The sequence below is a fragment of the Oryx dammah genome, unplaced genomic scaffold, assembly GCF_014754425.2.
Source record: "Oryx dammah isolate SB20612 unplaced genomic scaffold, SCBI_Odam_1.1 HiC_scaffold_5, whole genome shotgun sequence".
NCBI classification, from domain to species: domain Eukaryota; kingdom Metazoa; phylum Chordata; class Mammalia; order Artiodactyla; family Bovidae; genus Oryx; species Oryx dammah.
In genome coordinates, this window is record NW_024070189.1 from 79,544,542 (window position 1) to 79,666,443 (window position 121,902).

The 121,902-nt window shown below is 36.3% G+C and overlaps 1 protein-coding gene across 10 annotated transcripts; it reads left to right on the forward strand.

The window, feature by feature from the left end:
* The first annotated feature begins 21,309 nt into the window (after positions 1 to 21,309).
* On the forward strand, positions 21,310 to 117,518 carry CSNK1G3 (casein kinase 1 gamma 3). 10 transcript variants are annotated; one of them, XM_040241723.1, is made up of 16 exons: positions 21,310 to 22,364; positions 32,235 to 32,275; positions 37,669 to 37,738; positions 50,164 to 50,312; positions 52,409 to 52,643; positions 65,109 to 65,194; positions 65,311 to 65,395; positions 72,272 to 72,420; positions 77,536 to 77,628; positions 81,200 to 81,295; positions 91,364 to 91,470; positions 91,982 to 92,005; positions 107,730 to 110,686; positions 111,706 to 111,772; positions 116,955 to 117,260; positions 117,368 to 117,518. In XM_040241723.1, the coding sequence occupies exons 1-13, from the start codon at positions 22,187 to 22,189 to the stop codon at positions 107,782 to 107,784; spliced, it is 1,368 nt and encodes a 455-aa protein (XP_040097657.1). In that variant the 5' UTR covers positions 21,310 to 22,186; the 3' UTR covers positions 107,785 to 110,686; positions 111,706 to 111,772; positions 116,955 to 117,260; positions 117,368 to 117,518. The 10 variants fall into 10 exon arrangements, with proteins under 10 accessions (XP_040097657.1, XP_040097659.1, XP_040097658.1 ...); XM_040241725.1 differs by having other exon boundaries at positions 81,200 to 81,289; XM_040241724.1 differs by having other exon boundaries at positions 72,275 to 72,420.
* Positions 117,519 to 121,902: the final 4,384 nt, after the last annotated feature.

A 121,902-nucleotide genomic window follows, 5' to 3' on the forward strand; every position in this document is an offset into this window, starting at 1 on the left:
GAATGTTACTCATCAAAATTTGATTAGTTTTGGGTTATTTTTATCATATTTGCAATATTGTTGAGTTGTATTTTTCATGGAACATAAGGATGGAAGGAGCCTTAATGCTTTTTTAGTGTAATTGTGCTTCCGCTTTACTCTTTTTACCATTGTTGATGAGGTATTGTTTCTGTTTTTCCCCTTGGTGGAGATAGTTTAGTACTTCAGTTATAGTATATTCTTCATGTAGTATATTAGTTATATCAGATGTCGTCAGTAAATGTATACCTGTAAGTATACTATGATACTAGGGTTTTATGGTTATTGTATCTTGTCATTTATGGCAAATCAGGTTCGAAGGTGACTCATTTACTGGAACACTGTTCCTGGTTATAGCATTTTTCTTATGACAAAATGAGAGCAAGCCATTTTATGAGTTCAAGACATTAAATTCCATTCAATGAACATATTTTTCATAGTGGCAAATTTGGATGTGGCATTTCTTCTATCAGTGTCAAGGGTTAGATATTTGTAAACTGCTCTGATAGGAGAATTTGTGGTAGAGAAATTTAAGAGTGGGTACAGTGTAGGGGGCTTCCTTGGGAGCTCAGCTGGTAAAGAATCTGCCTGCAATGCAGGAGACCCGAGTTGGATCCCCGGGTCGGGAAGATCCCCTGGAGGACAGCATGGTAACCCACTCCAGAATTCCTGCCTGGAGAATCCCATGACAGAAGAGCCTGGTGGGCTATGGTTCGTGGGGTTGCAAAGACTCGAACACAACTGAGTGTCTAAGCACAGCACAGCAGAGTGTAGGGGAGATATGTGTGAACCATTGGGAGACTTTTAGAATTATTTTGAGTTCATCAATATACTACAATAAAAGCCATGATAAAGAGGTTACTAGTTACATCTTGCACATATAATTAGTAATGGATTAATGGGTACTCTTCTACAGGGCCACAATTTCTTATCAATAGTTTTGACATCCCAAATGCCCTGAAAACAAAAACAAAATTTTTCTTGGTATATATGACACAAATTGGTTTTCTTCCCAAATCTTGTTAACTGTCTTTATTTCACATGAATGTGGGTTTCACTGCAGAAATAGTAAATGTTTAATCACAGTGCTGTCTGAGACTTCTCTGTGCCATTCTGCTTTCTCTATGGGTATTTCAAAGTACATAGTGTTTACATGCTGTATCACCTGTCAAAAATGCCCTGAAATTCTGAGTTCCAGAATGATTAGCTGCAAGAACTTTGGGAAAGGAACGGTGAAACGACATTGATTTGCTTCTGTCATTTGTTTAGGATAGAAACTACTCAGTATCTTACTCCTCTGAGATGGAGTTTGAGTAAGATCCTGGTAAACTTCTCTTGTTTTTTACAGTTGTAAGTATGTGGATACCAAGAGGCACTTTATTTTAATCTAGGTTTATTTCTTTAGCAGTTGTTGAAAGCTTTTCTGGTTTTTTGACAACCGAGTCTTTTGGGGCCCATTGTGGTCCCAGAAGCATCGTGTAATTAGGATGCTTGAGGTGGACAATGTTTCGGGTAACTTCAGCATAGCTGAGCATTCATCACACTCTCTTTGGTCCTTGGCATTATGTCAGTTTACCTCTGTAACTCATGGTAATTTCATGCCACAACACCTGCAAGCACCCGTCTTTTTTTCATATCTTGGCTTCCTTTTTCATAACAGAAAGTAGAAGGGGTGTGGTTGCAGTGCCTCTGGTTTAGTTTCCTTAAACTTCCTTAATTTGTTTTTAAGAGTTCACTGCAAAAATCTTTATACCTACTCTGGCTTCTTCCCGCCACCCCCCCCCCATCCTGTTTCTTTTTTTCTTGATTACTTCCCTGCCCCCTTCCCTTTAAAACAATATTCCTCAGGCAGAGAAGTTCATACGTACAGTATTCTGTATCAGAAAAATACAGAAATTTGTGGGCTGAAGAGGGGACAGAAGTAAATGTGCACATTCTGTTTCCCTAAAGAGGACCTTTCTGTAGGGGAGTGAGTATTGTACTGCTTGTGCGTGGATAGTGTTCTGTGTATGTAATCTTTGCTTTCTTTCCACCCTTAGATACTGAAGGGTAATGGTGTGGCAAGCACTGCGGTACATGTATTTCTGTGTTTACCATGATGCTAGACACCTTAGGAGAAGGCAATGGCAACCCACTCCAGTACTCACTCTTGCCTGGAAAATCCCATGGATGGAGGAACCTGGGTGGCTGCAGTCCATGGGGTCGCACAGAGTCGGACACGACTGAAGTGACTTAGCAGCGGATACCTTAAGGTGTAGATCCTCTTCCAGGTAGCTCAGGGGTGAAGAATCTGCCTGCAGTGCGGGAGATGCAGGTTCAAGCCCTGGGTTGGGAACCTCCCCCGGAGAAGGAAATGGCAACCCACTCTAGTATTCTTGCCTAGGCGGTCCCGTCCCATGGATGGAGGAGCCTGGCGGCTACAGTCCACGGGGTTGCAAAGAGTCAGACCCGACCAAGGGACTAAGCACACGTAGCCTGCTTGGTCCCGGGCACTTGCTGTGTCCTCTGAAAGCACTGTGATTCTCCTGGAGGACAGATTTAACCTTGTGTTATGGTTTGTTTAAGCTGTGTGATGTCAGGGATTGTGATGGTTTTATCTGCCATTTGTATTTCCTGTGTTTGGTATGTAATAGGCCTCTAATGATTACTTCTTTGTTGAATAAATTAATCATTTCATCTTTTATTAGGGAGAATTTTTTTTTTTTCTGTAGGGAGAATTTTAACATGGAAGAACCTTCATTAATTAAATCCCTCCTGAGGCACCATACTCATCCCAGACCAGTTTAGTTTGAATCATCACAGTTGTATAAGACAAACTTCAAACAAGTAAATTGGGCCTAGTTTAAATAAAGTAATAAACACAACCCTCTGACTGACTGACTCAGGCTTAAAAGTAGAGAGATATATTATAGAAAGATTTTGAAATGAAAAGCATTCATGGGCTAGCTAGAAAATTTAAAGGAAATATTCTATTTCTTTTAGCATTTCAGTTAATTATGATTTTGTTTTAAGATATTTTTTATATTGAAGTTTTTCTCTCTCTTTTAAGTTCACACAGCAAACTTCACTCCCCGTCACAATCAAATTAGAAAACAGTTTCATCACGCTAGAATATTCTCTCGTGCTGCCCCCTTTGTACTTAAAAGCCCTTCTCCCACTCTAACCCCAGCAACCACTGCTCTCTTCCTATGCTTTTGCCAAATACCATGTAAATGGAATCATGTGGTGTGCAGCCTTTTAAATCTTTGTTCTTCCACAGTGCAGGCTGCATTTGCGTTTCATCCATGTTGTAGTGTGTATCAGTGGTTTCTCTTTGCTGCTAAGCAATAATCCATCATGGATATAGTGCAGCATAGTTATCTGTTCACCAGTTGAGGTACCTGTTACTAGTTTCTGTGATCATGGGTACAGCTGCTACAGCACTTTGTATGTGGTTTGTTTTTGTGTGTGACTCTAAGTTTTCATTTCTCTTGGGGAGGTTTCTAGGGGAATTGTTAGGTCACATGGCAAGCGTGGCTTTCCTGGTGGCTCAGCTGATAAAGCATCTGCCTGCAGTGCGGGAGACCTGGGGTCAGTCCCTTGGTCAGGAAGACCCCCTGGGGAAGGAAGTGGCAATCTACTCCAGTATTCTTGCCTGGAAAATCCCATGGACCGAGGAGCCTGGCAAGCTGCAGTCCATGGGGTCTCAAAGAGTCGGACACGACTGAGCAACTAACACACACAGATGGCAAGGGTATGTTTAACTTTATGGCAAACTGTCAGACTCTTTTCTAAAGCATTTTGTATTCCTACCAGTAATGTAGGAGAGTTCTACTAATAATCAGTTCCCAAAATTTAAATTGGCTATATTGAGTTACTCTAGTAATGTGTTGGTTTGATTGTATACCAGAATATCTTGACAGTAACATTAATTCTGAACATGATATTTTTATAGTTGTAGATCTGTTAGAGATAGTGATTTTGGAGAGTCTCACTTTTCAGTGAATGCAGTCTTCTGTATGGTTTGGGACTATTTTTTCTTGCTAAGATCATGCAGCCCTGATCTTTGTAAAAAAAAAAAAAAAGGCAAAATAAAAAGCAGAAATCTAGGCCTTAGCCCTGGTGTTCATATTGGGGATTAAGGTGCCTTTGGATCAATTCTGTCTCTGGCTTCAGGTTTACAACACTTACTTTGGGGACGGATTCTTTTGGTTTGAACTAGGCAGAAGAAAATCCTTCTCATGGAAAAGTGGTTGTACTGTCAGCTAGTTTCTGTCACCTGTTACATGTTTCATTCCACAGTTTTGTAGAAGCCAACTTATTTATGATTTACTGTCAATTATACTAGGTGGGGGCTTCCCTTGTAGCTCAGACAGTAAAGACTCTGCCTACAGTGCAGGAGACCTGGGTTTGATTACTAGATTGGGAACGTCCCCTGGAGAAGGAAATGGTTACCCATTTCAGTGTTCTTCCTTGGAGAATTCCATGGACAGAGGAGCCTGGCAGCCTACAGTCCATGGGCTTGCAAGCAGTCGGACACGAGTAAGCAGCCGACACTAGCTATACTGATAAGTCCTTTCTGCAGTGAGGGTTGACAATATTAACTTCATAATTGGAATTTTCAAATGCTAATACCCTTGAATGACTCTTTTAAATCTGAGGCCTTTACCTACATTAAACTGTTGTTTTTAATAACATATTTTTATAAATTAGGAAACAAGCACTGTAGTTAAAAGAGAATATAACTTTGTTATGGGAACCATGCATGAAATAGCTGCTGACTTTCCTGAAGTGTTTTCTCATTTATCTGGTATTATTAGGGAAAAACCTGTTAGATGAATTAGAAGTTTGTATTTATAGTTACATATTTTATTAAAATTGTTTTAAATGGTAAACTTTACACAGTACTGTTTTCTGTAGTACTGTTTTCTCAGTGTTTTCTAAGCATATTCAGATCTTGCTGATGCCCGGTTCTCATTCTAAACATCAATTACAAACTGTGCTGTTATGCGTAGATGCCAGAATTTATTGAAGTTGTATAAGGTTGCCTTCTTCCTGTTCTCTGTCATGTTTTTATAAGTCACCTCAAATTTTCCAGTTTGATTTCTAGTGTAAACTTGTTAGAATTATGGTAAAATGGAGTTTAGGGGCTCTTATTAAGTGAACAGAATATGCATTTTGTGACCTCCTTTAGTGAATTTTTTTTTCTTCTGACTCATAGCTATGTCTTAGAGAGCTGGAATTACGGTATCAATGATGTTTGACTTTTGAGGTGTTATTCCACTTGCTTGTAGTATCTCTCAGAGCCATAAATGGCCTGCCTGCCCTCTGATACCTTTTTCTTTCCTTTATTTGGAAAAGAGATGCTCATATAAATTATGAGTAGCCTGGTGGGCTGCAGTCCATGGGATCTCAAAGAGTTGGACACAACTTAGCGACTAAGCAACAGCAACAACAGGGTAAATACTCAATAAGCATTTGTTGGATGAAAGTAAGTGCCCCCAAATGGAACATGATGTTTTCATTGATGGCTTAGAGTTTAATAGCATTCCTGTGATTGAGATTTGTAGTCAAGTTTATGCTTAGAGACAGTGAGATGACCTGCTCTTAGTATAAATTTTCTATGATGTCTACTTGATTTTTGATTTCCATCGTGCAGGAGATGAGAGTGATTGGATGTATTTATAAGTGCTTAAGGGGCTGGACGTTTTCAAATTAAACATTCCCTCCTCTTTCAAATATGGAGACTCACTAGCAATGATAAGGGATGTTACCAATGGGAATGTAAGTTCACCTGTGAAATTCAAGAGGAGGCACATGTCCTCAAAAGACATTTTGAGGGCCTATGGAACAGTCATATCCTAGTTAGCTAGAGAACAATCAGATGTGGATAATTAGAAAATTTACTTAATTAGACTTTCAGTAATATTTATATATTTTATGAAAGTTGAGATTTTAATACAATTTCCCATAAAATTGACTTAGTTATAACTGAATATAGTATGTTTTGCTACTCCTTTGCTATTATGTATTATGCAGTAGCTTTCAAATTTAGAAATATTTTTGACTACAGTGCATAGAAAAATATTTACCTCAACTTAGAGAAATATATTTTGCATTGTATCCTAGTGATATGTATATATTCATATAAGGAGCCAAAACAAAATCTCATTAAACAAAACTATTCTTACTACATTTGTGCACTCTGTTTTCTTTCCTTTTTTGAAACTATTTTATTTAAAAAACTGTTGCTTAAGACCCATTTGTTTAAACACCCAGTAATGGGTCATTATCCACAGTTTGGAGAACACTGTTGTCAAATAGAACTGATGATAAATTTTAAAGGCTAGAATTTTCTGGGTCTTAACAGAAATATACAAGGGACATCGCTGAAATCAAGTTTTGAAAATCTAAGTGTTGTAGATGCTAGTTACTAAACATTTCTGAGATAAAATAAGTTTCTGTGGTATGTAATTAGAGAAATTGATTTCCATTTTTGTCATTACAGTTAATGATTTAGCTTTCAAAAATAAGTGTTTAGTCTTTTCTTAGACAACCACAGTTGAGCTCATGCCAGAAACCAGTAACTGGGACACTTGCTGCTAACAGAAGCATGTGATGTAACGGCTAGCCATCACATCACAAATATCCTTACTCATTTAGATTTTGGAGAAGCTTGGAGACTTGTAGTACTGTCATTTTTATAGAGACTGCATTAGGGATTTAAAACACTGAATGGCTCATTTTGTGTAGGGATTTTAAAATTTAAGATAAAGCAGGGAGAAATCAATGCTATGACAACTAACTTGTGAAAAAATTAATTAAAAATTTCTATTCCATGTGATTTTTTTATTTGCAAAGAATATTGAATAACACTCTGAATGTGAAAAGATACTTGTAGATACTTTTAATATTTAATATTACAGGTACATGAAAATTCTATATTGATTACAACGTATTTTGGAAGATAGTTTCAGTTCATTTGCTCAGTCGTGTCTGACTCTTCGCAACCCCACGAACTGCAGCATGTCAGGCCTCCCTGTCCATCACCAGCTCCTGGAGTTCACCCAAACACAGTGAGTCGGTGATGCCATCCAACCATCTCATCCTCTGTCGTCCCCTTCTCCTCCTGCCCTCCATCTTTCCCAGCATCAGGGTCTTTTCAGACGAATCAGTTCTTCGCATGAGGTGGCCAAAGTATTGGAGTCTCAGCTTCAGCGTCAGTCCTTCCAGTGAACACCCAGGACAGATCTCCTTTAGGATGGACTGGCTGGACCTCCCTGCAGCCCAAGGGAAGATAGGTAGAGAACTAATAATTATTTTAAATGGTTTAGAACTGATCATTAATGTTTGCTGGAAAGCTTTAGCCAGCTGTATGGCTTTTTATGAAGTAGAGCATACTGTACTAATCTGTTCTCAGATTACTTTGATTTATCTATTTGCAACTTAAAAGAGGTCAGTTGGCTCTGTAATGTCCTAAATTATTGGGCCATGCAGGTTAGAGAATCTGATTTTCTGTTTTTTGTTTTGAAGATTCATCAGTGATCATCAAATTAGAAGTATGCCTGTGACCTACATTTTCATTCATATAATCAGATTATATCTAATGTTTTCTGTATTTAGCAGCTCATTTTTTATCTTTATTAATGAATGATACTCCATCAAAATTATAATTGTTTATGAAAGAAAAAGCAATTGATTATTCATCTGTTCTCAAGGATAATTTCAAAATGCATCCCTTAGATAAATTCTCTTTTTAATATAGATATTTAAGTAAGTTAGTATGCTGAAAATTATGATAGAATCAGCCATTATTTAAAATATTCTGTTACCATTTGTGTGCATTCATGTTAACTTATGCACATAAAATGCATAGTTTTTCTTTTTGGTTGTATAATGTTCAAGGTTTCAGTTAAAAGAAGTAGTATGTCTTATAGAAATTAAAATATCCTTAAGCCATGTGAATCACTACCTTGTGTTATGAGAACTTGTAAACCAGGGATATTTCTATGAAACTGTCTTCTCTCAATAGTTTTTATTTCTATGGTTTCCCAATTTTAAAGTCTTGAAGCTGTATTTTCCTATTCCTTTCCTTGTAATTTTTGAATTTAAAGCATCTCAGAGAAGCATCTTTGTGGGCTTTTCATAAACTAGTGTAATTTTAATGGACCCTCTGAATCTTATCTACTCATATTTCTGGTTTTGCTTGTCTTCCTAAAAGCAGAAAAATTCAGTATGGGTATTGAACTGCATGTTATCCATTTCATGTGTTAGTATTACATCCCAGTTCAGTTGCCAAGTCATGTCCAATTCTTTGCGACCCCATGAACTGCAGCATGCCAGGCCCACCTGTCCATCACCAACTCCCTGAGTCTACCCAAACTCATGTCCATTGAATCGGTGATGCCATCCAGCCATCTCATCCTCTGTCGTTCCCTTCTCCTCCTGCCCCCAATCCCTCCCAGCATCAGGGTCTTTTCCAGTGAGTCAACTCTTCACATGAGGTGGACAAAGTATTGGAGTTTCAGCTTTAGCATCATTCCTTCCAAAGAAATCCCAGGGCTGATCTCCTTTAGGATGGACTGGTTGGATCTCCTTGCAGTCCAAGGAACTCTCAAGAGTCTTCTCCAACACCACAGTTCAAAAGCATCAATTCTTCAGCACTCAGCTTTCTTCACAGTCCAACTCTCGCATCCATACATGACCACTGGAAAAACCATAGCCTTGACTAGACGGACCTTAGTTGGCAAAGTAATGTCTCTGCTTTTGAATATGCTATCTAGGTTGGTCATAACTTTTCTTCCAAGGAGTAAGCGTCTTTTAATTTTATGGCTGCAATCACCAGATTTTGGAGCCCCCAAAAATAAAGTCTGCCACTGTTTCCCCATCTACTTCCTATGAAGTGATGGGACCAGATGCCATGATCTTTGTTTTCTGAATGTTGAGCTTTAAGCCAACTTATTCACTTTCCTCTTTCACTTGCATCAAGAGGCTTTTTAGTTCCTCTTCACTTTCTGCCATAAGGGTGGTGTCATCGACATATCTGAGGTTATGCTTTACTGGTAAATTCCACCAAATGTTTAAAGAAATGACATCAGTTTTACTGTAACTCTTCCAAAAAATTGAAGAGGAGGGAACACTTTCAGACTTGCTTCTTGAGTCCAGCATTATTATCCTGATACCATAGCCAGGTAAGGACATTACAAGAAGAGGTCACAGGCCAATATCTCTGGTGAATATAGATGCAAAAGTTCTCAATAAAGTATAAACTCAGTGAATTGAACAGAACACCTGTAAGATTATATTAATATACCATGATCAAGTGAGATCTATCCCTGGGTGCAAGGATGATTCAGCATACACAAATCAGTACATGTGATACGTGACATTAACATAATGAAGGATAAAAATGGTCTGATCATCCTAATAGGTGTATAAACAGCATCTGACAAAACTCAAGTTCCTGTATGATAAAACTCAACAAATTAGATAGAGAGGGAATGTATCTCAATAAAGGTCACATGTGACAAGCCTACAGCTAACATCTTACTTAATGGTGCAAGAATGAAAGCTTTTCCTCTGTGATCAGGATGCCCACTCTCTTGCTTCTGTTCATCATAATTCAGGGGGTCCTAGCCAGTGCAGTTTGGCAAGAAAAAGAAATGTACCCAAGTTGGAAAAGAAAAAGTAAAATTGTATTGTTTGCAAATGCATACATTTGTAAAATGTTGCACTCAGTTATTTACTGAGTGATGAAATTTTACCTCACAGACTCCCTCATCCCCTTTTGTCTTTAAATGTTTGGGTAGTTATTATATTTACTTCGTCTTTTGCTCCCCCTTGACACTTCTGTTCTTCCATTTCTGTCTTTTTGTTCTAGCAAGTTTTGCATTATCTCTTTAATCTCTGCTTAACTAAGATGCAGGTGTTCATATCCTCGCCTTTCCCACTACCTCTTCTACTCCGCCTTAACAGCTGAGCGTCTGTCAGATGCAGTGTTATTTTACCACTGGAAAAATTTACATTTTCATCAATAACATTTTACTTGGGGGGGATAAAATTGATTCTAAAAGCTGAAACTCAGTTAACCTTGCTTACACTCTTAGAGGGGCTTCCCTGGTGGTGCAGAGGTTAAAGCATCTGCCTGCAATGTGGGAGACCTGGGTTCAATCCCTGGGTCAGGAAGATCCCCTGGAGAAGGAAATGGCACCCCACTCCAGTATTCTTGCCTGGAGAACCCCATGGACGGAGGAGCTTGGTGGGCTACAGTCCACTGGTCGCAAAGAGTGGGACACGACTGAGCGTCACTTTCACACTCTTAGAACATACAGTGGAATGCCCGCGTTAGCTTTTCTTTGTTTTTCTTTGCTGCATCCGCAGCATGTGGGATGTCTTCCCCAAACAGCCACTGAACCTGTGCCTGCTGCAGTGGGGGCATGGATTCCTAACCACTGGACCACCAGGGGATTCCCTAGGTTTCTTCCTTGATGAGCCCCCAGGGCCCTTTTTGCTGTAGCTCAGGAAAAATTTCTTAATTTCCTCTGTCCTTAATGCTAACTTATCTTATTAGTTGGAAGTCAGAGGTATTGAATTGCTTCTTTCTGTCTCTGTTCCTTTATTTTTTGTTTCTTTATATTTTTCTTTCATATAAGAGGGTTGTTTTCCTGCTTCGGTTATTCCATATAATGTGGCATTATTTTCTTACTCAGTGTTTATTATTGTCCTTCTCAAAAGTCACTGAGGTTTTTTTTTTTTAAGTTTTCTTCCTTTTTCTGAATGGTGTACCTCCCTGTATTTTTAAAAATTTGCTTTTCGGGGGGGCATTTTTCTCTACTATTGTTACTTTTCTTCATGAATCTAGTGATTGTCAGTTCATATTTGTGAAGGAGTGGTCAGGTTACTATTTCTGGGCAGATGGCTTGGGTTTTCTTTGCCATTCTGTTTGCTCTGCTGCCTTTTTCTGTATCAGCCTCTTGAATCTGTCTACACAGATGGGGCTTATTGACCAGCATATTTCACATAGGGTAGACACTCAGGGAACTACAGCCAATATCATACTTAAATGGTAAAACAATGAAGTCTTAATCAAGACTAGGAAAAAACACAAGGAAGTTTGTTCTCAGATCTTCCATTCTACATTGTATTGAAGAACTAGTCTTTTGGCAGGGGGTTCTTTAAAATGCCACCTTGGCTCAAATTAGGATCTGACAACATTGAGGTACTGTAGAGACAGTACAGGCTGGCAGGAAGGGACAGACTGTACCTGCCGATCCAGACAGAAAGGCAGACAAAGTTTAGACTTGGGGAGGTCGGAGAATTAGTGGAAACACCATCAGAGTTTAAGTGGGTAAGAATGTGAACTCAGGAATCTGACTCCTTGTGATCATGTTCTCTCACTATACCATTTATTAACTTGATGATGCTGGTCAAGTTGTGTAATTGTTCTACATTTTAGTTTCCTTATTGGTAAAAATAGGGATTGAAATAGTATCTTATAATTGTGGGAACTGATGAGCTGATCTATTTAAAATAGGTAGCAAATTAAGTGCTTAGCAAATGGCACCTGGAGAGATTTTATGTAAAATCCAGGTTTCTGGATTCTTCTTGAAAAATTTGGACGTCTAATGGTCCTGAATGGTAGCAGTTGTTTACAGCTGAGTGATAGCCGCCTCTTTTAATTGGCGTATTTGCTTTCCAGATTGCTGTAGCCCCCAGTACTAACTGTCTTACACACTGTTTCACTCTCTTTATGGTACCTCTTTGGGTATTTGGATTTGTGACTTCTGATGTACCAGTTATTAACTGTAGCTAAAAGGATATCTGCAATTTTCAAAACTGATTTTTCTTTGGTGTAGAACGAATCATCACCAAAGGCACAAACATAGACCGTATTAGAAGAGTGATTCAGGCAATGGAACGCCGTCACATACAGGACATTCCTGGCAGTGCCTGTAGCATCCCGGTTGGTGAGGTTCCGTGAGTGCATCAGGTGAATGAGGAGGCCGATGCTGGGGGGTGTGGTGATAGGTAACTGGAGATGCTCTAGGTAGGAATCATACCAGCAAAGCCTGAAAATGTTTAGAGATAGAAGAAAACTCATTTCTTAATCTATAGTAGCTGTTAACTGTCCCAGGTGCCTGACTGTATGCTAGGTTCAGAGATCACCAGGTTACATATAATGAATCCTTGTCCTGAAATACAGCAGACAATTATAATAAGGTGTATAATGTAAGAATAGCCTCAGAAGTCTCTTAGTGTAATCCTCCTATTTCATAATTATTAAAATAAGCTTAGACAGATTAGGCCTTGCCTAAGGCTTTACGACTAGTTGAGATTCTAAGACGACTTCTTCTTTTTTTTTTTTTTAATACAATGCTCTTTCTAGTACATAGCCAGGCAGGTAACATCAAAGAGGTTTGGAAGCAGCTAGCAAGGATTCCAAGACCTGGGAGAACTGATGTATTGGAGCACGGTACAAAGATTGGGACTTGGGTGTGAAAGAAGGTTACGTTGCCTTATTTAAGACTTATTCTTCAAAGATTGGAGCTGTAGATTCTTCTTAGGGATGTGAAGAAGTGGCCATTTTGGAGAAGTCTGTGTGGGAAGGAACTGTTGGTAGCTGCTGGGAACTGTCAACACCATGTAGGACCCGAGGGTGGCCTCTGCCTGAGAGCCAGCAAGAAGCTGACACCATCAGTTATACACTGCAAGGGTGTGAGTTCTGTCTACAATCTGAAGGAACTTGGAAGAAGATTCTTTCCCATTTTCACCTCCAGATAAGAATGTTGTCTAGCTGATCTTTTGATGAAGTCTGTGAAATCCTGAGCAAATGCCTCAGCTGAGTCATGATCCACAGAGTTCTGATCCACAGAAACTCTGGACTAATAAATGTGTTGCTATAAGCTGCTAAGTTTTTGGTAGTTTGTTCCACAGTAACAGAAAACTAGTACTTTTGGTCATGTCCAAGTATATTATTTTCTTTAGTGTCATTACATAATAAACACAGCACTCTGCCATCTGATTTGAAATACATAATCTACACTCCACTGTGCCTTAGAAGCATGAAAATCACTGCAGTTTGTGGTTTTCTGGCAGCACTGTGAAATAAGAGTGCCCCACACGGTCTGACAATGGTTGTCTTGTAGCATGAAACAGCTTTAACAATGCATAAATGACTTAGCATGGATTTATTCTTAATGAAAGTTTGTTTATGAACACCAGCATTTGAATTTCATATAATTTTCATGTGTCACAAAATACTGTTTTTCCTCCAAACATGTAAATATGTAAAGACCATTCTTAGTTTGTAGACTGTGTATAGTGGACAAGAGTGGATTTAGCCTGCAGGCTGGAGTTTGCTGACCATGACTATAGACAGACTTGTCTATACTAATACTGTTTGATAGGTGCAACAATAGGGAAAATACTAGCACTCTTTGGGATCCTTAATAAAAAAATATTTAATCAAAAATTCTATTTGTTAACTATATTAAAAGACTAAAAAAATCTAGTAAGACAGGTTTGTGAGCAGTTTCTTGAATGTGGTGAAAAGGATGGAGTAAAATAGGAAACAGCCTCATTTCTCACTAACCACTAAATTGTATACTTTGATTATTTTTTCCCCACTCATAAATGATATAAGTGGCCGGTTTCCATTGATTCTTACTAATAGGATTCTTATTAATAGGAATAAATTCAGTTTTGGGAAGAGTTATTTTGTTCCATTTTCAAGTACAGTCTTAAGCTATTTGATCACTTCTTCCTGTCTCTTGAAATTTCTTCTGGGGAAGGAATTTGGGGCTGTCTCTTGACTTTTCCTCCTGCCTCCTCAGCCATTCATTAAGCTGGCCCTTGATCCTCCAGGGTCCAGGTGAGTGGAGAGTTATGAAAGGGAAGAGGCAAAAGTTTTTCAGTGGATGATATGCTTTCAAATGCTGTTTCTTTTGTGAGGAAGTTGTAGTTCGTCAGAGGCTGTACACTGACCTGTTCTGTAAAACAGACAGACCTGCAAGTATTGCTGTAGATAAATATATTCATGCACAGGCATTACAAAAAAGAGTTGGATCATATAGAACAAACTGAAAGTAAAGTTTACATCTGAGGAGGACAAATGGGATGAAGGATAAGACGTATGGGCATCCCAAGGGTATTTTTACTTTGTATTTGAATTCTTACAACATATAGAATATATTTTGTATATTTGGTAAATGAAAAGGTACATATTGAAAATAGCATGAAAAATTGCAAATGGGAAGGAAATTACTTTCTTCTAAATAGAAAAAGTTGTAGAAGGGCTTTTTTCGTTGTTGTTGGTTGGTTGTACCTTGTGGCAAGTGGGATCTTAGTTCCCCAACTAAGTATTGAACCCACACCCCCCTGTGTTGGAATGGTGGAGTCTTTTAACCACTGGACTGCTAGGGAAGTCCCCTGAAAGGGCTCTTTTAAAGAAAACCTTCTAAAATACTTACATGTTCATTAACCTTAAAAAGCTGTAGTGTTTTCACTTTGAGATGTAGCATTATTTTTGGAGTGGGTTATTTCTAAAAAATCATGTTTTGAAGTCTTATCTACATATAATATAACACATAGATTTTGATGAATTTATATAAAGGTATGCACTTGTATAATCCCCTCCCAAGCACAATAGAGAATATTCCTTTCTCTGGTAAAGTTCCCTTATACCACTTTCCAAGCTTTCAACCACTCTTGGCAACAACTGATTTGATTTCTATTGCCACAACTTACTTTTGCTGATTCTAGAACTTCATTTGACGAGAATTGTATGATATGTACTCATTTGTGCCTGATTTACCTCAGTTTCATATCTGAGAGATCATCCATATGGTTACATATATCAACAGTTCTTTCCTTTTTATTTACCGAGTAATATTCCACTGAATGAATATATCAGTTTGTATATCTGTTCTCCTGTTAGTAGATACTAGGATTGTTTTCAGTTTTGGCTGTTACTGATTTAGGCTGCTATAAATACATGTGTACAAGTCTTTCTCTAAATATATGTTTTAATTTCTCTTGAGTAACTACCTAAGAGTGGTATTGTTAGGTCATCAGATAGGTGTATATTTTACTTAGAATAGACTATCAAACTTTCTTAGAATCAAATTTGTACTATTTTATATTCCCATTAGGAATTGAGAGTTCTAATTGTTCCTCATTCTTGCTTGGAGTTTTCTTTCTTGGGAGGTTTTTGATGACTGATTGCATATCTTTACTATTGTTCTATTGAGGTTTTTCTTTTTTTCCCTAATGATTCCCACAGTGATCATGGTGAGGCAAGACCAGAGTGGGCCTCCCAGGAAGCATCAGGCCAGACTGGGGCAGCTGGAGGTCCACCTCGGACTTCCGTGAAGCATCCTGCCAGACTGGAGAAGCTGGAGGTTCTCCTCGGACTCTCATTTTCCCGCTGGGGAAACCATAGGCTTGAGGGCCCTGTGGGTGCGATGCTGTGCCAGCTTTGGGGGGGTGCCCAGTGTGGTCAGAGTGTAGCCACTCTTGCCCTTCTCTGTCTCTCTGGTTCGGGAGGGTGCTTTGGCCTCAGACCTGGGTTCTGGGGATTTCTTTCAGTGGTGTCTTGCCTGTGGATAGTTGCTAGTTGGTCTTGTGAGGGGGACTGAAGTTGGGAATGACCTGTGTTGCCCTCTTGATGTCATCTCCCTGTAAGGATTTCTGCACACAATTATAATGCCTCTGAATGACAGTAGTGTAGCCTTTTCCTCTTCACTTTTCATGCCTTTTGCATCTCTTCTTAACTTACTGTACAGGCTAGTTCTTCTGTACAGTGTGTTGAATGGAAGATCTGAGAGCAAACATTCTTTTGTTTTCTCCTAGTCTTGATTAAGAGTTCAGTGTTTTACCATATACGAATGATGTTGGCTGTCTTTTTTTTTTTTTTTAAGGAAAAACCCCTTTATTAGATTGACGTTTGATTCTCTTTCTGGATTACTGAGAGGTTTTAAACATTAATGGGTTGAATTTCGTCAAATGCATTTTATTGTCTGTTGAGATACTTTCTTCTTTTTCCTGTTAATTTGTTGAATTTCTTTCAAATGTTAAATCTTAACATTTCTAATACTAGAAATACGAGATCAGAGAGTATACTTTAATGTTTTAGTTACTTGAGACTTAAATAATGATAGCATATGATCTTGATGAACATTTTTAAAAGGAAATACTATTCTTCAGTTTTGGGATATTGTATTTTATAAATGTCATTTCAGGGTAGTTGATGATATTTAGATCTACTGTTTCAATATACATACTGTTATTTTTGTCTTCTACTTTATCAAACAACAGTGAAACAACAGCGTTAACATTTCAACTATGATTGTCTTTTTCAAACAGTTATTTCAAACTAATCCTTAAAGTCTTTCCTTTATTTTGCTCATTTCTATGTCATTTTAATGATTTTTCACGTTTTTCTGTTGAGTTGATATTTCTGTTATGAACTAGATCTCTGTATCTTTGGAGACTCTCCCTTGTCTCGATGTTTGCTTTGTGTGATAATGTTATAGCCTCTAAGGCTTTTTATACTTGATGTTTGCATTGTTGTTGCTCAGTCGCTCAGTCACGTGCAACTGTTTGCGACCCCATGGACTGCAGCACACCAGGCTTCCCTATCCTTCACTGTCTCCCAGAGCTAGCTCAAACTAGTCCACTGAGTTGGTGATGCCATCCAACCATCTCGTCCTCTGTTATCCCCTTCTCCTCCTGCCTTCAATCTTTCCCAGCATCAGGGTCTTTTCTAATGAGTCGGCTCTTCGCATCAGGTAGCCAAAAGTATTGGCACTTCAGTTTCAGCACCAGTCCTTCCAGTGAATATTCAGGATTGATTTCCTTTAGGATTGATTGGTTTGATCTCTTTGCAGACCAAGGGACTCTCTAGAGTCTTCTCCAACACCACAGTTCAAAAGCATGAATTCTTCAGCACTCAGCCTTCTTTATGGTCCAATTTGCACATTCATATATGACTACTGGAAAAACTACAGCTTTGACTATATGGACCTTAGTTGCCAAAGTAACATCTCTGCTTTTTAATATTGCTGTCTATGTTGGTCATAGCTTTTCTTCCAAGGAGCAAGGTCTTTTAATTTCATGGTTGCAGTCACCGTCTGCAGTGATTTGGAGTCCAAGAAAGTAAAGTCTGTCTCTGTGTCCATTGTTTTCCCATCTATTTGCCATGAAGTGATGGGACAGAATGCCATGATCTTAGTTTTTTGAATGTTGAATTTTAAGCTAGCTTTTTCACTCTTCTCTTTCACCTTCATCAAGAGGCTCTTTAGTTCTTGTTCGCTTTCTGCTGTAAGGGTGGTGTCATCTGCAGATCTGAGGATGTTTGCATAGTAAGTCTTTCTATTATTTCACTTTTAGTTTGTCTCTGTCTTTGTATGTAAAGTTGTTTCTTGGAGACAGTGTATAGTTGCATCTTGTTTTTTTCTTTTTTAAAGTCTTTTTGCTTTTTATGGGGAGCTTTATGCTTTTTATGGTCCATTTTCCTTATATGTGTGTTTTTAAGTCTATTCTGTTGGTGTTCTCCTTTTTGTCTCATATCTCTTTTATTTCTTTTGTTTTAATCAAATGTTTATCATCATACTTTATTTCTTGTATTAACTTGTTAGCTGTTTCTACTGCAGTTAATTTTTAGTGTTTGGTCTGGGTATTACAGTATGCATTTTTAATTTGTCATGGGCTGCTTAAAATTAATATTGAACCACTCATTCTTAACAAATATAAGAATCTTAAAAAATAATGTAGTTCTGTTTACTGTCTGCCCTGCCATTTAAAATTAATATTTAACTACTTCATTCTTAACAGATATAAGACTCTTAATATAATTCCATTTGCTTGCTGCCCCTGCCATTTCTATTATCACATATTTATTCTACTTATATTTATTCCATATCTTATAAATGGCACTAAGAAATTATTTGTGCTTTAACAAGTAATTTATCTTTTGAGGAAATGAATACCCATTCATTTCCCATTTCTAGTGTTCCTCATTTCTTAAAGTTTCACATTTCTTCTGGTATCATGTGATTTAATTAAGCTTAATGGATTATTTAAAAAGTATTTCTTGTGGAAGCATGGTGGTGACTATTTTTAGCTTCCTTCATCCGAAAATGACTTTCTTTCATTTTCAAAGACTAACTTTACTGGGTGTCATGTTCTTGGTTGAGTTCTTTTTCTCCTTCCATTGCTTTGAACATGTTCTCCCGTTTCTTTTCGGTCTCCATTATTTCTGATACGTTTTGAAGTTCACCTGTGTGTTGTGGAGTTTTCCTCTGTCTGCTTTTAGGACTTTCCCTTAATTTTTGGGTTTTTGCACTTTGATGTACCTAGGTTTAATTTTCTTTGTATTGATTGTTTGTGGAGTTGCTGAGCTTCCCCATTTTATAGGTTAATGTTTTTCAGTGAATTTGGGAAATTTTCCACCATTATTTCTTCAAATATTTTTTCTGCTCCATTCTCTTTCTTTAATGTAGTAGAACTTTAATAGCTACTTAGTAGTTTTGAAGTCCTGTCTTCTAATTTCAGCATCATGGTCATCTTGGAGTCTGTTTCCTTTGATAGCTTTATTTCTGACTGCATGTCACATTTACTGATTATTTTCATGTCTGGTAATTTATAACTTTATGCTAGACATTATGAATTCAGCATTGTTGAAAGTCTGTTTTTGTTTTGTTTTTCCCTTTGTCTTTTTAATTATGTCAAGTTTCATTCTGGAATGCAGTTAGTGTAGTTGGAGATATTCTTAATCCTCTCTAGGCTTGGTTTTAGGCTTTAGGCAGGCTATTCTTAGTCCTTACTCTACAGTATGATCCTTACTGTTAAGACTTGGTCTTTTTGGTATCTCAACTGAATTCTGGGATATTAATGAGGTTCCTCCACCATGACTAGGTAGGAACTTCAGGATATCCTGGCACTCTATAGCCGTTGGTATCTCCATTCTTTATTTAACCTGAGAGTAGTTTGTCTGCTAGCCTTGTTTCAGCCCTGTCACCTCCTACCCCTAAAACTGTACAGCTCCCTCACCTTCAGTACTGTCCTGAAAATTCCACTAGCTTCAACACCCCAAACTCTGATCTGTGATCACTGGGCGCTGCCTCAGTCTCCACTCCCTTTGCTGTAGTCAGAAAACTCTCCCTAGCTGGAGATCTTGAGTGAAGGTGGAATTCACCTTCTGTGTTTCTATTTTCTCAGAGATCGCAGTTTGCTCTACCTATTATTCAATGCCTCAAAATATTTGTCTATTTTCATAATTATTTACAGCAAGGGGGAGGTTCAGCATTAGTTACTCTATTGTAGAAAGTAAACAGTATATGTAAAACTCATTAAATTTTACTTATACGAAATGGATGCTTATATTTCATTTGCAATATTAAGATCATGGCAGATATAATATTTATATTATAAATAGATTAGGTGTTAAGAATAATTGCATATTTGGTGGGTTGCTAAAATTAATCAGAAATGTACTATTTATTTCAAACCTTGTTATGATTGCTCCATTCCCATATGTAGTTATAAGTAATCAATATTTGAATAAATGAAGATCAAATAAGAATGTATATTTGCTTATAGTTTCCTTTGTTGTGCAGAAGCTTTTAATTTTAATTAGATCCCATTTGTTTATTTTTGCTTTTATTTCCAGTATTCTGGGAGGTGGATCATAGAGGATCCAGCTGTGATTTATGTCGGAGAGTGTTTTGCCTATGTTCTCCTCTAGGAGTTTTATAGTTTCTGGTCTCACTTTTAGATCTTTAATCCATTTTGAGTTTATTTTTGTGTGGGGTGTTAGAAAGTGATCTAGTTTCATTCTTTTACAAGTGGTTGACCAGTTTTCCCAGCACCACTTGTTAAAGAGATTGTCTTTACTCCATTGTATATTCTTGCCTCCTTTGTCAAAGATAAGGTGTCCATAGGTGTGTGGATTTATCTCTGGGCTTTCTATTTTGTTCCATTGATCTATATTTCTGTCTTTGTGCCAGTACCATACTGTCTTGACTGTGGCTTTGTAATAGAGCCTGAAGTCAGGCAAGTTGATTCCTCCAGTTCCATTCTTCTTCCTCAAGATTGCTTTGGCTATTCGAGGTTTTTTGTATTTCCATACAAATCTTGAAATTATTTGTTCTAGTTCTGTGAAAAATACTGCTGGTATCTTGATAGGGATTGCATTGAATCTGTAGATTGCTTTAGGTAGTATACTCATTTTCACTATATTGATTCTTCCGATCCATGAACATGGTATATTTCTCTATCTATTAGTGTCCTCTTTGATTTCTTTCATCAGTGTTTTATAGTTTTCTATATATAGGTCTTTAGTTTCTTTAGGTAGATATTCTGAATGGGAGAAAATAATAGCAAATGAAGCAACTGACAAACAACCAATCTCAAAAATATACAAGCAACTCCTGCAGCTCAATTCCAGAAAAATAAACGACCCAATCAAAAAATGGGCCAAAGAACTAAATAGACATTTCTCCAAAGAAGACATATGGATGGCTAACAAACACATGGAAAGATGCTCAACATCCCTCATTATCAGAGAAATGCAAATCAAGACCACAATGAGGTACCATTTCACACCAGTCAGAATGGCTGCGATCCAAAAGTCTGCAAGCAATAAATGCTGGAGAGGGTGTGGAGAAAAGGGAACCCTCTTACACTCTTGGTGGGAATGCAAACTAGTACAGCCACTATGGAGAACAGTGTGGAGATTCCTTAAAAAATTGCAAATAGAACTGCCATATGACCCAGCAATCCCACTGCTGGGCATACACACCAAGGAAACCAGAATTGAAAGAGACACATGTACCCCAATGTTCATTGCAGCACTGTTTATAATAGCCAGGACATGGAAACAACCTAGATGTCTATCAGCAGATGAATGGATAAGAAAGCTGTGGTACATGTACACAATGGAGTATTACTCAGCCATTAAAAAGAGTACATTTGAATCAGTTCTAATGAGATGGGTGAAACTGGAGCCGATTATATAGAGTGAAGTAAGCTAGAAAGAAAAACACCAATACAGTATACTAATACAGATATATGGAATTTAGAAAGATGGTAATGATAACCCTGTATGCGAGACAGCAAAAGAGACACAGATGTATAGAACGGATTTTTGGACTCTGAGGGAGAGGGAGAGGGTGGGATGATTTGGGAGAATGGCACTGAAACATGTATACTATCATGTAAGAAACGAATCACCAGTCTATGTTCTATACAGGATGCAGGATGCTTGGGGCTGGTGCACGGGGATGATCCAGAGAGATGATATGGGGTGGGAGGTGGGAGGGGGGTTCAGGATTGGGAACTCATGTACACCCGTGGTGGATTCATGTCAATGTATGGCAAAACCAATACAGTATTATAAAGTAAAATAAAGTAAAAATAAAAATTAAAACAAAACAAAACAACTTTATTGTCACAGAAAAAAAAAAAGAACGTATATTTGAAAAGCCCTTGAAAATTATTAAATGTATGAACATGTGAAAGATACTAACTCTTAATAGTTTGCAAAATGTATTCTCTTTTCTTGCTTTTAAATTGATATTCCTGTATTGACTTACTGGAATTCTTTGAATTTTTTTTTCTTTTTTAAATTGGACTGATTCTAAGCGGGAAGGTCTAGGCTGGTGAATGTATATTGGCTTGTGAAATACTCAGAACATTTTTATTATTTTTATTTATTTTTTTAAAAGTAAGCAAATCACTGATTTCGTTTGGTTTTGTTTTTGTGATCCCTTTGGTATTAAAGTATAGGAATAAAGGGTAATGATTAAGCGTCTGCTGAGGTTTGATTTCAGTGGGCATTACCTAGTAAGTCCATTGCCTGAACTTTTGTTACATTATTAATTTCCAAAACATGGTTTTTAATTCTCTGTAAGTTGACTAAGTTTTTTTTCTTAATATTCTAGCTCTCTATCAATATCAGCTCACATCATTGAAAAAATAATTCTGAAGACATGTTTTGCTGAAAAGACAGCTGAGAAAAATTTTACGAATGGGATGAACACGCACCAGTTCATTGACTACCTACTGCAATTTGAATGTTAACATCACCCACCTGGTACAGTTACCTAGTGATGTACCAGTTCTCACGATACCCTATTTCAGTGTGCTTGTCTTGATTAAAGAATTCAAAGTGGAGTACCGCAAACTTGATATGGAAAATAAAAAGAAAGACAAGGACAAATCAGATGATAGAATGGCACGACCTAGTGGTCGGTTGGGACATAACACTCGAGGAGCTGGCTCTTCATCCTCTGGAGTTTTAATGGTTGGACCTAACTTTAGAGTTGGAAAAAAAATTGGATGTGGGAATTTTGGAGAACTACGATTAGGTAAGACTGTTTTGTTTATTCCATAATAATGGGAGCATTTTTTAAAAAATGAAGGGTACTTTTTAATGAAATGATTTAGTTAGTTACTTGTTTAATTGTTTCATTGTTGTGGTAATTTAAGAATTTCTGTGCACTTGTATTTTCATTTGTGGGTCATTTCTTAGTAAGAAAACAGTGTCTGTTTTCTTGAGATTAGCTGTCCAGATTAAAAGAAAAAAGAAAGTAAATGAAAAAGCCCTAGCAGGATCAAAGAGATACCAGGGGAATCTTTGCAGTGTACTCTTTAGGAATGATATTTAGGCTACTTTTTCTGATTGGAAAACATCTAGTAACTGTATGGCATAAAGTTAAGGTAATATCCTTAAACTACATCAGAAATCAGTGCAGTTTGCACTGTTATAATTTATTCCCCTCTTCCCGCATGTATGTCCAGAGTGGTTTAGAAATCTGTATTCTTACCAAGGGACACAAAGTACTGATTCAGTTTATTCTTATAACCAGGTAAGTTTGGGAAACATTGGTCTACTTTAACCTCCCAACTCTACGTTTAAGACATTTGAAACTCAGGGAAGGTTTCTTGACAAATGTCACACATCAATTTAATGATGGCCTCACGATCCAAATCTATCTTTGTAACTCCTAGTGCAATGAAGATGTGGCTATCTTCATTGAAGAGAAACAAGAAGGAGGACAGCACGGTTTTATGGGAGTCAGTATTGAGGTTCCTTGAGGGTTGTCTGGTTAATACACCAGCATGAGTGTAAACTTCCTTAAATAAAAAGAAAAAACTTAGCTTTGCAATTTTCATTAGATTCAACCTTGGTGTTATAAAAATATATGCAATTGTATCTTCATCTACTCAGCTACTTCTCTTTATCATCTTGTAAAACACTTTGAAAGAAAGTGAAGTTTTAGTATCAGACTCTTTGAGACCCCCATGGACTGTAGCCCACCAGGCTCCTCTGCCCATGGAGTTGTCCAGGCAAGAATTTGGAGTGGGTGGCCATTCACTTCTCCATGGAATCTTTCTAATCCAGGGATCAAATCCAGGTCTCTTGCATTGCAGGCAGATTCTTTACCATCTGGGCCAAAAACATTCTAATTTTTAGTTACTCCTTCATTTCATTACTGTTTTATGTAGTTAATGTACATTAAATCTTTGAATGAAGCAATCTAATGAAAGGTAATGACATTTTGTACATATGATGTGTCTAATAGACTCTTCTGCATTTTACTAAAGACTCGAATATTTGAAAGGGTGAATGTTTTATATATTTTTTTAAAAGGTATTGTAATGATACTTTGAAATTCTTAAACTGTTTCTGATTTTGGCACTTAAAAAAAAGCAGATTATTTACTTGTCTGACCTTGAATTACACCCATCCATCCATTAAAAATTTATCACATGTCTACATTATTATGTATGAAGCATGATTAGACACTGATGATACATTGGAAAAATGTAAAAATTGTCTCTGCCATTATGGAATGCATAAGTCATTTAACCACATGGGGCTTCAAATTTGTCAACTTTAGAATGGAATTATTTCTGCTTCCTGAATTACTGTGAAGATTAAATTTAGATAACAATATAAAAAACCCAACATTATCCTTGCCTGTTTCAGGAAAGCAGTGATTGTTCTACTCCTTTAAAGGATATCAAGATATTTGTTCTTAATTAAGATTATAGCATGTTGTATGTATATTTAAATTTAATATAAATTAGTTTTCTAGCTGTATATTATGACATATATATTTGTACTTTGTCACTCTCTGTGTATATCACTATAGTACTATAGTATTTTGGCATTTATTATTCAGAATCAATTTCATATAATTTATTTCAAAATAACTATATATATATACACACACATCTGTGTGTGTGTATGGATGTATATGTGTGTATACACACAAAAGAATCTAGTGGAACATTTTAGCCAGGGCATATGAGAAAACTGTATTACTCCTATATACTGAAACTAACATGCTGTATACTGAAAAAAAAAACAGCAAAATACCCCTATTCTTTTGCAGTCTGTGAATAAGCAGGAATAGGGATAAGATGACTTACTAGTCTATCCATCCATCCATCTATCCATTATCATCTTTCTATTTATCTATCTATATCTAATCTACCTGTGGGTTTTTATTGTATATTTGTGTAGATTTTATTTAAATGTTTTATCTATACATGTTACTGTTTCAGTACTTATGATACATGTAACATGTCCATTTGCATAATTACTTTAATCATTTTATTTTCTTAGTAGACTACTAAATAAAGGGAGGTTTTATTCCCTTTTAAAAAGGTTCCAGGTGATTTCTCTGTACAGAAAGAGTTGTTATAGTTGTCATTTTTTTCTATGATAAATGTGGATGAACATGTATATTTAATCTGGATAAACATGCTAATATTAAAAGCTGGTTTGAATTCTTAAACTGCTTTCTTTAAAGCCATGTTAATAGACATTGATTTCTGGCACTAAATTTTTTGTGATTAGTATTGAGTAAGAAAGAGTATAGAGTATATATGTTATAGGTAAGTGATTGTCAAAAAAGATGCTCTTAGGATCTTGGGCTGGACAGTGTTTTGTTTTTGCTTGCTTGTTTGTTAGAAGACTGTCCCATACACCGTGTGGCATTTAGGACTTCAGACCTCTTGGACACTAAACAGGAGTTGCATCTCCACATGCAGCCCCAGATTCCTTCCCCCCAGCCCCCACTCCCATTTCCAAAAGCCCCAAGGAGAGACACTGTTACCCTCTGTTGAAAGTACTTTTATAGAGGATTACTAAAGAAAGAAGGAAATGGCAACCCACTCCAGTATTCTTGCCTGGAGAATTCCATGGACAGAGAGGAGCCTGGCAGACTATAGTCCATGGGGTCGCAAAGAGTCGGACCCGACTGAGTGGCTAACAGACACACACACACTAAAGAAAGAAAGCCGAACATAAAAAATTTGACTTGAGATTAAAAAGAAAATAGTTAATCTTTTAAAAAATCTAAAATTAAGTTTAAGTAAATGTGTTTACTATCATTTTTATCTGTTTTTAATTGTAAAACGATGAATTGATATTTTTGGTTTTATTTTATCCTTGTATTGGTGGTAAGGCTTGCATCCAGCATGTTGGATATGTTCCTAGCTTAGACAATTAACCAAAACCCCCAGAAATGTTTTTAACAGGTACACAATGAGACAGAACAAAGCTAGCTAAAATGTGGGGTTATATTGTATACATTTTTTATTTTCCTGTGTATCATGAGCCTTTAACATCTGAAGAAAAACCTTCCTGGTCAGCCATATAGACCTCTTACTGTGGAGGTATTCTAGAATGTGTGGAATACAAACCAGCTAATATAACATTGCTTTAATAATGAAAAGAAACCAAAAAACCTCAAATCCTTTCACTCTGTGGAAAGACTGCTCCTCTACAGGATAGCCAGTTCTTCAAGATAAAAAAAATTGGGAGCATGCCTTTGATCTGCAGACTAACCAATTTAGGGCCATACCTCCCTCCTCTCTCTGGCCCATGCATTCCAGGAAGCAGTCTTCCTGAAGGCATCCCGTGGCAAAGTACAAGACAGTTCAAGAAACTGCCCACCGAAGGTTAACAGAGTTATTCAAACTAGTCACTCCTAAGATGTTCACCCTCCCCTATCTTGCTTTTCCTGCAGAAATACTAAAGATCTTGGCCAAAGCTCTACCCTTGCTCCTGTCTTCTACCACCTGACCAAAACATGATATTTCTTCTGTGTCTCCTCTTGTAGCTATGCCTGACTGACCACCCCGTGAAAGAACAGAACAAGGGTGTTATCTGTTGTTTTATGAATTACCATATCTGAAGTAAGATATTGTAAATTTTGATAGAATTAAGTAGACACAGAAGTTTTTATAACTTTTTATTTTTGTTTAAGAATTGTTTTGTTGAAAATTCTGCAGGTCTTACCATATGTATCAAGTAAATATACAGATTTGGGTGGATTCATCTTTTTTATGTTTATTGACTTTCCTACATTTATTAGCTGAAGCTTAAAATTTTTCTGAAAAATGTAACAAGGAGTAGGCTATAATGCTATAAGAAAGAGATCCTAGCATACAGTGGTGTTAGGCGAAGTAGTTTCTTCCTTTTTCACATAACACAGGCCAGAAGAACAGCACCAAGGGCTGTCAGGGTATCTCTGCACCCTCAGTATGTGGCTTCAGTCTTGATCTATGAGTTGTTTATTCCTGTTGTTGCTGTCTCCAGACACCCAGCCAGGAAAAGGGTCAGAAGATAATACGTATGTTCATTCTTGCAAGTGGGCAGTGACATGCCTTATGTTGACTCATATCTATAACTTAAAATCACATGTCTGCACCAACTTGAAAGAGAGGCTAGAAATGTAGTCTAGCTGGGCACCCATTTTAGGCCATTCCTTTACTAAGGAAGGTGAACAGGGATATTTCAGTTGATTAGTAGTCCCTGATATAACCATATATGGAGTTTCTGTAGAACATAGTTTTATAATAATGACCATTCAAATATCCCAATATTGTAAACCCATCTTTTCAAGTTCAGTATGGCACAAAGTACTGTTTATTGGAAACATCTTTTGAAATTGGATTAAAACTTCAGTGAACTGGAACCAGTTTACTTGGTGCCTTCTCTTAATTGGATTTCCTCCATACACACACTCCTCTCTCTTGCTTGTATTGTACCCACAAACATATACTTTGTGCATTGAACATACATTGTTAGTTTGTTCATATACATACCAAATGTGGATTGAAAAGCTGATTATTTAAGGGGATGCCTATACAGAGTCGATCATTGAAAAAGCAAGAGAGTTCCAGAAAAATGTCTACTTATGCTTTATTGACTACGCCAAAGCCTTTGACTGTGTGGATCACAACAAACTGGAAAATTCTGAAAGAGATGGGAATACTAGACCACCGGACTTGCCTCCTGAGAAACCTGTATGCAGGTCAAAAGCAACAGTTAGAACTGGACATGGAACAAGAGACTGGTTCCAAATAGGAAAGGAGTACTGATATATCAAGGCTGTATATTGTCACCCTGCTTGTTCATCTATGCAGAGTACATCATGAGAAGTGCTGGACTGGATGAAGCCCAAGCTGGAATCAAGATTGCTGGGAGAAATATCAGTAACCTCAGATATGCAGATGACACCACCCTTATGGCAGAAAGCAAAGAAGAACTAAAGAGCTTCTTGGTGAAAGTGAAAGAGGAGAGTGAAAAAGTTGGCTTAATACTCAACATTCAGAAAACAGGTCACGGCATCTAGTCCCAACACTTCATGGCAAATAGATGGGGAAACAGTGGAAACAGTGACAGACTTCAGTTTTGGGGGCTCCAAAATCACTGCAGATGGTGATTGCAGCCATGAAATTAAAAGATGCTTGCTCCTTGGAAGAAAAGTTATGACCAACCTAGACAGCATATTAAAAAGCAGAGGCATTACTTTGCCAACAAAGATCCGTCTAGTCAAACCTATGGTTTTTCCAGAAATGTATGGATGTGAGAGTTGGACTATAAAGAAAGCTGAGTGCTGAAGAATTGATGCTTTTGAACTATGGTGTTGGAGAAGACTCTTGAGAGTCCCTTGGACTGAAAGGAGATCCAGCCAGTCCATTCTGAAGGAGATCAGTCCTGAATGCATTGGAAGGACTGATGCTGAAGCTGAAACTGCAATACTTTGGCCACCTGATGCGAAGAACTGACACATTTGAAAAGACCCTGATGCTGCAAAAGATTAAAGGCAGGAGGAGAAGGGGACAACAGAGGATGAGATGGTTGGATAGCATCACTGACTCAATGGACATGAGTTTGAGTAAACTCCGGGAATTGGTGAGGGACAGGGAAGCCTGGCGTACTGCAGTCCATGGGGTAGCAAAGGGTTGGACCCGACTGAACTGAACTGAGCTATGCAAAGTGACAAAAATGCATTAGTAATATTCAATCATGGCTCATTTTTATAACCTTCAAAGTTCAGTGAAATCGCTAATATTCAAAAAAAGAAAATGCTTTTAGGATTTAGTTCTTTCTTCTGTGGCTTAAAAGTAAACATTTGACCATGTAAATGAAAACAAGAACAATGTTTTTAGAAGTATTTTGTTTATTTTCATTGTATGGAATCTGTGTTTAGACTAACTTTTTGTCCTATAAATATTTTTTCCCTATGTGGTTATGAATAAATATATACAATACAAAATAATTCTGAGAAGATAATGTCTTGATGAAATATAAATTCTATTTTTGAATTAAAAATTTTTCCTTTGTTAGACACTCAGGATTTAAGTGTTCCTCAAGATTTAAATTTTTCATTGTATCATTAAATTATTCACTAAGCCAATTTTATACATCATGTATTCTTAAAATATATATGGTCACATCTAAATGCTGAACTAATTGGCTAAAAAATGGTATGTTTTCCAAAATGTTTTTTAATTTATGGGCTCAGTGAGTACTTTGACTGCAGCTTAGCTTACACCACTTAGGTACTCCGATTAATCTCTGTCTTTGTGATCAGTGTAATAGGTTTATGAGATTTATGCTATTTAGCATTAGAATGAACATTATTTTCCCCCCACTCATTTTTATAAAACAAGAACAAAACTCAGAAGAGCATTATAATATTTATATGAACAAACACTACTGTACAGTGTTGGCAGTGGTTCTAACTATTTTTGCCATAACATTCTTTGTCACAAGTAGTCTTGCTGTTTGGCCATACAACTCATTGACTGTAAGGCAATTTTGCCCTAAAGGGTAAGATAACTGGTTGACAATTTGGTTTCAGTACTCTAAAAGATAAAAAAAAATCTGGTTGACAGTTTGATTTTGAATGGTTGACAGTTTGGTTTCATTTCTCCACGGATGCAGTGCTTTCATGGGTTTTTTTTTCATTTTATATTGGATTATAGTTTATTTACAATGTTGTGTTAGTTTCAGGTGTACAGCAAAGTGATTTAGTTATTTTTACAGTCCTATCACTTCATGGTAAATAGAAGGGAAAAAGTGGAAGCAGTGACAGGTTTTCTTTTCTTGAGGTCCAAGATCACTGTGGACAGTGCTGCAGCCATGAAATTGAAAGATTCTTGCTCCTTGGAAGGAAAGCTGTGAGAAACCTAGACTGTGTATTTAAAAGCAGAGGTATCACTTTGCCAACAAAAGTCCATATGATCAAAGCATGGAAATGAGAGTTGGACCATAAAGAAGGCTGAGTGCTGAAGAATTTATGCTTTCAAATTGTGGTGCTGGAGAAGACTCTTGAGGGTCCCTTGGACTGCAAGGAGATCAAACTAGTCAATCCTAAAGGAAATCAACCCTGAATATTCATTGGAACGACTGATGTTGAAACCAAAACTCCAATACTTTGGCTACCCGATGTGAAGAGCTGACTCATTGGAAAAGACCCTGATGCTGGGAAAAACTGAGGGCAAGAGGAGAAGAGGGCAGCTGAAGATGAGATGGTTGGATACCGTCACTGACTCAATGGACATGAATTTCAGCAAACTCTGGGAGATAGTGAAGGACATGGAAACCTGATGTGCTGCAGTCCATGGGGTTGCAAAAAGTCAGATACGACTTAGTGACTGAACAACAACTTTGGCTAATTTAGATACAATTGCTTGTTCTCTAATGCCATCTTTACCAGGTTTATCATGCAGTTAGAAATTGGAGGCTAAAGAAGAATCAAGCTCTTCGTGTCCCCTACAAAAGAAATGGTTACACGATTCCTGATGAGTGTAAGTTTCTTGAAAATGGTCGAAATCTTTGCTGTTTGATAGTGGAGAACATGATGGAGACAGAGTTGTTGTATTTGGTACAGCATCTGCTGCGGGCTACTGCTAAGTCGCTTCAGTCATGTCCGACTCTTTGCGACCCCATGGACTGCAGCCTACAAGGCTCCTCCATCCATGGGGTTTTCCAGGCAAGAGTACTGGAGTAGGGTGCCATCACCTACTCCGTGGTACAGCATCTAGCTTAGTTGATTTGGTGAAATATAAGGAGTGGGCATGTGTTGGAACATTTAAATGCAGTGCAGTGATTTATTACCAGTTATATAGGTTACACCTGGAGGAGGCAATGGCACCCCACTCCAGTGCTCTTGCCTGGAAAATCTCATGGATGGAGGAGCCTGGGAGGCTACGGTCCATGGGGTTGCAAAGAGTCGGAGACAACTGAGCAACTTCACTTTCTTTTTTTATATAGGTAACATGTATTGATAATCAATAGGAGCGTCCCTTGATTATTCATTTTATTTCCAGGGAAATCTGGAGAGACTTAGTGCAAGATTTTTTTAAATCATAGAGAATTTAGGTCCAGTATGAGATCCTGAATCCTTAATGTTTGACAATAGAAGTATCACCTTTTCTCAGATAGACCATAATAAACTATTATCATGAGTCTTCACAAATTTTAAATGTTTTTTATATTTTCATTTTTCACAATAAAGTCTTTAAAAGATTTTTTTTACTAGTTTTTCATGTGTCATCGTGTCCTTTTTAATGTTTATTTAAAATTTTATTTTCCTTGTTTTTTTATGGCAAAATGCCTTAAGGGCAGTTAGCTGGGCTGTGAAATTGCTTGTGGCAAAGAGTCTTATGGTGAAAATACTGCTCACTGTGGCAACATATCCAAGACTGAAATTTTGTTTAGAAGTTTTACTGCCATTCATCAGCTACTGAATAAAATGAAGTTAGGAGTATTATGTTCGAAAAATTTGCATGTGTGAGAGTTGATGATTACCTATTTTATTCAGTAGTCAGTGTAACCAGGGCCATTTACAATCACAGTTAAACAAAACAACTATCATTGTTCTCTTTTTCTTCAGAAATTCAGAAATTAGATATTGTTCTATTTTTTATCCTTTTAGCTATACTTGTAAAGAAGCACATGAATTTATGTATCACATTATCTTTGTATACTTAATTCTTCATAGTGTTTTACTTGAACTACAGATACTGACCCTGTGGAATTTTCTAGATTATTTTCAACTTGCTGCTGCCAATGATTAGTGTAATTTACTTGGATTCTTTACATATTAATTATGTTAAATCTTTATTCTGATTTGTCTTCTAGCTGTTCTTTGTGTAGATTTTTTTACTTAAAAAAGTTTAAAGTGTTTTAAGCTATCAAATCTGTATAAAATCTTCTGATCTCTTAATCTTTTTCCATTTTTTTTAATGCTCAAATGACTTCTATATACTGGCCTGATAAATATTTTTTCTTGTTTTATGGCTTATATCTAACTCTTAAAATAACTGGAATTTAATTTGGTTTTAAGGTAAGTTGCTAATAACACTTCTTCCCCTCAAAGTAACTAGTTTGTCAAAGCCAGTTATTGAATAGTATTTCTAAAATTTTGTTTTATTTTAAATGTATTCCAGATTTTTCTGTATATTTACTAGATTATGTAAGAGCCCTATTAATATCACATCCGATAATAACAAAGGATTTAAAATGAGGTGGTGATTGAAAAAGGAATTGTGTAGTCTTGTTTCTATATACCGTTCTGGTTTTGAAACTTAGTAGTGTGTTTGCCTATTGATTACTTCCTAAGTGGTACACAGTATTCTAACAAAATAAGAGTTTTTCTATTTTTTTAAAAAATAAATAGGCTAAAGTATTTCTTAGTCTTACTTTTTTCTCTGAATCCAGGTGAAATACTAAATGTTACTGAGTTGATCATAAATTTAAATATATCCCTGTTATTGAGGTTTCTGCTAAATAGTTGGAAGCAAAATCTATATTTTATTTAAATGTATTCTGTGCTTCTCCTCCTATCCCCCCAGAGTAGTTTTACATAATATATCTTTAAAAATTCACTTCTGGTAGAATCTGACATTTTTCTTTCTTTTTCAAGGGAAAAATTTGTATACAAATGAATATGTGGCCATTAAATTGGTAAGTTCATGTTTCTTATTTTTCTTCAATCATTTTCTTGTTATTTCTTTAATGATTAAGTTGCATTTTCACTAGTTTTTCCATATCATTTGTAACTTGAGTGTTTATTTGGAAAGTATGAGGCATAACTGATTTTTTGTTATTAAGCTTCTAGCATCATCGTGCCCCTCAAGTGTATGGTAACGTATATGTAAGATATCTGTGTCTTTCTGTGTTACGATAACTTAATCATTTTACTGTGGGAGCATTATAGAATTGAATTCTTAAAATTTGGCACTGCTTCAGATTTGCAGAAGCTGATGTACTGGCATTTTTAATATGCTAGAAGTTCCTGATTCAAGCATTTGGACAAAAGTGTCTTTAGTGTTTAGGATTACATTATTTGGAAATGTATTTCCAGGTAGCTTCCAAAATCTTTTCTGTTTGTGTTTTATGTTTGGTAAAACTGGGTCTTGCTTGACCTTCAGGGATTCAGAAATTCTTGATGTGGGTGGAGGTTAGCAGGAAAGCAAACTCCCAAGGGACTGATTTGAAGTCCTAAAGAAGCTTGGTATGATAGCTGTAAGGCAGCTTTTTTTTTTTTTTTTGATGTAGTTGGGATCTGGGAATTTTTATGACATATAACTTTGTTCTGGTGCAAATTTACTATTTGGTTTGCCTGCCAGGTTTCCCTGAGGTTGAGCATGGCTTGTTTGGCTTCCCCAGCCTGCCTGCCAGTCTTGATCTTGTTTCTGCCAATATAACCTCTGTTATTAGGGTAATGTGACTACAGAAGAGCCTGTTCAAGTTGGAGAAATTGAAAAACAAAACTTTGGGGATAAGATAGAAAACTGATTTAAGTTAAAAAGCACAGTTTAAGTATATTTGTGAGTGTAAACCAAGTTTCACTGGAACACATGCTGTCTATTTTTACTGGAAAATAAAAATGCACAGAAGGGGTTGTGGTGCTACTGAAATGGGCTCACTGACATGTGAGTTGGGACTGGCATTTACCTGGCATGAGTTCACCTAGGTTTAAGTTCTGGTCCTTGGTTTTTATGACAGAAAATCTGGTTAGGTTGTCTCCTTAAAACTGTCACTGTTGATCAGAGCTAGAGTCACAGCATCCATCAATTCACTCAGTCAGTCAAGCTCTCAGGTGTAAGTATTTCAGAAGAGTTAATTTCTAACTTACAGTGAAGGTATTTTACTATTATGGGTCCAGAATGCCCACAACAGTATAAATCATGTTTTCTTTCTGTAGGCTGATCTACATAGAATATTAGGTTAAAACTACAAAAAGAAATTTACAAGGTTCCCTCATGAGTGTGTAGTTAGGACAAGGGGAGTTAGTTTGTGTGAATCACAATAGGGAGGCCAGGATGCAAGGAATGGGCACTGCTGACTTTTCTTTTCCCGTGGTCTAGGCCAGTGTTGGGAGTAGACGTGGCACACTAGGATGGCAACACCTATAATCTTTGTTATTGATGGCTTGTAGTGAGTAGCTCCATTCACGGGAGCACGTGAATAATACTTAACTGATAGGTTAGGGCAAATAAATCTTTATGTTAAAATAGGAGCCATGCTAGGCTCACCTTTACTTGTTAATTTCAGTCATTAACTGGTGACCCTTAGCTCCAGTTATTTTCAGATTTGAAACTTGTTTACCCTGTTGACATCTTTGATACCTTACTAAACATATACTATGTCATCTGTTAGCCTTCCTATGTATACACATACAAGTCAACTTGTTTTAGTTTACCTTCATGCTGTATCACTGTTCCCGTATTTTTTTTTTAAATGTCAAGTTTTTTTGTTGTTGTTGATTCTGGAACCTATTTATTAATTTATTTTTGGCTAAACTGAGTCTTTGTTGCTATGGGAAGGCATTCTCTAGTTGCTGTGGGCAGGGGCTGCTCTTGGTTGTGGTGCATGGGCTTCTCATTGTGGTAGCTTCTCTTGTTGCAGAGCATGAGCTCTAGACGAGCAGGCTTAAGTAGCTGTGGTGTGTGGGCTCAGGAGTTGTGGTTCCCAGGCTCTAGAGCACAGCCTCAGTAGTTGTGGTGTGTGGGCTTAGTTGCTCCACAGTATGTGGGATCTTCCCAGACAAGGGATCGAACCCACATCCCCTGCATTGGCAGGTGGATTCTTTACCACTGAGTCAATGGGGAAGTCCCCTTATTGTTTTTTTCTTCTTTTGTTTTTTGACATTATTTTTCTGCCTTGATTTGCCCCTTATTAAAGCACAGTGATCAGAACTACATATAATAATGTTGTTATTCAGTATTCTTTGGGAGAACTGGAAGTATTTTTTATATCTATGTGTGGCATTTTGAGGTTGAAATATGGTATAGAGTTATGCTTGCCTCAGATTCATCCAAAAATGTATTGGCAAGATAGAAAATTTTTCATATAAACTGTTAAGCCATGGTTGGTACTTAGTTTCCTAAATATTTGCATATGTGTGTATGTATGTTTTTATATGTGTAATATATGTATATACATATATTAAATGTTCTTATATATTTTTTCTTTTTATCTTATATGTTTGTCTGTTTGTATCTATTGTCTGTTTATAGAAAACCACATAATTTTGTTCAGAACCTGCCTTAAAAGTAACTACTTGAAAATGTTGTATCTGTATACCTTCAGTACTATCTTATTTTTCTACCTTGGTACAAAGGAGTTATTTGATGACAGTGGTGTTCATTCAGAGAGCAAACTTTAGTGACTAATTTCAGTTTTGTTATATATCCCATATAAAGGTTTACACACTTATTTAATGATACCCTAGTTCATATTGATAGTTTGCTTCAGGTTAATTTGTTAACTTGATCTCAGCCACCACTCTATATCTTGTTTGTTCAGTTCAGTTCAGTCACTCAATCATGACTCTTTGCGACTCCATGGACTATAGCACGCCAGGCTTCCCTGTCTATCACCAACTCCCGAAGCTTGCTCACACTCGTGTCCACTGAGATGGTGATGCCATCCAACCATCTCATCCTCTATCACCCCCTTCTCCTCCTGCCTTCTGCCATACAACAAATAACAGGTTATTATGTATCTTGTTTATAGTTACATAATAACCTGTCATTCATGAATAATGAAAAATTCATCCTATGGTGAGGTGACTTTTCTTGTATGGTGGCACAATAAAATTTTAGTGCTAGTAAAGTATTGGAATCAAGCTGAACTGACTCTACTAAATTAGAAAGTAGATAGATCTGGGTTTCTGTTTTTACCTAGGGAATATTGGTGATTGAATGAATTATGTATTTTACTTGTGATTGTCTACTTGGGTATCTTTTTATTATATGTTATGGTTATATACTTTAATATAGTTAACTAAAGAATTCCACTGTATGGAAGGGGCTGTTTTAAGTCATATATATGTGTATAGAAATAAAATGAGAAAATATTTTATCTGTCTTTTGTAAACAAGGGAACTGGAAAGTACCGAAGATTAAGTAAACCTAGCAAGTAGTGAAATTATGACTCACATCCAGCACAATTTAATTTCAGTGCCTCTGCCTTTACCCTGCCATCCTGCCTCTCAAGAACTAAGTTGATTGTTTTCTCTTATAATAATCTTATGTTTATAATTGTTCCACTGGGATTTTACAGCTTCCTTATTTGAAGTCTTTGTCGTTGGTTGTTTAATTATGGTATGTCCAAGTATAAATTTCTTTTTAGTTAACTCTGTTTGGGATTCACATTCCTCTTGACTCTCTGGTTTGTTATCTTTCATCAGTTTGCACATTTATTTCTTCAGTTATTGCCTCTGCTCACTTTTCTTTCTTTTTTCCTTATCAAATGCATATTAGTCCTCATTATATTGTCCAGCTCTTTAATCTTTTTTGTGTGTTTTCTTTTTTTCTTCCTGCATAATGCATTTTGTATAATTTATGTAGATGCATTCTACAAAATTTTCTCATTCTTCAGATATTTTTCTGTCTCCCAGTTTCCAAATTCTTTTTGCTGTTGTGTTAGTGTGTTGACAGATTGGTTTTAAATTTTGGTTATTTTTGTTTTTTTGTACTTCTTGAAGTTTTGTTGGTTTTGTTTAGATTTTGTTGGCTTGTTATAGACTTTCCTTTTCCTGTGTTATTACTCTGTTATAGTTTTGTTCACTTTTCCTGTGTTATTACTCTGTTATAGTTTTGTTTCCTACAACTATTTTCACACATTTATATCTTAAATCTACTTTGCTTCTGTTTATGTTCTATGAGTGTGTGTGTGTTTGTCTGTGTAGGTATAAATCTCAAAAACATGATGTTGAATGAAAAGTCAGACATACATATAAAACATATATGTACAATGTCATTTACATGAAATCCAACAACAGACAAAACAAATCAAAAGATGATAGAAGTCTGAGAGAAGGGTGATAGAAAAGTGCTAAAGGCTTTTTGAGCTAGTGGTTGCAGTTTACAAAGCTCATGAGCCTAATATTTAGAAATCGTGTGTTTTACTGTAAGCTGTTCAGTCCAGTTCAGTTCAGTCGCTCAGTTGTGTCTGACTCTTTGCGACCCCATGAATTGCAGCACGCCAGGCCTCCCTGTCCATCACCAACTCCCGGAGTTCGTTCAGACTCACGTCCATCGAGTCCGTGATGCCATCCAGCCATCTCATCCTCTGTCGTCCCCTTTTCCTCCTGCCCCTAATCCCTCCCAGCATCAGAGTCTTTTCCAATGAGTCAACTCTTCGCATGAGGTGGCCAAAGTACTGGAGTTTCAGCTTTAGCGTCATTCCTTCCAAAGAAATCCCAGGGTTGATCTCCTTCAGAATGGACTGGTTGGATCTCGTTGCAGTCCAAGGGACTCTCAAGAGTCTTCTCCAACACCACAGTTCAAAAGCATCAATTCTTTGGCACTCAGCTTTCTTCACAGTCCAACTCTCGCATCCATACATGACCACTGGAAAAACCATAGCCTTGACTAGACTGCTGTACTCCACCAAATTTTTAAAAAATGTATTGTTGCTACTGTCAAAATTTTCCCATCTCCATCATTTTCTTTTTTAGTTTTCTGTAATGTCACTTTAACCCAGAACCTTTCCATCAGAGGGCACAGTAATTCCTGGGAACAGGAGAAATAGAATCAGGGCCATTATTGCCTTAGTCAAGAATGTTAACAGTATACTTTTCTTCAGGGTTACAGAGTCAAACATAGATTTCCCTAATGCTTGTCTAATAGCCACTTAACCTTGTATACATTTATGGCATTAATTTATTTTACATTGTACTTAAAGTTGATTATTATCTGGATTTAACCTTAGGGAGACAAGGATACCTAATAGAGTGTTACACTATATAAGAGTTGACATCAAGATTTGTAACATTCGTAATAATTGGAGCCTAGTGATACTTTAATAACATATATTTTTTATTGTTGCTTTTTTTTTTTAAATAGGAGCCCATGAAATCCAGAGCACCACAGCTACATTTGGAATACAGATTCTATAAGCAGTTAGGATCTGGAGGTAAAGTCTTATTTTAATTTTTAAATTTGTAGTAAAATGAATTATCACGATAGTAGCTCTAGTTTCAAGGAATACTATGTTAAATTTAGTTAAAAGTAATACTTCTTAAGGCTATGGTTAGTAGGTTATTTTCTTACTAGAGTCTTCCCTTTTTATTTTAAACATGCTTTTTGGAGCTTTTTGTATTGGTACCAATAGAAATAGAGAACATTGTGAAAAAATTTAATTGGGGAATATAAAGTTCATATAGTTTCCAGACTCTTAGCCTTTTTGGTGGTATTATAGTTACTGAAATGACATACGACATAGCAGTAGGCTGAAAAATGGCCCCTTAAAAGATAGCCATATGACAGTTCCTAAAATCTATAAATGTGACCTTATAGCAAAGACTTTGCAGGTATGAATAAGCTAAGGATCTTGAGATTAAAGATTATTTTGGGTTATCTCTCTTCAGTTCAGTTGTTTAATCGTGTCTGACTCTTTGCAACCCCATAGACGACAGCACATGGGTTATCTGGGTGGCCCCAAACGCACAGTAAAAGAGAGTCAGAGGAACGATTTACGTAACAGAAGAGAAGGCCAAGTGGCTACAGAGGCCAAGGTTGGAGTGATATGGCCAATAAGCCAAGGAATCCCGAAATCCTGGTGTAGGATTGTCCTGTAGAACCTCTTTGATTCAGCCTGTTGAAACTGATTTCAAATTTTTGGCCTCCAGAACTATGAGAAAGTAAATTTCTGTTATTTTAAGCCACAAATGTGTAGTAATTACAGTGGCTGTAGGAAATTAATGCCAGTATAGTTTTAAATAAACTCTAAATCTAAGTGAGAATGGATATTTTGTTCCATTGGAAAAAAACTAACAAGAAAATTTCCTATTTTACATTGTATTTACTTCTTGTTAATGTTTATCTCAGCTCCACTTTTCATTTCTGTCTACTAACTGTAATGATTTTTATATGTACAGTGTCTTACCAAGTAAGGATATTTTGTTTTCCCAGATTCAGTAGAATGAAATTTTTTCAGGTGTCTTTTTGTAAGCTCATGTTTACCTTCTGCTTGGTAGAGCTGTACATTTCTTAATACATTATCAATTTTGCATTCTTTTCTTTTTCCTTAGAGCATGCTTTCCAAATGAGTCATCATTGTGGGGACACTAAGTTGACATTTTGTAATAATGGTTTTATCATTATAAACTTTCTATAGTGCATGTTTGAGTCTGATACAGATAGTCCTCCAGGACATCAAAATTATCACTGACAATTGAGATTTAAATGATAAGGGGATACAACTAATTATATGTGAAACTATACATATTAGTTAGGACTAGTAAGTGACAGAAAGCCCTAAGAAGCTAAGTGGGGGGGAAAAAAGGAGTTTATTGACCACGTACTGTAAATTCAGGGAAAAGACTTGTTCATAAGACATTGCAATACTGTCACCAGAGACATTCTTTAATTTGTCTCTGTGCTCTGTGTGTGTAAGCAAATGTGTAAGCTTTGTTCTCTGATTGGCCCTTCTTATGAAATGATAGACAAGCTTACCAACAGCCTAGCTTAGCACTTATAAAAATATTTCTTAACTAAAAATTTCAGCAAAAGTTCTAGAACCGAATTATAATGGTTGCCTGAAGTGAGGAGGGAGGGATAGTTAGGGATTTTAGGAAGGTCATGTGCATACTGCTGTATTTAAAATGGATAACCAACAAAAAACTACTATATAGCACATGGAACTCTGCTCGGTGTTATGCCAGCCTGGATGGAGGGGGCTTTGGGAGAGAATGGATGCATATATACATATGGCTGAGTCCCTTCACTGTTCACCTGAAATTACCACAGCATTGTTAATTGGGTAAAAGTTTGAACTTTGGGGAAAAAAGTTATAGCACCAAAAAAATAAAAGTTCTAGGATTGAATCGTACTTATTTTGTATCTAGTGATTTAATCACTGTGAATTTGATTGCCCAGACTTGCATCTTGTGCTCATCTCAGGCACTACCTGAAATCCAGGTGCCAAGAATAGGGAGAGGTGGTTGTCTCATGGGAAACTGTAGTGTCACCAGAAGAAGGAAGATTGGATGCTGGAGACCTTGTGTTGAGAACTGCTGAGCTAGGAGTATAAGCATTGGTGGTAAAAGTTAAGAATGCCTGAAAGCAAAAAATGTCCTTGGAAAAGAACATAACCTATGTGCTAATTCTATAGTTAGTTATTCTAATCAGATTTCAGGTTTTCTTGATCAGATCTGTAGAGTTTAAATTTCCTGATAAGAATGTTAATATTGATGTGCATGCATTCTAAGTTGTTTTAGTCATGTCGGACTCTGTGCAACCCTGTGAACTGTAGCCCTCCAGGCTCCTCTGTCCATGGGGATTCTCCAAGCAAGAACACTGGAGTGGGTTGCCATGCCCTCCTCCAGGGGATCTTCCCGACCCAGGGATCGAACCCATGTCTCTTATGTCTCTTGCATTGGCAGATGGGTTCTTTACCACTATTTCTGTTCTCATCCTTCCTACATGAACAATAGTGGACCTGAAAATGGAAAGAAACATCATGACAATGATTCTTTTAATAACATGCTTAACCGTTGCCCACCTATAAGGAACTGAAGTACCAAGCAGTATTAAAAGTGTAGGATTTCCATATGTTATTTTGTGACTTAATTGATGGTGTTTTGTCACATAAGTGAAATGCTGAAATATAAAATGAAGTGTGAAATTTATTTGGGGAGAGAGATGATGCAGTTGTACTTTCAAGTAGTGTGTGAGTTTTGTATTCTTACCCGTTCTTGAGTGTTTCTTGGGAAAAAATATACTTGTCTCCAGTGCTGGGGATGCTAATAAGCATCACTGAAAATTAGTGATGTTAGAAGTTATCAGAGTAACTTTTGTCAGCCTGCAATCAATAACTTTTTATAGTAGTCTCAAAAATGCTTTTAGAACAATTGAAATTAGGTGGACTCTAACTTTATAGTTGAAAGTTCACTGGATATAAAAATACAAAAGCTTGCTTTTGCCCATTGAGTTGGGTCGTGTTCATGCTTTTTAGTAGCCAAAAAACTCTGATCAAGAGACACAGCTAGTAACTTAAAACCTCATGACTCTTTGTCCTCAGGCTTCTCTCCAGAGCCTCTCTTCCTTCTTGCCCTCCTGTCCCTCACCTCTCCCTTCTGGTCTTACGTATCATATTTATATTACTGTGGCTGTGTTGTTTTGTTTGGTGCTTGTTTATTAGTTGCAGCTTTTCCTAATTCATAGCAATTTGATTTGTTTGCTCATTGTTAGAAAACTGCCCAGCCATGACCTGGGAAATGGAATTTTAGTTTGGCTTTTACAGTGCATGCTTTTTGCTTTGTACTCTTGATTTTTAAAAGATATATAACTCTGATCCTGTACTTCAGTGACAGAATTTGTGTTGAAATACATTATCCATTATATTAGTAGTTATGTAAGAAGTTTTTGCATTCATTGACTCATGAAGCAATATGTATTTCAAAGAGTCATTTAGAGTTAGATCATTTTTTTTTCCCCACCAGAGATCTGTGCTTAGTCATTTTAAGGTAAAATTATGTTGAATGGTAAAGCTGAGGTATTTCTATTCATATTGGAGACTAAATATTTAATTTACTCAATGAAATATAATGCTCTTTATGGAATTTAGCCATCTGGATAAGGTAGAGATAAATATGTTTGAGACTCTTTGAAACCATTAAAGAAAGGAAGTTTTGAAGAAAATGGAAGCAGTTCTCACTTGTTCCTTTATTGATCTCTTTCTCAGTATTATTTTAGAAAGCCAGATATATTATGTGTATACCTTACTTGAATGTTCATGTACAACTGCCAACAATGAGTTGGCTTATATAAATTCACTTACGTATACGTCTTTTCAATTCAGAAATTCTATGTGAATAGTTGTGAATTTTGAATTATGCTTAATAGACACATTTGAAGAGGGGAGACTTAAAGGTTGGGAAAAAAGAAAAGTTGGTGATTTGGATAGCAGAACTAGGGTAGAAAACTTTGAAATGCAGCCTTAGAACAAAATAGCAAGGCAGAGTAAATCTGGGCCTTAGAATGGGAGGTATGGTGGGAAGGAAGAGGAAGGCAAAATTATATGATGACAGAGTCTGAACACTACACAGTTGACCCTTGAACAGTGTGGGTCCACTTATACATGGATTTTTTTCAATAGTAAGTACTACTTCCCTGGTGGCTCAGACAGTAAAGACTCTGCCTGCAATGCAAGAGACCCAGGTTCCATCCCTGGGTCTGGAAGATCCCCTGGTGAAAGGAATGGCTACCCACTCCAGTATTACTGCCTGGAGAACTCCATGGACGGAGGAGCCTGACAGGCTACAGCCCATGGGGTCACAAAGAGTCAGATAAGACTGAATGACTAACACTTTAACTACAATACTACATGATGTAGGGTTGGTTAAATGTGAGGATGTGGAACCACAGACACAGAGGATCCAAAACATGTATATGGAGGGCCGGCTGTGAGTTATATGTGGATTTTTCACTGTGCAGAGGGTCACTGTCCCTAACTCCTGTGTTTTTCAAGGGTCAGTTCTACTTTGCTTAATTCCAAGGAGCTCCACAATGAAGTTCATGGTTAATAAGAGTAGAAGTAAGGCTATATAACTTTGAATATTAGGGAGAGTGTTTGAGAAATACTTACTCAGTTACAGTTACTACTTGGATTAAATAAATGTGGCCTAAATCTTTTTCCAATTTGTTTTTCTTTGTCGTCCTTGAAGAGTTGTTGTTGTTTTTTTTTTTAAGTTATTGAAAGTTTCAGCATTATAATTTGACATCTGTACAGGCATTCCTTATTTTGCGCTTCACTAGTATTTTTTTTTTTTTTTTTTAATTACAAATCGGAAGTTTGTGGCATCCCTACAAAGAGCAAGTCCTTGGCGCCCTTTCTCTAACAGCATCTGCTCACTTCATGTCTTTGTGTCACATTTGGACAATTTTCACAGTATTTCTGACTTTTCTGAATGGGAGCTTCCCTTGTAGCTCAGTTGGTAAAGAATCTGCCTGTAATACAGGAGACCTGGGTTCAATTCCTGTGTCTGGAGGATCCCCTGGAGAAGGAAATAGCAGCCCACTCAGTATTCTTTCCTGGAGAATCCCATGGACAGAGGAGCCTGGGAGGCTACAGTCCATGGGGGTCTCAACAGCCAGACCTGACTGACCGACTAAACTACCACCACCAGACTTTCCCATTATTATTATGTTTGTTCTGGTGAACTGTGTACAGTGATCTTTGATGTTACTGTCACAGCTTGCTGAAGGGTCAGATGATGGTTAGCATTTTTTAGCCATAAAGGGTTTTTAAGTTAAGGTATGTACATTGTGTTTTTAGACATAATGCTACAGCATACTTAATAGACTTCAATATAGTGTAAAGACAACTTCTATATGCACCATGAAACCAAAAAATTCTGTTTAAATTTATTTTGATATTCCCGTTATTGCAGTGGTCTGGAACTGAACCCAGAATATGTCCTAAGTATGCCTGTACACACTACAAAGGGATCATCACATTTCTACTTACTATCCATCACTGTACAGCTGACTCCCCTCACCTATTTCACTCATTCCCCCAACTCCCTTTCCCTCTGGTAACCACTAATCTAATTTCTACATCTGTGAGTTTGTTTTTGATTTATTTTGTGTATTCATTCATTTTGTTTGTTTTAGATCCCACACATGAGTAAAATTTTGTGGTATTTGTCTTGTTTGCTTATTTCACTTAGCATAAAACTTTCAGTGTCCATCCATGTTGTCACAAATGGCAGGGTTTCATTCCTTTTTTGTGGATCCATTCATGCATCCATGAACACTTAGCTTATTTCTGTTTCTTGGCCATTGTAAATAATGCTGCAGTATTTAGGGCTTCATGTGTCTTTTCACATCATGTTGTGTTCTTTGGATAATACCTGAAGTGGAAATAGCTGGGTCAGATGGTAGTTCTATTCTTAATTTTTTGAGGAATCTCAATGCTATTTCCCATATGACTGCACCAATTTTCAGTCCCACCAACAGTGTACAAGGTTTCCCTTTATCCACATCCTCTCCAGTATTTGTTATTTTTTTTTTCTTGTTGATAATAGCCATTCTGACAGGTGTGAGGTGATCTTTCATTGTGGTTTTGATTTCATTTCCCTCATAATTAGTGATGTTGAACACCTTTTCATGTGCCTTTTGATGTGTCTTTAGAAAAATACCTATTCAGATCCTCTGCCCATTTTAAAAAAAATAAATTTTTCAAATTCATAAATTGAATTTTGTTAAATGCTTTTTCTGAGTCTGTTGAGATAATCATGTGATTTTTATCCTTCATTTTGTTAATATAATGTATCATGTTGATTGACTTGCAGATGTTATACGTTCACGCGTCACTGGAATTAATCCCACTTGATCATGATGGATGATTCTTTTAATGTATTGCTGGATTTGGTTTGCTAATATTTTGTTGAGGATTTTTGCAGCTTTGTTCATCAAGAATGTGTGTGCTCAGTTGCTGAGTTTTGTCCAACTCTTTGTGACCCCATGGACTGTAGTTCTTCAGGCTCCTCTGTCCATCGAATTTCCCAGACAAGAATACTGGAGTGGGGTGCCATTTCCTACTCCAGAGGGTCTTCCTGACCCAGGGATCAAACCCGAGTCTCCTGTGGCTCCTGCACTGGCAGATGGATTCTTTACCACTGTGCCTCCTGGGGAGCCCTCATCAAGGATATTGGTCTGTTATTTTGTTTTAATGGGGGTCATTGTTTGGTTTTGGTATCAGAGTAATGGTGTCTTCATGAGATGTGTTTGGAAGGTTTTCTTCTTCAGTTTTTGGGAAGAGTTTGAGAAGAGTTGGTATTAAATCTTTTTGGATGTTTTGAATAATTTATTGATGAAAGCCATCTGATCCTAGACTTGAGTTTGCTGGGAGCTTTTTGATTACTCTTTAAGTCTCCTTACTAGTAGTTATTCTATTCGGATTTTCTATTTTTTCATGATTCAAGTCTTGGGAGCTTGTATGTTTCTAGGAATTTTCCATTCTTTTTAAGTTGTCTAATTTATTGATAGGTAACTGTTCATAATGGTTTCATAATTTTTTGTATTTCTGTTGTATCATTTGTAATTTCTCCTCTTACAGTTTGATTTTGTTTGAGTCCTCTTTTGCTTTTTTTAAAGATTAGGTTAGCCAGGGATTTGTCAATTTAATCTGTTCAAAGAACTAGCTCTTGTTTCATTCATCTTTTCTATTGTTTTTAAAATGTCTTTCATTTATTTCCCCTCATATCTTTATTATTTCCTTCCTTCTAGTTTTGAGCTTCATTTATTCTTTTTGTTTCCTTAGGTGTAAAGTTATATTATTTATTTTGGATTTTTCTTGCTTCTTGAGGTAGGCCTGTATTGCTATGGACTTTCTTCTTTGAACTGCTTTTGCTGCATCCCATGGAGTTTGGTATGTTGTTACGCTGCTTTCACTTGTTTCTAGGTATTTTTTAATTTCCTCATTGACCTATTGGTTGTTTGGTACATGTTGTTTATTAATTTCTATGATTTTGTGCTTTGTGGTTGATATTTAGTTTAATAGAATTGTGGTTGGAGAATATGCTTGATATGATATCAGCCTTTCTGAATTTATTCTGAGACTTTGTGACCTAATATATGATCTGTCTTGGAGAATGTTTCGTGTGCCCTTGAAAAGAATGTATATTTTGGTGTTTTTGGATGGAATATTCTATATATTAAATCCATGTAATCTAATCCATGATTTAAATTTGTCTTCTTTCTGATTATTTTTTTCTGGGTGATCTACCCATTGATGTAAGTAGGGTGTTAAAGTCCTCTACTGTTTGCTTTCAGTTTTTCCTTAGGTTTGTTAATATTTGAGCTGTATATCTTAGTCCTCCTCTACTAGATGCATATACGTTTATAAATGTTTTCCCTTTTTCCTGGATCGACATCTTTATCATTATGTTTGCTTTGCTTTGTCTTTTATAGTCTTTATTTTAAAATCTTCTTTCTCTGATAGGAGTGTAGCTAGTCCAACTTTCTTTTCATTTATGTTTGCATTGAAATGTTTTTCAATTTCTTCACTTTCAGACTATGTTGAAGTGAGTCTTGTGTAGACAGCATGTAGATAGGTCTCTTTTTTTTTTCCCTTTAAATTCAAACAGTCCCTCAGTGTCTTTTAATTGGCTGTTCTAGTCCATGTACATTTGAAGTATTTCTTGGTAAATATGTACTTATTGTCAGCTTGTTAATTTTTTTCTCATGGTTTTGTGGTTCCTCTCTGTTCCTTTCTTTTCTTTTCCTCTTTGTGTTTTGGTAGTTTTCTTCAGTGTTATATTTACATTTCTTTCCATTTTCTTTTGTGTATTTACTACAAGTTTTTTTCCCAGTGGTTATTATCAGAATCACATAGAACTGTTTATATAAGTAGTAGCCTGTTTTAAACTGGTAGCACCTTAAATTCCAAAGCTTTATCTAACAAAATAAAGTTTTTCTCAATGTTTTATGCTTTAGATGACATATATTGTCTCTTAATGCATCCGTTGTTATTGGAATTTAATTTAAATTTACTGCTTTTTGTCTTTATCATGTTTGCTTTATAAGTGATTGTACACTACCTTTATTATATGTTTACCTTTTCCAATAATATTTTTTACTTGTGTATGTTTTCTTATTATTAATTAGTTCTTTTTCTTTTCAGCTTAAGAAACCTCTTCAATATTTCTTATAGGGCCAGTTTAGTTGTGATGAACCTCTTTAAGCTTGTGTTTGTCTGGGAAACTCTTCATCCTTTCTTCAGTCCTGAATGATAAACTTGCTAGATGGAGAATTTTGGGTTGAAAGTTTTCTCCTTGTAGCACTCTGAATACGTTATACCACTTACTTTTGGCCTGTAAAGTTTCTGCTGAGAAGTCTGCTGATTATCTTATGGGATTTACTTTGTAGGTAATAAGTTGGTTTTCTCTTATTTTTAGGAGTCTCTCTTTATCCTTAACTTATACCATTTTAATTATGACATGTCTTGGTGTATGTTTGTTAAAGTTAATCTTTATTGGAACTCTCTGGAATTCCTAGACCTGGATGTCTTGTTTCCTTCTGCAGATTAGAGAAGTTTTTAGCCATATTTCTTCAGATGATTTTTCGGGCCCCTTTTCTCTCTCTTCTTATTCTGGGATCTATGTAATGCAAATATTATTTTGCTTTATGCTGTCTCAGTGGTTCTTAAGTTAATTCCACTTGTTAAGATTCATTTTGCTTCTCTGTCTGAGTAAGTTCAGTTGTTTTGTCTTGCAGCTCACTGATTCAGTCTTTTACCTCATCCAGTCTACCACTGAACTCCTCTAGTATATATATGTTTTTAATTCACTTATAATTTATTTGGTATTTTCCTGTATTTCTGTCTCTATGTTAATCCATTCTCTTCCTGAGTTCGGTGAGCATCCTTATGGCTAGAAGCAACAGGAAATGGGTTATTAGAGATTGCTAGATTAAGAACATAGAAATACTTTTCAGTGGCACAGAGGCAGGAGAAAACATCGTAGAAATATTTTTTAAAACTTAGTAACTAAGAGCTCTTGATAAATCTTAATTGTATCACTAAGCTCTTAATGTATATAGAATAGTAAAAGCCGTATGTCAGAGTTAGAATAAACATTAATGAGTCTCTTATCCACTATTTCTGAGCCTTTTGTCTTTTTTACACATCATGTGGATAGATAAAACTCAAATATGGTATGAGTGGCTCTAGTAAGAACTCATGCTAAGGTGGTGGTTTAATTGCTAAGTCATGTCTGACTCTTGTGACCCCATGGACTGTAGCCTGCCAGGTTCCTCTGTCCGTGGGATTCTCCAGGAAAGAATACTGGAGTGGGTTGCCATTTGCTTCTCTAGGGGATCTTCCTGACCCAGGGATAGAACCTGGGTCTCGTGCATTACGGGCAGATTCTTTACCAACTGAGCTACAAGGGAAGCTCCCATTCAGAAAAGTCAGAAATACTGTGAAAATTGTCCAAATGTGACACAAAGACACGAAGTGAGCAGATGCTGTTAGAGAAAGGGCGCCAAGGACTTGCTCTTTGTAGGGATGCTACAAACTTCCGATTTGTAATTAAAAAAAAAAAATACTGGTGAAGCGCAACACAACAAGGAATGCCTGTACAGATGTCAAATTATAATGCTGCACACCTGAAAGTTTTAATAACAACAACAAAAAAACGATTCAGGGATGACAAAGAAAAACTTGAATTGGAAAAAGATTTAGGCCACATTTATTTAATCCAAGTATTGCCTGTAACTGACTAAAGTATTTCTCAAACACTCTCTCTAATATTCAAAGTTATATAGCCTTACTTATATTCTTATTAAGCATGAGCTTCATTTTGGAGCTCTTTGGAATTAAGCAATATTGAACTGACACTTGAAAAACACAGGAGTTAGGGACAGTGACCCTCTGCACAGTGAAAAATCCACATGTAACTCATACTCGGCCCTCCATACACGTGTTTTGGATCCTCTGTGTCTGTGGTTCCACATCCTCCCATTCAACCAACCTTAACTCATGCTATAATGATTCTTTTGGCAGGGGAAAATGTGTGTGTTTGTCTGATGTGTGGTGCAGGGTGATGATATATACACATGAGAGTGTACGTATATATGGGAGTGTATCTTTATACACATGGGAATGTATGAGAATCTCTGTTTTTGAGGAGGGGACCATGTATGCAGTTTGACTGTGTCTCCTTCCTCTGTGCCTATCATGACTGTGTTATGTTACCTTCCTATCTTCAGCTGTCCTAACACCTCCCTTACATTCACATTTCAGGAAAAATTGGTCTTTTCTAAACTATTGATATTATAGTTAAACTGAAGTCTACTTGAGAAATTGAATAGTTAGTATTAAGACAGACTAAGAACCTAATTATCTTGGCTTCCAGTCCAGTGTTTTATTTTGCCCATGTAGTACTTACTATGCAAAATGATAGAATAAACAGTAAGAATGAAATTGCATTCTTTATGCTCTTTATTTTTAAAAGAATGGGGGAAGGTTTTAGTATATTTTAGAAAGTTTTTTCCCTTCCAAAGCCATTACACAAAACAAAAAACACTTGTAAGTAAAACTGAGGCATTTAAGATGGAGGTTGTTCATTTCCTCAAAACAAATAGATAGATGTAGTATTAAAATAAAATGATCACCTATTATATGTTAATTTGTTGGGAGTCTTAGTTCTGAAAATGAAGTATATGAGAGAGGTTCAAGAGGAAAGGGACATAATGTATATCTGTATCTGATTCATGTTGATGTATGGCAGAAACCAGTACAATATTGTAAAGCAGTTATCCTCCAGTTAAAAACAAATAAATTTTAAAAAATACATGAAAAGTAAAAGTAAACTATATTTGATTTCTGTGCATGTAACTTTATATTTGGAGTTTGTATTATTTTGTGTTCTAGCATAATGAATTATTTAGTAATTAGTGATATAGAATAAGAGACTTTATTGTCTTCTTCCAGTTTCTATGGAGTCCAGGCATAGTTTAGCTTTGTCCTTTTTTGAGGGTCTTTCTAGGTTTAGATCAAGGTGTGACCCTGGACTGCAGTCTTTTCTGAGGCTCAGAGTCTTCTTCCAGGTTCATTGGTATTTTCAAAATTGACTTTTTCAGGGCTGTGGGATGAAGCTCTCGGCTCCTAGAGCCTGCCCACCGTTCTCTGGCACGGGGCTGTCTTGTGCAATATGGTAGTTTGTTTTTAACGTCAGCAGAACCGCTCTGCTGCTTTTGAATATTTCTGACTTCTAGAATGGCTTTTTAAATGTCTTACCTGATTAGGTCAGGCACATCGGAATAATCTCCCTTTTGATTGAACTCCAGTGACATGGCCCTTAACTATGTTACCTTTGCCATATAATACAGCCTAATGATTAGAGGAAAATCTGGGAATCTTACCCGCAATTGGAGGAGAAGGATTATATACCAGAGGGATGTGTACACCAGAGGATGGGAATCTTGGGGTTGATCTTAACATTATGCCTACCACAAGGTTATCAAAGAGTGCAGTGGCTCCTTTTTTTCAGTACAAATATGATCTTTCCTGTGTGTCAGACATTGCTGTAGGCCATGGAAATAATAAGGCTCAAATGCACAGTTCCTTTCTGTGGTGAAGTGGTGGAGACCAGCAGTGAAGCAGTGTTTATAACATAGTTTGCAGTGCAGGTGGAGCAGAGGTGTAACCTGGCTCCCTGTGATTCACGAGGGAGGAGGCTGGGTCAAGAAAAGTTTGTACAGAAAAAGTAAAAATCCTGCTACGGTTCTTAAAACTATAGAATGTTTAAAAAATTGTGTATTGATTTTCTAGGAAGCAAAGTTTGATATTTAAGATGAGGAAGTTATTAAAGTCCTTCTTCTTTCCCCCAGATGGTATACCTCAAGTTTACTATTTTGGCCCTTGTGGTAAATACAACGCTATGGTGCTGGAACTACTGGGACCTAGTTTGGAAGATTTGTTTGATTTGTGTGACAGAACATTTTCTCTTAAAACGGTTCTCATGATAGCTATCCAACTGGTAAGTAAAGCAGGATGTTTTGAAGCTGCTAGAACAGTTGTATGGCTCCATTTGGTTACTAAGTTACATTAAAAGGTAAAAGTTGTGCAACATTGTCGTCCACAGCGTTCAACCTAATGAAAATAGGTCTACTTTTCATATTGTCTTGTTAGGATGAATGTAGCTTAAAAGAACTGATTCAGATATTTTTTTGTATGAAAAAATTAGTATCGTATTGCTTTAAGATCAAAATGCTCAGTTTGAAAATTAAGTTGTTTCCAGGACTCTTTGCATGTCAAAAATGAATACTTAGGGAGGTTCAAAAGGGAGGAGATATATGTATACCTATGGCTGATTCATGTTGAGGTTTGACAGAAAACAACAAAATTCTGTAAAGCAATTATCCTTCAATAAAATGATAAATTAAAAAAGAATGAAAATAGCAAACATAGGTGATATAGAGAAAAGAGAATTCTTGAACATTGATGGTAGTAATGTAAATTGGTATAGCCACTGTGGAAAATAGTATGGAGATTTCTCAATAAAACTAAAGAAAGATCTACCATATTGGGGGAAAAAATGAATACTTAAAGAAGAGAACCCTCAGAAACACAGGTTTTTAATCTCAGTAAATTAATGTAAAATGGCCTAGGAAAAGAAGAAACAAACTAATGAGGGAGTCTTTGACATCATTTAAATTTCAGGGAGCCTATGGGGAAATACGGAGAAGGCAGTGGCACCCCACTCCAGTACTCTTGCCTGGAAAATCCCATGGATGGAGGAGCCTGGTAGGCTGCAGTCCATGGGGTTACACAGAGTCGGACACGACTGAGTGACTTTACTTTCACTTTTCACTTTCATGCACTGGAGAAGGAAATGGCAACCCACTCCAGTGTTCTTGCTTGGAGAATCCCAGGGACGGGGAAGCCTAGTGGGCTACTGTCTATGGGGTCGCACAGAGTCGGACACAACTGAAGCGACTTAGCAGTAGCAGCAGCATGGGGAAATAACTTAGAGGATAATTTTTAAGGAAGTTTCTAAACAAATGTTAATAAGTATATGTTGCAGAAGTCTTAGAATTGTTTTTATCTATTGATTTTTTTCACTTCTGCAGATTTACGCTGTAGAAGTATTCAGGTGTACTTAAAGCTTTTTGTCCAGAGATGTCTATAATAAAGTGAGAAACAACCCAGATGCACAGAGATAAGTTAGTTGAATAAATTATTAATAACAATAAGATAATATGTAGTCATTAAAAAGTGTTTATTAAAAGAATATTTCATGACCTGAAAAATGCTCATAACACACTGTAAATGAAAAGTATAGGTCATAGAATGTTATGTATATATATGACCCAAAATTTGTTAACAAACTAAAATGGCTTGAGTGACTGTGTTCACTTACGTTGTATTGTGAATCATGATTATTACTGAATGAAGCACTTTTATTTACTTATTTGTAATGTTTTATTTTGTGACAATTTATACAATGAATATTGAGTAATTATAAAGCAAGGAATAAAAATGTATTATATTATTATTAGAGTTGTATTCCAAAGTTTTCCAGTTTCAATATCTTTTTAAATGTTTAATATGTAAGAAAAGTAAACAAATTATGAAAAATAAAAATATGACCGAAGAGTGCTCTGTTAACTGTTTTTAACAGTTAAACTCTCTTAAGTTTCTTTAGTGTAATTATAAAAGTTTTTCCATTATTGAACTGAAAAGGAAAAATAAATGCAGTTTCCTGAATATATCTGTTTATACTTTTAAGATTTTGTATTGGTAAATCTGTTTGATTGTATAAGGTGGCATCATCTGAAAGTTTTGATTAAATCAGTCTTCCAGATATTAAAGGAATTCATAAAATTCAAGCACTTCCATTTATAAGTGCCTAAAATAGAAAAAGCAGAGATTTTTAATCATAATTGAACATGTTTTTGAGAAACTATGGAGTGATAGCATGTTGCTTTTAAGGGGCTAAAACAATTTGTTTGTTTTTTTTTTCTTTCTTCTTTACGTTGTTTCCATTGTGAAAATTGTCTTGCTGCTCTCATCCTATTTTATGCTAGTCAAGCCTAAAATAAAATTTTTTTTTTTTTTCTTTTTTGCATCAAGATTTCTCGCATGGAATATGTCCATTCAAAGAACTTGATATACAGAGATGTAAAACCTGAGAACTTCTTAATAGGCCGGCCGGGAAACAAAACCCAGCAAGTTATTCATATTATAGATTTTGGTTTGGCAAAGGAATATATTGATCCAGAGACAAAGAAACACATACCATACAGAGAACACAAGAGCCTTACAGGAACAGCTAGATATATGAGCATAAACACACATTTAGGGAAAGGTATGTTTACCTTTTGTAAGTATGGATGTTTGAACTCAGTGTACTGACAGTGTGAGTTTTTATTGTTATTATGGTTTGATTTTTGCAGGTTACATTGCTTCTATTGTAATTTTTATTTATCTCATCTAGACTGTACTTTCACTTGTATTTGATAAGTCTTTTAAAGTAACTTGTTTAAAATAAATGGATGACAGATATCCTTAAATTCACTTAAATTCACACATCTTTTTTTTTTTTTGTAACTTGAAATATTCAACTTTGATATGCTTAGGGTGATCCATTTGATTATTTCTATTAAAAGAGTGTCAGAAAATACTTAATTTTAACTGAATTTTAATGTGTATAAAGACTTTAGTTCTGTGATACAGCTAGCCAGGGAGATAGCAACCTGCCCTAATACATTGAATACTGAGAATACATATCTTAGAGGTAACTGTTTACTCTGTACTACTATTTAACCTTTTAAAGAAGATCCCTTATTTGTATAAAGGATAAAATAATATCAACTGCACAGAATTTCTTACAGCTCTTTCTCTCCTTGGTTCAAGTTCCAGTTCAGGATCACATATTTCATCTTTTTGTCATATCTGTTTAGTTTCTGTTCATCTGGGACAGTTCCTTGCCTTTCTTTATGGTTCATGACCTTGATATTTTTTGGAGTGCAGGCTGTCTTGTAGAATGTCCTGTGTTTGAGGCCATCTCATATTTCTTCATGATTATATTTGGATGTGCAGTTTAAGCACAGATATCATAGAAGTGATATGATCTCAGTGCATCACGTCAGAAGGGACATGATGTCACCTTGGTTCCAAGTAGCTTTGATCACTTGCCTAAGGTAGTGACTGCTAAGTTTCTGCACTTAACAGTTTCTTATTTTCCCTTTGTATTTAGCAAATGTTTTCTAAGGTGAGTTTTGAGATTTTGTAAATAGGTTTGTTTCTCATCAAATTTATACCTACTAGGTTATTTTCTGATTCCTTTCTGATTCCTTATTCTAGTTTACATTCTAATGTAGGCAAAGGCTGTCCTTTCTTCCCTTGTTTGTTAACTTATATAAACATGGACTCATGGATTCTGATATAATTGGATGTATTATAGTCCATTACTATCGTTATATCATCATTTATTTTGAAGTGCAGATTGTCCCCAGTTTGGCTGCTGGTTGCTCTGTCATGCTGGCTCTGCTGTTCCTTTGGCATGTTCTCATGACTCTTGGAAAACTTCTTTCCTTTTTTATGCAGCATGTTGTTCCAGGCTCATCTTATAGCTTTTCTACTCTAGCCCAGATACAACATTTTCTAAGCAGCCCTGGGTCCTTTTATTGAATAATAAACACACACACACATAATAAAACTAGGAAATGTGTGTCTGTTTTGATTTCTACCAGCAGCAAATGGGAGTTGTGTTTGTTTCACATTCTTGACAGCATTTGGTATTGTCTTTTTCATTCTTAGCCATTCTACTGAATATCTGTTGTGCTATTTTATTTTACTGTGACCAACGGTTGTGAGGACTTTTCATGTGCTTATTGACCATTTACATATCTTCTTTTGTGGTGTGCACGTTGTTTCATTGCTTACTTTTAGGAGTTCTTTATATATTCTGGATATGAGTCTTTTGGCAAATGTATGCCCTGTGAACATTTTTTTCTAATCTGTGGCTTGTCTATTCATTTTCCTGGTGTTGACAATTGATGAGCATAAGTTGTAAATACTTATGAAGTCTAATTTATCAATTTTTTCTTTTATGATTACTACTTTTCAAATCCTAAGGAATCTTTGCCCATTATAATGAGAACATTTTGTGTTTTCTTCTGCCACCTAGAATTCATTTTTTGTGTGGTGTGAGATAGGCTTGAGATATTCTTTTTATGATATTCCTTCCCACTGGATTACTTTTGTGTGTTTTTGAAGAAAATTGGTTCTAGGTTGTGTTTACAATAGTTTATTCTTAAGTCTTAAGCCTTGGTCAGGTTTCATATCATAGGAACTCTAACTTAAGTTTCTGCTTTTAGATTCTGTATCTACCATGTTACTCATAGAGAGACGAGACAGGAACGTAAATTGATCAGTATTTATCCACTATCACTTAAAATACAGTCACAGTTTGTTCAGAGCCTTAGAAGTCATCTCATCCAGCCTCTAGCTTAGGTCTTAGCTGATTCTTTAACTATTCTCTCCAGACCTGTCTGCTATCCACGGTTGTTCGCTGCTTCTGCCTCTCAGCCTAAATAGCACATGGCATCTTCCTTGACAGCTTACCTGATAGTAGACTCTTGATATTTTTTCAGGTTTTTGAAATACCTGAAAATGTAAGTTTTCCTTTTTTTTTTTTTTTTAAAGTCAGTAGTATTTATATTTCAGGTGGTATTTGTGTGAGTGCTTTTCAATAACAGACTTCCCTGATAGATTTTAAAACATGTTTGGGTAGATATACAGCTTTCAGGATTCTGTCTTTTGTTAAAACCAGGCACAGCTATGTTTATATGAACAGTGTCTGAGAAATTTTCATTTCATAGAAGTTGTTAAGACTATTTTATAACAACTAACAAAGGTTTGCTTTATTATGAGACATGAAGTCATGACTTCCTTCTGGCCTGGTGTTCTTTATCTGAACAATGGTAAATGTAACAGAATTCTATTTGTAGAAATGGCAAAGTAGACTGATATGTTTGCCCTTGTTAAAAGAGCCTTCAGAGCTTGGGAAATGGCATTTAACTATTATAATCTCTTTTTTACTCTTCTTTCAGGAAGCAAACACAAAGTTATTTCTTTGGCAAGTTCTGCAAAGAACAAAAGCTTTAAACCTTACTTTCTCTCTTTTGTAAAAGCTCTCATTCTCAGTTTTGATGTAGAATTTCGGAATGGATGGTAAAAATATAAAATTTATTTGACAGATTATATGAGTTCCATTTTTTAAAATTAAGAATGAGCTAATGTAAAGTGAGTCTGAGTGCTAGAGTTAAAGCATTTTGTAAGTTTGAAGAGGCTGTGAACATGAAATAGCTAGTGGCGTTTTGAGTTTAGAGCACTTGGCTTTGTGAGGAATCAGGAAGAGATTAAGAACAATGAAAAAGTGACCTTTTAGTGCTGATTTTAATTTATGTATATATGATTTCTTCCTTTCCTACTTTACTGGGACTTTGGTTGTTACTTTTAATGCCATCTTATTCATTCATTCACTTTTGTGCAAACAAGGACTTCTTACTTACAGGAACTTTTCAAAGTAGAGAATTTGGTCAGGGGAACTTTTGTTCAGGTTTATATGTAATTTTCTTTTGTGGAGATGGACACTGTATCAGATTCAAAAAGGAAAAAGTTGTCCCTTAATATAAAATGGAGGAATAGTGTTAAGATCACATTATAGAGTTTAGTATCTTTATTTCTGTGGTGTATGTATGTCTGTTGATCTTAATTAGAAGATTTATGTCTAGAAGGAAGATATAGTGATTCATTTGTATAATATTTTTCTTGTACTTGCTGAAGTCACTGATCAAGATGAAATCTCAATAAAGGTGCATGTGACAAATATTGATTTCCTTGGTTTGCTTTAATGGAAGCATTCTTTAGTACTATCAGGATGAATTATTTTTAATTGCATCTCATCAAGTATCTTCTTTTTAATAATTTTTAAACACTTTTTTTTTCTCAAGTGCTTTGAGCCTCATTTTATAATCTTTCTTTGGATTACTTTTTTTCTTTTTTGTCTTATTGGAGTCATTTGAAATTAAGTAAATACTATGTATTTCTCGTTAGTGTCTTGAAATAAACTTGTCTTTTATTTTTAAATATTATTGAGTATTCATGAGTTAAAAGACTAGGATTTGAGGAATAAGTTGCCAGTTGCTTTGTAATTGTTAAGAAGAATCTGTGTTCCAGAGAAGAATGGTATTTTAATTCCCTCAGTGCAGAGTGCTCAGAATGGGAGAGAAGTAATCACAGAATCATAATTTTTTCATTCAGTGATGCGATGCGTCTAATTTCCAGCTAATTGCCCCAAATCCTGAGACCTACTCCTGAAGCCTCCCCAAACAGCTTTTTAACAGTTTAAAAGCTCGTGTTTTCATTTTTCCATTATATTTTAACAGTTTAAAAATACACTGCACAATTCCTTGCTTTTTGAAACAAAATAAACCTAATTGGTGTTTTCTTGATATTTCAGTGTCATAATTTTTGTATGATTGTTGTTCTTAAGTGATACCATCAAGATCACTTAGAGAGTGTTAGGATGTATATTTAAATAAGTTTAGAAAAAGTGCATTTAAATAGTTTTGTATTTTTAAAAAATAACATTAATTTTTAGAGCAGTTTTAAATTCACAGCAAAATTAGGCAGAAAGTACAGAGGTTTCATTTTTACCCTGTCCCCACATGTGATCACTGTAATACGATCACACCAAAGTGGTACATTTTTGATAATCGATGAATCCGCACTGATGCATCATTATTGCCAGGAGTCTGTAGTTTACTTTGGGGTTCATTCTTGGTGTTGTGTATTATGTGGGTTTGGACAAATTTATAATGACATGTATCAACCTGTAGTATCCTAGAGGTTAGTTTCACTTTCTAAGAATCCTCTGTGCTTCACATCGCTTCCTTTCTCCAGCCCCTGACAACCACTGGTCTTTTTCCTGTCTCCATAGTTCTGCTTTTTCCAGATTCCATATAGTTGGAATCATACAGTATGTAACCTTTTCAGATTGGCTTCTTTCACTTAGTAAAATGTAGTTAAATTTCCTTCATGTTTTTTCATGGCTTGATAACTCATTTCACTTAGTGTTGAATAATTTTCCTTTGTCTGGAGATAACACAGATTATTTATCCATTCATCTACTGAAGAATCTCTTCATTGCTTTCAAGTTTTAGCAATTATGACTAAAACTGCTGTAAACATCCTTGTGTAGTTTTTGTATGACATAAAGTTTTCAGCTCCTTTGTGTAAATATAAAAAAGCTCAGTTGCTTCAGCATGTGGTATGAGTATGTTTAGTTTTGTAAGAAACCCCCAAATTGTCTTCCAAAGTGGCTACCATTTTGTATTCCAACTACCAATGAATGAGAGTTCTTATTGCTCTGCATTTTCACTAGCATTTGATATTGTTAGTGTTCTGGATTGGTGGTGCAGAGGTTAAAGTGTCTGCCTGCAATGTGGGAGACCTGGGTTCGATCCCTGGGTCTGGAAGATCCCCTGGAGAAGGAAATGGCAACCCACTCCAGTATTCTTGCCTGGAGAATCCCATGGACGGAGGAGCTTGGTGGGCTACAGTCCACGGGTTGCAGAGTCGGACATGACTGAGCGACTTCACTTTCAATAGGTCTGTAATGTTATCTTGTTTTAATTTGCATTTCCTGATGCCATGTGATGTGGAGCATCTTTTCATATGCTTGTTTGTCATCTGCATATCTTCTTTGGTGAGGTGTCTATTAAGGTCTTTGGCCCATTTTAATCAATTGGTTATTTTTTAATTGTTCAATTTTAAGTGTTGTTTGTCTCTTTCGGATAACAGTTTTTTAATGAGATGTGTCTTTTGCAAATATTTTCTCCCAGTCTATGGCTTATCTTTTTATTCTCTTGATGGTATTTTTTTGAAGTTTTAATGAAGTCCAGTTTATCAGTTATTTCTTTCATGTATTGTGCTTATAGTATTACATCTTAAAAGTCATCACCAAACCCAAGGTCATCTAGATTTCCTCCCGTGTTATCTTCTAAGAACTTTGTAATTTTGTTTCATGTTTAGGTCTTCCTATCTAATTTAGCTAATTTGAATAGTGAACAGTGTAAGTTCTGTGTCTAGATTCATTTTCCTACATATGAATGTTCAGCTGTCTTAGCACCATTTGTTAAAAAGACTTATCTTTGCTCCATTGTATTGCCTTTGCTTCTTTGTCAAAGGTCAGTTGACTGTATTAATGAGAGTCTATTTCTGGCCTCTATTCTGTTCATTGATCTATTTGTCTGTTCCTTAGCCACTACCATACAGTAGGTCTTGAAGCAGTGTTCTTTTTTTAAACAGGTTTTTATCCCATCACCTATATTTTTGATTACTTTTTGTTACTGCGTGTAGTACACCTACTGCTGGCAGCACTTTCTCATCTTTTGTTTTGCTTCTTGTAACCTGATAGCCAAACTTATTGGAATTACATCTAAATTAAGATAACTAGATTTTTAAGAGGACTTAAAATGTATTTTTTCTTTCTGAATTTTTGATATTGCTAGATAAGCTATTTGGATTAGTGGGTTGTTGCTGAGAATTGTCTTGCATAATTATGCTTGTCTTTTTTCTTTTGAGTTTGTGTTTTCATTTCTAAGAAACTCAGTTATGTGATTTTGAAAAATGTGAATAAGCTCAGTGAATCTTATGAAAGAGTTTTTTTTTTTTTCTTTTATGAGATGCCAAGGAAAAATAACTTTAAACCTTTTAGAAGGAAATATAAAGTGAAACTTTATTTGCTTGTAGTGATTTTTGTTTTTATATTTTTGTTACATATAAAGAATAAACTTTCTTCGGTGAGAATTTTTGTTGTTCAGCTCTCTTGTCATGCTTGTATTTAGTTTAACTTACATGTTTTTAGCCTCATTTTTTATTTTTTGCAGGGAAATGCAGTAATAGATTTATTTTTGGAAATACACATGCATATATTAGAGAGTTTCTTACCTTTTAGTGGGACTTTTGATATTTTGGGGTGGTATTTTTCTGTTGAAAATTGAATAGAGATTCAGTTGCAATGGAAACAATGCTAGGTAATAAGTCAGTTTTAAAAAGAGGAAAATAATGTTGAGTTGCAAGAGTAGAATTTTTAAATAGAAAAGCATTGTAGAGATTTTTAATAAGCATTTGATTAATTGATTGACTCTACCTTGTTTTCTGAAATGAAAAACGGTACAGACACATGATCTGAAATTCTGCATAGTTTTGAGCTAGCCCCAATCATTCTGAGCCTTAATTTCTTTATTGGGGGATTACTGATACTTTGAGTATAGCTATAATTTTAAAAGATCATCTGTGTGAAGCACTGACGCACACTAGGCTTGTAATATGTGTTGGTTGTGTTACTTTATGTGATACATATATTCCCAAAGAGCAGAATTTTAATTTGACTCTTTACATAACTTTTAAATTTATTGGAGAACCTATTTAACACATTATTGACTGGGAGGTTTTTGCAGAAACTAACGGCTGTGGCCAGTGATTTGTTAGTTAAGTGAATATTGAAGCTCTCTGGTCAATAATGTTCAGGTTACAAAAGATGTATTAATATTGATAATGTCTCTGGCCAATAAGTTGTTAAAATAACAATCAGTTGTTAATGATACCTATTATAAAGAAAATTGTCACGTTTTAATGTTTTAGTTGGTCAAAGCAAGAGTTCCTATAGTAAAGATTCTGCCTTTTAAAAAAACATCCATTTTCAAATGATCCTTTGTAGTTAACTAATTTAAAGATTGTGAACAAGATTTAATATGGGCCAAATTACCTTTGGGAGAATTTTTTTCATCTAACTCAACTGTTAAAGACCAGAGGAGGTTATTCTTTAGTTACTGTGTTTCAAAAAGAAAGCCCTCTTCATGACTTCTGTTACTGCACAGTGAAATTTATTTTCAAATTTGTCAGTTGGTGATAAAACAGAAAGAAAGGAATTATCAGAGTAAGGAATATTTCAGACCGAGTTTTGGTAATAGGGTTATTTTAATAGCTCCTATTTATGGTTTGAATTTTTAAATACCCTGTAGGTTATAAGACTTCTGTGAGACAAGCATGTAGGCAAGATCAGTTTATGATCTTGACTTACTGTCACTGTGATAACTAAACCTCCCCTTGGACTGAATCAGTGGAGAATTGCCTTTATGACCAGTTCTTCTCCTTAGTAAAAATCCTACTGTAAGGCTCAGTATACTTGTCCCTTGGTATCCACAAATTGGTTCAGGACCCTGAGGATGCCAAAACCCAAGGATGCTCAAGCCCTTAATATAAAATTGCATAGTATTTGCATATAACCTACATACATTCTCCCATATACTTCAAATCATCTCTTGATTATTTATAATAACTAATACAATGTAAATACTTTGTAATAGTTGCCAACCCTTGGCAAGTTCAAGTTTTGCCTTTTGGAACTTTCTGGAATTATTTTTTACAGATATTTCAGTCAGTGGTTGGTTGACTCCACAGAGGCAGAACCGATAGATATGGTGGGCCCACTGTATTTATATATCGCTTAGCATTTAGTCTTTAAAACCATATGCTATAATTACTACAAGCAATACTACAAGGTTTTGCTTGTATTTTGATAAATTTATCCCCACATTTCATGTTTTCTGATACTATTGGAAATTTTATTACTGTTCACATGCATTTTCCAATTGTTCATTTCTAGTATAGGAATACAATTAATTTTTATATACTGACCTTGTATCATATATTGTTGCTAAAATTCATTTACTAGTCCTAACACGTTTTGTGTGTGTGTGTGTGTGTGTGTGTGTGTGTGTGTGTGTGTATGTGGATTAGGATTTTCTACATATGCAGTCATATTGTCACCAAAGAAAAATAGTTTCACTTCTTCAGTTACAATCTGGATATCTTTTAATTTTTTCTCTTTCTTTTGTTGTACTGACAGGAACTTCTAGTACAATATTGAATAGAAAATGTGAGTGAACATCCTTGCTTTGTTCTGGATCTTAGGGATGCCTTTTCCTCACATAAGAATTTTTGTTTTTTTCATAGAGGTCCTTTTTCATATGAAGAAGTTTCCTTCTTTTTTTATTTGAATGAGAGTTTTTTTTAAAAATCATAAATTCATGTTAGCTTTTCTCAAATACTTTTTCTATATTTTTTGAGATGTTCTTATGATTCATATCTTCTTTTAATTTTGGAGAATTATATCAATTGATTTTTGAAAGTTAAACCAAACTTCAAGTCATAGGATGACCTCGACTTGGTCATGGTTTACTTTCTTTTTAAGGATTTTACATCTGTGTTAATGAGAGAAATTTCCTGTAGTTTTCTTTGCTTATAATGCCTTTGTCTGACTTTGGTAACTGGGTAGTGAATTAAGTTGGGAGGGGTTTCCTTCTCTTCTGTTTTCTGAAACAGTTTGTGTAGAAATGGTATTGTTCCTTAAATGTTTAATAGAATTTGCTAGTGATCATTTCTGGGCCCATAGTTATATTTGGAGATTATAAATTAAATTTTGTTTAATATAAAGCTGTCTTCTTCTTGAGGTAATTTTGGTAATTTATAGCTTTCAAAATACTTGTCCATTTCATCTAAGTTGTTGAATATATTGGCTTAATGTTAGTTTGTAACATTCCTTTATCATCCTTTTACTGTCTGTAGGATCTGTCCTGATGCCCCCAGATAATAGTAATTTGTGTTCTTTCCTTTATCCTAATGAGAGGATTAATTTTATTGAACTTTACAAATAACCAGCTTTTGATTTCAATGTTTTTCTCTACTGGTTGTCCATTTTCTCATTATTGGTTTTCTAATTTATCATTATTTTTTCCTTTCTTTTGGGGTGGTGTTGGTATAGACATAGATAACTGAATCATAATACAGTTCTGAAATAGACCCATACATGGATGCTGAATTTTTGAGGATAGTGCAAAAGTTACCCAAGAGGAAAAGACAGCCTTCTCAAGAAGCTTTGTGAGAATAACTAGGCATCAGTATTGAAAAAAATCAATCTAAACCCTTACAACAAAAGCAAAGGGGAGAAAAAGACTTCAGTTGATTCATAGATTTAAATGTTAGAACCAAAACTATAGTATTTCTTGAAGGAAAAATAGAAGATCTTTGTGACTTTAGGGTAGTCAAAGATGTTCTAGTTAAGACATAAAAAAGCATAAACAATAAAACAACAACAAAGATGTCCAGTAAATTGGGTTTCATCTAAATATAAACTATTGTTCTTTGAAGGATACTGTTAAGCAAATGAAAAAAACATGCTACAGTGTGGGAGAAAGTATTTGCAAAGCTTGTATCTGAAAATGACTTACATCCAAAATACACAAACAACTCTTTAAGATTTATTATAAGACAAATAATATAATTTCTAAAACATGAGTACAGTGTCACAACATGTCACAGAAAGATGTGAATGACCAGTAACAACATGAAACAATGTTCAAAATGTTGTCCCCAGTGAAACTCAAATCACAGTGAGGTGATACTTCATGGCCATTAGCATGGCTAGATTGGAAAGATTGACCATACTAAATGATAGGTTCTGGAGCAACTTGAAGTCTCATGTATTGCTCATGGAAATATAAAATGGGACAATCCCTTTGGAAAATAGTGTATACGTTTCTTATAAAGTCAAACATACACTTTCCATATAATGGAGTAATCCCCCTCCTGGATATGTGAGAGAACTGAAAACATATGTCCGCACAAAGACTTGTGCAAGAATGATCCTAACAGCCTTATTTACAATAACTCAAACTGGAAGTTCCTCAAAGGTACATCAGTAGCTGAATAGATAAATGATTTTGGCAATAAAAAGTAATGAGGTACTAACAGCAACAGGAGTAAAGCAAAAGAATCTGGACACAATGGTCCATACTGTATGATTCTATGCATGTGAAACTCTATGAAAAATCAAGTCTGCTGTAGTGTAACAGAAAACATGTGCGTGGGAGGCCAGGGGAGGGGGAGAATAGCAGGCAAGGCATAAAAGGGAATCTTTTGGAGTGTTGGAAATACTTCTTGATTTTGGTAGTACTTACATGTATGTGTTGTCAATATTTATCAAACTGTACCCTTTAATAAGTGTATTTTATTATATGTAAAATTAGACATAAGTAAAAGAAGTTTGTTTTTAGTGCTTATCAAATCTGGTTATGCTTCAGAATCATCTGCTAAACTTTAAGTATACATTCTTCTACTCTATGTCATACCCAAAGAATCAGTATCCAGCATTAGGTGTCCTCATCTGACATTCTTAAGAGCTTCAGAGGTGATTCTGATTCTCAGTGGGACTTCAGAAATTATATTCTTTTCTTTCCATGACTTCTCATTCTTTAAGACTCCTCGGGTCTAATAAAGTGAAATTTTAGTTATAAAAGTCATTACTGGACTTTTTTCACGTTATTCATATCCTGTTTTCATTAATGGGTTTTAGAAGAATTTTAAGTCTGTATTACTTATTTTGAAAGTTTGCTTTTTTTTAAAATAAAATATGCTTACATTGTTAAAATATGAAATATAAGGAAAAATTCCCATTATATCACATTTTTGAACTTACAAAGTGAGCTATTGAAATATCCTGTCTAGTCCTGCAGTTTCATACTCCTGATTACTAATGATTTGATGCCTATTCTTCTAGGTATTTCCCTATATTTATAGAAAAGAGACATAATCTAGTACTAATAGGGACAAATCTAGTATATTTTTAAATAGTCACTTATATATTTAAGTAGTATGCCTTGATTGCTTGTTTTATGGCAGCCATTGCCCTAGGCCCTGAGGCTGTTGAGCCAGAGACCTCTGTTCTCCTGTGATGTTGTCAGGTGAGAGGATAGATGTTGATTAAATAAAAGCACAGACATGCTTATTAAAACTGTAGCAAGTGTTCCGGAAGACAATTTGAAAGGTTTGCTTTCCTAAAGCATTTAGTACTGCTTGAATAGTCTTAGTCTTCATTTGGATGAAACATCTTGCACATGAACATCCTCTTATTAAACTATTATTATCTCCTCTTACTTTTAGCATGTTTGTATTATTTTAAAATACTAACAAAAATTAAGCATTTAGCTCAAGTGACAAGAAAAATTAAAAAAAAAATTCACTCAGCAAATATTTGTAAGTACTTCCCTGAGTCTTGGTCTGTTATTATATCATTCAGTTATATGCTATATAACATTTTGTTATAGAACAATAGAAACTTGAAAATGGCAATTTGTTCTGGTAGCATATTTTTGGTGCTGCCAGAGGAGTTACTACCATTGGAATGTGTCAAACACAAGTGCTTTTAAAAATATATTGTGCAATATATTAATGGTATTTAATGCTAATGGAGAATATGGTATGTGGGATGGAATTTTTGTGCTCATTTAAGTTTAGAAAATGGAGGACTAAAGAAAGTTAAACATTGTTAGTTATAGGTATTTTCAAAATTTTTAATATGTTATATTCTAAATCTTGTAAAATGGAGCTGTAGTACACAGTGACTCTGTTTTTCATCATGGAACCTGTTCCTCCTTACCTTATTTGTAGGAATAGATTTAATATTTAAGGAAAGAAATAAATCTCCAGTAGCATGTAAAAAAATCATAGTGGCATATTTTTTAAATGCATGATAATTTTACTGTAAAACCATTATTGTTTAGACATGATTAGATTTGTATTTTATATACTGAACTTTGAGGAATTATCAGGAATTAATTTACATGTAAGGAAAGAATCATTTTTCCATTCTTGCATCCTTTACTGGGAAAGGAAAATTAATGTTTCTCTTATATTTCAGAACAAAGTAGAAGAGATGACTTAGAAGCGTTAGGTCACATGTTCATGTATTTTCTGAGAGGCAGTCTTCCTTGGCAAGGTTTAAAGGTAATTGTTTTTGTGTTTCTTTATTGAATTTAGTAAGTTATTAATTTATTAAGATACTTTCTTCCAAGTATTTAATTTTAAAATTACTTCTCAAGAGTTTTTTCTTTCTATTTTAGGCTGACACATTAAAAGAGAGGTATCAGAAAATTGGAGATACAAAACGAGCCACACCAATAGAAGTGTTATGTGAAAATTTTCCAGGTAATGAATAATGCTATAGTGATACATGTGCTTTTTATCCACAGAAAACTGTAAGTGTTAATTGTCATTGCTTAAGTTTATAAGTACTTTTTTCATACACAGACCACAGGGGCACTTTACGTATTTGCTTTTTAAGATAGTATTAATGGAAAAAAATCCTTCTAATAGTGTTGGCCAGTACCAGCTAACGTAGTATTTTCTTCAGTAGCATACTTTCAATAAGTTGAAATATTTGCTCAGAAATACCAACTGTAAAGTTTTGGTATCCAGTTTTAGTCATTTGAATCTCAGTATCAATCTCAAAGGAGGTATGTGATATATGATGTAGTCTAGTTTTCCAAGTACAGCAAAATCTACTAACCTTATTACTTTTAGGCTAATTTTTTTACTTTATGAAGATAGTTTTGTTCTCATGTAGCTTTTTGGCAACTCACATGAAATCAATCAATAAAAACTTAAGATTTCTAAATTAATTAACGGATAAGAGTAATGTGTCCATAATGTGTTAAAATACCTGTTATAATATGTTGTTGTTCAGTCCCTAAGTCATGTCCGACTCTTTACGACCCATTGGACTGTAGCATACCAAGCTCCTCTGTTTCCCACTATCTCCTGGAGTTTGTTCAAATTCCTGTCCATTGTGTCAGTGATGCTTTCCAACCATCTCATCCTCTGTGGCCCCCTTTTCCTTCTGCCTTCGATGTTTCCCAGCGTCTCGGTCTTTTCCTGTGAGTCGGCTCTTTGCATCTTTTGGCCAGATACAGGGCTTTAGCTCCAGTGGATAAACAGGGTTGATTTCCTTTAGAATTGATTGATTAGGTCTTGCAATCCACAGGACTCTCAAGAGTCTTCACCACTACCACAGTTCGAAAGTATCAGTTCTTTGACACTTAGCCTTCTTTATGGTCCAACTCTCATATCTATACGTAACTACTGGAAAAACCATAGCTTTGACTGTATGGACCTTTGGTCAGCGAAGTGATGTCTCTTCTTTTCAATATGCTGCTAGGTTTGTTACAGCTTTGCTTTCAAGGAGCAAGTGTCTTTTAATTTCATGGCTGCAGTCACTGTCCACAGTGATCCTGGAGCCCAAGAAAATAAAATCCATCACTGCTTCTACTTTTTCCCCTTCTATTTGACAGGAAGTGATGTGACTGGATGCCATGATGTTATTTTTTTGAATGTTGAGTTTTAGGACAGCTTTTTCACTCTGATCTTGCACCCTTGTCAATAGGTTCTTTAGTTCCTCTGCCCTTTGTGCTGCTAGAGTGGTATCACCTACATATCTGAGGTTGTTGATATTTCTTCTCGCAATCTTGATTCCAGCTTGTGATTCATCCAGCCTGGCATTTGCATGATGTACTTTGCATAGAATTTAAATAAGCAGGGTGACAGCATACAGCCTTGTCATCCTCCTTTCTCAATTTTGAACCAGTCCAGTATTTCATGTCCAGTTCTAACTTTTGCTTGTTGGCCCACATACAGTTTTCTCAGGAGACAGGTTAAGGTGGTCTGATATTCCCATCTCTTTAAGAATATTCCACAGTTTGTTGTGATCTGCATAGGCAAAGGCTAAAGCAGAAGTAGATGCTTTTCTGGGAGTCCCTTGCTTTCTCCATGATCCAGCAAGTGTTGGCAATTTGATTTCTGGTTCCTCTGCCTTTTCTAAACCCAGCTTGTACTTCTGGAAGTTCTTGGTTAACGTACTTCTGAAGCCTTGCTTGAAAGATTTTGAGCAAAGCCTTGCTAGCATTCAGTTGAGTATATCTTTCTCTTTATCCCTTGCCTTTTAGTTCTCTGCTTTCCTTAGCTTCCTAATCCTCCTCAGCCAACCACTTTGCTTCCTTGCATTTTTTTTTCTTTGGGATGGTTTCAGTCACTGCCTCCTGTACAGTGTTATAAACCTCAATCTATAGTTCTTCAGGCACTCTAGTGAATCTAATCCCTTGAATCTATTCTTCGTCTCCACTGTATAATCATAAGGGATTTGCTTTAGGTGTAGTGGTTTCCCCTACTTTCTTCAATTTAAGCCTGAATTTTGCAATAAGAAGCCTCATGATCTGAGCCACAGTCAGCTCCAGATTGTTTTTGCTACCTGTATAGAGCTTCTCTATCTTCAGCTGCAGAGAATATAATCAGTCTGATTTTGGTGTTGATCATTTGGTGATGTCCATGTATAGAGTCGTCTCTTGTGTTGGAAAAGGTGTTTGCTATGACTAATGTGTTCCCTTGACAAAATTCTTTTAACCTTTGCCCTGCTTCATTTTGTATTCCAAGGCCAAACTTGTGTATTATTGTGGATAACTCTGGACTTTTTCCTTTTGCATTCCAGTCCCCAAGATTATGAAGGGCTTTCCAAGTGGTGCTAGTGGTAAAGAACCCGCCTGCCAATGTAGGACACTCGAGAGATATAGGTTTGATCCCTGGGTTGGGAAGATCCCCTGGAGAAGGAAATGGCAACCCGTTCCAGTATTCTTGCCTGAGAAATACCATGGACAGAGGAGCCTGGCAGGCTACAGTCCTTGGGGTAGACTTGCAAAGAGTCAGACGTGACTGAGCAGACATACACACAGCCTAATTATGAAAAGGACATCTGTTTTTGGTGTTAGTTCTAGAAGGTGTTGTTGGTCTTCATAGAACCAGTCAGCTTCAGCTTCTTCAGTATCAATGGTTGAAGTATAGACTTAATTATTGAGATGTTGAATGGTTTGCCTTGGAAATAAACTAAGATCTTTCTGTCATCTTTGAGATTGTACACAGATACTGCCTTTTGGACTCTTGTTGACTATGAGGACTGCTTCATTTCTTCTAAGGGATTCTTGCCCATATAGTTGATATAATGGCCATCTGAATTAAATTCACCCAAATCTTGTCCATTTGAGTTCACTGATTCCTAAAATGTTGATATTCACTCTTGCCATCTCCTACTTGACCATGTCCAGTTTACCTTGATTCATGGACCTAACATTCCAGGTTCCTATACAGTATTGCTCTCTCTCTCTCTTTTTTAATGTAATTGGAGGCTAATTACTTTATAGTATTGTGGTGGTTTTTGCCATACATTGACATGAATCAGCCATGGATGTACATGTGTCCCCCAATCCTGAATCCCCTGCCCCACCCCCCCTGCACCCCATCTCTCTGGGTTGTCCCAGAGCACCAGCTTTGAGTGCCTTGCTTTATGCATCGAACTTGAACTGGTCATCTCTTTTACATATGGTGATATACACGTTTCAATGCTATTCTTTCAAATTGTCCCACCTTCACCTTCTCCCACAGAGTCCAAAGGTTTTTTCTTTTCATCTGTGTCTCTTTTGCTGTCTTGCATGTAGGGTCGTCATTGCCATCTTTCTAAATTTCATATATATGCATTAACATACTGTATTGGTGTTTCTCTTTCTGACTAACTTCACTCTATATAATAGGCTCCAGTTTCATCCACTTCATTAGGATTGACTCAGATGTGTCCTTTTTCATAGCTGAGTAATATTCCATTGTGTATATGTACCACAACTTCCTTATCCATTTGTCTGCTGATGGACATCTAGGTTGCTTCAGTGTCCTAGCTACAGTATTGTTCTTCACAGCATCTACTTTACTTTCACTAGCAGACAGAACCGTAACTGAGCATTGTTTTCCACTTTGGCCCAGCTGCTTCATTCTTTCTGGAGCTATTAGTAATTGCCCTCTGCTCTTCCCCAGTAGCATATTGGGCACCTTCAGACTTGGAGAGCTCATCTTCTAGCATCATATATCTTTCCCTTTTCATATAGTTCATGGGATTCTCCAGGCAAGAATACTGGAGTGGGTTGCCAATTCCTTTTCCATTGGGTCACGTTTTGTGAGAACTCTTCACTATGACCCATCCGTCTTGGGTGGCCCAGCATGACATGGATCATAGCTTCATTGAGTTATGCAAGCCCCTCCACCGTGACAAGGCTGTGATCCATGAAGGGGGTTGTGATTAATGCAGTAACAGTAAATGAGAACCAAACTTGAAGGTAGAAGATGGAGCTTATATTCAGTTCAGTTCAATTCAGTCGCTCAGTCGTGTCCGATCCTTTGAGACCCCATGAATCGCAGCATGCCAGGCCTCCCTGTCCATCACCAGTTCCCGGAGTTCACTCACACTCACGGCCATTGAGTCGGTGATGCCATCCAGCCATCTCATCCTCTGTCGTCCCCTTCTCCTCCTGCCCCCAGGCCCTCCCAGCATCAGAGTCTTTTCCAATGAGTCAACTCTTTGCATGAGGTGGCCAAAGTAGGTTGCTGCAAAAGTAATTGTGGTTTCAGACCGTGAATTTAAATCATTATAACTAGGCTCTGACACATCTTTTTCAATCAAAATAGGAACCATTACAGACAACACTGTTTTGCCCACGAGAGAGAAGTTTTTTTATTCCTGTAGCATAAAAATCCGTGCTTCCAGATTGGATGAAGTCTTGGAAAGCATTTTCTGCCTCCTGCTGATTGTGGAAGCATTTTCCCTGCAAAAAGTCATCGAGATACTTAAAGAAGTGGTTATTGGTTGGCAAGAGGTCAGGTGAATATAGCAGATGAGGCAAAACTTCTTAGCCCAGTTTCTTGACCCTTTGAAGTATTTGTTGTATGATGTGCAGTCACGTGTTGTCATGGAGAAAAACTGGGCCATTTTTGTTGACCATTGCTGGCTGAAGGCATTTCAGTTTTCAGTACATCCGTTTGCTGAGCATACTTCTCAGATGTAATGGTTTTGACAGGGTTCAGAAAGCTATAGTGTAACAGACCAGCCAGCATCAGACCACCAACCAGTGACTGAGCTTTTTTTTGGTTCAAGTTTGGCTTTGAGAAGTGCTTTGAAGCTTCTTCTTGGTCCAGCCACTGAGCTGGTTGTCTCTGGTTGTCATATAAAATCCAGTTTTCGTTGCATGTCACAATTTGATTGAGAAATGGTTTGTCGTTGTAGAATAAGAGAAGACAGGACTTCAAAACGGTAAATTTTTTGACTTGTGGTTGGCTCATGAGACACCCACTTACTGAGCTTTTTCAGCTTTCCAGTTTGCTTCAAATGCTGAATGACCATAGAATGGTTGACGTTGAGGTTTTTGGCAATTTGTCGTGTAAGTTGTAAGAGGATTAGCTTCGATGATGCTCTCAGTTGGTTGTTGTCAACTTCTGATGGCTGGTCATGGGGCTCCTCGTCTTCAAGGTTCTTGTCTCCTTTACAAAACTTCTTGAACCACCACCACAATGTATGTTTTGTTAGTATTTCCAACACCAAATGTGTTGTTGATGTTGCGAGTTGTCTCCACTGCTTATGACCCATTTTGAACTTATATAAGAAAATCACTTGAATTGGCTTTTTGTCTAACATAATTTCTGTAGTCTAAAATATGTATTCAATAAAAAGCAAGTAATTAGTCATTAGCAAAAAAAAATAGTGAGAAATGTGCATTAAAATGATGTATAACCATACTTATTCAAGAATGTATTCCAATATAAAATGCAGTGTTCAACCATGCAAAACTGCAGTTACTTTTTCATCAACCTAATATCTCACTTAAGTATTTGCAGGTTCTCTTGTACAGTGCTGGCATTATTACTATAAAAGTATCAGCAGCATAATCTCAGGTAGCCCTTTTTCAAGTTTGCTTTTTTAATTCATTGATAGCAAACTTTAATTATATGTTTTGTTTTCTTGCTATCACATCTAGAACTGGAAGATTAAAAAAAATCACTTGATAATATAGTACCAAACAGTTTAGCCATAGGCAGATTGGCTCTACATTAAGAAGCTTGTACAAATTTCTGCAGGAAAAATGGGAGTGCCAAAATAAACTAGATGATTAGCTAAAAAGTAGAATATTGGGAGTGTAGAGAAGGCAATGGCAACCCACTCCAGTACTCTTGCCTGGAAAATCTCATGGATGGAGGAGCCTGGTGGGCTGCAGTCCATGGGGTCGCACAGAGTTGGACACAACTGAAGTGACTTAGCAGCAGCAGCAGCAGAATATTGGGAGAGTCACCATGTAATTGGGTTGGTGCTACTTTCGTGCCTCTTAGGCTATGGGTTACCCTGTTCTTACCAGCTGCCATGAATAAATTGGATCAGCTAGGTATAACCTACCATCTCTTATAGTGCTCACATGTTAAAACTCTGTTTTACTGATTGCTCACCATTTTGCTTTTTGATTTTTATGATTTTTTCTTTCTTTTACTTCTGGAAAAGATGACCTTTTAAAACATATATATCTCTAATGCATTTGGGAATTATAATACCATTCAAAGGTTTATGTATTACCAAATAATTGTAACTTTTATTACCAGAAATTAAGAGAAGAATTAAACTATTCTCCTGAATCTGTTTTAGCTCTGTGTTGCTAGATCTGTTGGGTAGAATACCATTTAGCCTAGGTTAAATATTTGAATCCTCTTTTGGTCAGTTAGTATGTGTCACAGATTCTAGAGGAAATCCAGCAAACTAGTGCAGATGCTTTCATATAAAAATCAGCTCCCATCAGTATTAACAGTATGAGCTGAGTATGGTGTTTTGTGATTAAATAATTATGCATTGTTGAAATTTCTATTTCAACCTTCAGTACTATCCAAGGTTTCTATTAAAAATAACTATTTTTAAAAATTTTCAGCCTTTTCTAATGAAATTAAGCACAAATAATACTTGTTAAATCTCAGGTTTTCTTTTATCTCTGTTTCCTTTCCTCCCTTCTTTTCACCCTTTTAATTTTATTGTTATTAAGTTCATAATATTTTAACTGATAGTAGAATCTTGCTACTTTTTCATGTGTTCTTATAATACTTATCCTTTTAGATATTTAGAATTTTATTATTAAAATGTATATAGAAAAGTTTAATCAGTAATTTTTATTTTCCTTCTAGAAGAAATGGCAACGTATCTTCGTTATGTAAGAAGGCTAGATTTTTTTGAAAAACCAGATTATGACTACCTAAGAAAACTTTTTACTGACTTGTTTGATCGAAAAGGATATATGTTTGATTATGAATATGACTGGATTGGTAAACAGTTGGTGAGTACTACAGGCTGTATAAGAAAAACGAAAGGTTATTTGTAGTACTTAGCTTCCATTTTCATAGTAGAGATCCTTTATTTGAAAAGAGTTGAGAACAAATAATTTTTTATTTTGAAGTATAGTTGATTTACGGTATAAGTTTTAGGTGAACATCATAGTGATTTAATATTTTTATAGATTATGCTCCATTTTAAGTTAATACAGAATAATATCTATATTTTTCTGTGCTGTACAGTATATCCTTTTTGCTGATTTATTCATAGATGGCAGTTTGTGTCTCCTAATCCCCTACTCTTGTCTTGCCCCTCCTCTGTTTTTTCTCCTCACTGATAACCACAAGATTGTTCTCTATATTTTTAAGTCTGTTCCTTTTTTGTTATATTCATTTGTTTGTTTTATTTTTAAGACTCCACATATTAATGATAACAAGAGTATATTTCTCCTAAGCATAATATTCTATAGTTCCAGTCACATTGTTGCAAATGGCAGAATTCCATTCTTTTTTATGGCTGAGTAATATTTTATCATATAGTCTAGTTTAGTTGCTCAGTCATGTCCGACTCTTTGCGACCCCAGGGACTGCAGCATGCCAGGCTTCCCTGTCTATCACCAGCTCTCGCAGTTTACTCAGACTTACGTCTGTTGAGTTGGTGATGCCATCCAACCATCTCGTCCTCTGTCATCCTCTTCTCCTCCTACCTTTAATTTTTCCCAGCCTCAGGGTCTTTTCAAATGAGTCAGTTCTTCGCATCAGGTGACCAGAGTATTGGAGTTTCAGCTTCAGCATCAGTCCTTCCAGTGAATATTCAGGGCTGATTTCCTTTAGGATTGACTGGTTGGATCTCCTTATAGTCCAAGGGACTCTCAAGTGTCTTCTCTAACACTACAGTTCAAAAGCATCAATTCTTCGGTGCTCAGCTTTCTTTATGGTCCAACTCTGACATCCATACATGACTACTGGAAAAACCATAGGTTTGACTAGATGGACCTTTGTTGGCAAAGTCATGTCTCTGCTTTTTAATATGCTTTCTAGGTTGGTCATAACTTTTCTTCCAAGGAGTAAGCGTCTTTTAATTTCATGGCTGCAGTCACCATCTGCAGTGATTTTGGAGCCCCCCAAAATGAAGTCTGACACTGTTTCCACTGTTTCCCATCTGTTTGCCATGAAGTGATGGGACCAGATGCCATAGTTTTCTGAATGTTGAGCTTTAAGCCAACTTTTTCACTCTCCTCTTTCACTTTTCATCAAGAGGCTTTTTAGTTCTTTGCTTTCTGCCATAAGGGTGGTGTCATCTGCATATCTGAGGTTATTGGTATTTCCCCCAGCAGTCTTGATTTCAGCTTGTGCTTCATCCAGCCAAGCGTTTCTCATGATGTACTCTGCATATAAGTTAAATAAGTAGGGTGACAATATACAGCCTGACGTACTCCTTTCCTGATTTGGAACCAGTCTACTGTTCCATGTCCACTTCTAACTTGCTTCCTGACCTGCATACAGATTTCTCAAGAGGCAGGTCAGGTGATCTGGTATTCCCATCTCTTTCAGAATTTTTCAGTTTGTTGTGATCCACACAGTCAAAGGCTTTGGCGTACTCAATAAAGCAGAAATAGATGTTTTTCTGAAACTGTCTTGCTTTTTCTATGATCCAATGGATTTTGGCAATTTGTTCTCTGATTCCTCTGCCTTTTCTAAATCCAGCTTGAACATCTGGAAGTTCATGGTTCACATACTGTTGAAGCCTGGCTTGGAGAATTTTGAGCATTACTTTACTTGCGTGTGAGATGAGTGCAATTGTGTGGTAGTTTGAGCTTTCTTTGGCATTGCCTTCCTTTGGGATTGGAATGAAAACTGACCTTTTCCAGTCCTGTGGCCACTGCTGAGTTTTCCAAATTTGCTGGCATATTGAGTGCAGCACTTTCACAGCATCTTCTTTCAGGATTTGAAATAGCTCAACTGGAATTCCATCACCTCCACTAGCTTTGTTCGTAGTGATGCTTTCTAAGGCCCACTGACTTCACATTCCAGGATGTCTTGGTCTAGGTGAGTGATCATACCATCATGATTATCTGGGTCAACAAGATCTTTTTTTATATAGTTCTTCTGTGTATTCTTGCTATCTTTTCTTAATATCTTCTGCTTCTGTTAGGTCTGTACCATTTCTGTCCTTTATTGTGCCCATGTTTGCATGAAATGTTTCCTTGGTATCTCTGAGTGTCTTGAAGAGGTCTCTAGTGTTTCCCATTCTATTCTCCTCTATTTCTTTGCATTGATCACTGAGGAAGGCTTTCTTATCTCTCCTTGCTGTTCTTTGGAACTCTGCATTCAAATGGGTATATCTTTCCTTTTCTTCTTTGCCTTTCTCTTCTCTTCTTTTCACAACTGTTCGTAAGGCTTCCTCAGCCAACCATTTTATTTTTGCATCTCTTTTTCTTGGAGTGGTGTTGATCCTTGCTTCCTATGTAGTGTCATGAACCTCCGTCCATAGTTATTCTGTAACATTTCTTTTTAAAATGTTTATTTTTCATCTTCTTACTTTTGGCTGTGCTTTGCTACACAGGCTTTTCTCTAGTTGCGGAGAGCAGGGGCTGTCTCTAGCTGCAGCGTGCTGGCTTTTCATTGCAGTGGTTTTTCTTGTTGTAGGGCTCGGGCTCTCGGGCTTGTGGGCTACAGTTGTTGTGGCACATGGTCTCTAGAGCACAGACTCAGTAGTTGTAGCACTCAGGTTTAGTTGCCTAGGCATGCTTGCCTAGCCATGTTGCCTGGGCAACAAGGCATGCGGGATCTTTTGGATCAGGGATTGCACCCACGTCTCCTGCATTAGCAGGCAGATTCTTTACCACTGAGTGACCAGGGAAGCTCCTCTGCACATCTTCTTTGTCCATTCATCTGCTGCTGGGCATTTAGGTTGCTTCCGTATCTTGGCTATTGTATATAATGCTATTTTGAACATTGACGTGCATAAACCTTTTGAATTACTTTTTTCATTTTCTTTGGATATATACCCAGTAGTGTAATGCTGGATCATATGGTAGTTATACTTCTGGTTTTTTGAGGAATCTTCATAATGTTTACCACAGTGGCTGTACTCATTTAAATTTCCACCTATAGTGCACAAGGGTTTTATCCATATCCTCACCAACAATTGTTATTTTGTGTCTTTTTAATAATGGCCATTCTGACAAGTGTGAAATGATGTCTCATTATGGTTTTGATTTTAATGTCTCTGATGCTTGATAATGTTGAACATTTTTTCCTGTATCTCTTAGGCATCTGTATGTTTTCTTTGGAAAACTCTATTCAGATCTGCTTATTTGTTGTTTGGGTTTTTTGGTACTGTATGAGCTGTTCATAAATTTTGAATATTAACCTCTTTTCAGTCATATCATTTGCAAATATATTCAGTAGGTTGTCTTTTCATTTTATTGATGGTTTTCTTTGCTGTGCCAAAGCTTTAAAGTTGAATTAAGTCCCATTTGTTTATTTTTGCTTTTGTTTCTTCTACTGTAAGAGACAGATCCAAAAAAATATTGCTACAATTTAAGTCAGAGTGTTCACTTATTCTTTCTTCCAGGAATTTTGTGGTTTCATACATAAAGATCTTTAATCTGTTTTGAGTGTGTTTTTGTATATAGTGTTAGGATGTTCTAATCTCATTCATTTGCACACAGCTGTCCAGTTTTTCAGCACCACTTATTGAAGAGACTTTCTTTTCTTGTTTGTATATTCTTGCTTCCTCTGTCATAGATTAATTAGGTTAATTGACCATATATATGTGGGTTTATTTCTGAGCTCTCTTTTCTGTTTACATGTGTGTCTGTTGTTAAACCAGTACTGTGCTGATTTGATTACTGTAACTTTGTAGTATAGTCTGAAGTGAGGGAGTGTTATACCTCCAGATTTGTTCTTTTTTCTCAAGATTGTTGGACAGGGTCTTTTGTGGTTCCATATACATTTTCAGATTGAGAATAAATAATTTTTAAAGGATTCATTCTTTGAGTTTTGTAAAAATGGAGAATTTGGAGTCTGCTTTTTAGAGTAATGGGTTATTTTGGATGTTTTACTTTTGATTTAGTTCTTAATATCTAACATACTTTTAAAAAATATAGTATTCTAGTGATTACTTTAAAAGATCAGCTAGTTTTTTCTTTAGTCATTGCTCAAGATATTCGTAGTTTTAGAATATACTTTAATTATTCTAGCAGTTTTAGGTTATTTTGCAATAGACTGATACTTAGGTATCAGAGCAAGTTTAGGTTTTTTTAACTGTAAAAACTGCCCCCAAAATTTGTCTTGATCATAACTATGGGATGAGTGTCATTATTTAAATGAACACAACATTAAGTTCTTTTTTTGAAGAGATTACTTAAGAAAAAATCAAATATTTATTCTCACTAGTCTTCTTTTTAAATAAATAAGAATGCCTTACAACATTTACTTTAATTTCAGTTCACTGATACCAAATTTTGTCCATATTTGGAACTACCAAGCTTTCAGATTCAAGTACTGTTGAACAATTGACTTACTTAAATGTTTAATCTGTATTTTTCTTAGCTCCAAAGTGATTTGAATATATATTGTATCTAAAATGCAAACTTGAATATACTTTGATTAATGCATTTATTATGAAATTTTGAATTATATTTGAACATTTAAATTTTATAAAAGTCTTTTCTGAGTTAAAATATTGACAGTAACCAATTTTATTAGCTTATTTAAAAAATTATTCCCTTAATTTTCATAAAATAATTTTTTCTGTTTATATATTGGCTTTGGAAATGAGAGACATAAATACATTTTGTTTTTTTTCCATAAGAATTAACCTAAAATGTAATGGTAACATTAAAAGGTCTTTTGTTGATATAAAAATAAATACTTGATAAACTATTGAAATATTTTTAAGCTACTTTAAATAGTAGTTATAATTTCTTTACTTTAATTTGGTATATTTAACAACATATTTTAGGGAAGATATTTTGGGGAAGATACCTTTTCTTAATTAAGGCTTTACGTAATAGTATCTTATTACTTTTTTATTATTTTAAGGTGCTAAATAATTTAAAATGAGACTTCTGAAATAGAATGCATTGATGCTAATTGTTATTGTGTCGCAGCCTACTCCAGTGGGTGCAGTTCAGCAAGATCCTGCTCTGTCATCAAACAGAGAAGCACATCCACACAGAGATAAGATACAATCCAAAAATCAGGTTTGCTGTCCTTTTAGATATGCACTGTCTTGATTTATTTCTGTATTACCTTCTCACTGTTTATAAATGTATTTGGTGTTTTATCATGCCCAGATGACAGCTTTATAATTTGTGCATGTGTTTGCACATGTGTGTATACATATGTGTATGTACATATTGAATGATTGAAATACATATCCTTTTCTTCCATAAAACAGACCATATACAGACATATTAAGGATAAAAATGCACATATTTTCAATGCATAGGCTGTTTCCCCTAATGTTCACACTAAGATTGTTTAATCACAAATCCTGATTAGTGGTGTTAGTATAAACTTTGAGAATATTGTTCTGTTAGAACGGAAGTATTTGGATACCCTCTTGGAATGAATTGTAATAGTAGTTGTTCTTTCTAACTGTAGTCCAGTTTAGTGTAATAAATTATTTACTGAGTTCTGTTGTTTGAAAGCTACTGCTCTCCACATTGCAGAAATGCAAAGTCATTGTGAGAAATGACTTTGTAATGAGTGGCTAAGAGCTCACGGAACCTCTGGCATCAGACCTGGATATGTATGGCAGGTTACTCACTCACTCACTCAAAGCCTCAGTTCTCATCTATAAAATAGAAATAATGCATGTTAATTCCTAGCATATAGTAAGCATTCATTACGTCTCAACTCTTGTGGCAGGTGTTCTGTTATCATTATTACAATAAATTCACAAATAACTATATAACAATGCAGAATAAACTGTACCATGGGAGATACATTAATAAAGTGCCATAGAGGATCATTGGAATATGTAGGATCTATATGCAAACATGGTTTTTGAGATGAGCATGAAGAATGAATGGAATTTTTAAAGGCAGCCTAAGGAATAAGAATTTTGGAGAGAGAGAGCATTAAAAAATAGAAGGCGAAAGTTTAAAAATGCGGAATATGTTTGAGGAGAAATAAGCAGTTGGTTTGGAGCAGAGAGCAGGTTCAAGACAAGATATAGAAGATTCATTGGAGAGTTGTATTTACTGGGTAAGATAAATTGGAAGCTGTTGAATTTTTGATTAACATTTTCACTCATCTTTTTTATCTAAAGAAACCTTACTGAATCAATTTTTGACAGAATTTTTGCTGTTACCTTGAATTAAACAGTATCTCTAGAATTTTTGGTTATAACCGTTTTTGGAGAGGGGTAGTGTGCTATCTATTTTGTATTCGATCAGGGTTGAGGTGAGCGTTAAAAAAATGACAGCAAAGAAGAAACACAACTTACTAAAGATCATAGTCAAATAAAATGCTACATTTAGGAAGTATTTAGAATTTTCTGCTTTAAAGTATACACAGTTTAAAAAAGATTAGTTTTATAATTTTGCCTTAGAAAAACAGGGCAGTAAAGGGTCTTATATGTAAATTACTTCCAGTATAAATTAAGAGACATTGATAGCTTGAGTACTCTGATAAGATGCTGTATATAGAAAGAAATGGGAGAAGTGAAGACTTGGAGTATGTGTTTTATAAACCAGTTAATTTCTCAAATGTATGTGGAACAAGACCAGTAATTCATGTTCTGTGAGGATCTCTACTTGAGCTATTAGGTATTGCAATAAATGAAACTCTTCTTTTATTGTTGAATTAAATTATTCTTGAAATAAATTTAAATATTTTAAAGTTTTAACTTTCTGTCTGTTTCAGATATGTCTTGCTAGCTCATTGCTAGCTCACTGAGGGTGGGAACCATATTTCATTGATGTAGTCCTTGCAATAAATGTAGGGAGTCAAATTTTTTTTTTCAGGAAATCCTTTAAGATAGCTTATATATTGAATTTGCAACCTAGATATGTAGATTCTTATCATGATAGAAACATTGTATATCTAGAAAAAAATTTCTTAACTATCTGTGCTGCACTAAACAGCTTGTGTGATAAACCCACAGTTCATAATCCCCAAAGAAGAAAGTCTAGTTCTTTAAATGTCTGAAACCTTTGTAATATCCCCAGATAAACAGTTTTAACTTAGAGTCAATGGTTAAAGTTCAGGGGATCCTGAAATTTTACAGGAAATGTTGGGTGGATGCAAATGTTTATTTTGAGGAGAGGTTGCATAGCTTTTGGTGTTTTCTTAAAAGGTCCATGATTCCCAAATGTCGCCTGCTGTCCCATGGTCTCATCTAATTTATTTCACTTTAACCTACAAGTCAGCTGAATTCTGGTGGTAAATTTGGAGGATTTAGTGAAGGGACGTTAGAATTGTCATAATTGTTTTGATGACATATTTTTTGCCACAGAATATGTAGTTTTGTATCGTACAATTTAATTTAGGAAGCTTAGTGCCAGAACATTTATTCTTTGTGTTTACTTGATTTTAACATCTCTTCTAAAAGGTTACTCTGGCTACTGATATTCTTAGTCTGCATATAGCCCAGTGTACTTGACTCTTTGTGGCAAGATTTTCCTTACTTTAGTTGAAAAAGAAAGAAAAGAGCCCTGAAGTCTTTAGAACATAATGTAATTGTGGTAATGAGCTAGGTAGTAATATTGGGAAAATAGTAGGCTCTCAGTTTGAATCCCAGGTGTACTATTTGCTACTTTGGTGATATGAGAGAAGTATTTAAAGTCTTGGTGTCTTCATCAGGAAAATGAGGATAATACTTTCTGCCTCAAAAATGAGATGACACATATAAAGCAGCCAACGCAGAACCAAACATGTGATAGAAACTTAAATATTGTATTCCTTCCCCCATATTAGTACTGTCCACATTGTCCTGACACATAGAAATTGCTCCCTATTAAGCCGTTACTCAATTCTTTTAGTAAACTATTATTTAGTTTGTGGTTATTGCCATAACAGGCTTGCCAGGTCATCTAAAATCTTCAGGAATTATCAGCCTGTTTCATGGAAATAGGTCTCTTAATTTGAACCAGATGAAAAAAATAGATGAAGAAAGCAAAGGGATTCATATATGAAAGATTGTCACTTAAAAAATTTGTTTGTCATATCCTCTTGGTATTCTGTATAGCAGTTCTTAGTTTTCAAGGAACTTTTCTGTTTTCTTGTATTATCCTCACAGTCAGAAACAGGGTACTAAGCAAGAAGAGAAAATTTTTTAAGTTTTCTGAGACCTTAAGTGTGGCTATTTAAGCAATGTTGTTTTTTTTTAAAAAAACGTTGCTGGAAGTAGTTTTCTTATCAGAAAACCAGTGGGGACCTCTACTGTAAGAAAATATAGTGGATGGCTTTTTAGAACATTTCATGGTTTATGGAGTGTTTTCTTGACCACGTTATTTTTACCTCTCTAGTTTTTGTTAACTTTATTTATAAAATTAGAGAGTGGAGTCTATGATATCTAAAGTCCTTTCACTTCTAAAATTCTGTGGTGCTATTTTACTTTTGTGGTTGATCATTACATAATTGTAGCATTTTCATTGAAATCTCTCCACATTCACTATGCAAAGATAACTGCATCTGTGACTCAGAATAGTAAGGGTTTTAAAAATTTCCTTTTATACATTTGTTTTCTATATTATTAGGATGCGATGTTTAACATTTTGGGTTTCTCTTCTTCCATGCATGCCACATGCATTAAATAAATGGCAGTCGACAGACCACAGGGCAGCTTGGGACTCCCAGCAGGCAAATCCCCATCATTTGAGAGCTCACCTTGCAGCAGACAGACATGGTGGCTCGGTACAGGTATTTTCTGATTTTTGCATGAGTGATTATTTCCCAGATTTATACAACTAACCCTTTTTGGAACTCATGGCATGATTTCTTATCCTAATGAACGACTTGTTGCTGAACTCTCCATAATTCTATTCCTTTGAATTTAACCAAAAAAGAAAAATTAACATGGTCTAGCAAGACCACCTAAGGGATACTAAGATTTTGCCTTTGTTCATTTTTGCAAGCACATGCAACAGTATTTAAGTAAGTTGTACTCAGAACAGGTTAGAAAAACAAAATATATTATTGAACTATCTGTTAAACTTTTTTGTCCAGTAATAAGCTCAGTCTTTTTTAATGCTTTAAGTAATAGAACATTTTTATATCTTATCCTTTCATTATTTTGCTTCCTTTAAACTTATTTAAGCAGTTATCTAGCATTTTCATTCTCAGTCCTTAGAATGTATTTTCTGATTAATTGGTCAAATAAGCATGACCCCAGTTTTACAATGACATATTTTGTTTTATTTGGATAAAGTAAATCATGGAGAAAATAATTTCAAAGACAGATATTTATAAAACATTTCCCTCTATTTTCTGGATATTTATAAAAATTTAAAGTTGTCCCTTAGTTTTTTGATGTGTTCCTTTCCCCCCCTTTTCTATACATTTAGAGATAACTACTATATTATTCCCTTAAATGTCCCCCTAAATTTTAATCTTTTATATGTATTATAAAAACAGGAAGAGATTACTGAGTCTCTTATTTCTTTTAAAAATGTCAGTTTAAGATAATTTGAATGCTGGCTTAAAGTAATTGAGATGAGAAGTGTTCTCTCAATCTATTTCAGTCTGAAACCTATTTTTGATTTTTTTTCTCCACATACTTTGACTTTAACAATTTTTTGTTATATTTTACCAAATTTATATTTTTCTTCATATATATTAATCTGAATCTATGCTTGGATTTTATTCTGTCTTGATTTGAACTCTGAAAAAGCCAATTCTTAATTAAATCTTATGAGTTATCATGTTTTTCCCACCTTTAGCTTTTAGAGGTAGTTTAAATTGTGAAACCAACTTTTATAGAATTTTGTAGTCTGTGGAACTTTCAGTCATGTATTAACAGAAGAATTTGAATAGTGCTGTCAAATTTTGGAGTGAGGGATTCAGAGGCAAGGGAGCCTGAGAGGTAAAACTTTTTTGTGATCTAAATTCATATCATTGGAAAAGTTAATTGAGGAATTTATGTTTAATTTGCATAAACACAAGCTGGATTGTGTATGTATCTGTATACATTTACGTGTTTCTAAGTGTTGTATGTTTTTATAGCACGTGTCTTGCTCAGGGTTCAGGGAAATCTATAACAAGATACTGTTAGAAAGCTTTCCTCCCACTTCTGTACCAATGCTGCAAATTTATCAATAGTTTTTTCTTTTCCACTTTGCGGAATTCCCAAAGATGACTCATGGGATCTCTTTGTACTGTCAAAGGGTGAATGAGTTTCATTGTTGGCTAATCATTCCAGTATTTTATTCTATTTTTTCACATATTCTCAAAGATATATTTTATATCTGCTTATTTCTCGTCTCTTTAAAACTTTTCTGCCTTATAAAGATTGCGTCTGACTTCATTATAAAGTTTAGTAGGTGATCACTTTACTATTCTGGTAAATACATAAGTGAGTAAAAATTTTTACACTATTTTTCAGTTACTTCCTGAATTAACTTGATGTGATGAACATTAAGGTAGTTTTACTGTCATGGAAAATTTGCTAGCAGCATAGTAAGATCATGCATGAGTCTTGCTCCATCCCAAAATGTTGAATTTATGTATAATTTAAAATTTGGAAAGTTACGACACTGGCATAATTGGACTAATGAAGTGGTAGTTTAAAAATTAATAATAGTGAGAGGAAGTAATGGTGTCTTAATCTGAGCTAATATGATTATTCCAATAATTGAATAGTATATTTTACTTTGAATGAAAGAAGAAGGGAAAGCAGTGTGTTGTTTTCATTCTCATCATTTGATAAAGGGAAGATATAAAGAGAAAGAGTTTTTACTAATACACAGTATGAGAAGAATTTGCCTTGAGGTTCTTTGTTCCATGGTTGTTAAACCACCTGTTGGACAAAGTTTCAGTCACTGGCTTTGCAAGGTGTGGGAGACCTGGGTTTGATCCCTGGGTTGGGAAGATCCCCTGGAGAAGGGAACAGCTACCCACTCCAGTATTCTGGCCTGAAGAATTCCATGGACTGTCCATGGGGTCGCCAAGAGTTGGACACGACTGAGTGACAAAGATCTTACATGGCAATTAAGAAGTTTTCCTCAACCAATACTAAAGGCGTATCATCAAATAGTTTTCAGGAAATACATTTACAAAATAAGTAGATTGCTATCTGGTATATGAACACCTCTTGCCTTTTCGACCTATAGAAAAATCCTCACTCACTATTTCACATATGCCCCTTGGAGTCTCTATTTGAACTCCTTATTTTTTCAGAATTATTATATATATATTATAGGTCAGATGTATAGGTTACCAAGTTGATTTATTTGTGGTTAGCAGCATAATTTCAAATTTCATGCCTTAGATTATTCATCATAACATGGGGATATTAATGATAGCTTTATTCATGGTTTTGTGAGAACTTTTTAAAAAAGTATTTAGCATAGAGTCTAGGGCTAAAGAAGTACTAAATAGTAGAATCATCTATTGCTTTGACAAATTAAGAAGCTTGACTAGTATTAATATTGACTATACTTCTCTGAAAAGTGAAGTATAGAGATGTAGCCAAAAGAATGCGTTGTGAAATGGGGTTTATCTAATTTTATTCTGTCTCTTCAGTTAATTTACTCATCAGAAGGATAATGCCACCTATTTGATTAACTTTCCCCACTTAAGAGGTTAAGAATAATATTCAGATATCGTGAAGTCTGTATTTTCAATCTGTTCTTGGCTTGTATGTGATTTGAAAAATTTCCTAGGGGTACAAGTGTGTCCCCCGCTGCTCCTCTGAGAATCACTGATAATAAATATGGTTGAGAAGCCTAGACCTACCGCTTTCAGTTTTTTGCCTATTCATTATACAGCAAATATATATAAATGTCTACCAGGTGCTTGGCACTATGCTAGTAGGTTCTTTGAATAAAGGAGAGAATAACAGATACAGCGTCTGTCCCCATGTAGCTTTCAGTTAATGGAAAGAGCTAATAAACAGGTGGCATGATAAGTGGAGAAAGTACAGGGTGCTATGAGAATATGTAGGAAAAGTGCCTAACTTGGATTTAGCAAGTTCAAGTTTCCTGAAAAAAATAGTATTTATACTCTATTTTTTTACGTGTTTTCAAAGTAAAGAATCAGTAGCACTTAGCATTTGAAGAAGGTAGAAGGGGTTAAGAGAGGAGTGTACAGGCAGAGAGAACTGTGTGTAAGATTGTGGAGAGAGAGACAGATTGAGGAATTAAATGCGGTTGTATCAAGCTATTGTGTTTTGAGAAATGAGGCTGACAGGCAGACAGGAGGGGAATTGTGAAGGACCTGAAAGTTTTGTTATTAAATTTGGGTTTTGGTCTAAGGGTATTGGGTAGGCATAAAGAGAATTAGAAGTAACTTGATTAGCATTTACAGAGATACTTTTGAGACCAGATGGAAGGGAGACAAGTCTAAGGCGGGGCCACAACTCTCAAAAGTCCACAGTTGAGAGATGATGGATAGTGGAGATGAAGAGAAACAAAAGGACTTAAAAGATAGAAGATACAATTTAATTGGGTATGAGAGTTGAGGGAAGGGGAGGGGTCAAATTATCCTTTTTGATAGGTTTCTACCTGGCAAATCAGGATTTCCAGAATGAGGTTTTAAAATGCACCACTGGCAGCAGATAGTACTAGTCTCTAATTCCACTGTGTTGAACTTTTCACTGTAACACAGTTCATGGAGCTCTATGCTAACTAAACATCTGATCTGTAAAAGCTGAGAGGTCATGGCAAGCAGAGGGAAGAAGACGGCTGTTAAGGGCACTACTCAGAGAACTATTTTACTTGGCGTGGCATACCTTCTGACTGTTGGAAAGCTCCTCTGCTTGTCCAGCCTTTCTTTTTTCATGTAAGGAACCATGTGACACTGGGGAGAAAGGGCAGAATCGCAAGTGGTGCAGATGTGTTTTACAGCCAGGCACTGTTGATGAAATGAAAGAATAATATTAATTGTTATAATAAGCAGTCTGATATTTTAGTTGTTATCACTTCAGAAATGCAGATACAGGTGATGATAACAAAAAGAATCAGACAAACATATCTTGAAATGATAAAACATATGTGGTTAAAAGTCAGGAGTAATAGATGTGATATCTGAGTCAGTTCTCCTTTATGCTAATTGTTAATGCAGGCCTTTTCAAAACATTTCAGATAATCAGTTTTAGTTTTCTTTTTCAAATTTTTGAAAATACTGAGGTCCTAACAAGGAAAAAAAAATTGAGTAACTACAACAGTCATCTCTTTTATTTTTTTGGGGGGGTACTAAAGTCTGGAAAAGAGAGGTTTGTAGAATGAGAGAAGTTACATGCCTTTATTACATAAATAATTTCTCGTTCTTTTTTTTAAATTTTAGTTTAGGAAATCCCTTGTTGAGTTACAATTGGGATAAATCAGCATTACACATTTGTTTTGATACTCTTTTTTTTTTCTTTTCTGGCAGTAAAGAAAGATTTTAATAGCTACTATAGTAGGGAAGAGAATATAGTGTAAACTGAGCTTGCTCTACCCAAAACAAGAGGCAGGAGACTTTTGGAATGGTTGGGATTTTGTTGACTGAAAAATATATTCACAATCTAAAAGTTGAGAGTTATGTTTTATTGAGTGGGAATTTTCAGGACGTCAAGCCTGGAGGCAGTATCTTAAGTAACTCTAAGAACTGCTTTGAGGAGGGGAGGGGAGAGCTAGGATATGATATATAGGAGTTTTGCAGCAAAGGGCTGGTAGTCTGAACATTGAGAGTGAAGTCGCTCAGTCATGTCTGACTCTTTGCGACCCCATTGACTATAGCCTGCCAGTCTCCTCTGTCCATGGGATTCTCCAGGCAAGAATACTGAAGTGGGCTGCCATTCCCTTCTCTAGGGGATCTTCCTGACCCAGGGATTGATCCCGGGTTTACCGCATTGCATGCAGATTCTTTATTTTCTGAGTCACCAGGAAATGAAAGAAAAACAGATATCTCATGTTAAGGAATTTAACACTTTCCCAGTATCATTTGCAGTAACATCTTGTAAGACTGGAATACTCAAAGAATAGAGTGCTGTTAAGTCTAAGTGAATATTAGATCACTCAGAGATCTAATAGAGAATCCATTTTGGTTTCTCTTTGTTGAAAGTCACTGAGAAAGTCACTGGGCCTTTGGGTCATCAGTTGGAATATTAATTATATTTCTATAGCTTTTAGAATATGTTAGAAAGCTGGTTTCATACAGTCATGTTGAACCCTAGTACAGGTCTAGTAAACTCTTTGAAAATTACTCTTTTAACCATATCTCATTTACTAGTGTGCTTTCTTATAGATGCCTCTAGAAAAAGCTGAGTGTCTTAAGTAAAATATGTTTTTTTTTAGTATTTCTAATATATTTTTTGACTAGATGAATATTTATTTCATTAATATAGTGTACCTCTACTGAGCATTTGATAACATGCTCACAAAACTTCAAATAGAAATTAGGAAGATAGTATTATAATGAATTTGAATTCATTCTATTCAGAAAGTAAATTAATTGGCATTTTAACATCCTTCAGTACTTGTCTTTGTACTCGTCTATGATAATGATTTCTTTGGAATTAGATGGGGCAGGCAGGCGTTAATGAACCATTATTTTTCGCCCTCGCTTAGCTACAGGCTTTTTGCCCACCACCTCCCATTTAACTCTGATATTGTGAGAGTGAAACTGTAGCCTAGTTACCTTTTTTTAAAACCTCTTAAAATGAGAATTATGCTAAGTTTCTTATCAAGTGGGAATAACAGTGAAAATTTCTTTAAGAACAAGAACAGCAACAACAAAAATCCTATAAAATAGCTGAATTTTCTTTTGAAATGTCAAACCTCAAAGCATTTGTGATTTTTAGATTTGTTGTTGTTTAGTTGCTCTGTGACGTCTGACTCTTTGCAACCCCATGGACTGCAGCACGCCAGGCTCCTCTATCCTCCACTATCTCCTGGAGTTTGCTCAAACTCATGTGCATGGAGTTGGTGATGCCATCCAACCATCTCATCCTCTGAAGAAATTATCCTGATAAACACTAATATTGCAAAGATTCTTATGTTCTAGTTTGAATTATCCTTCTAGAAATGTCACCTAAGTGGAATCATTCCTCAAAATTTGGCTTACAAAAATAATTTTTGTTTGTTTGATCCTTTGCCTTTGGTTTCCAAGAAAATATTGATGCATTGTTTATAATATCATGTCTTTGTTTCTTCTTGTAAAATCTGTTTAGAAAAGACCACTCGTTTTCGGAAACACTTTTAATGCCTGATTCACTCTTAGGTCATTGCTGTTAAGTAGGTCAGCTTAACAGAACTCTTGTTACCACATTGATTGTGTTCTGACCCTGGGCTGTTGGCTTTTACGCAGAGGGTTAGGGAATCTGAGGAGCCCAGGAAAAATTACATTAAAATTTTTATAAAGTCAGATGTTAATTTCTTTTTAATCTGATTCTGATCAACCACGTAGAATGAAATTTGAAACATTTCACTAAAATAAAATTTATTGAAGTCTGATATAACTTTGTAATGAAATTATATGAAATGAAGTAAATCAGATTATATAATTATAATGCATGTATAGGTGCTGTTGCATGGAAATTTAGAATACTGGAGTTTCAAATTTTCATTTATGCTGCTTAAGAAGGGGAAGACACATCAAAGGAATTGCCTATAAGTTGATGGGGTAAGGAGTGTCCTTCCAACTATGTAGGGCCATTGAACAAAAAAGGGTGGGGGAGAAACCTGTTGACTATCATGTTAAGGAAATAAAAGCGGAAATAGTTCATTGAACTGTTAGTTATCTACTACATGCACTCTGCTAGTTAAAAGTGATGGAGAATAGAAAAGTGTGGGGTACCAATTCTGCTTTTTAGCTTCTTTCCAGTTCAAGGTAGAGGCTCTGACATTTTAAAAATAAAGAAGCCAATTATATTCAGTAATGAGAACAAATAAGTATCTTTTCACATTTTCAGAAAGAGAAAATTGGCACAGTACCACAGAGCTCAAAGTATGACAGAAAGGAGGAAGCAGGTGCCCCAGAAGCTGAGAGGGTGACTTAGGAATATTCCTCCCGTTGAATTGCCTCTAAAGAGGATCAAGGCAGCTTTGTGTTTTCAGCTGCAGGAGCAAATGCAGTGCTCATTTCTTAAGTACTTGTTCCATATAGGCTATAGGAAGTGGAACTTGTATAAATCATGACCTAGTCTAGATACATTGATTGATTTCTGGTTATCTTCCTTGAGTTGGGGGGAGAGGGCCTATTTCTCTACACCGACTATTACGTCTACAAGGACAGAGATGTTTTTCTGTATTGTTTATTCTGGTATTCCAAGTTCCTAGAAGAGTGCTTGGCGTGTTGTTGCCTTTTAGAACTTAAACTTTTCATATATAATTTTATCTAGTATTTTTGGCTGTGCTGGGTCTTTGTTGGTACGCAGGCTTTTATCTAGTTGCAGTGTGCAGTGGCTACTCCAGTTGTGGTGTGAGCGAGGTGGCTTGTCTTGTTGCTCAGTATGGGCTCCAGGGTGCCTGAGCTTCAGTGGTTGCAACACATGGGCTCAGTAGTTGCAGCTCCCAGGCTCTAGAGCACAGACTGAAGAGTTGTGGTGCATGGGATTAGTTGCTCAACAGCATGTGGGATTTTCCTGGGATCAAGGACTGGACCCATATCTCCTGCTTTGGCAGGTGCATTCTTTACCACTGAGCCACCACGGAAGCCTGGAATTTAAGTTTTAGGAATACTGGTCTCTGTAAATGGAAGTGTTAAGTCTACTAGTTACCTGTCAACTCTGATACTTAGACTTTTGTTACATCATAAAGAGATCACGTAGAGAAAGCATCAAAAATGATTTTGAGAGTTTTGAGCCTGGAGGTCTGGGAAGTGGGTAGGGCTTTAGTAAAAGTAGGAACTATAGGAAACATAACAGATTTAAGAAGGAATATGATAAATTTGGTTTTAGAAATAACGAGGTGCCAAACTTGATCTAGCTAACTAACCATGTAGGTGAGTGGTTAGGCTTGGGGAATCCTTTTTGTAAAGGTAATAGTTGAAGCCGTTCTTTAGGTTAGACTGATGGTAATAATGATGGCCACCATTTATTGAACTCTTACTATATGCCAGTGACTGTATTTTATATATTTATTTCCTATTCATATCAACCTTATTAAACAGATAACTTCTGTTTCCAATTTCATAGTTGAGAATACTGAGGTTTAGCAAGGTAAGGTGTCTTCCCAGAGTCACATAAATGGTAAGTGGTAGAACTAGGTTTTGAATCTAGCTCTATCTCACTTCAAAGTCATTAGCTGGTGCCAAGTGATAGAGAGATGTACAGGCAAATGAAGACTGAGCAAAGACTACTAACATACTTTTTAGGAACTGTTGGTAACCTTCAAGAACAACTTCAATTTGAGTTCTGATATAGGGTCAGAGTATACATTGGGGGGGAGTTAAGGAATAAATAGCGAATTTTATAAAAATATAAGTGGTAAATTAAGATGATTGTTTTTTTTAATTAAGTTTAGAGGAAAACAAGAGATAGGACAGTAGAGAGACTTTGTTGGACCAAGAGAATTTGGGAGTGTTATGATTTTTATCTTGCTTCAAGCTTTCATACATGCATGCATATATTCATTTATTCCAACAAATATTTATTGAGTGCCTTTTTTGTGCCACATAGAGGAGATCTCTCAGGAAATAACAGAAGGCTCTTGCTGTTATGGAGCTTAATTTTAATAAAGTTTGGGGTGGGTATTAAGAAACTCATCAGTCAGTCAGTCAGAAAAACATCACTATTGATAAATGCTATACAAAGAATTACAAATGAAGTATAACATGTAAGAGTGTTTCTGCACAAAAGTTCTAGATTATATGTTGAAAAAAATCCTGTTCTCTGAGAATCTGAAAGACAAGAAGACAGCCAGTAAGCAAGAAGAGAATTAGGGAGTGAGAAAAGATAATGCCAAGGCCTTAGGTAGAAATAAGCTTGATGTTGGATGGAGGCTAGTGAACAAAGGGAAAGTGCTATGAGATCAAAGGGGTAGACAGGATTGAGATCTTGTGGGGCTTTGTAAATTGGAGTAAAGAATATATATCTTTATTTCAAATGAAACCATAAAGTTGACATTATAAGAGTTTTAAGCAAAGAGTTATGTTACCTAATTTACATCTTAAAGGAACATCTTGTTTGTTGTGTGGACAATCCATTAATGGGGTAGATATAAATAAAAGCTGACCAGTTGATCTGTTTTTGCTCTTCTTCATTCAAGAAATAATGGTGCTTTGGACTGTGGTTCTAGTAGTCTTAAGAGTGGGGAGGACCCAGTTAGGTTTGGGGTTTGTGTCAGGGAGGATTTAACATAATCTGCTGATGGTTTATGTCAAAGAGAGGAATCACAGTGATGCCTAGACTTAGGGCTTGAAAAACTGGGTGAATGAATGGACAAAAATGAGGGTGACACCTGAGCATGATTACCGACTGAAAGGGAGGATTTGTTGGAAGAACAATATTAAAGTTTCCAAAGCAAATGATTCATGATGTAACAAAGTATCAAAGGAGCTGGGTACCCAAAAGGGAACTGATTGCATTAGCTTTAAAAACCAGAGGACAGCAGACAGGACAGAAATTTCAAGATGACCAGGAAGTAAGTTGAAAAGCAAGTGTCGAATGACTTTATCTATAATGTAGACCTGTTAGTATATTTAGTTATGAACAACTACATACTAATTGTTTTGTGGTCTTCATATTAACTTTCTAATTTAAATACTTTAATTATGTTTATCATTGTAAACATTACTTTGTGTGTGTGTATATATATATATATATTTTTTTTTTCTTTTTCTTTTTTGCAGGTTGTAAGTTCTACAAATGGAGAATTAAACACAGATGACCCTACTGCAGGACGTTCAAATGCACCCATCACAGCCCCTACAGAAGTAGAGGTGATGGATGAAACCAAGTATGTATTGGTCTTGCTTGATTTAGTCACTTTTTTCCTTAAACTGTGCATGTTTGAAACTTATAGTCATGTGCAATTATTTAAGGAAATTTTTTTCAAGGAATAAGTGCATGCAAAACAAATTGGTATATTTAATTGTTTTAACCAGTAAGTTTTAAATAGTGATATTTCAGTAAACGTTTTAATAATACAAAAATAGTTATTTAAGAACTGTGCTCAAATTCTTATTTAGAATTAACAGCATGTTTTTAGCTTATTAGTTTTAGGAATGTTGGTGCATAAAAATTACTGCTATACTTTAGAGGCATATTTTTTTCTGTAAACATAAAAATATTAATTTTGTGGTATGCTGCATGTATTAATACTAGTTTTAAATTAGTTGTTTTTTGTTAAAATTATAACTCTGCTTGGAAAAAAATTAAGCATGAAAACAATGTGATAATTTCAGTGTGGGCAGTTTCTGATGATATCTCTCTCTTTCTCTTTTTCCTTCTATTTTTTTTGTGTTTAGCTGCCAGAAAGTGTTGAACATGTGGTGAGTTCTCAAGTGTAGGCAGGCAGAAATAGCTCCGTTGACTATAATCTCAAAGATTTAGCACCAGTTCGTGTCTTTAAAAACAAACTTTTCAACCTAGAAATTATAATTGGTAAAAGTCATACGAAAGTCTTTAATATCATTTACATTAACTCTGAAAAGCAAGAAATAATTGAGGAGCTCTTTTGCCTGCTGCAGCTTTTTTGTTTCAAGTGACATAGATGAAACATTTGGGGGCACTTTTTATTGAGTAGATGATATACCAGTCTTGCTTGTGCTTATGCATTTGTTTTGTAACACAATGCATTATTCGCTTTTAAAAGAGGCAAGTTTTTGAGTTAAACTTTTTTTCCTATTTGTAATTGTTAAATACACCTAGGAATAATATCACTAAACCAGTACTTCACTTGCTAATTATATTGCTGTTAAATACACATACTATGCATTATTAAATTTCGTGATAAACTATAGTAAGAGAGTGTTATGAAAAATCCTCATCTAAATAGTAACTGCTAAACACAGATATTATGAAAAACAATATTCTTATTTGTTGCAGTAATACTGAATTTAAACTATTTATTGACACTTGCCTTTAGTTATAATGCTCTGTTTAAAATGCTTCCCTCGATTTTAGGACAAATTTTAAGTTAGCCTTGGGGTAAATAATGAGAGTTGTTTAGATTAGTAAATTGTGTAACATTCTACTCATGTCTAAAAGGAACCTTATATAATTTTTAAGACAATGCTCATTTATTGACTGCAAGATGAGGAAACTTTTGTGGATATTTCTGTTTAAGAGAGTATTGAGCAAGTGTCCCTTTAACCAGTTTGACTGGAATTTATTCATAGTCAGTGTGACTTAGTTTTGGTGGATTTCAGGATATAATCAGTCAGCTACATACTGCTGTATTTTTATGTCAAAAGTAAAAAACAGTTATACGTGCTGGTGCAATCCCAAGCACAGTTATAAAAGGGGGTGACATAAGGCAGATAGCCTTTGCACATGGCCTTTGCAAATAAACGTAATTTGTAGAAACCTACTTCTGCCACTGTTTCCTTCTTCAGGCTTCTTTTCCTGTAAAATGAGGCTAATAATATCTACCTTATAGGCTGTTGAAAAAATTAAATGTACTAAAGCACTGGTATTTTGTCTGGCACATGGCCTGGCAGGTACTCACTTGCCATTATCACCCCTTCTGTTTCTCTCTTTGCTGCCAGTGACCTCGTTCATCTTCCCAGGCTTGTGCTGCTTCCATCAACATTCTCTGTTTTTACTTCCACACCCAGATTCCTCACCGAAACTGGCCATTCTGCGTTCTCATCCTCCTAGAGATCTATTTTCCACCAAATCTATTGCATTTTTTCCATGTATTCATTCAGTGTTTACACTGCTTGGATTTCAGAAATAATGATACTATCCTTGCTTTTATGAAACTCACTCTTCAGCAGGGATAATTGCAGCTGTATTAGCATTTATCAGTGTATGATAAATATTGTGAAAAAGGTCCCAGTAGAGTTGTTTGACAGGATGATCAGAGAATGCTTTGTGGAGGGGGCTTTGAAGAATGGGTAGTAATTTATTTAGTTGAGATGGGTGTCAGCGTGTATGTTTATGGTTTGGGTTTCTATCTGTAGGTGTTGGAAGATAAGAAAAAAGGAAGTGGCTGGGGGAGCGGGGGGAGACTCTTTCTGAAGAGAGGTTCTCTTTTGCATAGAACAGCAAGTCCAGATCACTTGGCATGGCACCAGGCCCTTCATGGTTGCTCTGATCTGTCTTTCCCAGCCTCATTTTCCATTCTGAATTCTGTGTTCCATTAGTTTCTTAAGTCTGTCATTGATATGTTATTCTCTTTATCTATCTCCCACCTTTTAAAACTTCTTGAAGTGCAAGTGGAAGTTGCTCAGCCGTGTCCGACTCTGTGAGCCCATGGGCTATACAGTCCTTGGAATTCTCCAGGCCAGAATACCAGAGTGGGCAGCCTTTGCCTTCTCCAGGGGATCTTCTCTACTCAGGGATCAAACCCAGGTCTCCCACGTTGCAGGCTCTTCACCAGCTGAGCCGCAAGGGAAGCTCAAGAATACTGGAGTGAGTAGCCTATCCCTTCTCCAGGGGATCTTCCCGACCCAGGAATCGAACAGCCGGGGTCTCCTGCATTGCAGGTGGATTCTTTACCAACTGAGCTATCAGGATTTCTTAAAAACAAGGCCTTTTTATTGTAAATCCCTAAAGCCTCAGTAAATTATTACGAAATAATTGACTGCATAATGTAATGTATCCATGCGATGTACTATAAGTTGACAATATAAAAAAAATAAAATTGAAAACATGATGCAATGTGACATAAACCAGACATAAAAGGCTACACATTATAATGTCCATTTACATAAAATGTCCAGAATAAGCAAATATACAGAGACAGAAAATAGACAGTGAATGCCTGGAACAGAGAAGAGGAATAGAGGAGTGACTGCTGATAGGTTATTTGGTTTCTTTATGGAGTGAAGAAAGCATTTTGAAGTTAGATAGTGGTGAGAGCTGAAAAACCCCTTGACTATATTAAAAAAACATTGTATTATATGCTTTAAAAAGGTGAATTTAATGGTATGTGAATTATATCTGAATACAGCAGTTTTCAGATATAATGGCAACCCACTCCAGTGTTCTTGCCTGGAGAATCCCAGGGATGGGGGAGCCTGGCAGGCTGCCATCTGTGGGGTCGCACAGAGTCAGACACGACTGAAGCGACTTAGCTTAGCAGCACAGCAGTTTCTTTAGAAAAATAGATAGCAATCCATGAATTCAGTGTAGCTTTATTCTAGATGGGTTACAGAAATTCTCAGAACTTCCCAAACTGTTCATTAGTTGGAAATTCTTTTTGAACACACAACATTTTGTCCTGTCTTTGATCAAGGTTACTCTAATGTTCCTACAGCCTCATTATTGCATTCCTTATACCCTCTTAGTCTGTGATTAAGAAATGTGAGCATAATTTCTTTTCCAAAGTTGGGTCTAATGCTTCTCTCCTCTTTTCCACAATTTTCTGGGTAGCTAGGGACCGGCCTAGAGTTCTTTTTCAGAATCTGTTTGCTACTTCCTTCTTTTCTTCTTACCTGTGATTGGCAGAGGTCTTTCTTACCCCATCTCATAAACTGAAATGTATTCTACAACAAATATTTTAGAATCTCAAGTTTACGTAAATGTATGATTTCCAAATGATGGAAAATAATCTCTTCCCCCAAGACAAAGTGGCTCCTTCAATAGTAATGAGATTTTGCCTTCCCCCCCCTTTTTTTTTTAACTGCAGTGGAGAATTTTTTAAAACAGGTGATACAAATGACAGGACCCACATCATTTTTTCCAGGAATTTAGGAGACTAAGGCTTCAAGTTTAGTTACTGAGTTTTGAAGTATTATGAATTCATCTTTTTTCCTTTGTTTCTCTGTTTCTCTGCGCCACCCCCACCCCCCATTTTCTGTCATTTACTGAATAGTAGTTGTGTGTATGGTGATACAATGATTATGAAGATAAGTCAGGACTCTGTTGTTCCATTAGAGAAAGTAGTAAGTACACCAGAGACTTTCATGTAGAGTAGTTCTCAAACCTGGCTTGATATCACAGTCATCTGGGCAGTTTTAAAAATATGCCACTACTTAGGCTGTTCATTCTCAGTGGTGGTGGGGTCTGGTTGCCAGTATTTTTAAAATGCTTTTAAGCTGATTCTAAGGAATAACCAGGATTGAGAATCACTGATCTAAAACAAGGTGTTATAGGGTTAACACCATGGAGTTCAGAGACTGGGTATGCATTTCCAGCTAAAGATCATAGAGGTCTTTGTGGGTGAGGATACATTTGCCAAAGTTCAAAGATGAGTATGATTTGAAAAGGGGAATGAGGGTCAGAGAGAAGAGATTGTGTAACAATGTGAAGCAAGGAAAATATGGGTAAGTTTGAGTAGTGACCCATGCAAGTAGAGTGTGATTGTATTAATGGGAACTGAGATAGGCTGAGTGCCTAATCTCAAAAGGCTTTAGTAACAAGGTTAAAAAAAAAAATTGGACATTATCTTTCTTAGCACAAGAAAGCACTGTGGGTTTTAAGCCAAGAAATGGTATAATCAGATTGAACCTTAAGAAAATTATTTTGGTGCCAGTTTTGAGGCTTATGTCACTTCCTGGGCTTCAGGAAATCTCCCTTCCCTCCTTCCTGCCCTCTTTTCCTTCCTTCCTTCTAAGATACAGGCTGTCTGGAAAGGAAGCCTAATGTAGGATGAGACTGAGAGGAGAGTAGAAATACATTGGAACCAAATTCTTAAAACTGATGCCTTAGGACAGTGGAGAACCATTGCTGAGATTTAAGAGGAAAGGGCATGGCCATATTTATGATGAGGGAAGTTTGGATGGCAGATTGGAGATAGGTGAGTCTTACATGAAAGTCACTTAAAAGGCTCTTAACAGTGATGGAGGCAGGAAGGTATAAACTAAACCAGCATGAGAGAGTGGGCAAATTGTGAAAGTTATTGAGATACTTACTGCATGGGGATGGAAAGGAAGAAACTGAAGGTGCAGTTTCTTTGTTAGCGTGGTTACATGCATGGTCTTGCTCTCTGATCTAAACCCTACTTGTCTAACTAAATAGTTTCTCATTTTTATCATTGAGAAACCTAGAGGAATGAAATTACATTTCAAGTATAAGTTTTAAGGGGAAAAAAATCCTTTGGCAGTGAATTAAAGTTTAGATGTCATGAAAAATACTTCCTATATCCTCTTCAACCAGAGGAGGAGAGGCTAGGTTCTGGGGTCCTAATAAGTGCAGAGGGTCTGGCAGGTACCAATAGTCCCTCAACTGGATACCGATGAGCCAGTGATTTATTACAGGGGCAGATAAGAAGTTCAGATCCATACAGAGGAATGTGCTTCAGTTTCTGGGTAGACTTTTGAGAAGAAAGTTTATGACACTATATATGGAATTTAGAAAGATGGTAATGATAACCCTGTATGCGAGACAGCAAAAGAGACACTGATGTGTAGAACGGCCTTTTGGACTCTTGAGGGAGAGGGAGAGGGTGGGATGATTTGGGAGAATGGCACTGAAACATGTATACTATCATGTAAGAAACGAATCACCAGTCTATGTTCGATACAGGATACAGGATGCTTGGGGCTGGTGCACAGGGATGATCCGGAGAGATGATATGGGGTGGGAGGTGGGAGGAGGGTTCAGGATTGGGAACTCATGTACACCCGTGGTGGATTCATGTCAGTGTATGGCAAAACCAATACAGTATTGTAAAGTAAAATAAAGTAAAATTAAAAATTAAAAAAGAAAAAAATAAACATTAAAAAAAAAAAAGAAAGTTTATGACATAGATCCGGGAAGACAAGCCATGTTTTACAAGAAGGAAAAGGCAGTCAGTAATGGGGAATTGGTGGTGTGATGTCTGTAGCAAAATCTTGGTTGTTCCCATCTATGTTTTCTACAGAGTTTAGGACTTTGACCCATTATAATTTCTTATTTCCTATGTAAACAGTATGTGAAGCAACAGTGTTCATCAGAAATAGAACTTAATGTTTATTCCCAAAGGATTTAAGAGTAAAGTTGTTGCTTCAAAGATTGTAGGCTAGCCCCTGAATGATCTGCTCAGGAGCGTGACTCTGACTTGGGAGAGCATTTTGGCTCACTGGAACCACACAAGGGATAATCAAGAAAGAGCCAAGAAAGAACAGAATCATTGACAGGAACATGATTTAAATGTCTGCTCAGCCTAAATCTTTTCCCAGGGTAGTTGTCAGTCTAGATCTGAGGAGACTCCATATGAGGTATGAACGAATGGATAAGAAAATGTAGTAGTCACTGAACAACAGGAGAGAAGATGTCTTTGAAAATTTTAAAAGTATAAGTTATTTTCTAAGACCAAATAATTGGACTTACTGATAGAATAACTTGCTCACATCATCTGTGAAAATTTCTATATGTGGTAATTCCTGAAATCTTTGCTATTATTACAATTGCTGTTTCTGATAACTACCCTCTATATCCCCCTTCAGATGTACCAAGTTAAGAGTATATGGTTTCATTTCATGCATTTGGCCTGCTCTCATGTAAATTGATGACATGGTGTCCACTCTGTCTCTAGTGCTCAGCTCCTTGCATCCAGGACAAGGCCTCGTTGGAAATGGAGATGTAGGAAGTTGGCCTGGTAGTTGCATCTGGAAAGCAGTGCTTCTTGTGATTCAGATTCCTTCATTAATTTAATTCCTTTATTGATCATTTCTCTCCAGAAAAGTTTTCATGGGCACTGAGATCTATATTTTGTAATATTTCACTAGAGTTTGTGACCCAAGGATAAGAGCTTTGGCTTTAAAACATGGTTTAGGATTTTGACCAGGTTCTTACTTTAGAAGTCAGTTGCATTTATGAGGCAAAATTTTCATTTATTCAGTAGATATTAAATTAAAAGTACCAACTTTGTGCCCATTTTTGGAATGTATCATGATCAGGACCTTAGGAAATTTAAGGTTTTTGTTGTTCAGTCACTAAGTCATCTCGAACTCTTTGAAACCCCATTGACTGCAGCACACTAGGGTCTTCTGTTCTTCACTATCTCCTGGAGTTACTCAAATTCATGTCCATTGAGTTGGTGATACCATCTAACCATCTCATCCTCTGCCACTCTCTTCTCCGTTTTCCTTCATTCTTGCCCAGCATCAGGTTCTTTTCCAGTGAGTCAGCTTTTCTCATCAGGTGGCCAAAGTACTGGAGCATTAGCATCCATCCTTCCAGTGAATATGCAGGTTGATTTCCTTTAAGATTGATTGGTTTGATCTCCTTGCTGTCCAAGGGACTCTTAAGCATCTTCTGTAGCACCACAATTTGAAAGCATCAACCTTCTTTATGGTCCAACTCTTAGATCCTTACATGACTACTGGAAAAACCATATGCGGTCTAGATTTGTCATAGCTTTCCTTCCAAGGAGCAAGCATGTTAATTTTGTGGTTGCAGTCACCGTCTTCAGTGATTTTGGAGCCCGAGAAAATAAAATCTGTCACTGTTTCTACTTTTCCTCCATCTGTTTGCCTTGAAGTGATGGGGCCGGATGCCATGATCTTAACTTCTTTAATGTTGAGTTTTAAGGCAGCTTTTTCACTCTCTTCTTTGACTGTCATCAAGAGGCTTCTTAGTTTCTCTCCGCTGCCTGCCTTTAGAGTGGTGTCATCTATATATCTAAGGTTGTTGTCATTTCTCCTGGCAGTCTTGATTCCTGCATGTGATTCATCCAGTCCGGCATTCCCCAAGAAGTACTCTGCGTATAAGTTGAATAAGCAAGGTGACAGTGCACAGTCTCAAGGTACTCCCATCCCAATTGTGAAGCAGTCCATTGTTCCATGTCCATTTCTTGCTTCTTGTCCCGTAATCACATCTCTCAGGAGACAGGTTAGGTGGTCTGGTGTTCTCATCTCTTTAAGAATTTTCCACAGTTTATGTGATGTACACAGTTAAAGGCTTTAGTGTAGCAGAAGTAGAGGTTTTTTTAGAAATCTCTTGCTTTTCCTATGATCCAACGAATGTTGACAACTTGATCTCTGGTTCCTCTACCTTTTCTAAACCCAGCTTGTAAATCTCTGAGTTCTCTGTTCACATACTGCTGAAGCCTAGCTGGAAGGATTTTGAGCATTATCTTACTAGCGTGTGAAATTAGCATGATTGTATGGTAGTTTGAACACTCTTTGGCATTGCCCTTCTTTGGGATTGGAATGAAAAGTGACCTTTTCCAGTCCTGTGGCCACTGCTGAGTTTTCCAAATTTGCAGGCATAGTGAATGCCGTGCTTTCATAGCATCATCTTTTAGGATTTGAAATAGCTCAGTTGGAATTCCATTACCTCCACTAGTTTGGTTTGTAATAATGATTTCTAAGGTCCAGTTGACTTCACACTCTAGGCTGTATGGTTCTAGGTGAGTGACCACACCATTGTGGTTATCTGGTCATTAAGACATTTATTGTATAATTCTTCTTTGTCTTCCTGCCTCCTCTTCTTAATCTTTTCTGTTTCTGTTAGGTCCTTGCAATTTCTGTCCTTTATTGTGCCCATCCTTGGCATGAAGTATTTCCTTTATATCTCCAATTTTCTTGATGAGATTGCTAGTTTTTCCCATTCTGTTGTTTTTCTCTATTTCTTTGCCTTGTTCATTTCAGGAGGCCTTTTTACCTCTCCTTGTTATTCTCTGGAATTTTGCATTCATTTGGGTATCTTTCCTTTTCTTTCCCCTACCTTTTGCTTCTCTTCTTTCCTCAGACATTTGTAAAGCCTCCTCAGACAGTCTCTTTGCCTTCTCGCATTTCTTTGGGATGGTTTTGGTCACTGCCTCTTATACCTTGTTACAAACCTCCATCCATAATTGTTCAGGTACTCTGTCTACCAGATCTAATCCCTTGAATTTATTTGTCACTTCCACTGTATAATCATAAGAAATTTGATTTAGGTCATATCTGAATGCTCTAGTGGTTTTCCCTACTTCAATTTAAGCCTGAATTTTGCGATAAGGAGCTCATGATCTGAGCCACAGTCAGCTCCAGGTCTTGTTTTTGCTGACTGTATAGAGCTTCTCTATCTTCAGTCTGATTTTGATATTGACCATTTGGTGATGTCCATGTGTAGAGTCATCTCTTGTGTTGCTGGAAGAGGGTGTTTGTTATGACCAGTGTGTTCCCTTGACAAAACTCTGTTAGCCTTTACCCTGTTTGGTTTTGTACTCCAGGGCCAAACTTGCCTGTTAACCCAGGTATCTCTTGAATTCCTGTTTTTGTATTCCAATCCCTGGTAATGAAATGACATCCTTTTTTGGTGTTAGTACTAGAAGGTCTTGGAGGTCTTCGTAGAACCATTCAACTTCAGCTTCTTCAGCATTGGTGATTGAGGCATAGACTTGGATTACTTGTTGAATGGTTTGCCTTGGAAATGAGCTGAAGTCATTCTGTTGCTTCTGAGATTGCATCCAAGTACTGTATTTTGGACTCTTTTGTTGACTGTGTGGGCTACTCCATTTCTTCTAAGGGATTCTTGCCCACAGTAGTAGATATAGTGGTCATCTGAATTAAAGTTGCCCATTCCCATATGTTTTAGTTCACAGATTCCTAAGATGTTGATGTTCACTCTTGCCATTTCCTGCTTGATCACATCCAGTTTACCTAGATTCATGGACCTAATACGTCAGGTTCCTGGGCAGTATTCTTTACAGCCTCGGACTTTACTGTCACCAGCAGACACATTCACAGCTGAGGGTCCTTCCGCTATGGCCCAGGTACTTCGTTGTTTTGGGGGATATTAGTAATTGTCCACCACTCTTCCTCAGTGGCATGTTGGACACTTCCAGACCTGGGGGGCTCATCTTCCAGGGTCATACGTGTTTGCCTTTTCATACTGTTCATGGTGTTTTCACGGCAAGAATACTGGAGCGGTTTGTAATTTCCTCTTCCAGTAGACCACAGACCATGTACATTTTGTCAGAACTTTTCACAAGCCCTTTCACCATGATAAGGCTATGATCCATGAAGGGGAATGTGGAGGTAGATGATAAGCAAATAAATAAATTAAGATTAGTACTACGTACTGAGAGGAAAATTAAACAAGCTTGTCAGAGTGGTCTTATGCTAAAAAGTGTTTTAGACAGAGTGCCGAGGACAATTGAGATGAGTCCTGATTTATTAATCACTAATACGTGAACCGTGAACTCCCTGATGTTCAAGCTGGTTTTAGAAAAGGCAGAGGAACCAGAGATCAAATTGCCAACATCCGCTAGATCATGGAAAAAGCAAGAGAGTTCCAGAAAAACATCTGTTTCTGCTTTATTGACTATGCCAAAGCCTTTGACTGTGTGGATCACAATAAACTGTGGACAATTCTGAGACAGATGGGAATACCAGACCACCTGACCTGCCTCTTGAGAAATCTGTATGCAGGTCAGGAAGCAACAGTTAGAACTGGACATGGAACAACAGATTGGTTCCAAATAGGAAAAGGAGTACGTCAAGGCTGTATATTGTCACCCTGCTTATTTCACTTCTATGCAGAGTACATCATGAGAAACGCTGGACTGGAAGAAACAGAAGCTGGAATCAAGATTGCCGGGAGGAATATCAATCACCTCAGATATGCAGATGGCACCACCCTTATGACAGAAAGTGAAGAGGAACTAAAAAGCCTCTTGATGAAAGTGAAAGAGGAGAGCAAAAAAGTTGGCTTAAAGTTCAACATTCAGAAAACGAAGATCATGGCATCTGGTCCCATCACTTTATGGGAAGTAGATGGGGAAACAGTGGAAACAGTGTCAGACTTTGTTTTTTTGGGCTCCAAAATCACTGCAGATGGTGACTGCAGCCATGAAGTTAAAAGACGCTTACTCCTTGGAAGAAACGTTATGACCAACCTAGATAGCATATCAAAAAGCAGAGACATTACTTTGCCAACAAAGGTCTGTCTAGTGAAGGCTATGGTTTTTCCTGTGGTCATGTATGGATGTGAGTTGGACTGTGAAGAAGGCTGAGCGCCGAAGAATTGATGCTTTTGAAGTGTGGTGTTGGAGAAGACTCTTGAGAGTCCCTTGGACTGCAAGGAGATCCAACCAGTCCATTCTGAAGGAGATCAACCCTGGGATTTCTTTGGAAGGAAGGATGTTGAAGCTGAAGCTCCAGTACTTTGGCCACCTCATGGGAAGAGTTGACTCATTGGAAAAGACCCTGATACTGGGAGGGATTTGGGGCAGGAGGAGAAGGGGACGACAGAGGATGAGATGGCTGGATGGCATCACGGACTCGATGGACGTGAGTCTGAGTGAACTCCAGGAGATGGTGATAGACAGGGAGGCCTGGCGTGCTGCGGTTCATGGGGTCGCAAAGAGTCAGACGCGACTGAGCGACTGAACTGAACTGAAGACTATAAATGGAAAAGAAATGCAAAAAAGCAAAATGGCTGTCTGAGGAGGCCTTACAAATAGCTGTAAAAGAAGAGAAGCGAAAAGCAAAGAAGAAAAGGAAGATATAAGCATCTGAATGCAGAGTTCCAACGAATAGCAAGAAGAGATAAGAAAGCCTTCCTCAGCGATCAGTGCAAAGAAATAGAGGAGAACAACCGAATGGGAAAGAGTAGAGATCTCTCCAAGAAAATTAGAGATACCAAGGGAACATTTCATGCAACGATGGGCTCGATAAAGGACAGAAATGGTATGGACCTATCAGAAGCAGAAGATATTAGGAAGAGGTGGTAAGAATACACAGAAGAACTATACAAAAAAGATCTTCACGACCCAGATAATCACGATGGTGTGATCACTCACCTAGAGCCAGACATCCTGGAATGTGAAGTCAAGTGGGCCTTAGAAGGCATCACTATGAACAAAGCTAGTGGAGGTGATGGAACTCCAGTTGAGCTGTTTCAAATCCTGAAAGAAGATGCTGTGAAAGTGCTGCACTCCATATGCCAGCAAATTTGGAAAACTCAGCAGTGGCCACAGGATGGGAAAAGGTCAGTTTTCATTCCAATCCCAAACGAAGGCAATGCCAAAGAATGCTCAGTTGCACTCATCTCACACACGAGTAAAGTAATGCTCAAAATTCTCCAAGCCAGGCTTCAGCAAGACATGAACCGTGAACTCCCTGGTGTTCAAGCTGGTTTTAGAAAAGGCAGAGGAACCAGAGATCAAATTGCCAACATCCACTGGATCATCGAAAAAGCAAGAGGTCCAGAAAAACATCTATTTCTGCTTTATTGACTATGCCAAAGCCTTTGACTGTGTGGATCACAATAAACTCTGGAAAATTCTGAGAGATCGGAATACCAGACCACCTGACCTGCCTCTTGAGAAATCTGTATGCAGGTCAGGAAGCAACAGTTATAGCTGGACATGGAAGAACAGACTGGTTCCAAATAGGAAAAGGAGTATGTCAAGGCTGTATATTGTCAAGGGGTACATCAAGGCTGTAATATACCCTGCTTATTCAAGTTATATGCAGAGTACATCATGAGAAACGCTGGGCTGGATGAAGCACAAGCTGGAATCAAGATTGCCAGGAGAAATACCAATAACCTCAATATGCAGATGACACCACCCTTATGGCAGAAAATGAAGAACTGAAAAGCCTCTTGATGAAAGTGAAAGTGGAGAGTGAAAAAGTTAGCTTCAAGCTCAACATTCAGAAAACGAAGACCATGGCATCTGGTCCCATCACTTCATGGGAAATAGATGGAGAAACAGTAGAAACAGTGTCAGACTTTATTTTGTTGGGCTCCAAAATCACTGCAGATGGTGACTGCAGCCATGAAATTCAAAGACGCTTACTCCTTGGAAGAAACGTTATGACCAACCTAGATAGCATATCAAAAAGCAGAGACATTACTTTGCCAACAAAGGTCTGTTTAGTGAAGGCTATGGTTTTTCCAGTGGTCATGTATGGATGCGAGAGTTGGACTGTGAAGAAAGGTGAGCGCCGAAGAATTGATGCTTTTGAAGTGTGGTGTTGGAGAAGACTCTTGAGAGTCCCTTGGACTGCAAGGAGATCCAACCAATCCATTCTGAGGGAGATCAGCTCTGGGATTTCTTTGGAGGGAATGTTGCTGAAGCTGAAACTCCAGTACTTTGGCTCATTGTTGAGTTGACTCATTGGAAAAGACTCTGATGCTGGGAGGGATTGGGGGCAGGAGGAGAAGGGGACGACAGAGGATGAGATATCTGGATGGCATCACGGACTCAATGGATGTGAGTCTGAGTGTACTCCCGGAGTTGGTGATGGACAGGGAGGCCTGGCGTGCTGCGATTCATGGGGTCACAGAGTCGGACACGACTGAGCAACTGAACTGAACTAAGACTGTAAATCAGCTGTTTTGATAATGACTTTTAAGAAATCAGCTGCAAGCTTAATATCAGTTTCCTTCTTCTGTAAGTATATCATATTTTGAAAACGTCTGTGTTCTCTGTAGGGCTTCCCTGGTGGCTCAGAGGTTAAAGCGCCTGCCTCCAATGCGGGAGACCCTGGTTCGATCCTTGGGTCGGGAAGATTCCCTGGAGAAGGAAATGGTAACCCACTCCAGTACTCTTGCCTGGAAAATCCCATGGATGGAGAAGCCTGGTAGGCTACAGTCCATGGGGTTGCAAAGAGTTGGACCCGACTAAGCGACTTCACTTTCACTTTCATGTTCTCTGTATGTGGATGCATTCATATTGGATAAAGCAATGCTGTCCTCTGGTGGTTGTCAGTTTAATAGCATTGCCAGCTCTAGTTGGGAAAATCTATCTCAAGGATGTACTCTAGTGGGATTTACTTTTAAAAAATGGATCTCTCTTTTTAGATTGCTTTGATTTTAAAAGGTTTCTACAATTATCATGCATTTGAAGATCTTATTTAATCTTAAATAATGTTTACAATAGTTTTCTGTATTCAACAATACTTATACAATAGAAAGAAAGATTACATAGGAAATAGGAAGAACTCAACTCTCAGAACTGGAAGCAGGTTAATAATGGTAAAAAATAAATAAATCAGACAAGGCGAATTGCTAATACAAGTGTGGAAAATTGAGCCTTGAACTTGCTTATCAAAACATCTATGAAAGCCTCTTTTCCAAAAGGCTTATCATGTAAATCTTTCAATACTTTTTTAGTAGAAAACTTTTTTTAGAAGGACATACTTGGGAATTTGAAAAGACAACCTTACTAAAAATAGTGAACATTGTTAATAAAACTTCATATTAAACAATGTTTCCATTGACCTATGATCATATTATTAAATTTAATCTTCTAAATATTTGGTCTGTTTCTTTTAAATACTGATTTTTTAACATTTGCTGTTTATAGTATGGACATGTTCTAACTCTTCTAAGTCTTTAATTGAAGAGTTCTTTTTAGAATAATGATTTTTATCTCCTAGTAGTTTTCTTATGAATAAATTTATTTATTTTTAATTGAAGGATAATTGCTTTACAGTATTGTGTTGGTTTCTGCCAAACATCACCCTGAATCAACCATAACATAGGTATTCCTAGTAGTTTTTTGTTTTGCTTTTTTATTTTAGAAAATATATGTAACATATTTGAGAAAGTATTAGGTAGCTGACAGAAAAATTTGACTTTCTCTTCTAAATGTATTCTGCCTGAAGTCTTCTTTTACAGCAACGTCTCTTTTTAAGACCCTTGATTGAGTAATTTATTTCCATTCTTGTGGTAGTTATCTCAATAATAATAAAACTCATAAAGACTGATAACAGCACATATTTCTAGTTGAATCTTTATCAGCTGATATATACAATTTTAAATTAGTTACATTCCCTAGTCTAGTCATTATGTGCTATTTGAATGCAGTTTAAAAAGTTGGTTTTGAATGCTCCATAGTGATTTCTTAATCATGGCATAAGTCACAGTAAATGTTGAAATCATTTTTTCTAAACATAATGTGAGCTGAGAGAGTGTGTAATTTAACTGGACGGTGTGGGCTTTGTTTACATTTATTTCACAGAAATACATAAAAGATAACTAGCCATTATTTCATTTGCAATGATCTTTTGCTGGATAGGACTCCTGAAGCTACATGGTCTCTTTTATGCTTAGCTTGAAAATGTTTCAGTTAATATCGTTTGCAGAAGGTGGGCTGGTAAGAATTAAATGAGTATCTTGGTAAGGACTTCAGTGGGCAAAGAAAAGTAGCCTCTGTGTATGTGGCACCTGTCATCTTGGTATTTTGATAGATTGACTTTAAGTATGGAAGGGGGAGAAAGCCAGACCTTTATTTGAAGGAATGATAGAGTTTTAGAATACATCCGTGCATTTGTTTGGTTAGTTGGTAATCAGTGATTCTCGTTTGACTCTCTTTTCATACCAGCCTCAGCATAACTCTGCATGTGATGTCTCTTCTCATAATTAGGAGAATTCATTGTGAGAAAAACTAGTACCTTCAGGAATCATATCTAGATTTTGTTCATCGAGGCATGAAAACCAGATATTTCTTTAATAGAATTCAAAAACTGAATCAGTTTTCAATTATGAAACTGAATCACCTTGATTATGTTGTTTTACATGTTAAGCATAATTTTTACCTAATTAAAAAAAAACGTGATAAGCTTGACCTTCTTTAACCCCTAAAGAATTAAAAATGCCAATATTAGCATTTTTATTCTAGTTAATGTATTTTTTTCTCTCTTCCACTTTGTAAACATGATGGAGCATGTTTGTTGAAGAGTATTTGGGGAATTTCTCTCTTCATTTTTGAAATCTAATTCTTAATGAAAATAAAATCCCCAATATTAGGCTCATTATTGCTGTTCTAACATTGGCTTCCACAATCATATTCCACAATCAGGAAAAAAGAGAAAGACTACATAAGATCAACTTTATATACAGTATACAATTGGCAGAAATTAGTATCTAAAATAGGATGTGGTGGGTCAGTTGGGGTTCAGAGCTTTATGGCTTTTTAATTAGTCTTGGTGCAGAGCCTTTTCAGTTTAGTGGCTCCTTTTAATATTGCATAGAATGTCTTGCTATTCTAAAAAGGCACATTGATGAAATGATAGTAGTAATTGCCATTATTTCACTAATATATATGCTTCATTGGTATGTTCACTGTTTGCTGCACCAGCCTATGGCTTTTATGATCACTTACATTAATGCACTAAAGTTCAACCTTATTTTGCAATACCCTAGTATTTTTATAATAAAAGAAGTATTTCTGTCCATCTGCAGGTGCTGCTGTTTTTTCAAACGAAGGAAAAGGAAAACCATACAGCGCCACAAATGACTCTGGACACAGACAGATCATGGGGAGTTACTTATGTGTTCATCTGCTGTCTTGTGATTAAAATCATCTCTGTAGTGACCACATATATTTTCAAGGACTCACTCTTAGAAACAAAAATGTCATACTTTCATACTTCATTTTGTGGTTGTCTTACAGTCATTTTTTTTTTTTTCTAATTTAACTTTTATGGAAGCTTTAAAGTTTTGTCGAAACATGAGTGCTTTGCCCATCAGTGAATGGAATGGACCAATGAGGTGGTATTGATGACTTACACAGTTCTATAGAATATTTTTCAGAAGCTCTCCTCCAGTTATAGAAAGCAGTACAGTATCTGAAATGTCAACCGGTTATATACCTAACCTGGTTTTTTTTTTATAACTTCTGTAAGAGCATAATCAAACAGGAATTTTCTCCTGGTGGATAAAGCAACAGAGAAAACAGTTGCCCAGATATTTAAAAGAAGTTATCCCCTGAGAAGTTCATTACCTTTGTGACATCTGCATTGATTTCATTGTTACCAATGGTACTGCTATTCATGAATCACATTAACATTCTCTCTGTGAAATCAAGGTACAGTCACTGCCCAGAGGTACTGAGGAAAAAGCTCTATGGGTTCAGCTGATGGTAGCTGGTAAAATGAATCATAAAATAGCGTGGTTAATACAAGCTCTGCTTTTGTTGCACCACTGTGTGAAGTACCGTGTTGCCGAAGTGGCAAAAGCGCTTATTTTTTAAAAATGCGAAATATTTGTGTAATGTAACTTTATGCTTCCAGATAATGATGTATGTTAGACAGCAAGAAGTGAATACTTTGAGAAATGAGATATGTTGGAGTTTTTGGAGAAATACACTAGGAGAAGGAATAAATGTGAATCTCACCGCATCGTATGAGGTTGAAGTCTAAGGAGATCCCACTGAAACCTGCTACTGAGTGACTACATTCTCCTTAAGCAGAAAACTTTGGATGTGCCACGCAGGGGTGTCTGTTTATTAATTAGTTGCTCTTTGATTAAAAAGAAGGGGCCCCCCAGCAATAAAAATGGGGTCCCCCATTGCCATCTGTTCACATTAGTCTCTTGTATTCAGCTTTGCTGGTTTTCTGGAATCTTCCTGCTTTTTAGTATAATTTTGATGATTGAAAACTATTTTGGAAAGGATGGGTCAGGTGCTTTGTCCCCATAGTCTTTTGAAGTGCCTGCATATGAACAAAGAAACGGTTCTGTTTTAAAAAAATAGGAAACTCATTCCATTTTTCAAGAATGTTTTGTTTTAAGCCATACAGACACAGGTAATACTTTTGTCACACTTTCCTAGCCAGAATTTTCAAGGAGAGTTAAGATAAAAAGACTGGCTAGAAAGATAATTGTGTTGTTCAGATCTCACATTGACCTTCCGTCTATGAAATTGTTACTTACTCCTTCAGTGCAGCCCCTTCTTTTTGTCTCTTAAGTGCGTGCCTCTGGGCAAACTTATTTATTTTTATTGTTTCAAGGTAACATTTAAAATGTGTAATTAAAGTAAATAAATCTACATTTTTGACTTCATTATTGCATTTCCAGAAATTTGCTTGTACTTTGTAATTTATTTTCTTATTAGCCAAAAGTTCAGCGTGTTGTTTTTGATGAATTAGGCACCCATATGAATAGTGCAGATCAGGATGTTGTTTGTCATCGTCGCTTGGAATCCTATAAATGATCTTTATAAGTTCTTGATTTTAAAGATCTACCCTCAGCCTAGAAAACATATACTGTATAATTTGGTCAACAGTTTCCATTTTATATTTGTATACTGTCATGATGTCTTAAACTACAGGAGTTACATACTGAGTTTTTATTTTTGTTTGCTTTGAGCAAGGTAGATGGATGTTTTAGCCATTATAATGTGAAACCACTTCTTTCTTTACAGTATTTGACCAAATTTGTGCGTCTATGATATTTGTAAATACATGCGATATCTGTATTTCTTATCATAAGCCTGTTTAGTTTTATTCTTAGTAGGGTTTTTGGACTGTACAGTGTTTATATGATCTGAACTCCTTATACATAAGAAGGTGTGTATATTAATCCAACTATGGACTTAAAATATTTTAAAAGTATAAATACCCTTATTTGCTGCAAAGACCAGTGTGTAGACATTTGCTTTTTAGCAATATTTTTAAGTGCTCCATTTTAATGCCAAGGAATAAGTCTTTTGGCGACACAAACTGGTCAATAATAGGTAATGCAGGTATGTTCAGGTTAAGCCAACAATGTTTTGCATTTTTATGCTTCTTTTCTGTCAACACTAATGAAGTCAACATTGCCTGAATGTCTGAATAATGAAACACATCCCTGTTTAAAAGTATGTAACTGAAAAAGAAATAAAAAATAAAGGTAGTTTTTTTAAACTTGCTCTTTCCCCTTTCCTCTGATCATGGGTAAAATAATGCCACTCACTAACTGAAGACAGAAATTTTTAAAATCCAGTTTATGTGAATAAATTTAGTATATGTGAAAAGCAGAGCTGAAGGAACTTTCTTTTGTGTTTTTGATTTTTGTTTTGCTTTGTTGGAACTCTACTGTAAGCAGTACGTAGCTGGGTGTATCCAAGCTTTCTTTAATGAAAGTTAAAAAATTTTTTTTTATTTCTCTGAACTCTTTAGTAGAGCAATTAATTAGAACTAATGCCATTAATAAACAAAGGAAATAAACTGTATCATTTCATTCCTTTTAAAAAATGAAGTCATACTATTATGTTTCCAGAAATGAAGTAGTATTGCTCCAGTTTGAAGTGAATGACTTTAAGATCATTGCAGATGCAGAGCACATATCTGTGGCAGTATCTCACAGTTCATCATTGTGCTGTTCGCTCTAGGGGGTTTTACAAGATGCTGCTGTGCTTACTGAAAGATGGCAAAGGTAAGGTAAGTCAAAGCAGCAGTCTGAAGTCCATGTGTGTCCACTAAGCACCACCATTCAGAAACAGTAAGAAGATCTGGAGATCAAACATAGCATAGGTTAAGCATGGGTTAAAAGGCCCTATCTAGAAATAAATGACCTAAGATTAGAGTTTGACCTGAATGATTATATGGTTGCATTAGTCAGCACCCTTGGCTTTGCAAGTGCTAGAAACCTCACTTGGCTTCAGCAGTAGGCATACACATTATTGCATTTGAAAAGTCCATTCACAGGGGTGGCTTCAGTCATGCTTGATCCTGGTGTAAGGTTCAGGAATCTGACTTACTCTGTGTCTCTCCGTTTTGCTTCCTGCCCTTTTGTTTTCGTTGTCAAGGGGATTTTATATGCGTGATGGTAAAATGACCACGCAACAACTTCAGACTACTGCCTGCTTCATAACCTCAACAAAGGACAGTTTCTCTCAACAATTTTAACAGAATCCTGACATTTATTCCTTCACTGATGCACATGCCCACCCCAGAGCCAATTACTGTGGCCCAGGAAATGTTGTTCTCCCATCTTCACAGGACACATTGGACTGAGAAGTGAGGGAGAAGGGGTATTCCCAAAAGAAAATGAGGGTAGTGTTATCAGAAGGAAAGTGAATGGATTCTGTGCAGGCAAAATCTAGATATTTGCTGTCATGGTGAGAAAAACAAAATAGAGTGTAAAGGGAAAAATAATTGCTTTAAATAAAATGTTTCTATTATTGAGACATATTAGTCTGAATATATTATTGAAAATCACTAATACACATTTGAAAAACGTTTTGGACTTAGGTAAAAGTGGACATCGTAAGTACTATATTTGATGTGCTTTTGTTTAGTTTTAAAGGTTTTTGTGATTACCATTGGATTAGTAGAGTGAAAAGCTGATCTTTCTACTAGAGAAAAAGTAAATGGAGTTATAAAGTTTTGCTGATGTTTGGGATGATGAGTTTCTTCTCTGCCCATCTCTAATATGGACCCACATATTATTTTCTTAGGAAATTTACTTCATAGGAATATATGGATCATAACCAAAGAAAGGACTACATATACAAGTATTATCAGGTAATACTGCTGGGATATGAAAATGGTTTTAGAAGGAACAGTTGTTCACAGGAATGTTTACCATACTGTGATTTTACTTAATATGAAGAACAGTCCTGCACTGCTCTAGAGTGGGGTTGGCAAACTTTGGTTTTATGGGACCAAAGGCAAAATTGAAGTTTTTATAACTTGCATAATGAGAAAACAAATTTCCAGTAGTTTTGTATTGAGGAAGTTCAAAATATATATGAACACTTGAGTACAATTTTTTTGTAATACAAGTCTACTGATAAGAATTGAGGTATTTTGAGAGGATAATATTTCACTTAGGAGTTTGAAATTGATTGCAGATGATCGTCTGTTATGCTGATCTGTAATGTGATTTTATATATTTCATCTTTGAAAATGTCTTCAGACAGATATTACCAAATACTGTATCAGTCCATATGTATATGATTTTATTAGAGCGTATTCACCATTAGGAAGGTGTTTCATACAATTTTCTTAGATTCTGCCCTTGATATTTGCCATTGACAAATCATCACCCTGCAGATTAATTACTTCGTATTGAAGATTAGATGGATGCTCCTCATTTGTACAGTTAAATGGATCCAAAAATGTAGCTTTATCCACTGCAGATTGTGTAGGAATGGATATCTTGCTGCTTGTTTCAACTTGACAGCATAGGAAGTGGATAAAGTGCATTGACATTACTTGTGATTTAAACAGCATTAGTTTTGTCATAATGATTTTGTTGCAGTATAAATTTCACATATAAGTGCTGTTTTGCCTTATAATTTTTAAGTTGATTTACTAAGAAACGTTGCCAAATCTGCTGCAAACCTAATTTTCAAATCTATTCAGTATTCGTTAATAATAGGTGAAGATGATACCTATTCAGGAAAAATTCAGTGTTGGTTCTGAGCTCAAAAAAAAAAAAATTGCAATAAAACTTTCCTACTAATATCAAACTGCTGTGTAGTTGGGCAAGTCAGGATATTCAGTTTCTATTCCTAGCAAAAACTTAGTGGAAGTAACTGCAAGAGTGAATGAAATTCAGCACTGACTTAACTAGTTCAATAACATGACAGATTCAAATAGTTCCCCCAGAATACCTACTGATGAATCATGTAATACATAAAGATTGATTTTAAACATTTCACACTTTCACAAGCTTTGTAAATTTGCCCAGTAAACCATTTTCTACTCCATATGCCGGTACCACCATTAAGTTACAGCGTATCTTCGCAGACACCACTTCAGTTAGCACTGATGTTTTCTCAAGTTCTTTAAAAATCTTTTCTCTTAAAAAAAAAAAAAAAAAAAATCTCTATTGGAGTTGTTCCATGGAGTCTATTCACAGAGGCCAATTCCTGAGTTACTTTAAGCTCCATACTGACTTCTCTTGTAATCAACAACTAGGCAGTATTGGTAACATGTATTGACTCATGAAAAGCCAAATCATTTGCCTTGTTTTTTAGTTGACAATTGGTGTCTTCAAGCACCCGTCCTTGCTCAAAAACTAGTGGTCTTCAATGTGTTTATCTTCTCTGGACATACTTTGTAGCTGCTGCAGTCAAACACAATTTAATTAACTTTAACTCACCATCAGTGAAGAACTTTCTTTGCTTGGCTAACAAATGAGCCACTTGGAACTTTGGTTGCACCTTCATTCTCATTTTTTTGTGTGTTTGAAATAATTCTATTGTGATAAGATATTCTGCTTTAAAGTTTTAATTGTTCTTACTGTTGCTTTCCTGTGAGTTGGGAATATTGTGATGAGTGCTTGGTCTGGTAATGTGAAAATAAATTGTATTCTTTTAACACAGCTGAAGTGTCACTGCATAATAAACATGGTGCTTTGCTATTATAATTTTGTAACAAAATAATCCACATTCCACTGTGCCTTAAAAAGCACAACACTCAAACTTCACTTTACTTTTTGAAATATGATTAACCTGCATTAGTAATAAAAGTAATAAAATGTTTGTATGACACTATGTGTAGCAATTGAAATGCTGTCAAATGGTCACTGTGTCCCTGAGGGGTGTAGTGTGTTGAGCAGCAGTATAAAGTAGTGAGCACGACATATGGTCTCTGCCACAGCTATTCAGCTTTGCCTTCATAGCTTGAAAGCAGCCATAGACAACATGTCAGTGAATGAGCATGGCTGTGTTCCAATAAAGTTTTATTGACGGGTACTGAAATTTGAACTTTATATAGTTTTTATGTATCATGAAGTATTCTTTGGATTTTTTTCTACCATTTAAAAAATGGAAATACCATTCTTAGTTCATGGGCCAAATGAAAGCAGGAGTTGGACTGGATCTGGCTTGCAGACCATGACTTGCCAACTTGTTCTGGACCACATTGGAAAGATTTGGATGTTTGAAGTTAGTTTGTTTTTTTTAACCTAACTGAGTGACACAATAAAAGGAGGGGTCATTTTGAAATAACCTGAAGGATTATGATAAAATGCTTCGTAGTACATTGAGGAGTTATAAATGAGATAATTCAGTCTCCCATTTGATCTTAGGTGTTGAAGCAGTGCATGGTCTTAGAAAGAGCATGAATTTGGGACCAAACAAATGTAATTTGATTTGCAACTTTTTCGCTTGTGTTGTGAGAACTGTGGCAAGTTACTTAACTTCTTAGCATCGGTTTCCTCACCTCAGATTGGAGTAATGCTTTCTTTGCAGCACGTCTCTTGAAGTTTAGCAGTAACATTTATAACTCTCAATGCAGGCTGCCATTTACCATTCCTCTCATGATGCAGCATATTTGAAAACTGAGCAGCACCTTTATTTCTCAAGCAGAGTGTGTGCTCTCTGCTTTTTGAGACAAGACTTTGGTCTGGTATTGATTAAACTGTGTCTTAGATTATCTGTTTAACAATATTTGTACCCTGATTTTATCACGTTGCACAATTGGCTATTTTGACTCCTAACAGCATTGATAAGTTAAAAATCATTAATTCTGTACCTTTAATGATAAAAACACAACAGAGGGCAAGGACAAAGCCCTGAGTCATGTCACTGTATTCCTGCTTGCTTTAAGCTCAGTATCAGTCCAGTAACCTAAGACACGATGCCTAAGTGGGCTGTCTAATGTGTGACAATCCTCTGCCATTTGGCTACTGTGAGCTGTTTACGTTTTTCTGAAATCTAGGTGAAATGAACCATTTAGTCCATTTCTTTGCTCTCCCATTCTTGTTATTCCACCTGAAAAAGGAACTGGATTTAGTTTGTAATGTCTTTTCCTAATGAATCCATGTTTACTCAAAGATCACCATTTCTAATACTATAAACTGCCTTTTGACTAATTCAATCTAATCTTATTTGGAATCCACATTATTGACCAATCTGTAGCTGTATAGTCCACTCTTTTTTTTTTTTTTTTCTTTTAATAGAAATTTCATTTCCAGTCAAGTCTTTTTGCCTTGCTCCGTTTACCATCTGCAAAATCTCTCAGGATGAATTTTGTCCAGGTCTGGAAACTTGTTTGTACCTATGATGGACCTCATTTCCTTCTTACTTTTCCCCCTTATCACCCACTTAACTTTCTAGGCTGAAGATTATTCTTGATTAAAAAAAAAATTCTAAAGAAGCTAAGTCTTACATTATCCTCGTAACCATTTCCTTACATTTGTCCCTACACATAGTTTATAAAACCCTTTTTATTGACTTGAGCTTTTTTTTTCCTTTTAAGCAATTGTCAGCTAATTGGGAGAGGGAGGTTAAAGATTTTACCATTTCTTATATTCATTAGTTATGCATACTTGACTTCCATTCTTTTAAGAGTTTAGCCTGTCAGAAGAGACATTTTTTTGCAAGCTTGCTCCTTCCCCCTCCCCTAATAGAGTCATTTTTGATTGCAGAACTGGAATCAACAGTCTGAGTTCTCTTCACCAGCCTTGAAATGATCACGTTCTCTCAAGGTTCCCAAACCTTCCACTTTATCAATTAGTTCCTTCCTGTTGGTCATTTTGGCAGTCCAGAGTAGTAGTTGCAATATTTGCCATTTCCTCTATTTCCTGGAAGGTTTCTCAGATGGCTCAGAGGGTAAAGAATCTGCCTGCAATTCAGGAGACAGAGAAGACATGGATTCAATCCCTGGATTGGGAAGATCCCCTAGAGTAGAAAACCGCAACCTACTCCAGTATTCTTGCCTGGAGAGTTCTATGGATGGAAGAGTCTGGCAAGCTACAGCCATGGAGTCTCAGTCCGACAGCACTAAGCATGAACACCTGATTTCCTGGAAGACTAGTTTTTTTTTTTTTGGCATATAAAGAATCATCAGATGCTCTGGTTTTGCTAAAAGGATTTTTAGCCAATTGAAGCTATCATGACCATGTGTTTCCCAGTTCTGGGCTTTTACATTTCATGTATTTAACAGCTTTTTTTTTTTTTAATAGCACCTTGTTTCAGTCAATGGTTGCATGCTTAAATCTGATTTTCTGGCCTGGCAGTCTAGTGTATTTTCATAATTGTATCCCAGTTTTTTCCTCTCTTATTTCCACAATATTTTCTATGTGCATTTTATGTTTGGTGTCCAAGTACCAGTGCTGTCAATCCAGGACACTTCCCTACACCTCTCTTCTCATCTGTGTGTATTGCAGTCAGGAGTCTTGCCATACCCAGTATTGGTAACTCCTTTGTTACATCTCCCATGCCCTTTTGTTGCCTAAGCCTTGTTTATAGCTTGTGACTGTACGTTAGCGTGAAGACTGCTGGATGTTGTCTCACACTTCTGAAGTTCTCTTCTGGAGTGAATCAGTCAACCATTTCCAACCTGACTATATATAACAGTCAGTTTCTTGTTTCTTATCTGATTTTTTCACCCTTATCCTCATTCAGTTAAAAAATCTCTTTAATGAGTCATATATGTTCATACCAATATCTCATGAGATAACATCTACCCTTTTTAAATTGTGCCTTGGAAATTCAAATCATTTAAAAATAATCATATGGGCAAAAAAATCACTTCCTTCATATACCTTGTATTTTATACTGAATTCCATATTAACTTTGTCAGGATGTCCTAAATAGTCTACAGTCAGCTTTTTTTTTTTTAATTTAATATGATAAATTGTGTATGTGTGTGCACAGTAATTGGTGCTTAAGTTGCTTAAATGGAAACACCAGCTGAAAATCGTACCTTGAAAAATTAACATCTGGATAATCTCTTATGGTCTCCTCTACAGATTTGGCTGATAGAAGACCAAAAGGGAGCACTGAGAATTGAAAGTGCTTATTTTTCATATTCAAGAAAGGTAAAGGCTGTTCTACAGTCAAAGTCCCAAGTTGTGAACAAGTAACCACTGGTAATCAAGATAACTTCCAATTAATTCACAAACTCTGAAAGTGAATCAGCGACATCACGCCACTGACTCTGGTTCCAAAAATGAGCAAGTCAACAGCAGCCTTGTGAAACTGGGCAGATTGATGACAACCTTAGGTTTGTGGACTCAGCTGGTCAAAAGTGCCTTGCTCCAGTGACCACACCGCAGGTATTTATCAGCCCTTTTGGTTTCCCTGAATCCTGCTGCACCATTGTAAATAGTTTATGTATTACATTCTTCTCTATTACTCTGTGTTATCTCTCTCCTCTGTAAAGCTCTCCCTCTCCCCCACCATTGAGGACACAGTGAGAAGGCAGCTATTTTCAAGCCAGAAGGAGAACTCTCACCAGGAACTGAATTTGTTGGTACCTTGATCTTGGACATCTCAGCTTCTAAAACTGTGAGAAATAAATGTTTATTGTTTAAGCCACCCTGTTCATGGTATTTTGTTATAGCAGCCTGAACTGACTAATACAGGAACTGTTCAAGAAAACTAACTCCCTACTTTTTGGTGAAAGTGATTCAGTTAGCCTTTGACATCTTTACATGAAATAATGGATTTGGACGACATTGTGATCTCTAAAGTAGAGGTTTCCACACCTTGCTGAGTGTAACAGTCACTTATAGATAGTACATTTTTTTGAAAGAAAACCCTTGGGTTCTCTACTTCTAGTGCTTCTGATGGAGGAAAAGAGTTAATTAGAGGAGTTAAGAAGTTCTTTAAGGAGTTCTTAAAGGACTCCTCTAATAATTCTCATATATCACCAGGTTTGGGATGCATTCCTTTGAAACAACTGCTCTAAGTTGTCCTTGAAGGTGGTGACTTTTAAAAAATATGTTTATTTCACTACACTGGGTCTTAGTTACAGCACTCGGAATCTCTGATCTTCATTGTGGCCTGCAGGGTCTTTTTAATTTGGCATGTGGGATCTAGTCCCTTGACCAGGGATTGAACTGCAGTCCCCTGCACTGGGAGCATGGTGTCTAGCCACTGGACCACCAGGGAAGTCCTGACGGTGGTAACTAATATTAGGTAAACTTCTGAGAGTTGGTTACCGAGATGTCCCTTTAAAATATTCTCTTCCAGGGTACGGTACCTTAGTACTGTCCATCAGGTGTTTCTGGTCCTCCCCTCCTCCAGACACATGATAGTACTGTGCTTCCTGCTCACTTGTGTTGGGTGAGGCCATGTCACTCACCACCTAGACCGTTGACCTCTGACTCCTCTCAGTTTTTTAGCTCCTGACTGGCCTGCCTCCACAGACCTGGGCCAACACACGTCCAGTCTCCTGTTACGTTCTTGACTCAATGAGCAAACATCATCAAGGGGGTTTTGACACAAAAAAACTCCCCTTCATTGATCGTGCGCCCTCATCCAGTTATTCTTCTCTTTTTCCCCTTTTTGACGAGGCATCTCGACATTTTTCCCATTTCTCTTGGCGAGAAAGAAAAGTTACAGTATTATCCTATAGTATTCCAGTGGCTGAATCATTGTGTAACATGATCACTGCTTGGCCCTTACAGGTCTTGCCTCTATATGTTTTGCTTTGAGGTCCAGGACTGTGATGGTAAAAGCTATATAGTATTTACTGCATTTGAAAGACAATTTATGTTTAGTCTTGTTTTGTGAGCATCCATGGTTAAGTATGTTCAGATGTAAGGAAAAGTAAAAAACTGTTAGAAGTCAGGTGGTGTGATATTTAGGGGAATTATGGGCTAAAATCTTTCTCTTCACCAGGTCCCAAGTTAGTTAATAGGTTCTTGTCATAAGACAGGGAGTGAAAAGTTCAGAATACCAAGGGACAAATTCAGTCAGAAATGCCCTTTTGCTTTGCACTTAATATAACATGGTTATTAGGTACTATCCCCACTAGATTCTCAATTCTCTGCTGATGTAGCTTCTTCCCTTGAATTATTCAAAAAGCTTAAAGAGTAAAAACAGCCAAATGAGAAAAATAACTGTGTTTAACCTCCATGATGTAATTTGGTCACTGCTTCATTTTTCATACACCACAGAACATCAACAAAATGATGATATTCAAGCTCAATTTTACCTTTCACAGGACATTGAGAAATAGATTTTCTCTCTTCTCTAATAGAAATATTCAGAGATTCTCATGCCACAGAGAAAGACAAAATGATTAAAAATGATTGCTTGTGGTTGTTTCCTACTCTGGTTATAGGCTATATAAATTACTCCTGGGAACAAAAGAGCATGTTTTATGCTGCACTGCTATCCAGGAGATGGCTCATTTTTATCCCAGAGGAAGGAAGGATGGCCATTTGGCCAAAGGCCAGGAAACCTTGGCCAAGTTTTCTAGGAGCCCCCTGACAAAGATAGGCCTGGATAAAGAAGGGAAACTTTTGTTTATTAAATAATTTTTCTTTAAAAGTGGTCAGGTTGTGAATGAATTTTGTTTTAGATTTTTTTCCCAGTATTTTGCAAATGAAAATTTAAAATCAATGAAATGAGTGAAAAGATGAAAAAACAGAAACTTTGGAAACAGGTTCCTCTCCCATGAAGCCTGGCTAAGAGAAAAAAATAAAGGAATAAATGGATGTTTTGCTTGTGTTTTTATGATCGGAGCAGCTCAAATGGGTTTGTTTGCTGGGGTAATATTCTCAGTGAAGATGAGGTCATAGCTACTGGAAAGAATGATGTGGAAGAAAGGAAATCCCTGGGGGGGAAATGAGCTAGGATTCCAAAGAGAAAGGAAAGTGGAAAGGAGAAAGGGCTAATTGGGCTTTGTAGAGATGATACAGGCTTCCCTGGTGGCTCAGATGGTAAAGAATCTGCCTGCAATGTGGGAGACCTGGGTTCAGTCCCTGGGTTGGGAAGATCCCTTGGAAAAAGGAATGGCTACCCATTTCAGTGTTCTTGCCCAGCAAATCCCATGGACAGAGGAGCCTGGTGGGCTGTAGTCCATGGGCTTTCAAGAGGTGATATGTGTGAGGGAGGTGAGAAAATCATTCAAGTGATTGGCTGTAGGATCTATGTTGAATTGAGATAAAAATGAACCTGGAGGGAGGCTGCCTGTGGGTTGCTTTTTATCTGGAGGAAAATGGAGCCACTGAGGGTGGTCTTGAAGAAAAGTTCAGTTCAGTTTAGTTGCTCTGTCAGGCCTCCCTGTCCATCACCAACTCCTGGAGTCTACCCAAACTCATGTCCATTGAGTTAGTGATGCCCTCCAACCATCTTATCCTCTGTCATCCCCTTCTCCTCCTGCCTTCATTCTTTCCCAGCATCAGGGTCTTTTCAAATGAGTCAGTTCTTCGCATCAGGTGGCCAAAGTATTGGAGTTTCAGTTTCAGCAGCAGTCCTTCCAGTGAACACCCAGGACTGATTTCCTTTAGGATGGACTGGCTGGATCTCCTTGCAGTCCAAAGGACTCTCAAGAGTCTTCTCCAACACCACAGCCCAAAGCATCAATTCTTCGGTGCCCAGCTTTCTTTATAGTCCAAGTCTCACATCCATATACGACTACTGGAAAAATCGTAGCCTAAACTAGATGGATCTTTGTTGGCAAAGTAATGTCTCTGCTTTTTAATATGCTATCTAGGTTGGTCATAACTTTTCTTCCAAGGAGAAAGCGTCTTTTAATTTCATGGCTGCAGTCACCATCTGCAGTGATTTTGGAGCCCTCAAAAATGAAGTCTGCCACTGTTTCCACTGTTTTCCCATCTATTTGCCATGAAGTGATGGGACCAGATGTCATGATCTTAGTTTTCTAAGTTTTTCCAAGCCAGGCTTCAACAATACATGAACCGTGAACTTCCAGATGTTCCAGCTGGTTTTAGAAAAGGCAGAGGAACCAGTGATGAAATTGCCAACATCTGCTGGATCATCGAAAAAGCAAGAGAGTTCCAGAAAAACATCTATTTCTGAAGAAAAGGGCAAGCATAATTACTTCAAACTTAATTTTGTTATATGACCTTCAGTTTTTCTTTAGGCAGTGTATAGTTAATGACATAAAAATTGTTGAATAGTAATATAGTAGTTAAAAATGAAAGAAATCTTTCACCTGCTGTTACAATAAAGACCTTTTAAAAGACCTCTTTATGTAAGAAGTGTTTCATAAGCAAATTGCTGTTTTAAAGAGCCCTTGGTAATGTAAGTTGTATTATGCACTTAGCTGACATTTTATGAATGCTTCATGTTAATCATACTACATTTTTCTTGGTATAGATATGGAAATCTGGTTAGCTCAAGATCTAAAAATTCAGTATTAATGCAACTCAACATTTTACTGTAAATTATAATCTTTATATATTTACATAGAGTGTTACATATGAAGGACAAAGTTTTCCCAAGTCAGATTGCTTAAAAATATAAAATTTAAATTTTATTTCAGAGGAAGACAAAGTTTTAACCAGCAAAGGTCTGAATCTTTACAATGATTTCAACACAAATAGGCAAGTTATATTTGCACATATGTCTAGATATCAATACACTTAGGAAATTTCTTTCTCTAGCAGCAAAAATTAGATTTTATTAATTTCTTTCCATCCTTTGTGCTTTCACAGTAAACCTACAGTGAATAAATTGTGTGTAATACTAACTAAAGTTTAGAGGCCAAAAAGAATATGAATGTGAATCAGCAGCATTCTCAACTGCTGGTCTATAAGTGTTCTTCCTAGTAGGCATTTCATCATTGAAGAGATGATATTCTCTATTTTAAAATAAACTTCAAAATAAGCAAACTCTTGTGGGTTTGCATTATGTGTAAGCAGTTGTCTATCTGTCTTCTATCTAACATTGAGATCAAATTCCCACAAAAATTTATTATTTTAGCTATGTACAATTCAGTGC

Bases quoted from the DNA above. Each gene is read 5' to 3' on its own strand.
- CSNK1G3 (XM_040241723.1), top strand. From the start codon at position 22,187: ATGGAAAATAAAAAGAAAGACAAGGACAAATCAGATGATAGAATGGCA. The intron at 32,276-37,668 runs GTAAGTTCATGT...TTTTTTAAATAG, and splicing joins AATATGTGGCCATTAAATTG to GAGCCCATGAAATCCAGAGC. The intron at 92,006-107,729 runs GTGAGTTCTCAA...GTCCATCTGCAG, and splicing joins CAGAAAGTGTTGAACATGTG to GTGCTGCTGTTTTTTCAAAC.